This window comes from Apiospora phragmitis (genome assembly GCF_038363925.1).
Source record: "Apiospora phragmitis strain CBS 135458 chromosome Unknown utg000005l:1.0-4161743.0:1.0-4166827.0, whole genome shotgun sequence".
Lineage (NCBI taxonomy): Eukaryota > Fungi > Ascomycota > Sordariomycetes > Amphisphaeriales > Apiosporaceae > Apiospora > Apiospora phragmitis.
The window spans coordinates 3,670,950-3,781,811 of NW_027117403.1; the positions used below are offsets into that span (position 1 = coordinate 3,670,950).

The 110,862-nt window shown below is 53.3% G+C and overlaps 27 protein-coding genes across 27 annotated transcripts; 18 read left to right on the forward strand and 9 right to left on the reverse strand.

The window, feature by feature from the left end:
- Positions 1-1,467: 1,467 nt before the first annotated feature.
- Positions 1,468-3,278, forward strand: PG994_005144 (uncharacterized protein; the record flags this gene model as incomplete). Its single annotated transcript, XM_066856553.1, has 2 exons — positions 1,468-1,845; positions 1,995-3,278. 2 exons carry the CDS (start codon positions 1,468-1,470, stop codon positions 3,276-3,278), a joined length of 1,662 nt encoding a protein of 553 aa, XP_066718720.1.
- Positions 3,279-6,847: 3,569 nt separating this feature from the next.
- Positions 6,848-7,048, forward strand: PG994_005145 (uncharacterized protein; the record flags this gene model as incomplete). The annotated part of the gene is made up of 1 exon (XM_066856554.1): positions 6,848-7,048. One exon carries the CDS (start codon positions 6,848-6,850, stop codon positions 7,046-7,048), a length of 201 nt encoding a protein of 66 aa, XP_066718721.1.
- Positions 7,049-9,387: 2,339 nt separating this feature from the next.
- PG994_005146 (uncharacterized protein) lies at positions 9,388-9,903 on the forward strand (the record flags this gene model as incomplete). The annotated part of the gene is made up of 1 exon (XM_066856555.1): positions 9,388-9,903. One exon carries the CDS (start codon positions 9,388-9,390, stop codon positions 9,901-9,903), a length of 516 nt encoding a protein of 171 aa, XP_066718722.1.
- Positions 9,904-10,685: 782 nt separating this feature from the next.
- Positions 10,686-12,005, reverse strand: PG994_005147 (peptidase S8/S53 domain-containing protein; the record flags this gene model as incomplete). The annotated part of the gene is made up of 3 exons (XM_066856556.1): positions 10,686-10,826; positions 10,880-11,662; positions 11,727-12,005. 3 exons carry the CDS (start codon positions 12,003-12,005, stop codon positions 10,686-10,688), a joined length of 1,203 nt encoding a protein of 400 aa, XP_066718723.1.
- A 2,143-nt stretch (positions 12,006-14,148) lies between these two features.
- PG994_005148 (uncharacterized protein) lies at positions 14,149-15,455 on the forward strand (the record flags this gene model as incomplete). The annotated part of the gene is made up of 8 exons (XM_066856557.1): positions 14,149-14,201; positions 14,259-14,333; positions 14,420-14,853; positions 14,917-14,949; positions 15,003-15,034; positions 15,088-15,161; positions 15,232-15,302; positions 15,355-15,455. The coding sequence occupies 8 exons, from the start codon at positions 14,149-14,151 to the stop codon at positions 15,453-15,455; spliced, it is 873 nt and encodes a 290-aa protein (XP_066718724.1).
- A 2,482-nt stretch (positions 15,456-17,937) lies between these two features.
- Positions 17,938-22,640, forward strand: PG994_005149 (uncharacterized protein; the record flags this gene model as incomplete). The annotated part of the gene is made up of 5 exons (XM_066856558.1): positions 17,938-18,274; positions 18,327-18,616; positions 18,706-21,240; positions 21,290-21,333; positions 21,398-22,640. 5 exons carry the CDS (start codon positions 17,938-17,940, stop codon positions 22,638-22,640), a joined length of 4,449 nt encoding a protein of 1,482 aa, XP_066718725.1.
- Positions 22,641-23,999: 1,359 nt separating this feature from the next.
- Positions 24,000-27,076, reverse strand: PG994_005150 (TRP-like ion channel; the record flags this gene model as incomplete). Its single annotated transcript, XM_066856559.1, has 3 exons — positions 24,000-26,601; positions 26,670-26,745; positions 26,809-27,076. The coding sequence occupies 3 exons, from the start codon at positions 27,074-27,076 to the stop codon at positions 24,000-24,002; spliced, it is 2,946 nt and encodes a 981-aa protein (XP_066718726.1).
- Positions 27,077-28,938: 1,862 nt separating this feature from the next.
- On the forward strand, positions 28,939-29,281 carry PG994_005151 (uncharacterized protein; the record flags this gene model as incomplete). Its single annotated transcript, XM_066856560.1, has 2 exons — positions 28,939-29,006; positions 29,083-29,281. 2 exons carry the CDS (start codon positions 28,939-28,941, stop codon positions 29,279-29,281), a joined length of 267 nt encoding a protein of 88 aa, XP_066718727.1.
- Positions 29,282-29,663: 382 nt separating this feature from the next.
- PG994_005152 (uncharacterized protein) lies at positions 29,664-30,302 on the reverse strand (the record flags this gene model as incomplete). Its single annotated transcript, XM_066856561.1, has 1 exon — positions 29,664-30,302. The coding sequence occupies one exon, from the start codon at positions 30,300-30,302 to the stop codon at positions 29,664-29,666; it is 639 nt and encodes a 212-aa protein (XP_066718728.1).
- A 2,254-nt stretch (positions 30,303-32,556) lies between these two features.
- On the reverse strand, positions 32,557-35,342 carry PG994_005153 (uncharacterized protein; the record flags this gene model as incomplete). Its single annotated transcript, XM_066856562.1, has 4 exons — positions 32,557-33,321; positions 33,432-33,980; positions 34,066-34,705; positions 34,750-35,342. 4 exons carry the CDS (start codon positions 35,340-35,342, stop codon positions 32,557-32,559), a joined length of 2,547 nt encoding a protein of 848 aa, XP_066718729.1.
- A 2,529-nt stretch (positions 35,343-37,871) lies between these two features.
- On the reverse strand, positions 37,872-39,951 carry PG994_005154 (sulfate adenylyltransferase; the record flags this gene model as incomplete). The annotated part of the gene is made up of 5 exons (XM_066856563.1): positions 37,872-39,067; positions 39,151-39,296; positions 39,365-39,547; positions 39,607-39,634; positions 39,783-39,951. The coding sequence occupies 5 exons, from the start codon at positions 39,949-39,951 to the stop codon at positions 37,872-37,874; spliced, it is 1,722 nt and encodes a 573-aa protein (XP_066718730.1).
- Positions 39,952-41,574: 1,623 nt separating this feature from the next.
- On the reverse strand, positions 41,575-42,777 carry PG994_005155 (dioxygenase; the record flags this gene model as incomplete). Its single annotated transcript, XM_066856564.1, has 3 exons — positions 41,575-41,845; positions 41,941-42,428; positions 42,541-42,777. The coding sequence occupies 3 exons, from the start codon at positions 42,775-42,777 to the stop codon at positions 41,575-41,577; spliced, it is 996 nt and encodes a 331-aa protein (XP_066718731.1).
- Positions 42,778-44,654: 1,877 nt separating this feature from the next.
- On the forward strand, positions 44,655-46,208 carry PG994_005156 (uncharacterized protein; the record flags this gene model as incomplete). Its single annotated transcript, XM_066856565.1, has 3 exons — positions 44,655-44,717; positions 44,773-45,387; positions 45,447-46,208. The coding sequence occupies 3 exons, from the start codon at positions 44,655-44,657 to the stop codon at positions 46,206-46,208; spliced, it is 1,440 nt and encodes a 479-aa protein (XP_066718732.1).
- Positions 46,209-46,688: 480 nt separating this feature from the next.
- Positions 46,689-47,147, forward strand: PG994_005157 (uncharacterized protein; the record flags this gene model as incomplete). The annotated part of the gene is made up of 1 exon (XM_066856566.1): positions 46,689-47,147. The coding sequence occupies one exon, from the start codon at positions 46,689-46,691 to the stop codon at positions 47,145-47,147; it is 459 nt and encodes a 152-aa protein (XP_066718733.1).
- Positions 47,148-47,397: 250 nt separating this feature from the next.
- PG994_005158 (alcohol dehydrogenase) lies at positions 47,398-48,581 on the reverse strand (the record flags this gene model as incomplete). The annotated part of the gene is given in 2 exon segments (XM_066856567.1): positions 47,398-48,117; positions 48,129-48,581. The coding sequence occupies 2 exon segments, from the start codon at positions 48,579-48,581 to the stop codon at positions 47,398-47,400; spliced, it is 1,173 nt and encodes a 390-aa protein (XP_066718734.1).
- A 4,903-nt stretch (positions 48,582-53,484) lies between these two features.
- On the forward strand, positions 53,485-54,850 carry PG994_005159 (Palmitoyltransferase; the record flags this gene model as incomplete). Its single annotated transcript, XM_066856568.1, has 3 exons — positions 53,485-53,596; positions 53,674-54,114; positions 54,174-54,850. The coding sequence occupies 3 exons, from the start codon at positions 53,485-53,487 to the stop codon at positions 54,848-54,850; spliced, it is 1,230 nt and encodes a 409-aa protein (XP_066718735.1).
- Positions 54,851-59,828: 4,978 nt separating this feature from the next.
- Positions 59,829-60,872, forward strand: PG994_005160 (DNA polymerase eta subunit; the record flags this gene model as incomplete). Its single annotated transcript, XM_066856569.1, has 1 exon — positions 59,829-60,872. The coding sequence occupies one exon, from the start codon at positions 59,829-59,831 to the stop codon at positions 60,870-60,872; it is 1,044 nt and encodes a 347-aa protein (XP_066718736.1).
- Positions 60,873-60,958: 86 nt separating this feature from the next.
- On the forward strand, positions 60,959-61,495 carry PG994_005161 (sister chromatid cohesion protein Eso1; the record flags this gene model as incomplete). Its single annotated transcript, XM_066856570.1, has 1 exon — positions 60,959-61,495. One exon carries the CDS (start codon positions 60,959-60,961, stop codon positions 61,493-61,495), a length of 537 nt encoding a protein of 178 aa, XP_066718737.1.
- A 3,052-nt stretch (positions 61,496-64,547) lies between these two features.
- Positions 64,548-65,870, forward strand: PG994_005162 (uncharacterized protein; the record flags this gene model as incomplete). The annotated part of the gene is given in 4 exon segments (XM_066856571.1): positions 64,548-64,745; positions 64,759-64,821; positions 64,899-65,616; positions 65,671-65,870. Coding segments are annotated over 4 exon segments (1,179 nt in total), but the record flags the coding sequence as incomplete, so codon positions are not given.
- Positions 65,871-70,678: 4,808 nt separating this feature from the next.
- PG994_005163 (Importin-beta domain-containing protein) lies at positions 70,679-74,063 on the forward strand (the record flags this gene model as incomplete). The annotated part of the gene is made up of 7 exons (XM_066856572.1): positions 70,679-71,314; positions 71,365-71,699; positions 71,734-72,079; positions 72,120-72,735; positions 72,797-73,783; positions 73,845-73,909; positions 73,938-74,063. The coding sequence occupies 7 exons, from the start codon at positions 70,679-70,681 to the stop codon at positions 74,061-74,063; spliced, it is 3,111 nt and encodes a 1,036-aa protein (XP_066718739.1).
- A 2,722-nt stretch (positions 74,064-76,785) lies between these two features.
- On the forward strand, positions 76,786-77,484 carry PG994_005164 (uncharacterized protein; the record flags this gene model as incomplete). The annotated part of the gene is made up of 3 exons (XM_066856573.1): positions 76,786-76,826; positions 76,885-76,955; positions 77,024-77,484. The coding sequence occupies 3 exons, from the start codon at positions 76,786-76,788 to the stop codon at positions 77,482-77,484; spliced, it is 573 nt and encodes a 190-aa protein (XP_066718740.1).
- Positions 77,485-78,137: 653 nt separating this feature from the next.
- Positions 78,138-79,775, forward strand: PG994_005165 (IMP-specific 5'-nucleotidase 1; the record flags this gene model as incomplete). The annotated part of the gene is made up of 4 exons (XM_066856574.1): positions 78,138-78,162; positions 78,221-78,256; positions 78,454-78,612; positions 78,691-79,775. 4 exons carry the CDS (start codon positions 78,138-78,140, stop codon positions 79,773-79,775), a joined length of 1,305 nt encoding a protein of 434 aa, XP_066718741.1.
- A 1,407-nt stretch (positions 79,776-81,182) lies between these two features.
- PG994_005166 (uncharacterized protein) lies at positions 81,183-82,638 on the forward strand (the record flags this gene model as incomplete). Its single annotated transcript, XM_066856575.1, has 2 exons — positions 81,183-82,220; positions 82,243-82,638. The coding sequence occupies 2 exons, from the start codon at positions 81,183-81,185 to the stop codon at positions 82,636-82,638; spliced, it is 1,434 nt and encodes a 477-aa protein (XP_066718742.1).
- Positions 82,639-86,827: 4,189 nt separating this feature from the next.
- Positions 86,828-89,731, reverse strand: PG994_005167 (HAL protein kinase; the record flags this gene model as incomplete). Its single annotated transcript, XM_066856576.1, has 2 exons — positions 86,828-89,317; positions 89,618-89,731. 2 exons carry the CDS (start codon positions 89,729-89,731, stop codon positions 86,828-86,830), a joined length of 2,604 nt encoding a protein of 867 aa, XP_066718743.1.
- Positions 89,732-98,726: 8,995 nt separating this feature from the next.
- PG994_005168 (uncharacterized protein) lies at positions 98,727-99,322 on the forward strand (the record flags this gene model as incomplete). The annotated part of the gene is made up of 2 exons (XM_066856577.1): positions 98,727-99,058; positions 99,193-99,322. The coding sequence occupies 2 exons, from the start codon at positions 98,727-98,729 to the stop codon at positions 99,320-99,322; spliced, it is 462 nt and encodes a 153-aa protein (XP_066718744.1).
- A 5,540-nt stretch (positions 99,323-104,862) lies between these two features.
- Positions 104,863-106,518, forward strand: PG994_005169 (uncharacterized protein; the record flags this gene model as incomplete). The annotated part of the gene is made up of 3 exons (XM_066856578.1): positions 104,863-105,185; positions 105,229-106,187; positions 106,244-106,518. The coding sequence occupies 3 exons, from the start codon at positions 104,863-104,865 to the stop codon at positions 106,516-106,518; spliced, it is 1,557 nt and encodes a 518-aa protein (XP_066718745.1).
- Positions 106,519-109,117: 2,599 nt separating this feature from the next.
- On the reverse strand, positions 109,118-109,639 carry PG994_005170 (uncharacterized protein; the record flags this gene model as incomplete). Its single annotated transcript, XM_066856579.1, has 2 exons — positions 109,118-109,248; positions 109,348-109,639. The coding sequence occupies 2 exons, from the start codon at positions 109,637-109,639 to the stop codon at positions 109,118-109,120; spliced, it is 423 nt and encodes a 140-aa protein (XP_066718746.1).
- Between the last annotated feature and the right edge of the window lie 1,223 nt (positions 109,640-110,862).

Sequence of the window (110,862 nt, forward strand, 5' to 3'; positions counted from 1 at the left end):
AAGATGGGAAATAAGGAAAAAAAGGGCCGCCAACAAAGTACATTACCACATTACCACCCACACTTGAGCCCACTCACACCACACGTGTTACTTGGGGCCATCATTGGCCTATCCTCCCGATTCCCATCAAGGTTTATCACGCCGGCTCTGTCTGCTGCCCAGATAGCCGTTTCGAAATTTCGTGATGGTCGTCGAGCAGCCGGTATGTAGTACTTTAGGAGGCCAGATCAGAAAGGTGCAAGCAAGCCCGGGTGGAGGGTCCAATTGTTTCAGGTGGGCCGTGCAATTCAGCCCATTAACCCAGATCCCTGTAGCAAATTGATGAGCAGCCAAATGTGCTGGATTTACTGGGTTTAGTGGGCTTGGGTGCGCTACTGGAAGCTGATAGACTGAAGTTATTAGGGTCTGTGATGGCCCGTACCTAGTGCCCATGTACCTGTGGCCCCCCGCCAGCCATGAATGATGCCATGCGATGTTTTCTTCACCCGGAAAAAGTCTATCTGCTGCTGGCGGCAGATAAAAACGAGATTAATCCGATGGCTTCGGTGTCTAGAAAAGGAGGCAAGCGAGGATAACGTGAGAACCAAAAATAAAATCACGCCACCATAGGGGATAAGCGTGTGCATAAGTAAGGTAAGGAGAGAGTGAGAAAGCAAATGAAGGAAACAGAGCGAAGAAGAGTGAACGAGCGCGAGAGCGAGTAACAGAGAGGGATACATAGAGAGGGAGAGAGAGGGCGAGAGAGAGAGAGAGAGATGTGCATCAGGGGTTAGCGGCGGCCCCCCCAGTTGTGTTGTTCCCATGTTTAGATGGGGGGATCCAAAAACCAAAATGGGCGCAGCCGTTTCTTCCAGGGGAAATTTGCTGCAGCCAGTCAAAGTAGCTCGGGGCGCGGCCGATTCAAGACTGAGGTCACAGCGGGCGGGTCACGCACGTCTGTCGTGGTGCGATGGATGCGCGAGGGACACCTTTGGGCGGCCATGGGCGGACGGGGGGAAAACAATATAATCACCTTGCCCCAGGACCATTTTACGCGCGCGAGAGAAAAATCCGTGGAAATGGGTTGTTGCTTCCCCATCCAGCCATTCGTTCGCTCATTGTGTTTCCTTCCCCTGAGTAAGTAACTGACTTGGAAAACCTACCCGTCCAACGACCTCTCGTGTTGACTTTCTTTCCCGTCGTTTGGTGTCTTGGTTGCTCCCCTAAACCCAACCTGCTGCAACTGCACCGTCAATCCATCTCCATCTTTGGTTTTGGACCTCTCAATAGTCCTCTTTCCCGACTAGCCCTCGATTTGGTCGGCTCACCGTTTCGCTGCCTATCGTGTCCCTCCTTCACACACTCGTTTTCTCCTTGTATTCGTCGCCCGCTGCTACGTAACGGTAGTAGTAGCCAGCCAAGAGGACCTGATCTGATAGTGCACCATTGAATAATAGAGCGAGAATCGCCGGTCGGAGTCGGGCCACGATGGATCAAATGGACACCTCGGATCCCTCGAGGATATTGGAGCAGGCAAGAAAACATCTGGAGGCGCTGAAGCAGGCCGGCCTGTCGCGTGAAGCTCTGCTTGCCCTGCTCGAGGAAGACTGCCCGCCACAACAGCAACAAATACAGCAGCAACAGCAGCAGCAGCAGCAGCAGCAGCAACAGCTATCACCTTCGCCTTCACATCACTCGCCTCAACAGCAACAGCTCTTACAACCTCCGACGCCACAGCCGCAACAGCAACAGCTACAACAGCAGCAACAGCAGCAACAGCAGCAGCAACAACAACCACAACTACCACACCCGGCTGTCGAAGGTACGGGGCCACAGCCCCAGACCCCAGCAGGTCGCTCTGAAGATGTTGCTAAGTATGTAGCTCAAGCAGCTCCCACGTTCGCTATTCCAAACTACAATTTCGTTCCCTCGCACCAAATACGATCGTCCATCTCCTCCACTGCCTCGACGAGCTCGGGCCACGATAGCATATTGTCTAATGCAACTGGCAAAAGCTCCGTTTCGTCCATCGGCGGCCCGTTTGGGCGGGGGCCGCGCCCTCGATCATCACGGAAGCCCGCTACTGGTGCACTTCATGCGACAAGACATTTAAGCGCAAGTTTGACTGGAAGCGACACGAAGAGGAGTTTCACGAGCGATGGCGGAAATACCCGTGCCCCAACTGCAACCAGAGCTTCTGGGGTCCTAACACCTTCAACCAGCACCACAAGTCCGCCCATGGCTGCAAGACTTGTCCGCACTCCGATGCTGTCGTCAAGTACATGATGAAGCGGAGGGCCTGGGGATGCGGATTCTGTGCTGCCATGCACGGTAAGCTCGAGAAGCACTACGAACACGTCGCACAGCACTTCGAGGCCGGGAACACCAAGAACGACTGGATGCACTCCAACGTCATCTACGGCTTACTGCACCAGCCCCTCGTCCTGGAGGCATGGCGAGAGCTCCTGATCCGCAAGGAGAGCAAGTTCAACGGCCATCAGCCCTCCTTCAGCTGGGACCTCGACAACACCGGCCGAGCCCAGGGATACGTGGAGAACGAACATCCCGGCCACCTGCAGGACTTTTTGGAGTTCTTCGACGGCTCTAAGGAGACGGCGGAGAAGATTGCGCGATGTGCCTGGGGCTACTGTCACATTGTCTTGATGCCTCGGCCTGCATCGACCCCGAGCGTCATGCAGTCGCTGCCCCCGCCGCCGCCACAGCAGGAATCGTTCCCGTCGTCGCCCACAGACAATGGCGGCAACAACCACACACAAGTACTAATCACGAGTCAAAGTCGAGGGCTGAGAAGGGTGGCATCCACATGCTTGAAGCCCATCAGCAGGAGACCCAGCCGGAGGATATCTTCTTCGTCGGCAGCCACGGCTGAGTTCCACGATCGCACCCCGAGAATGACGCTCACGCCGCCTATGGAGCAGGATCCCAACAACTCATTTAATATGTTTATTTCGCCACCGCCGGTTCCTTCGCAGCATATGCAGCCGGAACCGATGCAAATAGTCACGTCACGCCCCTTGTCCCTGAACAAGGAGCTCCCACCAGCACCCCTCGTGCCCTCTCCTATGGATATGGATTTCAACATGAACATGTTTTCTCCCGACGGCAGCGCGCAGATGATGAAGCCGCACGGCATGGCCGAAGATTGGCACAGCATGTCGAGCTTATCGAGTACACTCATTGAAGATCAGCCGATGACAGACCCGAACATGGGAGGCCAACCGCAACCAGTCTTCCCGGTGAACTGGGAAGACCTCAACCATTTTGGGCAACACAGGTAGTAATATTGGGGGGTTGGGAAAGGAAAAAATAACAACGCGCTTCTACTTCTACTTTTTACCGGATGATGAAAAGGGGCGGCAGCAGCAGAGACAGAAACAGAGAAAGAGGGTTGTATCGATGAGCGATGATCCTTCGAAGTGGGGTGCAACGCAGCACAGAATATACTGCTGCGACAATCGCACCCACGTGTATAAATAGAGTGTCTGATTACTTTATATGGGAGTGGGTGTTGATGGAGGATGGAGTGATGGACGGAGGCAGATTGGGGGCCAGAAACTTGGGAAACTGGGACTGGTAACTTTGGTATATTTCGCCCTTCGTTTTGTGAGCGAAAAGCAATGTAATGTAATGATACCATTGATGATTTGATTGATACCAAGCACAATCTATATAATAGCTAAGGTTACTCAGAGCGAGCGAGCAAGCAAGCAGGCAACCAAGCAGGCGAGAGGTGATGATTAGGGGTTGAATGAAGGCCATATTTCCTTCTTCTTTCTATGAACTCGCACAGCTATACCAAACCATGTGTAAGCCCGATGAAAGTTCTCTCCGCCGTTTCTTACATACCCCTGAACTGTCATCCATGTATCTATCCTAGCAGATTATGTTTGTTGTTTCGAAACGAGGATCTTTCATCTATGATTGCCAAGATCTATGATGGCCAAGTCGCTTGCCTCTTTGGATATTGATCATCGACTGTGTTGCCGATCTGTTTCATTGGCATGTGGGGTCTAGTCAAAGCATCCCGTCATTCGAACGGAGGGTGCGGACATTTCAGGATGAGCGGGCGAGCATTCTCGGCAGTCTCGCTCTCTCTATCGCTTCGAGGGTGTGGGCATGTATATCCAAGCAGGAAATAGACGACTGCTTACATACTCGTTGGGGGAGAGCTGGCAGTTTGTAAGCAAATCAAGAAAGAAAGTCCAGTTTCTGCATGGGAATGGTGACGGTGATGGGGGGTGTCACCTCCATATGTAACATTATCGGTGCCGGCCCCTCGGGTGTCCGCCCCCAATGGCTCCTCCTGGACGCCCCCCCCCCCCCGTCTGCCCGTGTGTCTGTCTCTCTCCAGCTCGCCTCGAGTGAAAACCATGTCTCACCCTACCTAACGTTTTAACCTTTTCTTCTTTCTGTTTCTGCATACATACACGTGTACACTCCCAACCCCGACACACATCCAACCACACTAGGTTATCTGCCGGCTGCGGCTGCGGCGCTGCTGCTTCAGCGGCTAAGGCTGCATATGGATGGCACATAGACTTGCTGCTGACATTTTCGCCTCGTGTTGGTGGGGAGGACATCTTTTTTAGCTCTTGGCTCGCCTTTCCCTCTCTTCTCTCGCGCACCATCCGGAGCCTGATTCTCATCCATCCATCCGTCTGTCAACGCACTGCAGCTTGCAGCTGCACCTGAAACTGCCCAAGCAATATCACCATAGTGGTATTCCTTGGTGCTCTACTATGCTTCCTCGGGCCGCGATCTTTTTCTTTCATATGTTTTCTCTTCGCTTCTTTCCGCCCACAAGCGGAATGGATACCGAGGGCAGAGACATGCATGATGCATCACTGGCAGGAAAGTACCCCCTTGCATACTTAGTATCTACACCTGCCTTGTCTCGCGTGGACTCCACAGGATACATGTGCGCAACAGAGACAAGCTGTGCAAGCGAGACATGCCCATACCCTTGGGTATTGGGGGCCGCAGCCGGCTGAGCTCGCCGAGCTCCGTTGCCCTGCCAAGTAAACAATATCCTCTGGGTGTCTTCATGTCAGTGAGTGAGTGATGAGGGAGTATCCCAGTCCAGCCTGGTCCAACCCAGTTAGGCTGCAGCTATCTCCATCCCAGTCTCTGTCACTCACTCTTTCTTTTCAGCTCAGCTCAGGCTATGGCTATGCCCCCTGCAAGCAACATCTGCGTTGCAACAATACAATATCATACTGACGTCAGTCCCAGTCTCTCGCCCTTTTCCCCCACGGGCTGTGATCCTTCCGAAATTAGGTTCGTCGAGATGGTTCTGCTCTATCTCGCTTGTTCTCTCTCTCTTGTGTCGTCTCTCGTCAGCACCTGCATGTGCTTCTTGCTCCTCTCCAGCGTTTTTCAGGTTACACATCCGCCCACATCCGCGCTCACGCACGCGCGCCTACACACTCACACACACAGTCAGAGCATCCTTCTCTCCATGTGCCCCCCATAGGGCTGTGTGTGACACGGAATCCTTCCAGATTTAGATTCCTGTCATCGCCCGATCCTCGCTTCTGGAGGTTGTCATCCTCTCCTTTCTCTCGCGCGTCGTCTAAAGCGCCGTGCAGATCGTGCAAGAGTTTGCGCGGTTCCTCGCGCGTCTCATCTTCCCCGCCGACCCTTCATGACTACTACTACTACCATCAGCAAGAGCAGCAGCAACAGCAGTAATTGCCAACAAGCGGGCATGACGGTTCGTTCCTTGCTTATTCGTTCTCTGCTGTATGGCTAGATGGCTGGCTAGTTAGCGCGCGTAGCCGCCCGGTAATCGGTATTTCTTGGCTCTTACTTGCAGAAGCCGTTCAACGGCTTTCCATCTCACCACCATCTTGCCTCCTGTCAGCTTTTCCTTCTTTCATAGGGGCCTTGCGGCACAGCGGCTGCATATTCCCGTGTCTCCCCCACAAACTTGACGGTCATCAACGCACCACCACCACGATTACGGCCGCCATCGTACAAAGGCGACGCGTGGGCAATGCCCCAGCTCGGTAGGCTAGGTGATACTACTCTACAAGTGCGCCAAGCGGCCCCCAAAACGTGGCACTCTACCGTCAGTGATGAGGCTCCTGGGATAATGACCGATACGAATCGCATGCAATGCCCATGCAAATGCAGGTTGCATGGTGCTGGGCTGGGAACGAGCTGGCGAATGAGCAACGGTTCCTGCCACATGACAGTTTCGGACCGTTTCTTCCTGGAGCTATAGTTAGTAATAATGAAATGGTGACCAGTTTACTGAATAGGGAAGGAGAAGGGGACGAGACGAACTTGGGACATGAAGGTGATGGTGATGATGGTGTTGGAATTACCAAGCTTTGGGGGGAGGACAGAGGATGTATGTTGTTACGCGTAACACACACACGCCCCCTCTGGAAGGTATGTTTGGGGTTGATGTTGTCAGCTTCGTGCTTGATGTTGTCGTTGGGATGGGAAAGACATGTGCCTGCTTACATGGGTCCCAGGGGGGTGTTGGCAGGGAGGTATATAACGCCTCTGGATCCTACAGACTTGGCTGGTGATCCGTCCGAACTTCCTGGATGAATAACCCAGAGATCTTATACATACCAATCTGCTCACAGCTACTACGCCTTCCTACCAGAACCCCTTATTCGTGACGCGCTTCCCGGTTTCGCGAGTATATCACTACCCCTTTCAGCATTCAGCAGACAACCCAACATTGCGATCCACCGCAAGCATCGCCAAGCAATACCCACTACCTACCACCCTTCCCTGTCCCGATACTACGTCTACTCTGGCTCAGCGTTTCTACTTCACCTGCTCCCTCATCATCATCACCACCAGCAAAAAGCTCCCTCAGCCAGTCAAGATGGGTCACTCTTCCGGCTCCAAGATGTCTTCCACGTCAGACAAGAAGAAGTCGAAGGACCACAAGTCGAGAGTTAACGACTGGCTCCAAGAAGATCCCCGAGAGGATCCCTGGAGCTCGGTGAACACCTATTACGGAAAGGACTCGTCTTCGTCGAGTGGCCATGGAGACAAGAAGCACAAGTCTGGCAGCAAGAAGTGATTCATTCGTCGTCACGGCCTACTACCATACATTTGTCTCATCTCTACAAGCTCTTCATGAGCTCCGCTGGTGCCAGCAGCTCCTCTTCTCTTGGAGCTGCCCCTAATTGAGAGAGATCGTGACATCTGTCCCGGACGCGGAGGGTTGGGGCGGTGGACCGTCCCTGTCAGAGGGAAGAAGGGGGGGAGCTGAGCGCAAGTTGGGCATCTACTGCACTAGATGCCATGGGCTTGGAGGCCGAGAGGGAAGGGAAAAGCGTGTACTATGGTGTTCTTTCATTTTCTACTTCTTCTGTGTACGGACTGTACGATTATTCCTTCTTTTGTTATCTTATTCTTAGATTTTCGTTTTGTATTTTCATTGTATTTTCATTGTATTTTCATTGTATTTTCATTGTATTTTCATTGTATTTTCATTGTATTTTCATTGTATTTTCATTGTATTTTCATTGTATTTTCATTGTATTTTCATACGTACTTAGGAATGATGGAACGAGGACAACGTCAAAACACACCCTTGGCCCCGAATGGAACGGGATTTGCGCCAGAGATAGGATACCCTTTAGAGAGAAGCTTAATCGGACATATATCATATACTTCACATGAATTTCGGGAAGCTCTGGTGTCTCCAAGCATTTTTAAGGAGTGAATTGGGTGATTTCGTCTTTCTCTCCTTTCCAACGATGTTGGTCACTCTCTTCTCCAGGAAGAGGCATGATAGGGCCGACGTAGTCGTCTTGCCAATGAGCCTCGACATACCCCGTTTTGTCATCATAACCCCCACGCCCGTTGCCCAAGCGATTCCAGCTTTGAGAGCTTCTTCAGCTAGAAGGACGTCCTGAGCCCTTCTGCGTTCTTCGGCACCTCGGAGCGCTAGGGATCGAAGAATCTAATCTGTTTAAAGCAGGTGGGCGCGTAGTCCTCGGCAGAATCGATAATGTCGTCGCCCAGGCTTAGGTCCGTGGGGGAAGACAGGAGGAGCCTAACCAAATCTTGAGACGAGGTTTCTCGGAATCACCTTACCGCGCCGATCACTCTCGTATGCATCTCGTTTTCGTGGGGTATGGCTTGGTGCTCTCAAGCACACCCTCGCTTGGTCTTTTCCAAGAAATGCGCAATGTTGCTTGCACCTTCTGCTGTTCTTGACGCTGCGAACCATTCATTCAAGGTGTTTCACACCAGTGGGCACTGCCGTCATATATCATAGAAAAACTCGGCCATGGTCCGAATCGAACCCAGCGCAATACAGTCTTCAGTCGTCATGGTGGAACAAATTAAATAATAGAGCAAGCCTACTTATCTTTCCCCAAGTGCTCGAAGGTAGAAGGCAATCCCCAAAGAGATTGCCCCCCTTTCCCTTCCGCTCGTTCCCGGCCTGCCTCCCCAAAAAGTCTTCTCTGGCGTGGTACGCAGGTAACAGGCAGAGAAGCGAAGGAGGAAAAAAAATATCAGCCATGGGGATAAAAGAACATCGTGAACCACGCTGTCGATGGACTCCTCGACGGGGAATTGAACCCCGGTCTCGAGCGTTTCATGTCGTTCGCATTGAATGACAAGCTCGCATACTGACCACTATACTATCGGGGACTTATAGCGGAAGCCATACCGAGTTGAATGAGCCAGCCGTTATTTGCCATTAGATCATACATAACGCCTTCCACGATCTAATCTACGGCGCCTGATTAGGTTTTCAACCCCACGACAACTCCACCTTTGCTCCACATGCAGCAGCCATGGGCTCCAACGGACGGGCTGTCCTTGTACGGTTACTGGCAGTATTAGGCGCCGTCACGGGTACCTACAGTAAATCTACAGCCATATATCATGGCGATGATATCGACGGGCCAGCTGCCGCCACCTTAGTGATTGCCCGGGATCATAGCCTTAGCTGGCTGTCGTTCGTTTGTTATTCTTGGAGACGGGCCGAATGGCGCCCTTACACGTCCACTGCGTCGAAGGCAGCGGAAACTTGGACGCTAGCTGGCCTCGGGCGGAATAGATTATGCCAAAGATGATCGCTTTCAATGGGCAATATGCGATTGGGAGCCTAATATACCTATATAATGGCCGATGAGATACGGATGCCTGAGTCAGCAGCTCCCTGAGGTCGTGATTCAGTGCAGTTGCCATGGCTCATTCATCTAGGCCTCGAAGCACCTAATTCCTAAGAGTACAGCTTGGTTGGTCGCTGAGGATACATGGGCTTCCGGGTGGTAATCTATTACTTTGCCTTTGGGTTGTATATAACTTGCACCAACACGGCCAAGTTTGGTCTTTCAGTATCTTGGCTGGGTTAGCCGCGCATCATCAACCAACCCAGACTCAACTCTGAAAGCAATCATGTCTCAGCTAGTTCAGTTTCACCTCTTCTGCAAGCTTCCCACCGAGCTACAAAATCTGATCTGGGACAAATACGACAACGAGGTCGACCCAATCATCTGGCACGAATTCTTCTACTCCGGCCCCTACATTTGCCTCACCTGCCCCAAACCTCCCTACAAGTCCGACAAAATTCCGCCCGACGGCCTAAAAGGCTTCCAGAGCTATCGCGTGCGCCGTTTTGAGGACGGGAGCCGCACCTACATCGAGCACGAGAAGAAGAACCTGTCGACCGCGCTGTCGCCCTCGGCCGGAGTCAACCTGCCGCTGCACCCGCGCGTGCGCATGGACGCCCGCGGCGGCGAGGGCGACCGCCGGGACCCGCGTACTTTCGCGCGCGGCCGGACCTGGACGTCTTCTACTTTACCGTATCCGGCAAGCATCTCAACTTGCTGGGTTTCCTGTCCCCACGCGCTGCGGGCTAGGATCCCAGGCCTCTCGACGACGACCACTGGTTCTTCACGATCCGCAAGTTAGCGATCCACGTCTCCAACAGTATATGCCCATCCTATAGAGTGGGAAATTTTGATAAAGATACGGTCAGGCGGCATAAGGGGCTCGCGGCCATTTACATCGTTAGAGGTGTTACTAATCTCCCAGAATGACGATCTCTTTTGGGTAAGGAGACGATGGACGGATTCATTTACGATGAAGCCTTTGGTTTTCCCTCGTCTAGTATGCTGGACTCCCTCCGGCAGATCTTCAAGGACCATGCCGTAGAGCCTATTGTTCGCGTGGTGGTTGAATGATGGCGTCCATGATCTTGAGAATGCATCGGTAACTGAACAGCTACCAAAGATCTGGATATAGTAACGAGCCATCCTCTAGCACATAGTGCATTGCATCGAAGGCAGCGGAGGGTTCTACCATAGCTGGCCTCGGGGGGGGGTAAAGTTTCTATGAACTGCTCATCATTGGTCCACCTCAGAGCAAGCTATCTAAGACACTGTTAATGAATCGTATTGCTCACAGTATCGGTGACATCCAGCGACCCCATCTTCTTGAATTGTACACATTGCAAAAGCCACGAGGACAACGAAGTTTGGAGGATATATGTTCGTTATTGAATACATCTATACAAGAAGAAGATACGTGCCAACCCGGCTGCTATATCGTAGAGCAACACGTGAGAGCAAAAGGGGTATCAGGCCCAAACCAGTTTCCCATCCATCCACAGACGGGTCTACTACAAATCTAAGTAGGCAATTTTGGAAGAAAAAAACCCACGGGGCCCAGAAATAAGGAATTGGAATGTTCATTTAGACGACCGACTCGATCTTGACGGGCAGAGCGGCGCGGGCCGTGCGGTTGTTGAAGCGGCGCGTGAACGGGGAGCGGGACGTGCCGTTGCCGCCCTCGGCGCCGTTGTTGGCGAGCAGGTTGGCGGTGCTGCGGGGCACCTGGGTGACGACGCCCGACAGCGCGGTCTTGCCCATGTAGGCGCACAGCTGACGGGGTCGGTGGGGGCAGTACCAAGGCCGAGCAGGTAGGCGGCGAGCCCGGCGATGTGGGGCGAGGCCATCGAGGTGCCCGAGATGGTGTTGGTCTTGCCGTTGAGCCAGGTGCTCTTGATGTCGGTGCCGGGGGCCAGGATGTCGACCAGCTGCCCAAAGTTGGAGTACTCGGCGAGCTCGTCGTCCTTGGTCGTGGCGCCGACGGTGCAGACTGACTCCTCCGAGGCCGGCGACGAGGTGCCGGCGTCGGCGGCCTCGTTGCCGGCGGCCACGGCCAGGAAGATGCCGGCGTCGATGATGTCGGCGGCGGCGGCGTTCACGGACTGGGACTTGGTGCCGCCCAGGGACATGTTGACGACGACGCCCTTGGGGCACTGCTGTCCCTTGGCGTCGGTGACGACGAAGTCCATACCGGCGATGACCTGGGAGTTGGTCCCGGAGCCGTCGGAGTCGAGAACCTTGACGGCAAACAGCTTCGTCTTCTTGGCCACGCCGTACGTCTTGGAGCCGATAGTGCCGGCGACGTGGGTGCCGTGGCCCTGTCCGTCCTCGTCCTTCTTGTCGGCGTAGTTGGCCAGCCACTCAGCCCGACCCTCGAACTCGGGGTGCTTAATATCAATGCCGGTGTCGACGATGTAGGCACAGGTTCCCTCGCCAGCGCTGTCGTCGTAGGTGTAGGTGGTACTGCCGGCCTTCTTGCTCGAGAGACGGGCCAGGCCCCAGTCGGCATTCCTCTGCGTGGCCTTGATGGTCATGATGGCGTCTTGTTCGATGTAATCGACCTAAATATTGAGTTAGGATATCTCTAGGGGTCAGGTGTGGGACGAGGGAGGGGAAGTCGCTTACGCTCTCGTCATTTCGAAGAGTCTCCAACTCCTCGGGGGTAAGGGTCGAAGCGAAGCCGTTGAACTTGCCGGTGTTATACACATGCTCGGCATTGGCAGAAAAGGTGCTCATGGTCGAAGACATAGCATCTGACTTGACGCCGCTCTTCATCTTGACAATGTACTTGTTCTCAACCAGGGTCGCTCCTCTCGGCTTGATGACAGGGGCTGGCTGGGCCCTCTTCGTAGAAGGTGCGGCCAGAGCCAAGGGCAGCAGGGCGAACAAAGTAGTGGTACGCATGATGAACGAGGTGAAGTGAATGAATGAGGAATACGGTCTCCTGGACGTAACGAATGCAGGTAATAGAAGAGAGAATGGACTGGAATGGGCGAAGCTCTGTGAATGCCAACGAGTGATGCCGGTTGTGGTTATCGAGAAGCCAACACGGGGGAACCAACACGACTACATATACTCATCGAAGTTCACAACTAGCCCCCCTGTTCCAACACCATTCCGGCAGCATGCGATGCTGGCGAGACATGTCTCCGCATCTCGGTTCAGCAGACCTGGTCATGGTAGTAAGTCGACCATATGCGCCGCGTCATTATCCCGATCGATTGGTGCAATGTCCGCAAACTGGCAATATCGTTGTGCAGATATAATATGTTCCCAAACTTGGTCATTATGGAGGAGTGCCTTAGCAGCATGACATCGGCCAATCATAGGTAGCAATAGGCTAAGCATTAACGATTTTCGAGTTTCTGATTCATGGTTTCAATTGTAGCCTGAATGGATGGCGACCCTCTGATTCGTTGGCCGACGGAGATGTTGGCTCCTCTCGGGAGGGATCACTCTGGCTCGGCACTGGAGGCATAGCCGCTGGTTGGCCCGTTTCGAGAGGCAATCAACGGCAGAGGTGACCAGGGGCCGAAGATACGCTGTCGATCATCTGTGGAGAGTCGGTCCCTTCTGGACTCCCAGTCGGAGTCGGATCTTCTCAGCCCACGGGAAATTAATTAGGGGCTCCAGGTAATATTCATGCCGCCAATAATGCCCGGTTGCGGCTCAAGCCAAGCCCGCCAAGCTTCAAAGGCTAAGGCACCGACGATGTGCCGAGGGGCGATCGCCTCTCTCGAGATAGATGCTCGAAGCTCATTGCAGCGAGCCCGTTGATTGCATCTTGTTCAGGAAGGTCATCTTTCTCTGTTTGGTTTCTTCTGATGCCGGATGCGGCTCGACTTGCCACCTCCCTGCCTCCCTCCCAGAAGCTCCATCGTCGCCAAGGCACGTATCGGGCAGGGATCTTTTAGGTTGGACCAAAGGGATGTTCGGGTGAGGATGCGGGGCCGCTGGCCGCCAGCACTAATTGCCATAGCTATTAAAACGAAACATGGAAGGCCGTTGTCGACATGTTCCAAAACATTATTCGCTTGTCATTGGTCTTAATAGCCCTATTATTCTCGTCACGTCACTTATCAACTGACAACCTTCAACCGTCATTGGTGGACCATAAGATATCATACGATGATCCCAACGGCCTGCATACTGGCGGACTGGAGAAGCTCGCGGTCGGAGATAATTGGCGTTAGAGGGGCCTGATAAGGAAGCGACTTCCGACTCGGAACCTGTCTGTTTTGCATCGCCGCCGTCTTTGCGTTGCAGTCGCCGTTGTCAAAGCAAACGGATTCTCGGTTTGTATGGACCCGCATTTAGCCAGGAGATCGCTTACTAGGACTGCGCATACCGCGCATACAAAGACGTCTGGGTCATGTCTGCATGTGCTCAGTGCCTAACCTACTATCAATTGAAACATTCTCACTCGAACCATGCCGGCTGGTATGAGGAAATCGTTCTGCAGGACGTGAAACTGGCCAGGCGTGATCTGAGCATGATCAGGTCATCAAAAGGATTTTTCCAAGCCTGCTTGTCTGCTCATGCTACCTCGTTGCATGATTGAAAGGATGGAAATTATGTCAGAGGCAAGCGGTAGCCAGTAGTAAGTATGACTTGAATCTACAAAGAATCAAGGCGACCTCAATATCCAAAGTGGCACCTGGTGGTGCAGCGGATGGCAAAAAAACAATGCCCCGGCCGGAGAGGGCCCTCCGCACAAGCCACAGCACGAGGTGGCCAGTGGCTGCCCCCAACGTCACCTTAAACGAATCCGGTAATTGTTGCCAAAGACAGGGTGGGCTGAATGACGACATGACGACATGTGAATCAACATGAGCAAAATCAATCTCCCTTGAAGAAAGCATTCCTGCCCAAACTTCTAGGGTCCTGTGTTTCGTTTTGATCGTTTTGACTACCTACTAAAGCACGACATCTCATAACATACCGTATTATTACTACTACACCATCAGCCTTGGTTTCTTGCTTCTCAAATACTGCCGATACCGAATCCCCACTCAGAAACCGGGTCGCACCAGACATCTGAATCACCATGTCGTCGAGTGGATTCGTTGGCAACGTCCAGCACAAGGCCCAAGAGGTCGCGTAAGCCTTCCATGAAACACCGAGTCTCGTTTTAGCTGCTCACACGTTCGTTTTTAGAAAGGAAGACCTCGATAAGGCTCGGGCTCTTGTGGCAGATGCTGCAAAGAGCCGCGCCTACCTCTATCCCTTCAAGTGAGTAGTCGTGCATCTCACTTACCTAGTTGCTGAACAGGTAGTCGGCATGATGCCATATGGAAAAATGCTGATAGGTTACTTAGGGGCATCTACTACTTCCTGACCCATCGTGCGCTATGGAAGCCGTTCTATTCCAGAATCATCCCCACGTTGTCACTCTCAGCTGCGGTCATCTCTGGCATGTTCTTCTTCACCTACCTGCCTCAGCTCGCCATCCTCGTCTTTGTGAACGGCCCCTTGGCCGTCTTGACGACAGTTGTCTTGATTCTTAATGAGAGCTCCGTCATAGTCAACCTCGTCTCGCGAAACTTCCTTCTCCAGGATGCTTTGCTTGACACGTTTGACGGTACGCTCGTCTCTCGCAATGAAACCGGTGTGGTGAGCGAGGGCCGGCAGCTGAAGTCGGGTCGCGATCCCATGGAGAGACTCGGCAAGATCTTGAAGAGCCCGTTCGACAAATTTAGCCCCAAAGCCCTCATCCGCTACATCATCTACTTGCCGCTCAACTTCATTCCCGGTAAGCATGGTGCACCTTATAAACCATTTGATGATTCATACTGACCTGAATTCCCTTGTACAGTCGCCGGTACCGCCATCTTCATCGTCCTACAAGGTACGAAGATCTACCCATGAACGAGAAACGTGCAATTCTAATACCAGATCCAGGCCGCAGCCGGGGACAGTCCGTCCACGGTCGAGTGAGTACAGCCATGCACCTGTGTCAACACCTAATCTAACTTTGTGTTTCAAGTACTTCCAACTCAAGAAGTGGTCAAACTCTCGCCAATCAGAATGGCTCGAGACTCATACCGGGGCCTACTCAGCGTAAGTAACTCTCCCGGCCTCGTTACTACAATTGGTTCCGAGGAGACTTATATTGACGGGGTACCTGTAGATTCGGAACCATTGCTACGCTGCTAGAGATGATTCCTTTCGCATCCATGTTCTTCGCTTTCACTAACACAGGTAAGGTGCTCGTTGTCCCCGCGATTGGCGGCAAGCTAACTTATTTCCTAAGTCGGTGCGGCACTTTGGGCTGCTGACATCGAAGCTCACGAGAGCCAGATGGACAACACCACGGCACCGAGTCTCAGAGAGGCAGCAAAGAAGGCAGAGTAAGGTCGCACGAATATGCATAGGTCCGACTTCTCCGAAATTACTTGTTCTCCGAGACCATGCATCGAAGGAGATGCAACGAACAAAACGAGATTAGGAGACTAGGTGGGGATACAGATACAGCTCACAAAGCCCTTATGGTAGGTAGTTTGATACACGATACATTCTCAATTCATTGGACTGCGACGCATATCCATCAACAAGTTTGTGCACGATTCTATGAGCTTAATGATGATTCCCGGCTCGAGCAAGCTGTAGCATGTCGCTCACGTCTAACTGTACCCCGCGTGGCTGTACTTCAGAACGATCAATTGGCTATGCCACTATTGTCATTGTGCCTCGCCCCATGTGGTAGGTTTGGAGACCCCGCAAACTCTCAAGTACGTCGTATGTCTTTCCCCGGGTTATTGAGATAGGTGAAATTCCAGGGTTGAGAGCTTCCAATTCATCAGGGTTCGAGAGACATTGGCCGTCAGTCGAACCCGGCTCTATCTGAAGCCATGTTCTAGACCTTGGTCTTCCAAGTAGGAGCTAATAGAAGACACACAATTTCCTGATGCAGCGGTCTCTCCTGAGCTGACAGCGGAATCAAATATGGTATCGAGGGAGGTATGGTGCCTGATTGAACATTCCCTTGGCCAGCCTCTAAGTGGCTAATTTGACGGGTGCACGTAGCCCTAAGCCTCCCAGCATTGCCGAACATTTTGAGTGCGGGGTGATATTGGCCGTTACTGCTCAGTACCCGGAGGCGCAAAGGTTTACCACGGTGCGCGTCGAAATATCAGCTGGGATCCCCGGACTCAATCCGCCTTGTGCGTGGTGTACATGTTGCGCAAGTGCTCAGGTCGCCAAGAGAGCCTGTACCGAACGAGCGAAACACTACATATGGCGTCTGTCACTCTGATAGGCAACCTGCATGCCGAGATACACGCTTAATACTTCTGCCCCTGACTTGGTAACACGACCCGAGAATCAATCCTACATTTCCAATATGCCAACCTTGTCCGCTCCCCTGCTATGGCATCTTGGTCTATTGGCGAGACCACTATCGTACCCGGGCAAGGACCCAGCATTAGCTCATCGTCTCCAATCTAACAATTATCAGGGCCTGCGTTAGCGATCTACAGCCAGCAGGAGACTGAGGGCGGTCTGACAACGGCAGAACACCACGATGGATTAGACGAGTCGCCATGCAGATAGGTAGCCTGTGATTCATTTGAGCACCTTGGGCGATAATCAGGGGAAAGCTGTTGGTGCTGGCCACTGGCCCTCTTGCCTATCTTCCTCGGCAAGCGCCTGTTACCATCTGCATTGATCCTCGACGGATGCAATCAGCCTCGACACGGCTAGCTAGACATCGTCTTGATCTTGTCAATCAGTTGCTACGTCATGGTTTCCCATTTGACGATGATCCAAGTATCCACGGGAAGCCAGTATCTAATTCAGATGATACTTCTATCATAGAAACCGAAGCAAGCAACGTTCTTGTATAACAAACACCCATATTAGTACAGATACACGCTTGGAAGCCCACTCTTTGTCCTAGTAACGTACACCATAGATTCGAGGTCGAATGTTTCCAGAAGCAATTGAGGAGGAAGGCTGACCGATCATCCGCCGTCCCTTCCAAGCATGGAGCTGAACTTGCCAACTGCCGCATCTTGGCCAATGCATGTACCTCGACTATAGATGGCACATGTTCTGACCAGAAACCATTTTGATGGATGACCAGAATCGATAGTGGCTCAGACGCGAGATCTAGGATCTGGATGCTGTGACCTTCTACCGAGAGAAGGAAACCGCAGCTGCAGCTGAGCAACGTCAAGACGCGAAAAGTGGATCGCTGTCACTTCCCCTTTCGGCCAATTGGTGAAGATTGTCTGGCTGTAATTTGCCTCGAGGAGGTGACATCTAGGTGATTAAACGTGTAACTCTCTACCACAAGCAGATGGCTTGTCTATTCGCTGCAAGATGGAAATATAACAGATCAGACAGACCATGTAGGGGAAACCGACGTTCTCAAGCCCTGTACTGCCCAAGTGGTTTTCGCCTGCAACATCTCACCCAAGTCCATTCGGGAAGTCGCTGGCGGCCGCCTGGCACCTTGGGTTAAACCGTGCCTTCCTTCCTGTTACGTCGTTCCTTCCTTTCCATTTCACTTGTCCGCACTCAAGGCAAGTATGAAATCACTCTTTCTTCTCAAGCCCTGAAATCAGGCAGTGACCACGGTTGATCTTGGTTCTTGGGTAGTTGCAGGTTTTCAACCAAACAACCTCATCACTCATCCACCACCTCATCGCCTCCCTCACTTCATTCGTTCAATCTTCTGGATCAAATATACTTTCGTTCCCTCAGTAGTCTTATATCATTCTTATTGATCGACCCAAGTCGCCATCCACTCTTTCTGACATTCAGGATCGACGATACAGTCTCGCGGCCTGCTTGACGTGCCTCAGCCAAAGTTGGTTCTGTCCATCTGACCAGCATGAGAGTCCCGGCTCTTGCTGCCGACATCGTGTCGGCAGTGCTGCTCTTTAGCTGGCTCACCAACATCCTAGCCTTGCCTAATTTGGGAAAGCCCGTCGTCGGTCTTCGTGAACTGCACGCAGATCATGCCGCCGAGAACCCCGACTATGGTGCCTATGGTGGACCGTCCCCGAATAATGCTGGATACAACTATCCTTATGGCCCATATGGTCCTTACGGGCCTCCTCCTTCTAGCTCCACGGGAAGCCCCTTGTCAAATTCATCATCGACGGCCACTGCTTCACTCTCTGGTACAGCTTTGTCTACTACAGTCAGCGGTTCAATGTCTCCCACAGGTATGTGTGTGCCCGAGTATATGGCTGGGGTATAGGACTAATCAGTTCTTAGGTGCATCTGTAACGGGCTCGGCTGGCGAGACTACAGCTTCCAGCGCTGCGACTTCATACCTGAGCACCACGTCGGGTTCAGTGACATCGTCTTCCTGGTCTGTATCGGTGACTTCTTCAGTCGGAAGTACCTCCTCGGTTGGGATATCGGGAACATCAACGTCTCCAGCTTCTGAGACAAGTGGTTATGGATCTTCTACCCCCACGGGCGGATCTGCCACTAGCATCTCTCAGTCGACATCCCAAAATGGTTCAGCAATCAGCACATCTGGGTCGTCCCAATCAATTACAGTAAGTCAACAAGGGGTTGGTAGATACGTGCCGCTTCAGGGCGTGGGAAAATGTGTGTATTTCAATCTAGCAGCGGCTAATTCCAATAGGGTTCTGGTATGCCCGCTCCTATAAGTACTACGGAGTCTATCACGACCAGTGTGCCAACTAGTCCATCAGCTGGAGGAGGACCCTTTGGACAAACCATCCCACCTCCTGTGCTACCAACATCGGGAACACCACCTCCACTAAGCGCGTCAAGTGCCGCGTCTGAGAATGTCACTACGGTCTTCACCTCCCCGTCGCAGTCCCTGGCTTCTACAATTCCAGCGAATGGTACCGCACTTACAACACCAAGCTCTGGACCAGTCACAGGGAGCCAGTCAGGTATGACATCTGCATCTTCTGCTGGACCGTCAAGCTTGTCGACATTGGGCACCGAAAGTGTACTGCCGGCCCCAAGTAGCAAGTCCACGGGAAGCTATGTGTCATCGAGCTCACCTACGACGCAATCCAGTGGGACAAACTCAATGACGAGTTCAGCAGCCCCTTCGTCGCTTTCATCTGGAGTTAGCACAACCTATGGGCAGACTGCGCCAACCAACTCTCTCAGCACATTGTCCAATGAAGGCTCTGCTTCAAACTCTGCTGGCTTGACATCTTTGACGACCAGCAGTGCACCCTACCCAGATAGCAACATGACGTCCAGCTCTGTTGGGACGGGTCCGTCAGGTCAGGGCTACTCATCCACAGCACCGAGTGCCAGTATAACGGAGAGCACTACAGTAACATATGGATACTCGCCAACGCAGACCTCTGTTCCTTCGATATCTCTGACTGGCCAGACTTCCTTCACCATGAGTTCCCCTGAGACGACTGGCACAATTGGCTCATCATCTGAAGGATATGGGAGTGGTACCACCCCTAGCCCTTCCATGAGCAATTCTTCAACTATTTCAACAGTTCTGCCAAACTCACCAGCCTCAAATGCCACCGAAACAAGCATTCCTGCTACAGGAAGCCTCACGGTGTCCAGCAGCACTCAGTCGATCTCATCATCCCCAAACAGTACATTTTCCTCTGCAGTTAATACCACTTCTCATTTTTGGTCTCAAACTTACTCAACATTTTCTGTTACCGCAACTGCAGGCACTTTCACAGGCTCAGTCTCGCCCCTGCCAATAACCACTACAAAGCCAGGGTCCGGGGTATCACCGCCATTTCCATTCACAAGTCCCAACAATGCGTTGCAGACAGGGCCTTCTGCCGGGTCTGGATCTGGCTTTCCCTCTCCACAGTCCACAACCGAGTCAAGCACTGCGCCCTCTCTCAGCTCAAGCGAGTCTATGTTAACTTCTGCTCCATTCCCAACCTTTAATACAACTGTAACTGTGGGCCCAACCGGTCCCGTGCCGTTTCCCTCGTCGACAAGTGGAGTGGTTAGTTCTACAACCAATCCCGGTTCGGAGGCGCCACCGCCTGGTCCTTCTGGACAAGGTATACCGACCACACCGGGAGCAAGTTCACCAAACGGGTCGCCTTCCAGCTCTGTTAGTCTGAATACTACGGAGCTATCATCGAGTTCTACACCGTATCCCTTTGGTAATATCACAACAAGCAGTGCGCGCGGAACAGGTTCGCCGTCAAACATCGTTACTGGATCGCAGACTACTGCCACCTCTGGGATACCTGGCGTTACTGGAAGTGGAAGTGAGATTCTTACCTCTACAGTAGTCCCGCCGTTCCCATTGCCCAACACCACCGTTTCAACGGCACTTACTGGAACGGCGCCGCCTGTTCCGTCTTCAAGTGAGACGACTGTGGTAGCTTCTGGGTCCTTTACATTGTCTCCTGTTGGTACAGAGACGTCAGGTGTCTCCAATTCCTCCACTCCGATCAGCGTTACCTTCCCCAGCTCAGGCTACAGCTATTCAGTTCCAGGGACAGGGGCGCCATCTACCACCCCACCATACCCAACCGGTAACATGACCACAACGTTCAGTGGTTCTGCGGGAACTGCCATCAGTTCCCCCAGTGGGCAGGCGTCAAGCTACAATATTACTTACACAACGCCAGTCTCAAGTATCCCAGGTGGACCACCAATGACAACTGTGCCTGTCGGCTCTGGTACTCCAGGTCCCAGTATGTCAAGTTCTTTGGCGCCATTCCCTATAACTAACGGAACTAATACATCATCTGCGTTCTCGACTGGGACCTTCGTATCGCACACAGGGACTGGACCGGCATCCATCTCGGGGTTGCCGTCTGCTCAGTCACTCACTAATACACCGTCTGAATCCGGCGCATCTACGTTGGCCTCAAACTCTAGTGTCCTTACCACCACGTCTTCATCATCAGAGGTGAATACATTTTCAACAGCGCCGTTCCCTCTCACCAATGCTACAGGTGGTCCAGGCGGCCAGACAGTTGCTCCAACGAGTGGCATTTCTGCCACTGCACCATTTAGCACTGGAGCCACGGTACCTCCTGGACCCGAGAACACGTCCTCGGAATCGAAGCCACCATTCCCTCTGTCCAACGCGACTGCCCCTAATGCAGGCCCTACCGGCAGTTCTGGACTTCCTAATGCACCATCAACTCCAAGTCTAACCACATCTCTTATATCTGGAAGCAGTGTCCCGGAAGTAACCCAGCTGGACAGACTGTGCCACCATTCCCTATTTCAAACTCCAGCGCAGCGTCCCCGGGTTCAAGTGGATCAGGGAACATTACACCAGGTACAATCAGTTCAACGGCTGTACCGCCTTTTACCATGTCCAACTCTACCGGACCGACTCCTAGACCAAGTGCAGGCCCTACAGGTGTCACATCAACGGGGCCAGGGGTGTCATACAGCTCCTCGTCATCATCGTCGGAACTAAGTACCGCACCATTTCCATTTCCGAACTCTACAGCACTTCCAAGCGGTCTTTCTGGTGCTTCTGGGAGCATCACCGCACAGCCTAGCACAATATCCGGTACCGGTGTGCCCGGTTCTCAGCCTAATTCGGCATCCCCTATAGGAAGTGGTCCAGCTGGACAGACTCCCAGCAACAGTGTTTCCATTGCAAATCTCACTACATCATCTCACCCTTCCACTGGAACACCTTTCGGTACGGTGCCTACACAGCCTGCATCTTCTACAGGGCCAAGCGTGCCTTACCCATTGTCAAACTCCACCGGTCTGCCTGGAACAAGCGTGTCTCCAACTGGTGGTGCGAGCCCAACAGTATCTCCTTCTGGAACCTGGTCTTCAAGCACCGTGACTGGCAACGAATCCGTTCCTTCCTTCAGCGGGGGTCTCTCAACGACACCGCCTTATCCTGTGTCTAATGCAACGGGAACCACGGGATATGCAACTTCAACAAGTGGGCTACCTGGCACTGTATTCACTTCGAGTCCATACTCTTCTGTTCCACCGAGCGGTTTGACTGCGACTGGGCCGGCCCCTTTCACCCGATTGAACTCCACCACGGTATCTAGTCCTACTCAACCATTGCAAAGCAGTTCGCCAATCGCGCCATTCCCCCTTTCGAACTCTACAGGTTTGCCAAACCCGACTAGTCCAGCTGGTACTGGTTCTGCTGCGACTGCAACAAGATCTACTGTGGCCTCAACTGGGAGCAATGGTGAAACGGGTGGTCCGACAAGCATACCTCCGAGTTCAGCACCGTTCCCAATTTCGAATGCCACGGGAAGTATAGGACCGACCGCTTCACCTGGAGGCCCGTCTGGACAAGGCATTCCACCTGGAAGTAGTGCCAGTCTTGGCACAGGAACACAGACACCTGCACCCCCAATCGGTAGCTCAGGCCAAGCACCCTTCCCAACAGCTAACATCACTGTCACGCTTTCGGGAAACAGTTCTGTTCTCTCCACTAGAGTATCCGAGACTACTGGGAGCGCGATCTTCACTTCTGCTCCTTCCCCCTATCAAATGGTACAATTACCTCGACGCCCACCGGAACAGTACCGAACCCAGCATCCAGTCCAGGTCCAGAACCTTTATCTACCATTACCATGGAAAGCAGCAGTTCATACCTAGAAAGTACCACAGGCTCTGTGCCGTACCCGCAGAGTAATGGCACAGTCACGACTACTGGTGTAACTGGTGTAACTGGTACTATTCCAGAAGTCACAGGGCTGTCATCCTCGTCAGTTGAATTAAGTGGTACTGGCCTTCCTTCGTTGGGGTCATCTGTGTCAGCCCCTTATCCCCTATCAAATTCTACAGCGACTCCAGGCCCAAGTGGGACCTCAAACCCCTCCCCTACGACGAACACTCAGCCTGCAGCGCCAACCGGCCCAGGAGGCCAGACAGTTGGTCCTCAGCCCGGACAAACAACTACAGTACTTGTCTCGACAGCAACGACGACATATTTGGAAACGACTTGCTCTGAGGAAGCACCATCTACTACAACTCAGGTGATTTCAACGTCCTGTTCGGAACGCGAGACTGTATCTATAACGAATATTTCCAACTCTTCGGCGCCCTGGGCCGGAGAGACATCTTGCACAGAGTCATGGAGTTATCCTTCAGTTTCGACTCCATCCACTTTGACCACTTCTATCGCGCCGTGGAATGCGACGAGTTCATGCAATGAGACAACTGTAGCACCGACAAGTTTTTCATCAACATGTACAGAATCTATATGGGGTATGTTCATGTTATCCTAGCGCTGATGAGACTTAACTGACCAGATGGCTAGGCAATTGGACCACTTTCCGAACCTCGGTCACAACGTCTGATATCCCCCCACCGGCTGAGCAGTCAAGCTCTAGCTATGGTAGCTCCTCTATGTTCATCGCCGCTAGTTTGAGCGTCCGTCCTCAACTTCCTGGCGCCCATCCACATAATGCAAACCCCACAGGTCCTGTCAACCTCAAGCAACGGGACCGGCCATCATACAAAGATGATGATGATCAACCAAACAGTGAAAGGCTAATATTCCATTGGTTGAAGCGTCTCCAGCGGATTGTATAGACGCTGGGGCAAGATTGAGTTGAGTCGGGAAACGCAGGACGCCGTAACGACTCTCAGAACTTTCCCAATTGCAGAGTAAGGGTTATGGACACATTGTATGGCGTTTTTTCCTTGATGGATTTCTGCAGGAAGATTTATGACCGGAAACTCGATGCATTGCTTTATATTTTTGCTATTTTGCACATGCAAACTCCGACCGATAGATACGAAGACCTTGAATCAGGTATCACATAATAACAATTGCCAGCAATCTTCTTGACCATTACGATATTATTGATTATGCAATACAATCTGACATTTATGAGGCAATAGATATGTACATAATAATGGCTTATGGTGGTAGTGAATAGTGATGATGTCGTCACTTCATAAGTTCATGGTCAGTACCAAAGCTGACATTGAGAGGCCGCTCCATCCTGTTTAGCCGGCTGTCTTCTCCATCTTATCATCCAAGGACTCTTCTTCAGTCTTCTGCGACGCGCGGTCCTCTTCGCCAGCGTTCCAATTATCTAGATTCTTCCTGAACACGTGCTCGTCCAGATAGCCGCCCACGTGCACATCCTGATCCTCACCTGCATCTTCCTTGACGGGCATTACGGGCGGAACGAAGCCGCCGCCGCCACCACTGCTACCTCCGGCCCCGAGACTGCTCAAGGAGCCCTGCCCCCTCAGCGCTGCCGTTGATCCTCCCATCGTCGAGTTCATGTTGAGCGTATTGGGGAGGGTGCTGGCCGAGAGGGACCGGCTGTGGCGGTTGGCCCGCGCCGTGTCGGGCCGCTCGAGGTCGGCGGCGTTGTGCATGGCCGAGAAGTCGCGCGAGCTCCAGGAGGCGCGGTGGACACGCGCGGCACGCGGGAGGCTGCTGGTCGAGTGGCGGGAGCTGAGGCTGCCGGTGCGGCTTGCGTGGCGGAGCAGTGGGGGGCGCGGCGTGGCAGTATTACTGATATTATTGTTGGCATTAGTGGTGGAAGAAGTAGAGGGTGGTTCCATCATCTCGGCGATGTTGTCTTCGTCCTCGTCTTCGATCTTGGCTAGGCGCCTTACGGAGCGGACGGAGAAAGAGGGCGCCTTAGGTATATTAGGGGTCGCCTTCTCCTGGTCATCCTCTGCTTCTGATGGGCTCTTTTTGGAGTCGGTTTTCTGTTTCTTGCTCTTCTGCTTCTTCTTTTCCTCAACAGGCGGCGCGTCCTTGTCCAGGGCTTTCCTTGCGATGTGTTCGTAGTACCGGATCCTAGTACCCTGGAGCCGCTCTGACGGGAAGTATTCCCGGTTTCGGTAGACGGACATCCACGAGGAGATGGCGCCGAGCACGACCAGAATCAAGACGGCGATGACCAGGAGCGCCTGGAGGACGATAATAATAACGCCGATGACGGCAGCCACCATGCGGTTGAGGGCGAAGTCGGGCAAGAACGCGATCGAGAGGCCCGTCGTCGCGATCCTGGCGAGGCCGAGCAGCCACACAGCCAGGACCGTATTCCGCTGGCCCTCGTAGGGGTTGAGGGCCGCGACCACGACCATTCCGAATATATCCACGACGAACAGCCCAAAGACCTGCGCCAGGGGGCTCGACGCGGCCGCGCCGATGAAGAGGGCGCGGACGAACTGGTGCGACAGCCAGAAGAGGAAGTACCACCACCGCGACGCGCGGTAGCGGGCGGAGAGCCAGCCGAACCGCTTGAGGTAGGTCTCGTCTTCGTGCACTTTGGGGGGCCGCGGCGCAGAGAATGGGGAGGAGGGGGAGGAGGAGTCGCCCTCATGGTTTTGGACAAAGTGCCAATGCACGAAAGGCAGGGAGCCGGCGGGTTTCTGGCTAAACTCCTTCTCCCGCAACTGGCTGATCCGGACGAGCGAGAACCAGGGAATGCACCATAGGATCTTGGTCGAGACGAAGAGGATGCGGTCAGGGTCCGAGGAGAACGTCGCGGAACGAAGGCGGCACCGGAGGGCGTACACGGCGATGCCGCCAACCCCTATAAGGAACAAGAGAAATACGATGGCCGCTATCGCGAGCGGGCCGGCGCGATCCCGTAGATTGAACTGGGAGAGCGAGAGGACCATCATGGAGAAGAAAGCGACGGAGAGAGTCCGCAAAAGGGCAGCACGGAGATATCGTGTCCAGTGGTTTCGGAAGAACTCGAGCCGATCGTGTTGAATCCATTTAAGCTTGGCCAGTCCCTCAAGCGAGAACTTGAAGATGGCAATGAGACCAGTGACAATACAGAGAGCGATTATCAGCCAGATGAAAGCCAACATGAATGCATCGGGCGCAGGTATATTGAGCCCGGACAGGGTGCCACCGAAGCCAGACCAGTCTCCAGGCGTCGGCATGCCCGGGGTTACGGGGTCTCCGCTCCAGTTGTAGTCGTACGGGTCATCGGGGTTGTACGGCTGACGCTTCAGCAAAGGGGCGAGCTCCGTGCCCAATCCCGCGGCACTTTCGAGGGAGCGGCCGTATATCTGCTGTATCAGACCACCGTTGTTGTTGATGATGGTAGAGCCAGCACCACCGACCTGGCTGCCATTGCCGCTGATTCCGGCAAACCTGTTGAAGGAATCGACCATGTTCGGGACCGGGATCAGGCCGGCCGACCAAGCAAAGTTGCTCCACCAGGCGGGCAGCACGCTCGGCCACTGCAGCGACAGCGCTCCGGAGAAGAAGACGGTCTGGAACGTCTCGAAGAGGATGAGGACCGAGAAGGAGTGCGCGTAGTGCGTCCGCATGTGCGGGATGCTGACGCCATACGCCGCCGCCGCGAACGAGGCCAGGATGGCGACCGCCGTGAAGATGCCCAGGACGGAACTCACGGCCGCGGGCTGGGCGAAGGAGGCGCCGTTGCGCATGACGGCCTGGAAGCAGGCGATCTCCAACTGGCTGGAGTTGGCGAAGAGCTGGACCCGGACGGAGCCTTCGAAGTCGGGCATCTCGTAGGCGATCTGCGGGATGCCCGAGACCTGTTGCTGTCCGACCGGGAACACGGCCCAAGCGGTGATGGGGACCGTGGCGTTCATTGGGCACATGCTGTAGCGTGACATTAGCTGGGCCTGCTTTCCCCATGAAGCCATGTTTACTTTTTTGGACGTACATACCTGTAAATGTTTATCTTGCAGGGGTCGATTGTCATGCTAAATCTGTTTTTGCCGTAAGCGTCCACCGTTATGTACACTGCGTTTCAAGTCAGTTCCGAGGTTCCAGGCCGACTAACACTAATACTCGCGGTCTGCTTACTCATTAGCTCCTCGCTTTGCAGATTGGTGTTTCCATTTAAATGCCACGAGATGGTCGAGTTGTCAAAGTAAAACGCCGCATCGAGTTTGGTGACGTTCAGCAGACTCTGCCCACCCAAGCAGTCACCAAAGTCGCCCGAGTATAACGCAGGCGTCCTATCCACGGCCAATTCCCTTCGAATACCGTCGAGACTGACGCCATTGATAAAGGCAGTTTCCGGGCCCATGATGTCGAGAGGAAGACTGCGCTTCCAAGAACGGGCAGCCATGCTTTTATTCGGTCCAGTGTTACCATCGTGGCGATCTATGTCCTCTCCCCCCAGTTTCTTGAAGCGCTGGGTCGAAAACGCACGACAGGCCCGACGTCGAAGCGTACCCAACGGCCGCTGAATTCTTCCCCAGCCTAGCACCTTGTGATGATGTATTGACGATTCCAACCTCTTGCATAGGCTGCAGCACCGCGAAGCGCCGTGTACTACCACCTATCACGCTCAACGCCGATTGTTTCGAGGTTCCCAACCAGCTGGGTTAAGGGCAGATCGCGGCTCCACCGTGGTAGGGCCTAGCGGCCGATCGAGCTTGGACTGACTTCTGGATAGTCCCGTCGCGGCGGGCCGGTCGTAAGATCGGGTCGCGTGGTTTCTCAGCTAGTAGCTCTAGCTAGTCGCGGGCGCTAGAAAAAGAAGATATCGTCAAGGACGGACAACGTCGAGAGCGGCCGCGCGAAAGACGAGATGCCTCATGGATAAAGGTAAAACGCAGGGCTACCACCACGCTTATACCGGCGGCGATGGAGTGGACCGGGAAAATGCGATTGGATGGGCTGCCTGGTGGTGGGATTCCCGGGGGTTAATATGGGGCCAGCGATACCACGACGATGGTGTGCCGGTCGACTTAAGCGAAAGAGGGTCAATTTCTCGTGATAAGCGCAGGATCGTGGTCGACGGTATAAGCTTACGGGCATGCAAGTTGGAGGAACAACAGGAGGAAGTCTGGAGGGCCATCTTGGGATATTCCAGATGTATGTGCCCAGAGGGACTTGGACAACGGGGTGGGTATGGGTGTTGGGCGTGAGACATAGCATTGAATCGCGAATCGTTGTCGGTCCAATCCAAGAAGGTTGCATTGGCAGATTGGAGACGAACAACACAGCAGAGCAAACGGACATGGGAAGCGGTAAGCACGGATGGTGCGCTCTCATGGCAGCATGGGTCGATGGGGAACCCAGTAGGGAGCCCTGTACCTGTAGGGACTGCCCTGCATCCACTATCAATCGTTATCGCCATTCCCATTACAAAATCCCGGGCCCTCCTCACTGTCCGAGTCGCCAACCTACACTACCACAACGCGATAACTCTAAAGCTTCCAACAGTGGATATGATGTCGTATGATTCGCATCTCAATCACGATATGTTTCTTCCTTTCTGCACGTAAGGCTGGCTTTAAGTGGGTTGGTCTAGAACAACGAAGACGACGGGAGAAAACCGGCTTCATGTTGGGAGAGGGAGGATCAAAACCAACGGGCTTGAGCTCCGGCCGAGTGACAGACAGACCCCCTCGGCCCCTCTCTCCCCACAGCTGTTTGTTGTACACCGATATCACAAAAGCCCTGGCTGGCCCCTCATTGGAAGACATGTCGAAACATTTTCCATCCTGAACTTGCCACCAGCAATCGGGCCATCCTCAGATGCTCTCGTCACTGAACAGAGCTGTTTTTTAGAGTGTCGCCGGTGCCTGTTGTGCTTGGCATTCGCTTTCTCTATCGCGTTGATGTTGATAACATGAGTGCGCCGCCCACTTCGAGCTGCTATTGGCCAGGCGGCTTGCTATACGGCAACTGCATGGCATTATTGGCCCAGACTACTGGACACGGCGACCGCATGGCATGGGATGTGGCGGAGCTCCTCGGGAGGCCGACAGACAAAACAAAGGAATCTGACATGCGGCACAGATGCATTGCAGGAATGCGATCTAGATAGACGAGATGACCGCTTATGTATGCGACCCTCCTTAAAGGGTCCTGTCAGGGTCTGCAGCGCCGAGGCCTATCTACGCCCGAGAATTTATTTTGCGGACAAGCAACGATAGAGGTCGGCCGGTGCGACAGCTTGATCTTCGCCAGGGGGCTGGGATGCTTGGGGCTGGCCCCTCGTCGCCCCATTACCATCGCCATCGGGAGGTCAAGGATGCTGCGCAATGGTGATTTTCGTGAAGGGGTTCCGCGCGCGACCGCCGCTTGTGATGCCCTACAGGAACCATGAGATTCCGTCCACAGCTCGGGCGCCATTCTCGTGGTGGAGATGGTTATTGCTGGTGGTAAAGATGCCCAGACTCGCGAGGAGAAGAGAATCGAACGATGGAACGTGTTGAACAACAAGTCTGGCGAGCCTGCCTTCAGTACGACGAGGGCTGTTGAATCACTGGTTGCATGGGAGCTGCGAAAAGGTGGAGTGTTGCTGGTCTTGCACGAGTAAACAACACTTTGCATCACAGCTAGACTTGATTTCTTTGGGTGAGCAGAATGTAGAAGTGATGCCTTCATTGCGCACCAGACGGGGTCCTTCCTGATACCTGCCATATCTGCAAGGGGTCTTCAAGCCACGTATGTAGAGCTGCGTTGATTACCTGTATATGCCTATGTCTCTGTCCACTCTCATTCTCCAGTCTACCCAATCTTCGTAACCCCTTCAAGAACCTGCCAGGTACCCCCTGAAACCCCCCGGTCCATCATCAGCATCGAGGAGATCCCCCTATTCCAGAATCCAAAATAACATCTAACCGAACCGGAAGGTACTCTATGTCTAGCAAGGACTCGTCCAACCCCAACATTGATTCATACATACGTACACACACATCTCATCCTGCGATGTCGGTTCCGGGGTAACTCGAAAGATGATGCGATTCAGCTTCTATCTCGTCGCCATCCAAGTCACAGATAACTGTGAATCCCGTGGGATCGGGCACCCATCGGCAGATCATGTTGGTCAGAGTCTGGTAGAGCACACGAAAGGGCAGTGCGTGAGGGTTTTGACCAAGGTCTTCTGCCTTCAACGACGCGGGTGTAGCGAAAAGTATGAGGTAAGCATGTACTGCTTCGTGGACGACGGAAGCCACCATATCCTCCGGCCCACGGGGCAGGTTGGGCTCTTCTCGCGTGCAGATAAAGATTTTTCGTTCCGAATGGCGATAGAAGTCCCACGGAAAACTCCCGTGGTGGATGACCAGCTGAATATGCGGTCCAATGTTGCTGAAGAAGAAGTACTTGTCGATCAGCCGGAAAGACTCGCTTATGAGTAGATCCACAGGCATGCGTTTCCGTAATTCCCATAGAGCATTAATTTCAGCTTTTGCCTGTTGCTGGGTATTGTAGTAAGGATGAGACAGTGGCAGTACCCTGAGAGCATTGTCAAGAAGCTCTTTCACGTTATGTGATTGCAGTTGGTAAACTGGCACTGCTGGAGTGCCTGGTGTTTCAGACCCGTAGGTCAGGTTCATGTTGTTCATATCGCTCGCTTTGTTATGCAGGTGTGGCTTTGTATTGTTTGTGCGTGTCAGGTGCCTCAGGGAAAGTAATCATGACTGCAGTACGCCGCGCCTTTATATCGAGGAGTTCTGCATAGACCGACTGCAATGGAAAGTTCTCTAAACATGGAGTCTTTTGATTCTGTTGTGTGCCAGGTGTCTCTGGAATTCGGCTAGAGCGCGTGCGGTCGTTCTCCTGGGTGCCGGAAGAAACAGTTTGAATATGGATGTGAACACACTTCGATGGACCTAAATGAATTCCCTTGAGCGCATACACTATACACTTGGTGGCATCAGCGTCCTCGAGGTACTCTTTATCACAGGACTCCTCGTCGCTCTCATCCAGTCCCTCGTGATCGGAGTCGTAGCTGGCCGTCAGGCCGTACTGGGTAAGGAGGTCGTGGTTGAAGGGGTAGTAGGTCTGGCGGGAGATACTCTCATGAATTATCAACTAGGTACCCAGATGAAATACACGTTGCGTTATTGACGGCCCGGCCGATAGATGGATACCGGCCAGTGTGCTGAAGCCCCTGTTCCTCTGTACCCCTGAACAAGCAGAGAGACACCTGGCCCAAGTGTCCTAGTGGACGATCGCAGGGGCGACGGCCGAGCCAAAACGGCACAAACGAGCAGAACGGTTGCTGACAAGTACGCTACCCTTCTCCTTCCCCATGTCCTAAACACTGGCCATTTCCAAATGATTAGAAACAAAGCGCACATGGAATTTCACACATGAGCTGATAAACAAAACTTGTTCATGAATCTGATGGAACTCCCTTTCCCCCAGAAAAAGCACAATAAACTTCATACAATAAATACTAACACACCATCACCAGGATTTTAATTCTCTCTTTTTTCTTTCTTTCTTTCTCTTTTCTTGGGTCTTTTGACTTTCTCTTCATCGTTCTTCACAGCTCTGTCTTCCTATATGGATGTCTTACTAGTATTCCCACCTACCCCCCCCTCTCTCTTATAACGTACTTTATTCATCTAACGTGAACCACATCACACCACACACACATACTCACTCACAGAGTAAGTCCTCTTCCCACTTACTAGCAGGACATATTCGCACCACCACTGTGGGTGAAGAGGTGTATGGTTACAACACTAATGTCGAGAAGATCCCAACGTGACGCTGAACTGGACCTCTCTCACCAAGCTGCAAGTAGTCTCTCAAGAGCTTGAGTTTCTGGAAACAATCAAACTGATGTGCCTCAAGTAGAAAGATGGCGGTTCATACCATTTTTTGAACAGCGTGGGACCCGGGATGGCCCTGCGTCGATGGAAGCCCAGGTCCCATCGTGGTGAATATGAGTGGGTTAAGGGGCGGTTGGCAACCCGGGTAAGCTTTGTTGGTGATATCCGTGAGGGGCAGCAGCAGGCTGCTTGAGCAATGAATCAATACAGTGAATGATTTGTCATTGATGGTTTGAGTAAAAGAGGTGCTTGATAAGATACCAGAAGTAAGTGATTTGTCAAGTCAGAGCATATCTGCCATACGCACGCATCACGGTTTGAAAAGCGGCAGAATTGTCTCGCCCTTTACGAACAGTATATACATTACACTCATCACCCAGAAATAGCCAACCCATGCTCTCTACAAGGCACCGTATATAGAAATTATCACATTATGAGAGAAGATGTTGAATTGTATTATATCCCAGATGGGCGCTGGTGGTGGTGGTGGGTATTTGCTCATGCATTTTTGAAGTCATTCATTCATCATACCATCATAGCACTACCGTCAGCTATCCAAGAAACCCCCCATCAACCATCCATCAACCAAAAACCACTCAAGCTCGCCCGCTCTTCTTGGACTCATTCATCGTCATCAGCTGCCTACCGCCCACGACGCATGAAAACATAACCAGAATAGACAAGAAGAACAAAAACACCAAAAGCAGTATTCGATATGGAATGACAACTCCATGACTATGCAAATGCATCTCCAAAGGCAGGACCAGACTCAGGGTATAGGGTATAAGCCAACCAAACCAGTTCACATGACCAGTCGCGCTCAATGCCATCCATCATGATTTCTGTCCGTTCCCCCTTCACTTCTCTCTGTCCCAGTGCCAACTACCTCAAACCATAAGTCCCAAATTTCCTTCCTCCGTTGGTCCAGGCAAACTGCCCGCTGTTTTGGGTTTTCCACGCCCCTCTCTCCTCCTCACCCATGTCGAAGAAACATAAACTCCTCCCTTCCCCATCGACAAGAGGAAAATTAGTTCTCCTCATCATCCTCCTCAATAGGCGCCGGCGTCCGGCGCTCCGTCCTCCGCTTGGGCCTGCGGTGCCGCGAACTGCTTATATTCGAGGCACTATCATCCGGCGCCAAGCTCTCCGAATCGTGGTCCCATTCGCTCTCCGACTCCTCGTCCCCGTTCGCCCAGCCGGGCCGCTGGTAGCCGTCCTGCGTGCTGTCGCCGCTGCACGGCAGCACGTCGATCCCGTTGGCGCCCTTCCGGCTCTGCATGCTCATCATGAGCCCCGCGTTGCGCTGCCGGAGCGCGTTGCGCACCATCTCGGCGCGGTGGTGGAGCTTCTCGAAGGCGTCCTCGAGCTGCTCCATGCCTTGGTAGATCTCGCGCTCCACTTCGGCCAAGACGGCCATCTCAACTTCTTCGTCGTGGGATACAGCTTGTCGGCTGTACCCAGGGGCGGTAGACGAAGAAAGAGAAATAAAGGAAGCAGGCGTCGCGCCGCGGCTGTACACGCCCGAGAAGGGGGTTGTATTGCGTGATTGGCCCATGCCGGAGCTTGGTCTGTATCCCATGGCGGATCTCATGTTGTCACGCGAGGGCGGAGGCGAGAATAGACCGCTGGCAGGAGTTGCGCCCCGGGAACCTGGGTTATCTGCTGTGGGCGTAACGCCGTCATCATCCGCACCAGACCAGAGGAATCCATCGAAGCGCCCGGATGTCAGGATTTCCCATTCTTGAGGGTTAATGTCGACAATAGTAACAAGAAGATCGTGATGGAAGGGGTTCTGACCAGGTACATGGCAGTCTCAGCATCGCGAGGGACCTGCGGCAGGCGATACAAACGCTGCAGGGACAGGCCGCATTTCACAATGAAGTCCACACGGGGTTTGCGCACATTGGGGGTGGGCGCCCGGACTGTCGGCGCCAACTTTTCCGCCCCGAGCAGCAAAGCATTGAAATATGGTCGCTCTTCGTCCTCGAGGCTCGTTAGGATGGCAAACTCGAGCGTTTCGTCATCCATTTCCTGAGGCGGTGGTGCGGGCTCCTCCGCATTCGAGTCCATCCACTTGTCCACTGCTGATCTGACCTTCTTTGACTGGCGCAAGTAGTGTTCTCTGAATTCCTCGGCGATGTCGGGATCAAGCTGCACAGGCGATGATGACCGAGGGGGCAAGTGGCCCAGTTGCTCTACCGCGTTCGCGCCCAAGCTGGCGAAATCGAAGGGTGGCCACTGGGGCAACTCGACACGCCCGCCGACCCGCTCTAGTACTTCGCCCCAGCCCAAACCACGATGTTCCTCGGGCGTCCTTTCGCACATGATGCAGTTGCATCCTTCTTCGGGCAAATCCCGTGAGAACACATCCTCCAGGCGGTCAAGTAGACGCCTCGCCACAGACTTGTGGCCCGTGGCCACTGCCACTGAGCCCTGCTTGTGAATAACGTTCTGGTACTGGTCAAGGAGATTGAAGAAAGGGGTGAATAGCACATCAGGCCCAACCAAAGGGGGGTTCGACTGCCTCTGGCCATACTGCCGAGGTAGAACGGAGAGGAAATGCTTCGATATGGGTTGCTGAAGGCCACCATTCTGGAGCAGATAGTCTATCCTGGGCACCTCTTGGATGTCCAGGGGGCGGCGGTGGAGGAGGTGGAGGTGGCGGTGCCCCAAAGTCTGACATTGGTGTAGCTGACGGTGTCGGGCGTTCCTCATCGGGATATCTTGGGGTATACGAACGTTTCTCGCCTGGTAGGTAATTGGCAGGAGGGAATTGTGGTGTGGCTGTTGGTGTTCTTGGCGAAGAGTCTTGCACGGATGCGGGCGAATCTTCCGCATCGAGGGCCTCGAGTTTCCTATCACGCCTCGAGGCAGACCGCTTTGGAGGTACGGAGGTAGCGGAAGACCTGGCCCCCGCGGTCTTGTCGTCGCTCAAGACCGAGTACTCGTCATCGGCTTCGAAACCGGGGGGTAACCTGGAGGTTGGTGACTTCTTGTAAGTAGCCTGGCTAGACGTCCTGGACAGCTTCGACTTGTCATCTCTTCTGGAGCCTGACCGCGACGGGCCGCCAGAGGTCCTTGATTTCGGCCTGTCTGGCGTGTCGCTGGATCGAGGTGTGGAGGTCTGGCTTCTTCTCTTTTCCTCCGACATGTCTGTCTCGGGCGGGCTAGGCGGCCTGCCATCTTTCCTAGTGCTCGTCCTTCGATGCAGATTTTCTACCGACTTGGATCTCTGTCTTCACCAGATCCCAGATCTGTCGGCTTAGGTGTATAAGGGTCGGTTCTCTTGGCCGACGTGGACAAGTCTTCACGGCTATTGACACACTCCCTGCTATGTACTTTGCTGAAGGTCGGGTAGGGCACGGAGACTCTGCTTCCAGTCCTGAACTCCGGGACCAGATCGCTCATGGATGCATTCTTCTTTGCTCGTTCCATCCGTTCCCGGTCTACCCGTTCCCGGTCTCGGTCTCGATCTCGATCTCTGTCCTTAGTCTTTTCGCGATCACGATCCTTCTCGTCCCGGTCTCGGCCCTCCTTCTCTCGCGAGCTGCGGTGGCGGCGGTGGGATGTCGAGGTGAGCGACGACTCGCCGTCCATGAGCTTGGAGCTGCGCGAGGACTTGGACTTGTGCAGCGACGAGCGGTGGCCGTCCTTATCGCGGTCTCGTTCCCTCTCGCCCTTCTCGCCCTTGGGCCGCTCCATCTTGCTGCGCGAGCGGCGGTGTTCGGATCGGGACTTTTCGTCGCTGGCCGTTAGTGCGCTGGCGGTCATGGAGCTGCCCGACACCAGGTCGTCTCCGGAAGTGGCGCCCATGATGGTTGGTTTAAAATCGGGTAGTTTTGTTGTTCTATAATCGCGAGCTGAGCAGGCGAGCAGGTGTAGGCAGTGAAACCATGAGAGCCCCGGCTGGGCCCGATGGGACAGGAGGTTTTTGCTGCTATGTAGAGTTGGTTTCTTGCGGTAAGGAAAAAGTTGGGGTTGGTTTGTAGGTGTGTGCGATTCGGTGCCCGCCCGTTGAGGAAGAATGTGGATAAATTACGTCGATTGTGCCGCTTGTGAAGTGGTGACTCGATTGTTTCGCTCTTCTCTCTCTGCCGTATGTACGTTGGGGATTGGTATCTCGGGGGGAGGAATATGGATTTGCTGCTTTGGTGGTATGTAGAGTTGGAAAAGGAGAATGAGGAGACAATAGCATGCACCGCCAACCAAAAAGAGACGAGGAGTCACGGTCTGTCGCCAACCCGATAAGTGATTGAGTGTGTGTGAGCTGTTCCGCGGCTGCAAGCGAGTTGACGGCCAACACAATTGAATATGATTCGATGGATCCTGGCGGGCATCACAGAAACCCAGCGAAGGAAACAAGGGTCGGGCTGTTTTACGGGGCCTAACCTGGTAGAAGAAGGGGGGGCCATGCTACCGCGGACCGTAGCCTTCAAGCCTTTTTTTTCCTCCCGTCTTCTTTTCGCAGGGAGAGCTTGAGGCCTGTTCTGTTAACGGGGAAGCCTGGCACCTGGAAAAAGTGATGCACTGTGTGCTAGCACGACCTGGGACTACAAACATAGGCTTCAAACCCGCGGGGTTTTCCTCCATGGGCATGGCATCCTCGTGTCAAGTTAAGAGCAAAAGTTTCATGGTACGATTCGACCTCGTTTATTGGATGAAGACGTTGGCCGTGGCAGTACAGTCCTCCTAAGTCATTCAATATGTTATCCCTCTATGGTTCACCACCTGCCGTGTTGCTTGCACTTTGGGGTAGGTTAGAGAGATTCCTCTTCGGTCAGGATTGACTTCCGTCTGGCTTCAGCTCGTGGTTCGATTCAACTTTGTAGCATGCCCAATCCCAGCCAGATTGGGCTGTAGGTTTTCCTTAGGTACAGGTATCGAAACGTAGACCGCCTATCGCCAGCACCTTTTGCTGGGCTCAGTCCTCGATGTATCATATCACAGCACGAGCGGGTAGCAGGACTTGTCGCGCAACGTCAGCCTGGCAGCCCTGATGTTCGCTCGCCTGTACTTATGTGTGTATATTTGATTGATGGGATCTTTTCAGCTCCCCCGCCAGCAACTATTCTTCCATATTCCATCTTCTCTTCTCGAAGTACACACGTACGGGGCTACTTGGCCATATCGATCAATGAAATCATCCACAGTGCCAGGACTGCATACTATAGTTCCCTCACTAGATCTGCCTGCCCAGCCTCAGCGCCCAAGCGCATGTCACTCCCTCCCTCACCGGCTCTCTGGCCCACACCAAATGGCCGCCCAAGCTTCCTAGAATAGCAAGGTCTCGCTCTCCTTTTTTGTAAAGGGTACCCGCCCCCTCACCGCAATTGCAGCAGGCATCAAAGTTCCTCGATACCCATACCCGCCCGGCTTCCCCTTCCCTCCCAAGGCTGTACGGCGGCATGGCCCATGAGCGAATCGCTTGCTTGCTAGCATGCTACTGTACCAAAAACAAGTCGGAAACCCAACCGTTATTCTGTGATGAAGTCGGACCGGACCATTCATTGGATGATCACGAATACGGATGTTATGTTTGTCTACGGGAATGGATGACCACTAGCAAGCCAGGTAGGTACTAACCTGCTATTTCGGTGTATCTAACTTGACCCGGGCTTGCTTGAGTACTATTACTGTAATCCAGAAGATCGTTCTGCTTCCTGGGTTGGTTGGGGTCGGACGTCATACTAATTGTAAGCCGGAAAACAATCACGAGACGGAAGGCCTCGATGCAAAGAAAAGCATACTTACCTCTCGCACAACGACAACAAAAAAGTAGTCCCGCCCAGACTCGCACGGTAATAACAGGTAGGTCGGTAGGGCCCGTCTTCTCGGTTCGTATCACACGGAAAAGGAAGAAAAAGGATGTGTTGGCCCAGGACGGGCGGCCGCGTCTTGAGACATCATTGACTCAAAAACCCGAAACGATAATTCAAGACAATTAAGAATACGTTGTGCGCCCCTTGATGGGCGCATTTTCTTTTTGTTGGCGTTCTCTGCTGCTTTTTTCTTCGTCTTTCTCTTTCTAAATCCCGAGTTCGCAACGTACGAACTGGATTTGAGAGCGATCAAGCATCGTCTTGCAAAATCTAATAAGGAACTGTAGACGAACCCCAGGATAAAATAACACCAAAGCAAGTCCATATACTGCTGCTGGGAATGAAAAACCCCTCAATCAGTCTGCTCCTTTTCCTGAGCAGTCCCTGTCATATCTCTACTCTACTATATAGGTATGTAGATAGCGTGATGATGATGATGACGACGACGATGTCTAAATCTTTCTCTCTATGAGAACATAGATAATGCTGCTGCACCCTTTCTCACGTTCTTCTTTTCTCGTATCTACAAACGGTCCAAAAGACCCCGGCTCTCCAGCATCAGCACGATCTGGTGCACAATGGCGCGCACCGTCTGCTTCTCAAAGTCGACGACCAGGTCAGGCTTGGCCGGCGCCTCGTACGGGTCGTCGACGCCGGTGAAGCCCTTGACCTCGCCGGCGCGCGCCTTCTTGTAGATGCCGCGCTTGTCCGTCTTCTCGCAGTACTCGAGCGGCGTCGCGACGTGCACCAGATAAAAGTCGCCGTACTTCTCGACGAGCTCGCGCGCGCTCCGGCGGTCGTCCTCGTAGGGCGCGATCGGCGCCGCGATCACGGCCGACCCGGACCGCGTCAGCTCGCCCGCCACGAACGCGATGCGCTGGATGTTCTTGCTGCGGTCCTCGCGGCTGAAGCCGAGCTCCGACGACAGCTCGTGCCGCACCGTCTCGCCCAGCAGCAGCGACACGGACCGCCCCCCTTGCTGGTTCAGCGTGACCTGCAGCGCGCGCCCGATCGCGTCCTTGCCGCTGTTCTGGTAGCCCGTCAGGAAGACGGTGAAGCCCTGCTGCGACCGCGGCGGGTGCGACTCGCGCAGCACCTTGACGACCTCGGGGTAGGAGAACCACTCGGGGATCTCGCGGCCGCTGCGGAGGCGCGAGCGCAGCTCTGTGCCCGAGATGTTGAGCGTGCGCGTGTCCTTGGGGATGGTGTCGACGGGCGCGTACTCGTCGCTGTCGGGCAGGTACGTCATCATCTGGAAGGGGACGACCTCGATGCCGAGCTCCTCGCGGTACTTCTCGACGGCGTACTGCGCGTCGTAGGGGCCGTAGAAGTCGACGCCCTTGCTGTTTTTGCCGGGGCCGGCGTGGTCACGGCCGACAATGAAATGGGTGGCACCGTGGTTCTTGCGGATGATGGCGTGCCAGATGGCCTCACGCGGGCCACCCATGCGCATGGCCAGGGGCAGAAGACCCAGGACACCCATGCCGTTGGGGTACCGAGGCAGGAGAGCCTTGTAGACACGGACACGGGTGAAGTGGTCGATATCACCGGGCTTGGTCAAACCCACGACCGGGTGGATCAGGACGTTGGCGCCGTGCGACCGGGCGGCGCGGACAGTCAGTTCACGGTGGGCACGGTGCATGGGGTTTCTGGTCTGGAAGGCGACAACTCGGGTCCAGCCGAGCTTGTCGAAGTGTAACCGCAGCTCAGCGGGTGTGTCTGCAAAGCGAATCTCGTCAGAACTGAATTTCCACAGCACAATTATCGGCGAGGGGGGGTGGGGTATAGAGAATTAGTCTTACATCGGAGATCGACAAAGTCGTAGTGCTGGAGACGGTTGATGGCTTCGAGCTTGCCTCCCACATAGAATTCCTGGGCGGTTTTGTAGAGGTAGGCAACAGCAGGGTGCTCCTCGTCGCCACCGAAAACCTCCTTGGCCTCCAGAGCCCTATGGTTCGGTGTCAGTATATACGGCACAGGGCAAATTTCCTCGCGACTCGGATTATGTATGCTCACTTGTCAGGCCTGTAGACATCCTCGACGGTGAGGATGGCCAAGTTGCGGTCGTCTCGGAGATCGCGCAGGGTGACGCGCGCACCGGCCTTGAGACCGGCTTCGTCGATGGTCGCTTGCGACACGTCGAGGGTGATGGGCATAGAGAAAAGGAGGCCGTCGGCAAGACGGTTCTCCTTTACGACTCTGTAACAGTTTTGTCAGTGGAAAGCGCACGCAATCGGGAAGCTTGCGGTGCCACATACCCATTGTAGTCCTTCTCGTTCATGAAACCTGTGATTTCAACCAGATCAGCCCGTGTTCATCCCGTCGTCAAGGCCATGGCTGGCCGTGTTCTTGTCGAGATGGCGGGGCAATAAAAGTACCCCGCCATCAAAGTTGACGTGGGCTGACTGCTGGCATTAGATTGTCCAAAACTCACCTTCCAGGGGGGAGAAACCTCCATTGAGGATCAGCTCGAGATCGCAAAGCTGTCTCTCGCTCAGGGTGATGGCGGGAAGCTTCTCGGCTTCCTCGGCGAGCTCACTCTGGCGGGGAGCATCGCGCGCAATCAGATCCTTAAGGATTCCGCCATGGGGAGGGTTGGCCATCTTGAAGAGGGATGATTTTGAGATTGTGCAGTCGCAACGAGAACAGGAAGGCAACACAACTCGACTATTAGACCCAGATGGTTTGAAATAGCAAGTAGAAGAGAAGAAAAAGTAAGATAAGAAAGATTCACACAAATTAACTTCGGAACGGTTTCTCCCTTCACTCTATCAATAGTAGTACCGGCTACGGAGGGGGCATTCGCTTGATACTATATTACAAATGTACCCATACACCAGCAAGCGGTTTTTTTTCTTCACGAGTCGGGGCTCCTACGCCGCGTAACAGTTTTTTCTTTCTCCTCGTACCCCATAATGCCACAATGGGCAATGGGGGATGCTGAAATCAATTGGTTATGCTTTAGCTATGATGGCGTGCTCAGGAACTAGCTTGGCGTTGATGACGTGATGCTACTCTGGGAAGTCAGATTCTGGCCAGATTTATTTGGATCTTCTCTAGGTCGTACCCCCTCTCCAACCCCAAAATAGGTGAGGCGCTGGATGTATTATTCCCTCATGGAGCCCCTCGTGGAGGTACTTGCATACTCCCAGCGACAGGCAAATGGATAGCGTGGGGCGGCTCGTGTATCGTATGGAGTTTGCGAGAGTGGGAGGAGCGTCAGGGCGTGAATCTGATCTATGCCATCCACCACCACCAGCATCCAGCATCACACAAGTTGGTAGGAGTTGGCATTAGTAAGGCCGACTAGCGGAGATGGCCTTGCAGATTGATCTGCGATATCCGCTTAGCCGGAACCTTTTAGCCGTCCCATCTTGACCGAGCCGCTCCGACTGCCGCGTTAGGAAGCATAAGGTTGCACACCTGTTGACAGTTTGAGCGTTCGAGTGTCATGTTGATAGTGTCCAATGTCGATATGCTGCTTCGAATATAACGTGAGAAAAAAGCAAATAAGCGACTAGGCACTGCGATATGATATGATGCGTGCAGGAGTGGATTACTAATGGCCGTCTTGATGGCAATCCCCCCACCTTGCTTCCAACGCCATGTCTGGGATCTCCCAAGGCTCGACCTGTCAAACTTGCAAGAAGCAAATTGCCAAGATATACGTTCAACCACCACCTCGGACGATCTCTGGCTTGCGCCCACGTTGTCAGCGCCACCTAGGGGCAAACATGCATTAGAGCACCGGCCCTATCCCGGCCTTCACTGAGCTGCTGATACGATCCCAAGACGATTCGAAGACGATTCATCGTGCAATATAGCACTATCTCTGGCTTATACAATCATTACCTAATTTAGAGTTATATTGATACCGCGCTCTGATAGAATGTATGCATAGCGAGATACTGCTGGTCGATTGATGTTCAAAGGGGAAAAGGGGCTTCGGATATTTGGTTGCCCTGTTTCTGCCACTGGAGTATATGTACTCCATTCTTCTGGACTTGCCTTACTCTTGTAGTGGACGTAACCCACGTTGTAGATCTATGTATGGTTCTCCTCGACTATGCCACCAGTCGCTTGATAGTCCAGCATGGGTCTTCGCCGATACCTATTTTGGCCGGCTATCAACCCCACAGGCCCTATCATAACACAAATGCAACGTACGCGCCAAAAGCATGCAAACAGTAATTGTTCATTCATTAGATCACAGGCCCTGGAGAGCCCTAGTCCAGCTCAGGTATAGGCAGGTGATCGACAAGCTTCATCCGGAGCCCCAGCTTCTCCAGTGCCTCCAAGGCATTCTTGTCTTTCAGGTCATCCGTCTCCTGCTTCGTCACGAGCACGAAGTCGTGCTTCAGCAGCCAGCTGCCCTCCTTGACACCATACTTCTCCGCCGTGGCCTTGTCCGCCTTGTCGAGGTCGACGATCAGGCTCTGCTTCACGCCGAAGACGGCATCGGAGGTCTCGTACTTGTCGCCTCGCACGTAGAGCGCACTGTTTTACCCCCTTCCGTATTAGTCTCCTACTATCTAACCTCCACTTCTTTTTTCTCTGGGGGAGTGAACCAAGCAGAGGAACAAAAAACTTACGTGATCAAGTGATCCCAACCCTCCTTCTCAAACATAAAATGGAGATGTGCCGGTCTCCAGCAATGGCGCCCTAGCTTCTCGAGCAGCTTGCCCACGGGCCCGTCGTGGGGAATGGGGTAGCTGACGGGCTTGATGCCCTTGAACCAGAACTGGCCCTCGGCGTCGCTGAGCATGACGCAGCGCTCGCTCGGCCCCTTCTCGTCGCGGCCCGCGTGCTGCACGTCGTAGTGGCCGCTGCTGTCCGTCTCCCAGATGTCGATCTTGACGTCGCGGATCGGCTGGCCATGGGTGTCCTTGACGGTGCAGACGCAGAGCAGCGGCTCACCTTCGGGGTCCGACGACATCTCGCCGCCGCTTGGCATGGTCGGCGCGTCGTGCGTGTGGAAGGGGCCCAGCACCGAGCCCTCGGTCGACAAGGGCGGCTTCGGATGGTTGATGCTGTCGACCAGGAGGGAGAGGCCGAGGATGTCGGAGAGGAGGATGAATTCCTGGTTGCATGATAAACGCCTGGTCAGACTTTCGTGGTACTTTCCTAGGACGATGGCATAGAAGGGCACGGGGCAATGGAGTTATTTCCCCCGAGATAGACAACAAACTTACATGGCGAACGTCGTTGCTGATCTGCCCGCAGCCGACAAGGAAGTTCAAAGCCGCCATCCATTCCTCGCTACTCAGTCTCGTTTCGCGAGCAAAGTCATGGAGATGTGTCACGAGACGAGTCATCAGGTAAACGAGCCGCCGGTCGTTGCATTGCGAATTGATGCGGTTCGTGTTTGGGGTGATGTTGTCGATGGTCAGGTCCAGCAAGGGCGGCGCAGCATTGCTTTGGGAAGCCATTCTCAAGTGGTCGTCGGTATCAGGGCTAGCTGTTACAGCACAGCTCCGTGGGATATCGAGAAATAAAATCAAGTTTCAAGGAGAGGATAGATCAAGTGTAACGTAGACGAGGCTTGCAAACACCAAACCGAGGAGGTATTGCGAATCAATCCATCTTCAGTACTTAAGGTTGCGGTCCTAGAGTATACCCCGACGCGGACAGACCCTTATGTAAGTCTCAGTAATGCTGTGTCACTCGCGTACCAACAGGACGAGAGTCCACATCGTATCCATTGCCCGAGGCCGGCTGGGCCCCGGAAAGACGCATGGCAGCGTTGGCGAGACACGCTAGGGGACAACAAAGCCCCGACAGCGCCTGATCCTGAGGGTTACAGAGGTTGAAGAATTGCCATTTCTGACAACCCGTCAGCTCACCTCCCGCGCACACAAGTCTTTTGGGGTCTTTATTGCGCATCCTGGGTGGCATTTGCGTGGGGATTTCAATTCAAGTGAGGGGCTATTCTGGAGCTACTCACGCCATTCTGCTTATCGTCGAGATCAAACCTCGGAATGCGGGGTAGTTTCTGCATGGCCTCCCCGAGTAACGTCACTGCTCGTTAATTGCATACTCATTGATTGGTTACTGAATCCCGGCCATTGGTCTATCTTATGTTGGTTTCGTATGCTTTACTTGATGGAAGAAAAGCATGCTACAATTCATCGTTGTCGTATTTGGTTCGATCGAAAGGGGAAGAACAAACAGCGTTGACTGGCAGGGGCGCAGGAGGTTAGGTTCGAGGTTTCAAAATAAAATGCGATCTTTGGGATCGAGCAACCGATGACAACAGGCGGAGTTATGATAGACTCCTGCCACTGGTGAAGAAGACTAAGAAACCGCAAGTTATAAGTCGGCAATGAACAGCACGGGTTAAGAGGGAACTCCATTGCTCAGTTCGCCACACTAACCAACAGACCATTCTCTTCAAGGGGAGAGATGAAATAGGGTCAATAGAAAGGGGGAAGTACTTCAGCCATTCAATAAGCTTGCACGACGTCTCAATCATGCCAGGGGCTATGGTAAAAATCATCGACAAGGACATCATGAACACCATGGCCTATCCGACAGTAAAGGGTGTCAAACTAGAGGACGGGAGTAAATTCATGTCAAGAAAGTCATACTACCTGCAGGTGTGATGGAGACATCATAGGTCATTGCCCTCCCCATCGTGAGCCCTACGCTGGAGTTCAAGAAGCATGGAGTTGGAGGCGTGTTCGATTCTCCCAGGTGGGATAGGACTTGGTCAGCTATCCACTTGCCCCTTTTTGGTGATTTTAGACCTGTCATCACATACTTTGCCGAAGGCCACCAGGGCATCCAGTCAGAACGTCTTCTGCGATCAAGAAGCCCCTGGCGGCTACCATAACACGGAATAGCTGGATCATAACAAAGCAACTATCTATCAGCGTCGTTGGGGCGACGAGACAACCAAACAGGGAGTGGCTCGCTGGCGGTGGAACGACTGGGTGACAATGGGATAGCTGCCAAAAGAATCTATGATGACAGACAAGACAGGCCGACGAAAGCACCACTGTGCGTGCTGGTTCAAGTCAAGGCAATTGCTAACCTACATGTAATTGGTCCTGATTTCCCATGTAATTGTAGCATGTGCACAGACCAGTTTGAGTCGTTGGCCACCAAGAAATATTCACATCCTGATGGGACACTTAGCGAGTGCTAAAATTACGTATCTCTGATCAAAACGTTGGAAATCGACGCTTCAATAACATTTTTCCAGGGCTTCCTATTCTCAACACTGATAGCATTTGCCTCACGTCGGTTTGAAATTCAGTTTTTGGTCAGTGTTCACAGCAGTTGGTAACACCATATTTGCAGCATCATGGCTCGACGCAACCACAAGGATCATCTTAAAGAAGCCAAGCCAAAACCGAAAAAAGAGCAGGTGAGGTCACCAAATACCCCACTCTTCCAAGAATGCCCTACTGATACCATAACAGAAGCTGGAGACTGCAAGTGACTTTGAGAATGCTGCCAGCGAACATGAAGAGGCCGCTGGGAAGTGGCGTGCCGGCGACGCTGCCAAGTCCATGAGGTTCTTCCAACGCGCCATTGATACTTACGATCAAGGCCTGAAGGCATTCCCCCAAGACCTGGATCTGGCCTACAACAAGGCTCGCATATTCCTCGAGGTCGCCGAGCATCCTGCACTACTCAGCCAGCTGCGTGAAACGTCGCTCGACTGGCTTCAAAGGGGCTTGGAGGCGCATCGCTATGCTCTGAGCGTGGACCCAAACAACGCTGACACGCTCTTCAACACTTCTCAGATCTTGACCAGCATTGCGGAAGAGATCGCCAATGGCGACGACGTCTCTGATGAAGAAGCCTTCAAGGCGCTTCAAGAAGCGATGAATTTGCAGCAAAAGTGCTTGAACATCCAGGAGGCGAAGTTGCAGGAGACTCTCGCGCAGCAGAAGCTGGCAGCGGAACAGCCCACGTCACAGGAAACAGACATGGCAGGCGCAAGTGCCAGTGCTGAGGCTTCGACGGAACAGGAAGCTTCTGGTGAAGAGTACCAGGATGTTACGGTCATCGAACCTGTCACCCACGAGATCGTCATCGACACACTGCTAGTGCAGCTAAGGACTCTGACGACATTCTGCAATGTCCGTAGTGCTTCTCCGGAGACTTCGAGCCCAGCATGGCTTCAGGGGCGGAGGAACGATCGAAAGAGATCCTTTCTAAGCTGCAAATCCTGTCGAAAGACCAACTCGAGAAACTTCCAGAAATTGCTCTCACAAAGGCGGCCTTTTCTTCTGCATTACTGGAAGTTGGGTACAGATCTGGCAACCTCGATGCGATCACATACAAGGCCGAACGAGATACGGCATTCTCGATACCGGAGCTCGAACTCGAGAAATCCCATGAGGCTCTTGTTGCCAATGCTCGCTCTCTGGTGTCGTTCAGCTCAGCACTGGCAGAGGTACAGTTCACAGACGCCCAGTATCTGGCCACTCTGCGCTGGAATGCATTGACCGAGGGCATCAAGAGCCTGAAGATGGCTTCCGAGGTACAAGGCATCGACAATGACGAGAAATCCATAAGCCACATGCTGCGGGGTGACTGCTCGCTGCAATTGCATAACCTGCGATACATGCCATGGTCACACCAGTCAGCCGCCACCAATGCTGCCCAAAATCTCAAGAACGCAACGGTGTTCTACCGCAACGCGAAGGCGTTGTCGTCTGACGCGGAGCAGAAGAGTGTGGCTGGGTTGCGAGCAGTGGTTACAGAGTATATATCTACCTTGGAAGAAGGCCAACCTGCCGATATTGGAGCAATTATCAAATCAAGTGCTGGTGACCCTGCATGGGTCATGGAGCAACTGGAGGATATGATGGCCGATTGTGTTCTACCACCGGGCCTTTTCGAGTGAAAAGGGGGGCTCTAAGCTGCAAGGACCCATTTCAGACTCGCCAGAATAAGAATAGAGTAAAAATAAGAAAAAGTTAACTTTTGAAGGGCTGTAACAAATGTCGAAGACCTTTTCTGGAGAATTATGTCAGTTGCACAATTGGCCATGAAGTATGGCAACTTGCCTACCCATGCCGGCATGCAATTTAGCCGGCAACGCTCTGCCCGACCTCAGATCAGAGCCTTACATCTCAGAGCGGAGTTGAGATGAAATTCTAGCTACACGCTGACAAGAAAGCATGTTTATAACTCGACCAGCTGCGCAAGTCAAGCTCGCTGGTCCCGGGTCAACATGCTTCCCAGATAGGAGGCTCGATTCACCGTTGCCCGTGCCTTGCGACTTGAGCCGCCTGATACACATTATGTCGGTCCTATCGCGATCTTGCATACGACGACAAACGAACTCCGCTTGACAAGAATATTCCGAGAGATACAGGAAAGAATGCATATCGGGTGTTTCCCAGCCATCCTCGCCGTCCTCGCCACCACCCAGGTACAACCTGTCGCATCCCTCCCCCGTCGATACGACAATGAAAACGACGACCCGGTCGAACCCACGACGCCCAATTGCGCCGACCTCGCCGCCAAGACGCCGTGCTGGGCCCTGACCAACGGCCGCTGGACCACCATCGGCGGCGGCGCCAACACCATCTGGTTCCGCGAGAACGAGATGTTGCTCTCGATACGGAGCACCCTGGCTTGCGAGGGGGTGGCGGCGGGGGAAGATTATGATGATCTGTCCAGTATCACGATCGAGGCGTCCACGGGCTTGCTGCCGGCTTCGGCGGCTAGGTGTGCGGCGTCGCTTACTCTGTTCGGGTTTCGGTATGAGTGCTACATCAGCAGTGTGAGCGTGCCGCCGGAGGCAGGCAAGCTTGGTACTGGTTCCTTCATCCAATGAACCGTGGGGGCCACGATCGTTCAGCGGCAAGCCCTATGTTCATGATACTGGTCTGATGAGTGCAGGGAGAAGCTGGAACGTTGTGTTCCATTTCGTTAGGAGAGGGTATTACTTCTGTTATGAATAAATGACTATTGACTGGGGTATCTATTCAGCGGCAAATCACTACAACAATAATAACGAAATATTACAGAAGCTTTCTCGAGAAGATCGCTAACGATTAATACCACTTCAAAATCCCGTCGTTATATCATATTTCCGCAACCAACTTCTTCGCCGAAACGCCCCTTCTCAACCTATCCAGCGCCGTATGCACAAACTCCAACCCCTTCCCCACGACCTTGGGCTCGGGCGCCGCCACAAACCGCCCCGTCGCCAACGCCCGCGGCAGAAAACCCGCATAGATGGCCGTGCCGACCTCGTTCCCCTCGAGCGTGGTGCCGACGACGACATTGGACCGGATGCCGTGCCGCACGCGCTGGACCCACAGCCAGACCGAGAACGACAGCATGCACCAGATGCGCGCCGGAAGTCCCGCGTCTTTATTCTCGGGGGTCGGGTACGAGACCCGCGACAGGAAACGGCGACTACTACCACGTTCGGATGGGACCTGTCGCAAGACCTCGACGCAGCCGCGGCCCGCGTCGCTGCCGATCGAGAGGGCGCCTACTACCTTCTTGCCTTGGCAGAATCGCACGATCTCGGAGACGGCCGTGCCGTTGGGGTTTCCGGAGCGGTAGTCGAACGCTGCCGCCGTGCCGAGCGATTTCACGAGGTCGAAGTTGCGCGGCGAGCACGTCGTGACGACCTCGTAGCCCGCGGCGCACGCGAGCTGGATCGCGTTGCAGCCGACGCTGGTGGAGCCGCCCCAGATGAGCAGCGTTTCCTTCTCGGCCTTCTCCTTCTTGTTCTCGTCGTTCCCACCCCCATCACCGGCAACAACTGGATGCCGCAACGCCAGCTGGTCCTTCTGGAAGAGACCGCGGCCCGCTCGAACGACAGGGCGTCCGGGATCGGGGCCACCATGCGGGCCTGCAGGAGGACGTAGTGCTGGAACGCGCCCATGGCGGGATCGTTGAACTTCTTCTCGGAGCCGAGGGCGTGGCCGACGACGCGGTCGCCGGGGCGGAAGAACAACCGCTTCTTCCCCGCCACTCCCTCCTCCTCCTCCTCCTCCTCCTCCTCGGAGCTTAGTAGTGGTCGTCCGACCTCGACGACCGTGCCCGCGACGTCGGAGCCCAGGACGTGCGGACACCGGACCCAGCCGTACAGGAGGCCGCCTAGGTCCTGCTTGATGTACTCGATGGGGTTGACGGCGACCGCTGTGACGCGGACGAGGAGCTGGTTCGAGCCGGGGGTGGGGTAGGGGGCTGGCTTGACGGCCAGGGGGCGGACTTTCTCGCCCATGAGGTAGGCAGCTCTGTTTTCCGGCATCTTGTGGTGATGGTTCGTTGAGAGCGGCACGATATCAGATTAGGAATTGGCTGTTGTTCCTATATAACTTCTAAATTCCAGTGTTAATCCACGTTGTCTTAGTAGTATTATGTTCCTGCTACTCAGCCCAGCAAGGGGTGAAAGAGCTTGGTTTATATATCATCCCGTCATGACAGTTCACTTCCTTTCCTGCAGTCTACCTGCCAACACCCAAGCGATCGAGACTGGCAATCGTTTCGCCTCGAGATCGCGAAGGTCTGTATAACGAATGAGCCCCGGGTGCTCATGGTAGAGCATATGGAATTCGTGAATGCGAGCCTGGGAAAGCTAGTAGACTGAAAGGCGGGCGAATATTCCCTCCGTGGCCATGGGGGTTTTGTTCGCATCCAAGAACCTCGATCGCTCGGAACGCTCGCTCGCCCAAGTCATGGGCGGCGGCCAAGTGTATTCGCCCGTGCCGGGGTTCGAGGTGCGGCTGATAGGGTGAATCGCCCGTCCGGGTTGGGTAACTACGTCATGACTTCGCCCGTATATACGGATCGCGCATGTGTAACCCACACGTTGGCTCTAACTTGGCAGTTATCAAAAGAAGAATCAACACTGCCCCCAGCAGCATTGTTACTTCCCAAATAACGTGTCCGACAGGCATTAGACGTTGTGGTGGTGGCTCAGCGTACATATGCCTACATCACATGACCTGACTGAACATGCAGAGGCGGCAGAGTGATGCATGACATACATGTCGATTGTAACACCGTTCAATTGGGAGCAGGTGCATATGTAGACTTGATTGGGTGCCAGGATCTCCTTTGTCACGTAGCACCATCTGTGGCTTTTGCGCCGCATGGCGACATCATTGCACAGGAGACAAGAAACATCGGAATAGGAGAAGATATGCTAGTTAACGAATGCTTGATTGTACATGGGAAATGAGACAAAGGAATACTGTCTCAACCGTCAATCCATAAAAAATCAATTCCAACAGAGGCCGCACAGCGTGTACTCCAAAAGTGACCGAGATGCAAAAGAAAATGCAGAGAGACCTGAATAACCTGTCCTTGCACCAAACACAAAGAGCCTGCCCCCCGTGAGAAACGCCATTCTATGAACATGATAGTACATAACAGCACCCATGCGTGAGCCCATCCTTCTTATACCGTCTATTGTCAAGTGAGTGTTGTTGGACCGGTGCTGTCATCCCGGATGATTGGTTCTGTCGATTTCGAGATGGCCTATCTGAAGGCCGAGTAGAGCGTGAAAGAAAGTAGCAATGGAAAATAGGAACGACAAGAGAGAATGTGAAACGAGAGGAAGTAGGTCGTCGTCTGGTCAAGCGAAGTCACCAGTGTGCTTGATTGTTGGCCCAACCCTCGAATGTTGTAGGCTGTTGGAACTCGTGAGAAGGGCGTGAAGGGGGGTTCCGGGGCCAGACCCCGAGCCCATAACCGATGCGCAGCAGGCCCTCAGTGATGCTTCTTGGACCTGGACTTGTGCACCTCAACTATGCAATTTCCACAGCGCATAACCTGACAGCCGGCACAATAATCGTTCACGGCGATAGTCATTGGGCCAGAATGGCACTGGCACTATATAGCCAAAGAGTTAGAAGAGAAGTTATCATTGGAGTCAATGAGGCGTGCTTACGCAGTACCAGGTTGCGGTCTTGGGGCGCCATTCTTGCGGATTGCTGTGAATGAACTGGAAATGTATAGATATAGTATAGTAGTGGGTAGAGGATTCAGGGTAGGAGAATGATGTTCGATTGAAGTGATGTTCCTTGAGGAGATAACTCGAAACCACGAAGCATCATTGAGATCTTATAGAACACTTACAGGATATCATGTCGAGTCCATCGGGCACCAGTAATGCTAAAATTCTGCCCTCATCGCCATGTCGAATATGCCTTCGTCGGTAGGGGCGAACCGCTTTCGCCTATCATCTCAGTCGAGGCAACGAAGAGCAAGGTGATGATCCATCTCAAGGGCTTGGACTTCCATCACCACCCGCCAACCAAGTCGAGATGTGACTCCAGCATTGTGCCCGTGGTCTATACCGAAGACCGGAAAGCAAAGTTTCCTTTTCGGTAAAGTAGAAACAACCCATCAGAGACGATTGCTCCGTCATTTGTCATATACAGGTGGGATAGCGGTGTAGCATCAATGTTCGTTTGGTTCTGGATCCTCCGAGGGACCAAGACACTGCCATGCAAAATCAAATAAGACTCCATCATTGCATGGCTTAGACCTCCGTTACTACTCGCCAACCAGACTGGAGCAATCTCAGCATCGTGCTCCTAAAGGACACCGAGACGCAAAAAAACACTTGTTATTCTTCGGTGACTGGCAACAGCGACTCATCAAAGGGCGCCTGGTCCGTCATATGCAAATGAAATGGGTGGAGCGTCTGAGTTCCGTTGGTCCTGGATTTCCCGAGCGAACAAAACACTGCCATGATCTCGTTGACCGCTTCTAACGATTAGCACAGGGCAATAGGCCGTGTCGAACTTAGGTAAGACCATGTGAACAGACCCAAAGCAAGGTCGATGTCATAATGGCACTGATACCGGGCCGGGCCTAACCACGTGGAGCTCGGGGCCAAGGAAACGCACGCAAGACATGGCTGGTCATCTTGCATAACAGAAAGCCATAATTCTAAGCCAGCCCCTCGAGTGAAACGGCCTGAGAGAATAGGCGTTTGTGTTCCTCCCAAGTCCAAGGAATATGAAAGCGACAGACGGACTTCGCTCAGTATGCGGCGCTTTGGCCACAAGGGATCTCGCCGCATTCCGCAGAGCCGCATAGCCTCGTAGGAGATATCGTCTGTGTGTACAGTAGTCTGGGTGCAGCCTTAATATCAATGGGCGACTGGGCTGTGCCTCACCGAATGACGCCCACCTTAGGGCGGCACCAAGGTTGTCTAAGTCATCCGTCGGATCGGGCACCGACAGGCTAACGATAGGTCCATATACGAATGGTGTAAACGAGAGGAACCGCTTCCAGTAGCTGTGTGCCACTGATCAAGCCGCAACAGGACGGGGAAAACACGTGGGCATGAATGTCTGCCCAGATGGTACCGAATGTGCCAAGACAATGAAACTCCGCTCGAGTAGGCAGACATCTGACAGATCTACCGCTGTCAGGCTAGAGCGACTCGCCCAGAAAGCCGGGAAAATGCTGTAATAACAATCAATAAATCGTACTTTGAATTGTAGCACCATACTCAATAGATCAGAGAAACGCCACTGGACGATACCCAATTTCTTCCGAGTCAAATCAACCGATAGAAAGAAAAGACAATAGCAGAGATTCTGCCCAATGAGAAGCGCGTTTTCGGGGTTTGAATCTCGAACTGTAGGTGGAACAGTGAGATCTTAGAGCAATTTGCACCTATTTGCGGGCTGGCAAGTGCAAAAGGAGGCGTATGCAAAGATCAGTCTCAACTCTTCTGAAGAACTGAAGCTGGAGGGAGGCTTGAACTCATGGAGAGGACTTCGAGCTAATATATAGAAGGCTTACTTGCTTCCAGAACCTCAATCTGAGTGAAGTCCTTCGAACTGCAAAGACGCGCGTGCTTAGGAAGAGCCTGGTCTTCATAGCTTACCATGGCGAAGGCTAGAAATCAATACTCATCCTAGATGTTGCGAAGGGCTCACCAAGGCACTTCGATCTTCGACGACCCTGGTTCAGGTGTTCATGTTTACCGCCTGGTGGTTATAGATTCCTATAGTCGACGGGCCATTCTTGAAGATATGTCCTTATGGGCAGGGTTCCGGGGCTCTTATCAGCAAGTTGCGTCGCCCCAGAGAGTTTGAATTCATCTCAGACCCGAGTTGAGCGTCATGGTATCCTGGAAACGCCACGAGCTGAAAAAGGCATGATGACCACATTATCTCCCTACCTTTACGCACTCTCCCTGACAAACGAGGCATAAATCAGCCGCACGGGCGAGCACGTTACCTGCTGCTTCCAAACTTCGAGAGTTGCATCCATATGCGGTAGATGAGTACCGTTTTCAGGGAATCAAACACATTAGGCGAGTGTTACGGTTGACGGGGCCTCACACTCAAGCAAAACAATGACTCAATATTGTGCTTGCAAGCTGGGAAAGCTCTGCCGTTCACTTGAGATGCGGCTCCAACAGATTGTCAGACATGATATGAGTGAAACCTCAGCAAATAGTGCAACACCTCATTGGACCTGAGACGCGGGGGATAAGTTCTACCTCTTGGTTCGCTCCAAGAGACTGATGGTCCAGCCAATGAGTAGAAGTTGACGCATTTGAGCACTCCTTCGTCGAAGCGGGCGGGGAAAACGAACGGCAGCCCAGACAGAGAGTATTGCACAGAGTCCCAGTTATGCGGCGACATGCAGGAACGTGGTTGAGAGTGTTTGAATGCGAAGAAGGAAAAAGTGCTCAAGATCGCTGCAGGTTGCGTTTGCCAAATATGAACTTGCATATCAGAGGCATACAGTGTATCTCGGTAGATGAGGTCCTAATCAAACGTATCCGGGATAGCGTCAAATCGCAAGAGCAAACTGCCGCGACAGTGGAGTTTGAGAAACATGGACAAGGGATGGAGGATTCAGTAAGAATCGGAAAAGAAAGGCACGGGATATTAGCAGTGGGGGGTTTCAGGCCTGGGCTTCGGGCAAACCGGGGCGTCGTAGCGCCAGAAGAAAGTCCTAGCAGGCGGGTTTAGGTGATGACCTGCAGCTAACCATCAAACCAATCAACCGGCCAGCGTCGCAATCGTAATTTGGTCTTATACCATGTAATTAACCTAATATGTAATATACTGCCGCCCAAATGCACCTCTTTCTCAACAGGCTCTTTTGTTTGTTGCATTTATCTGCAGCCTTGCGCCAGTTCACGACGTCCCTCGCGCGGATACGATGAGCTGGTAATGTCTTTCGAAAGCACAAAGGCCGCATCGCGGTGGGTAACGCGCGTCATTCCAGTAATTCTTGCTGTAGCTGTCGGCTATGCGACCTACGTTACTGTAGCCCGTGTCTGTGGTAAGCTCTGCCAATTCCTTGAAGACGACAGTCATGGCGATCCTCTTCAATACTGACTCTCGTTGCGCTCTCCTTAGTTGACTACCTGATCCACGACCGACAACAAAATGGCAGCGCCGTCACCGTCCTCGTCCTGTATTTCCTGTTCATGTTCCTCATGATTGCGACCTACTTGCGCACGATTGTCACGATCAATACCGACCCCGGCTTGGTGCCTCTCGGCCCGCTCGCCGTCTCGCGGAGGGGCAGCAGGTATGGGAGCGACAAGGCGCATCGCGCAGACGACCTCGAGGGCCAGCCGTACTTTATGGCGCCCGACTCCAACCCTGATAGTCCCGGACTTGAGCAGTTCTATACAAAAGATGTCTTCATTTGCGAAACCGATGGTCGTCCCAAGTGGTGTTCTGAGTGCTGTAATTGGAAACCCGATCGTGCTCATCATAGTAGCGAATTGAACCGTTGCGTGTTGCGCATGGATCATTACTGTCCTTGGGCTGGTGGTATGGTGGGCGAAAATTGTAGGTTGCCAGGCTAGCTTCTTACGATGGGTAAGACAACTGGCTAATAAGTCCAACAGCTTTCAAGTTCTTCGTTCAGTTCACCACATACACGGCCTGCTATTGTGGCATTGTCCTTGGTGCCGCTGGTTCGAGTCTAACGAAGCAGATGAACAGCGGCGACGGGGTGGATGGCTTTCTGGTTGGCGCCCTGGGACTCGGAGGCTTTTTTGGCTTGTTCACTTTCATGATGACGATAACATCTCTTCGATATGTCCTGCTCAACATGACCAATGTGGATCTGCTGGGGTCCCGTACCAAGGTCTATCAGCTGGCGGTGCGGATACCTCGCGGAAGCGAAGGTACGGACAGCTACCATGTTATCAACTATCCGTTGGCAAGGCCAGGTTCTTCGTATTCCACGAACCAACATAACAATGGCAACGGCGCCGTGGCCCGGGTCAACTCCCCGAATCTAGGACGTGAAGCGCGAGATTCACTTGCTCATCGAACCTTCGCCATCCTTCGAACGGAGGCCGGCGAGAACCCGTGGGACTTGGGGTACTGGGAAAATTGGAAGGAAGTTATGGGAACCAACCTTATTGACTGGTTGTTCCCGATACGGAGGTCGCCCTGTACGAAACACGACCGGAACGAGAGTTTCTACCGTATGGGCAAGATCGTGAACGAGGTGCGCGTGCGGCACGGCCTGGCTCAGGAACCGGCTGCTGGGCCGGATGGGTTAGAGATGAGATAATTATTTTGGTCGGGGAAGGGACAGATTTTAACCAGGCATATTCAAGATACCCAGAGAGCATCAAAAGGCGTTGGTGGAAATGCAGTTACCAGAACTTACAGGTTTATAGAATTTTAATCAGGATAATATTCCATCCTATCCATCGGCATCAACCAGATGAGCTCTCCAAACTTGAAAATGGCGGACAGGACAGGTACTTCGTGCGGTGCTATGACATCTTGAAAGAAGGCCTTCTTTTCGATTCTATTTTATCTATCTACCCATTACAAAGGAGAAAATTGAAAGGCATGACTGACACCGAACCAGACCCCTCCCTACCCATGACCGAAAAGGAGAAATTCAAACAAACGCCTGACCCGAACCAGATCTACCGTTTACCCAAAAGGAGAGAATCCAAACAAAAGACAGACATTGAACCAAGCCCACCCCCTCCATCATCAAGCTCAATCGATAGGAGCGTAGCTTGCCTGGTATTCTTCAATAATCGGCACAGCCGCAACCACTGGCTCGGCAATGACCGCAACCTTCACAGACCCATAACCCCCAACGATTCACGTGGAAAAGCGTGTTGTCTTTACATTCGCAGCATGTGATGGTCTTTCCATCCCGGTTGCACACTAGCGGGTGGTCTGTTGTAAGGGCAGTTCCGTGCAGAGCCCTATCGCTCACTACATTAGTGTCATGTTTTGATATACGTGAGAGGTCTTGCTCACATGATGCAGTGTTTGGTAATTTGTCCTGATGTTGATTCTTGGGATGAGAACGTCGTGGAAGAAGTCTGATAATGGAATATTTAGGAGATTTAGATTGTTATGACGCTGTGGTAATGATGAGGTATTGTATGGTCGTTGCTTTGCTCGAGGACTCTACTCCATTGCAACAACTGAAGAAGCCGTCCCCTTTATATCGGTTCGCCAGCGAGTATCATGGACACCCTATGGTTATCTCAGGCAGTCTACAGACAGACTTAGGACGACTGAAGTCACACCTAATCAACCTCGATACATCAAGAAGGGCCCCATTCGGACCGTCCTACCTGCTGCTGACGAAGAAGACGCCTAAAAGCTGACATATAGTGATGATCCTCGGCGGCGACGTCGCTTCCTTCGAGTTCACATACGTCCTATACTTCTTTGGTGGTGAAGCAGGAAGGGGCACTGCCAGATAGGGCAGCTAGTCCGGTCAAACATGCACTACTATCCCACCATCAGATAAAAGGTCACCGCCGCAATGATCGAAGCCCGGGCTCCTAGGATACATCAGGCTAATTCAGGCAGTTATGGGTTCATGGTTCATTGCGATGTGCTTCAGTCAGATAAGCATGCAAGGAGCTTTGGGAGACGAACACCAGGCATGTGCGCAAGTACACTAGGAGATTCTGAATGGTGGCCGTCTCCAATAGCTCTGGGTTATGTCAGAGTCTCTCGGTGAGAGCTAGCTCGAATTCAGGTACCGTTCAAAATATCCAGCCGGACAGTATCGACTTATACCACTAAATCGCCCATGAAGCCATGATAGGGGCTTATCTGTCGGATCGAGAACAACGACAAAAACAACGCGTGCTCAAAATAAGTCTTACATATTGAAAGAAGCTTATTGACAATCAGAACGGAGGGCGAAGCATGTATACATTGCTTGGATACCCAGGCCTCAGCCCTAGAGCAAGGTTGTTGTTGGGTTCTTGCGCTAGAATCTACGATACTACTCACCAAGGGAAACAAGCCCCTTTCGGACTCTATAGCAGCCAGACCGGCTCGGATAGCAAAGCCTTCGAAGCGGCATCCTACGTAAGATTACGGCAGTGTTGTATTGATCTACCCACCCTGCAAAGCCGTTGTAGGATCAGTCATCGTCGAGTCCGGTGCTCATGTCCTGCCTGAGACTCAGGGGAGGTCATTATGACGCTTATTTTACTTCTTTCCGCCTGCTTGCCTTGGGAAAAGGCGGAGCATTTCGACAAAAACATGGGTCGAGGAGACCACTTCTTACCCACTCCCTTGATGCTTACATTTTATACCCACAAGTGAGTCTCTAGCCGCCAGCCTGATCTTGACAATTTGGATCGACCTAGTCAAGGAGGGGGTGTGGGCGTTGCCTTCAGCCCTATATGGCTCCAAGCGACATCCGAGAGAGGCTTTCACGGTCCGGATCTGCAGAACAAAAGAACGTTTCCGCATGCAATACCTACTTGGGTATCTATTTTTGGTTTCAGCTCTTATCTTGGCTTCTATTTGACGTGGCTTTGGTATGTGTTCGCGATCGTCGGTGGAGATATGCAAAAGCGCAGTTCTCTAACACGTGGAAAACCTAGCCTTGCTCCAGCCCTGTCGAGGCGCGCCAGCTGAGAGTTACCTGAAGATGAGGCTGTCTTCAGGACCACTCGGCTTGCTGGGCCAACTGAGACATTCAGCTCCTGGTTGCACTTTCTCCGGCGCCGTCCCTAAATCTTTCAAAATCGGAAGGGACTGACCGTTCGGCATTGACTTATGTCCTTGACGTTGGCCTCGTTAGCCCAACCCTGTATATCTAACGGCATGGAAGTTGAGACAAACACCTACCTACCTATAATGGCAGTAAGATGAAATTGACAGCTTTCACCTTCCCAAAGAAGGCCCGACCTAATACGTCTTCCATTGTCAAAGCCTGGACCGGTCTGGCTATTCTTCGCCCATGGCTTCGCCGCTGCGAGCCTCCATTCTGGTAACCCCCTTCCAGGGCAGAGGCCCCCTGGCTACGACTTCGGTATGTCGAACAGTCTCTTAAAGGCAGGTCGCACACTAAGCGGATGTTGCTTCTCACGGCCCCGCCTGGACTGCGCGCAACAGTTCACCTCTCTCGGAATTGGAGTACCTAACGAGCTGCAGTTACGTCACATCCACTCGCAGCCGGTACTCTGGATTCCTGTAGATAGGTGTATGTAGGCCTAAGTATCAAGGAATTGGTCATACCCCCCACCTTGTACTACTATTACAGCCATTACCACGCCTACTCATGCAAGGGGTGGTGGAAAAGAAGCATAAGGCTGCCTCCTCGTAAGGAAGGCATACAAGAGCCTCGATCCACACTTCTGGCCGGCAGGGTGTTGTAATACAAAGTATGTATTGTCAACTAGGACCATGCTTCTACTATTTTTAATTCTAGCATTGAGACATGCAACATCAGATGTCAAGTAATCCCTCTCTCAGCCTTGTGCGTCACCGTCACTCCAACTCTCTGCAGTCTGATGCTACGCAACAGGGACAGTATGCCGGCAGTACATGCGCCATTGGGAATGCAGATTGCATATCGGATACGTTAGTCAAATCTCGCTCATAACACTGCAGGTATCCGAGCAGTAGATCCAAACGCACTTATGACACATGACCTTACGGCGATGCCTGAAGTAAGTAGGCTGAAAGAAAGCATGGGTGTTCTGCGTTACCTCAGCACCAGAAGAAATAGGGGGCCAAAATTGGTATTGCTTCATGGGAGGAACGGTATAGAAACTCCTGCCCCAATACCCTTCTTGCGCTCTAGGCGTCCGTGTACCTTTTCCATAGGCACCGCCGTCGCGCCGTACCTCACTCACCAGGTCAGGCGAGATGATGTGGGGGTGACTTTACATCTCCAGCGGCTGTCTATTTTTACTCGACAACCGTTGAGACTCGATGCAGTGCCGGTTCGAGAACGCACCCGAACGGTTAACGTTTCTTAAACGGTTGTTCTTCTAATTCTGGTACTCGCCCCAACCCCCACTACTCACCTACTGTCACTCGGTAAAGCCAAGAGCAAGAATCTCATGAATGGATACGTTACGTCGGACCCAAGCCTTCACCTCCACGGATTCGCCTAAAGAGGTAGAATCCGAGACTAGGAAGGTGGATGAACAGTAAATCTAAAGAAGCTCACAGACGAACATCAGACGGTAGGTTATCCTTACGTGGGTGTATCAAGGCGGCCATTGCTTGTTGTGAGGGCTTGGGTTGCGGAGGGATGTGGTCAAGAACTGTCACATAAATGAAGAAGGAGATATCGCGGTCAGTATCCGGTATCTGGATGGTCTATCAGGACGCCATGAATGATTAGGGACAAAAAGAGCGACCGTTGGAAAGCGGCAACAACTGCATTGTCGCCCCTGAAGAAGTAGAAACCTACATAGCTGATCCACGAACACTGGACCAGCAGGGGACCTACCGGATCTCAAAGTAGGGTAAAACGTGCATCAGTGGGAATCAAGTACATTGAGCAGACATATGCATGATATATTGCGTGCGACAGTACGTCCGTCCATCTTGAGATCTGCCGAGTTTGATCGTAAGCTTGCGCTTGCCTGGTGCGTTCTCCACTTTTCTTGAAAGCGACGCGACCTCGTTAAGTTTAGACGAGGGAAACCTGCCGCGTCCGCCAGTCCTTACCATTCGGGTCCGGACGGAGGCATCTCCGTGATTGCAACATCATCGCTTGAACCGCTCGCTTCTCCCAAACCGACAACAGACATGGACGGTTGTCGCGATACGATTGCTGACCATTACTTGGTCTAGCTAGTATTGTCTACCTACTTCACGCATCCATGAGTTGCTGACCTAAACACATTTGTTGCCTCTCTCACACACTCTCCCTTGATCATCATTAACAACATCATCAAATCATGCCTTCCTCGCCCATATTCCAGGGCTCCTCCCGGGTTACGGGACGAGTCGACGAAAGTCGCAGTTTACGTACAGGCAACTCGGACTCTTGACGTCATACTCGACTTCATCGCCGCTGAGGGTCGTTTCTCATATTGATCTCGATGCGTTCTACGCTCAGTGCGAGATGGTTCGGCTAGGAACACCTGAAGACCAACCTCTGGCTGTCCAACAGTGGTATGTCTCGTCTGCCAGCAATATGCGATTTTCACCAGATCTAATAGGAAGTACAGGCAAGGCTTAATTGCCGTCAACTACCCTGCCCGCAAGTTCGGGATCGGGCGTCACTGCACAGTTGCGGATGCCAAAAGATGTGCCCGCAGCTCATAGCCCAGCATGTTGCTACTTGGAAAGAAGGAGATGAGAAGTGGGCTTACCATGAAGATGCTGCCTCGCATATAGGAACTCACAAGGTTTCCTTGGACCCCTACCGACTGCAGTCGAGAATGATTCTTGCTCTTATTAAGGAGTTTCTTCCGGCGCAATTGCAGAAGGTAGAGAAGGCTTCCATCGACGAGGTCTTCATTGATTTATCCGCCCAAATCCACTCGATTCTGCTGCAGAGGTTCCCTGAGCTGTCCTACCCTCCCCCGTACGATGATCCCACAGAAAAGCTGCCCCTGCCCCCAATCAGCGCCCTTGACTGGCAAGCCGATGCGCTCGTGGACCTAGATGATGCGGAGGCAGAGACAGACGACCCGGATTGGGACGATGTGGCCATCCTAATTGGGTCGGAAATTGTACGAGACATACGTGCAGAAATCCGGCGGAAGATTGGGTACACATGCTCTGCTGGCATTGCATCTAATAAGATGCTCAGTAAGTTGGGCTCCGGCCACAAGAAGCCCAACCAGCAGACCGTCATACGTAACCGAGCCGTCCAACACTTCTTGTCAGACATGAAAGTTACGAAGATTCGCAATCTAGGAGGGAAGCTTGGCGAGCAAGTCACGTCTGTATTTGAGACGGATGCCATCAAAGAGCTACTGGCCATCCCGGTTGAACAGATGAAAGCGAAATTAGGGGAGGACACGGGCATATGGCTTTACAACACGATTCGCGGGGTTGACACCAGTGAAGTAAACGCACGCACACAGATCAAGTCGATGCTCTCGGCCAAGTCGTTCCGGCCAGTCATTAATAGCATGGATCAGGCTATAAGATGGCTCAGAATCTTTGCCGCCGACATCTTCTCGCGATTGGTGGAAGAAGGGGTGCTGGAAAACAAGCGGCGGCCCAAGACCATCAACCTCCATCACCGCCACGGGGGACAGACACGGTCGCGTCAGAATGCTATCCCACAGGGCAAGGTACTGGACGAGACAGCCTTATTTGAACTTGCGAAAACCTCATGAACCAAATAGCTTTAGAAGGAAGAATTTGGCCATGCGCCAACCTGAGCTTAAGCGTCGCAGGGTTTGAAGATGGTGTTACAGGCAATATGGGCATTGGGGGGTTCCTACTGAAAGGCGAGGAAGCGAAATCCCTCATGTCGTCCTCTCGTGAGGCCAGCATTGATTCCCCTTCTGAAGAAAGGGCAGAGAAAAGGAGAAGGATCGACAACCCGGGTATTCAACGGTTTCTTGCACGGGCGGCATCTTCCAGTGATGCCAATGATGGTGGGACCGAGGAAACTGGAAATCACCAGTTTCATCAAGCACTAGAACCCCAGCCGTCCCCTGAGCATGGTGCGAGTCTTGAAGTAGAACAGGATGCATCTACGGCTGAGACTAAAACCCAGCAGGTGCCAATCACGAACTATACATGCTCGCGTTGCCATGCAAGGCTTGAAAGCGCCGAAGCACATCAAAGCCATCTGGACTGGCATTTCGCTAAGGACCTCCAGGAGGAAGAACGTGGCAGTTCGACATTAGCCAATCGACCCGCCGGTCCACGCAATCAGCGGCCTTCTGCATCTACCTCAAGACAGGCAGCGCGAGGCAGCGGTAAGAAGCAGAGCAAATTGAACTTTGGATGACCCGAGGTTGTATGCCGTTGAAAGCGAGTGATACATCAAAACCACATCTTGTGGATCTTGCCGTTGCGCCAACCAACCGGGACCATCACAGATCTGGCAAGGGCCAGGAAGCATAATCTCACGTCGAGCTGTACATGCATATATTCCATCCCAGCGAGATAGAAGGAGAGAAGCGAAGGGCTGCGTGGGTATTGGTAGGCTGAACCACTAGTGCCATGCTGCTTGTGCAGCCTCCTGCCTGAGGGGGAAACAGCGACAGATTAGCAGATGGGAGGTCGTAGTATTCAGGCACAAAGGCATTGGAGCTTGATTAGTCGGCCTAAAGAAGCGTCGGTTTTCAAAAGCCCACAGAACTAGTTGGCCTCCGGGCTTCGCGGCAGCACTTCCGGCATCTACCTCCACGACGTACTATATCGCAAGACAGCCCCGGGGGGGATGTGGCGTTTTAAGTAGGCAAGGCCCTCCGTGAAAGCATGATAATGGTACGATATCTTCGATCGGAGGGCCTCATAGATAGTATCACGAATGTGACAAGGTCGCCGGCAGTTCTCCTCATCGGCGCGCTGTGGATGGGTGTGACAGTCTATCGGCAAACAGATGTCACTTGAAGTGTCATGAGAAGAGGGATCTATTTGCGTCACAAGGCCACCCAAACATGGTCTGCTTCCTTGAATCGTGCACTTGTTTCCCAGCACTGATGTCGAGCCTGGGCAGCAAGTAGGGAGGAGCTTTCCCAAGAGGCGCCTCAGAACTGGATCCACGAGGCTATGATTGGTCGTGCAGCTTAGGCACCGATGACTACTCTGTATTTATCTGGACCCTACGCATTGCTACCCAACTCCAAGCAGGCACCTCCCAGCCTGCAGTCTCAGTGCATCAGACACGACACGTTGACAAAGTTGGATGGCTTCACCAGGGCTTCCGTGTCCTGACCCAATCCACTTCTTGGCAATATGTGGTTTTCTTGCCAGGTAAGCCCGTGGGCTCCGGAAGCAACCACGATTCACGAAAGTCACCGACCACCAGCCTTCACGTTCTGTCCGACTCCCAAGGCAAATGACGAGGAAATATGTTGTTTCAAATCTTATAATTGCTCTCGTTTTAGATGCTACCAATCGCGAATCACATACCTGGTGTGCCTTTCTTTGATAGGGCATCAATGGTGATGTTGATGTTGCCTGTACTACGTCGTCCACGCTTCTGGCCAGCCAGAGGAGGCACGCGACCAAGCGAACAATAAGGTTCGCTGTTGGGCAACATTGGCACACCATGCCGTCGCAAGGGGCCAGAAGCTGTGTATAAGATAGATGCTCCTTGTTCCCTGCATCTAGGAGGTATTCCTGAGAGATCTCATCTCGCACGTCTCTTGCGTATTCTCTGTTCTACTCTTATTTATTAGTCTCATCAGCTTTTCGCATAGCTGCATTAGGATCCCGCACACTTCCGTCGCGCTGTAACAGGACAGGCCAGCCCAATCCGGCCACCGACAACGGATTTCTTTTTGGCGCATTCTTGCGGTCAGCTAAAACGGCAAACAGCAGCACAGGCGGCAAGCAAGGTCCCAAGGTCCCACCCCAGTGAAGCACGGGCGCAAACGTTCCTGGTACCCGACTGGAGCCCCTCCCTAGCACTTCCCCTTAGGTACTGTAACAGGGAAGCCAGGCCGTCTTTAGGCCTCAACAAACACCTTACCAGGCCCTTTTTCTCTTACATTGTGTGCCCAGCTGGTCAGCAGCCTGCAACTGTGCTACCTATCGTCAGAGATCTCCTGTTCTACTTTTTCCCCCTGTAATCGTCGCCGGCATCAGCTTCCGTGCAGTCCTGTCCCGGTATTTTTACGGCGCCAGATCAACAATACGTCCGCTAGGTCAGCAGCCAGGCAATAATACGTTGTCTTATGTACCGTCCTGCCGGTTTCTCCCTCCCACTCCATCCAATACTAGCCACACCACCACTACCATCCCAGACAACACCGCATCTCCTTCATGTGAGCCTGCTTTTCCGTCGTCTTTTTCGCCTCCCGACCGACGATCTCTTGCAGTTCCGGGCTACCAGTATCGTTTGATTTTTCCAACATCAACCAACATAATTGCTCACTGCAGCTCACATCGCGTGCATCATACTGCCTCAAATCCTGCATAGCGCCAGGTCAAACACGAGTCAGCCTGTCCGTTCACAGGCTCTGTTCGATTTGACTCCCATAAATACGTTTTATCTACTGCTGGGCCTAGCTAGCCTGGAGTACGAATTATCTTCTGACAGCCCGGCCCGTCCTCTTTCTGAATGTGTGTTCTCGCATAAGAGACATAGACAGCCAACCAGAAGCTCCCACGCACTTCTGATCACACAGTAACACTGCTCCACCGTATTGGGAGGCGATCTGCTCATTGGTCTCTCCTGCAGCGGACTTTCCAGGCCTCGCACCTGACGGCCACAGCGGCCCTGACTGGTCCAGACCTGCATTGTCCCAGATTGGTATTCGTTCACTGGCAGCATATGGTGTGTCAGACAGAATCATTCGGTACAACCACCCCTTCTTCTTTTCTTCTCTTGCCTCTCGGCTCCAAAGACCTTCTGGGCCAGTGATCATCTTGCCACCGGCTCAAAGATTGGGCTTAGACAAGCAAAGCCAGCCACCCACCTCCCAGGTACCCCTGTCTGCCTGTCCGCCAACGACGTGCACGCGGTAAAGGCCAAGGCTGGTGGGTTCCCCTAAGAAACCCTGAGTGGAAGATTCCCAGCAAGAGGGCCACCTTTCCCAGCTAGGCTCCTCCTGCTGCTGCCGTACTTGTGCTCTTTTCCAAAAAAGAGACCCCACCAAACAAGAACGCCTAGCCGCTCTCCTTCTTCTCCTCTCCACCACTTGGGCTTGGTGCGCTCCCCTCACCATCCATTTCTTGGTTTATCTCGCCCCATTCTCCCCCTGGTTTTCTTCTCTCCCATCTCTTCTTTATCTCTTCGTCGACGTCCTTCTCCAACCCTCATCGTCGCCCGGCATCCTTCTCTACTACCTCTACGCCGCCGCTCCCCGTAATCAAGATGTCTTCCAGACCCGGACGCTCAGCTCAACCCCCGCCGCCGTCGTCGAATCGGCAAAACGAGTATTTCGTACCTGAGAGATGGCATAGATCGCGAAGTAATAACAGCCGACATCTGTCGCTACCTTGGAAACGATGCACTCGTCCGGCCTGGCGTCTACGAGGTACTTCCTCTCCGTGTTTCGCAGTCCCTCGTTTCAATCGCTGATATGGTTTGCTGCACAGAGCCCACAAACTGGCCAAGTCGTCCAAGGCTACTTCATCACAGCCTATAGAAACCTAACCACAGTAAGGCTCACCACCACCAACCATAACAACAACATCCGAGTAATGAAGCTAGCCTGCTAACTCGACGGTTCTCGCAGGCAATGATCGAAGATCTGAAAGCAGATTCTGCGCGATGGGACCAAGAGAGGCGGCAGCAAACTGCGCGCAACCCTGTCGGAGGTACTATCGCCTCAGCTGGCGTCTACGTGCAGAAATCTAACTCCCCAGTAGTCCAATACCGTAATTCGGACACGCACCAAAGTCGTCAGTACTACGGACCTACTGAAGGTGCCAACCAATATTCGGATGCCTCTCGTGATAACTATGATGCTGGCGCTCCAAGATACCCAGGGACTGGTTCCGCAGGCTACAATGGTGCTTCTTCAAATTCCGGATACCCAGGCTCCTCTCCCTACGCTGGTCAAAGCGGTGGGTATGGTCAACAGGCTTACACCACAGGCCAGCCGCAGTTTGCCCAGTCACCGCAAGACTCGTACCCGAGTGGTGCTTCTATGCCTGGGACAGGATTTACTCAAGCCCCTTCTGGAGGAAGGCCATACGAGGTAGTTGGCGCACACCGAACCGTGGCGCCGAGCAGTGGCGACTATGGTGCAAATGTTGCCTATACAACCGGTCCCAGAGGAGAGCCCATCCCTGCCACAACGATGGTTCAGGGTAGGCCAGTTTATGTAACTTCCGGACCACCTGGACAGCCTGGTTTCACTACTAGTTCTGGTGCTTACTACTCATCAAACCCGCCGTCAGGCCCGGCAGGATTCTCGGCGGCCCAGCCGGTTGACTCGTTTTATGGGCGTGGTACGTACAAGAGACGTTCAAAAATTGGTTCACAGTGAATTCTGATTCTTATAGCATCGCCAGCAGGCGCACAAGCCTTCGCATCAACACACGACTCACAGTATGAGACCGCCCCTCCCCCTCGCAACTCGGCGCAACCTTCCAGTACCCAGGCGCCCAGCAGCGGATCTTCTGCGCGCCACAACCGGGACAGCCGTGACAGCGTTGACCGACACACGGATTCTAGGCATCGCAGCCATCGCAGCGGTCGATGAGCGGCAAATTCTGGATATTCCCATTCCCAGCCTTGGATTGGCAAGAGTAAAATCTTGCACATTATACTTTAATGACTGTTCCTTCTCACTGCCCGTGGATTTTTGGAGCCCAGCTGCCCCCAGCGGCATTGCCTTCAGGATTGATCATCTTTGCGAGGTTCGCATTGCTTCCAAGGGTTGCAAGTTTGCGCCCTTTGATACCCAAAGGTTCACACCTTTATTTCCCTGGATCATCCACGTTTCTCCCGGATATGGACTTTACACATTATGTGGCGCGCTCGCATGCGACTACCTGATATGGCAATGGCGCACTTCGGGGTCTTTACGATTGCATACGGACGATTCAGACCAGTGGATGACTATTTCCTGCTTCATTTTTGCACGTTTTTATTACAAAACTGGCCATTCTTACGTTATACCAGACCTGGGAATCGGGAGGCGAAAAGAGAACCTCATGACGGAGCAATGACTTACTTTCATCTGAAGAGAACCATCCTTGCCATCTTGCTGTCCGGATCCTGCCAAATCGCGGAGGCTTTTTGCGTTGTTTTCTGTATCTTCCGGTTCATGGATTCCACTGTCAACGGCGCACTAGGCGAATGGTGAGACAGAACTTTTTTTGGTTGACTAATAGATAGGGCCTCGGATTCGGACAGCTAGGTGAGCACTGGGCACAGTGTATATATGACAACCTCTCGTGAAGGATTTCCCAAGAACGCCCGCTCTTCTATCCTGGCAAACCCTGGATCATTTGACTTGTTTCAGGATGATGCTAACTTGCAAGGACCGCAGCTCAACATCAGCTAGCTGGCTTCCCATGGACCCTATTACCGGATGACATTTCAGGAGTCCCTTTACCGGATACCAGAGGATTTTTACCAGGAAGCCAGGATCACCCAACCTTGGGAGAAAGGAGCCCACCGGATTGCAAGCCATTGGAATTGCTCAAAAGCACACCTTCATGGACCTGATAGCACATCCAGTGCGAATCTCTGCGGAATTTCGCCGCCTGGTTTCCGATCTCATCTTGAACCCTACAAGGTCAGAACAAAAATGACAAACAATCAACTCGATGTCGAGTGTTGGTAAGAGTCCACCCTCCCAACTTCTGCACGTCTTATGTAAACCGAGATGAGCGACTTCGACTCGCCATCTCACAGCCCACATGTCATGGAGGCCGTTTCTTTCAATTTTATGCCATCATTGGACGTCGATATTCCACTTTACAGTCTTCAGGCAGTTCTCATGAGGATCCAACATGTTGGCCATATCCCCAGGACAAGCAACATCATTATCGGACTCTATTCCGGAAAGACTGAACACGGGATTCAGAGGTTCAATAGTTTGGCCCGAACGGTTACCTGGAACACCATGGAAAACTCGTTGGAAAGTTGCCATTTCACCACCAATAAACCGGGTTTACGACAACTGCTATGATACAACAAACGTCACTGAATGGATAAATCCCCTTGGACTTCAACATCACCTTCCTTACACTGGTACTGGCCATCATACATTGGACAAGCGAATTTGTCGTGCTACTGCTTCTCTCACCGTTGGACTTCATTGTCCGGACTTCCGTGGACTACCTTAAATTTTCCCAGGACAACACTTCAGCCTGATTCAGCCTCGTTGCTATTGTTAGTAGCTGTCTTGCTCATGTCTTTCTTTCTTTCTTTCTCCCTATTTCACTTCCATGGACTTGACTTGAGGACAACCTACGCCTGGAAGGTGATATCAGCTGACTCGAATAGGTGGAGATGTCTTTGCATGTTTGGCTCAGCAACATCTGAGCTCGGATCTCATGCTTGTGGCCGGCCGGAGCCTAGTCGTGCCGGAGTTTTTGTCGCGATGTGGGTGCTGGAGAATTCTTTGTCCACTGCTGATATGATATTAATTGGGATGGCATGTTTGGCATGTGTACCTTGGTGGCTTGGACATTTGAACTCATGTAATCTGGTTTGCGGTATCTTCTGGATTGGGCCTTGGGCACGCGGACAGGACATTGGAGGCAAGATATTTGAGGAATACCATCACTGGCACCCCTCAATGAGAAGTACTGAGTGTCACATCCACTGGTACATCGCAGCGTGAAAATTAATTGTCGAACTTGCTGAAGACTAAAATTATGATACTGAAATCGACCTATTTCTTGGAAGAATAATAGAAGTATGCGATTTTATGTGAGGAATTCCCTCCCGAGGCCATGCGCGAGCCATGCGACTACCATATCACGATAGCCTCCTACGACACAGATGCATCTCGAGTGCAGAGCCGGCGCACGTCTTCTTTACCGTCGATCAACATTGAATCATTATAAAGTATTTGGAGATGCGATTACGATCTAATCACATTGCATTGCGTAACACGAGCAACTTGGTGGTGCCTGAAGTAGATCCGATCCTCTCCAACAGCTCCGCGGCAGGCGCTTCGAGCAGTCCGAGGGACTGGTAATTGGCACACACATACGGAGTACATACACACACGTCAAATTATCGCACTTTTTGGCTTGTCATCGATGCAGGCTGACGAAAGTCCCGTATACATAAGGCGTCAAGGTTCAAGTTGACAGCGCAATTAGAATCAACTCAAATCATGGAGACAAAGACAATCATGCAGCCATGCTTGATGGGGTTCATGTTGGGATGGAATTCATTTTCTCAAGCCAAAACAGCAGGAGGCTCTGGATAGGCCAGTCGGTATCTCGGTCATAAATGCCCCTTGCCGAAAAGGTGATGCCGCACACACGCGACAAGGGAAAGGACCGGTTACGCAGGGTACACAAACAAGAACTCGGGTGTGTTTCGACAACAAACATTGCGGTGCTCAAGTACGGAGGTAAGCAAGGGCTGTTTAGAACCATGTCCATCTTCTGCCTGCTGCCCGTCATATATCATTCGCATCCAATTAATAATTCCGCATACTGCGAGGCACGAGTTTATCGTGAGGATTTGTGGGGAGCAAAAATAAGATCAGACGCCGCACCCGTCATGTCCTGTCTGCCTGTTGCCCGTCCGTCCACGGCCGTCACCGCCTTGCCATGGATTTCCAAAATCTGGAGGGGTAACCCATCCACTGTATGTCATGGATGTCATAATGGATGGCATTCCACAGGACAAAGACAAGATAGGACTTTCCCTGACTTCGGATAGATCTCTTCGGGCGGAACCTGCAGGGCACATGAATTTGCATATCAAAAGGGACATTACGGTCTAAATTCGACCTAGGTGTAGCAGGTATCGTCCATCCCACGACGACGCCAACAAAGGGAAAAAAAAAGAAGAAAAAAAAAACGACCCCTCGATGACGGACGGCTAATGCCCAAGCGTAAGGGTTCCCAGCTGGGTTGCAGGGGAGTGGACGGACTGGACGGGAAAGTACAGGCCAAGTACCTGCGCAGTACCTGAATCACTGGCCAGCGAAAAACAAACCGCCACTCATCTTGGACTGATTTGCGATAGATCGATCCTATCTGCCTATCTTTGCAGAACCATTACCCGTCAGCAGCCAATCCAAAAGGAATGCTCTTATTGCCTTTCTGATGGGTATCAGATCAAATAAACCCATCCCGAACTTGTGTACTCCCGCAAGGGCTCCCTTCAATGGGGGGGGTTCGGGGGATCCACTCAGCTGTCTGGGTCCCATTTTTCCTCTGCCTTATCGTCAAATCCTAGGCCGCGGATCTCTGGCCAGGAAGTCCCTGATTTTGCCCGAGAATCCTGTCTGGTAACGTGAATATTTTGCCTGCCCACACACACATGTTTGTTTATGCGCACACATTCAAGGCCAGCTGGAATTTAACGGAAAACCAAGAGGCATTAGTTAGAAAATCGTCGATAATGCTTCCTCGGGTTTTTCATTTGGCGTCCTATTTTCTGTATATGCTCGCATAGAATCGAGTTGGGAACGTGCGTAGTAGAAATCGGGAGGATAAGTAATGTGGTAGAGAAGGGTTACAACGTAGACAAAAACCAACCGAAATAGCAATTACCCCATGTTTGTTTCCACTGGAACATTTTTCCCATCTTTGTTGAGCCGCCGCTGGCCCTCTGCATCCGGTTGGTCGTCACGCTGAAATGAATTGATTATGCCTAGGCTGCACCTAACGCCTGATACGCCTGCTAACCTGTCCCAATAATGCCCTGATTCACAGGTCTAGCGATCGAATTACCCATAGCATCCTCCCCTAGATCTGCTAGTGTAATTGCGAAGTCCAGCACCAGACTCGGTTCCGGCCAGGTGAAGGTCCTGCCTGCTAAAGGCTGGAAGATTGATTGAGAGAGAGACCTGACTGACAGGGAGTCTGTCACCCACCAAGCCACTTGTGCAGAAGCAGAAACATGGGATAACCTTAGGTACTTGCAAGGTAGACTTGGACTCAATTTGGACGTGCACCTCCCAAACCCAGCAGCACGTAAACCCAGTCCACCCCCAGTCCACTCCTCTGGCCTACCCACTGACCTAACCTACCGACACACCTCACACCTCACACACCTCTTCTGTGCGTGTGTGCCTCTCTGCAACTACGCCGCTTGCTTGCTGCCCCGCCATTCTACTACTTACGACCTGTTGTGCGAGTGGCAGAAAAAAAAAACAATTCCCATTCCCAACTGCTTGCTGTCAACGGCGACGCTCGCACTACGTTATCGTTGTTGACGCCGGCGGCATCTTCTATTTGAATTTGTTTTTGGTTCAATTACCAAATATTCTTTTCGCAATTTCCTTCGTCTCGTATATCTGACGACACCGCCCTGTATTCGTTCATCCCATCGACAGAAAAGCCCCCTCCTTAGGGTTAGGCCGCCACCATGAATGTCGATGCCATCAGGAGTCGCGTTGTCGCGACTCTGTCCGCCGATGCCAATGTCCGAAGGGCCGGTGAACTCGAGCTGAAGTCCGCCGAGTCCCACCCTGGCTTTACCGATGTTCTTCTCGACATCCTGACCAACGAGCCCGATGAATCGATTCGGCTATCTACCGTCATCTACCTCAAGAACCGAACGAATCGCGGCTGGGCCAAGTCCGACCACTATCCCGATGAGGTCGTCTTGGACGAGGACGAGAAGGCCAGGTTCCGGGACCGCATACTGCCCATTTTGGCCTCCAGCCAGGGTCCCATCCGGCAACAGCTGCTCCAGACCATCCAGCGCATCCTCCACTTCGATTTCCCGGGCAAGTGGCCCAACTTCATGGATGTCACGCTGCGCTTGCTGCACGCTAACGATGCTCTGTCCGTCCTGGCTGGATTGCAATGTCTCCTCGTGACCTGCCGTGCCTACCGTTTCAAGGGCAGCCAGGAGGGCAGCCGCGCCGAATTCGACAAAATCATCGAGGCGAGCTTCCCCCGGCTGCTCGAGATCTGCAATGAATTGATAAACCAGGAGAGCAACGAGGCTGGTGAGATGCTTCACATTGCCCTCAAGGCTTACAAGCACGCCACCTGGGTAAGCAGCTCCTCCGTGATACCCGATTTGGTACTAACCGACGGAAGCAGCTCGAACTATCTAGCTTCCTCAAGCAGCAGCCCGTCAACATTGGCTGGTGCACCGTTTTCCTCCACACCGTTTCCAAGACGATTCCCGCCTCGGCCATGCCCGAAGACCTCGACGATAGAGAGCGCCATCATTGGTGGAAGGCGAAGAAGTGGGCATATTTCAACCTGAACAGGCTGTTCATCCGACACGGCAACCCCTCGGCCGTCACGACTAGTGCTGACGATGTTAAGGCTTTTGCCAAGGACTTCATCGTGACTGTCGCTCCTGAAATCCTGAAGCACTACCTCCAGGAGATTGAGAAATGGGTCGCGAAGACGGCCTGGCTCAGCAAGCCGTGCTTGTCCTATACACTGGTCTTCCTCGATGAGTGCTGCCGGCCAGGAGATGTGGCCGCATCTGAGCGCCCACCTGACCAACCTCGTCACCCATTTAGTTTTCCCCGTGCTGTGCTTAAGTGCCGAGGACGTCGAGAAGTTCGAGGACGAGCCGGAGGAGTATCTTCACCGAAAACTGAGTTTCTACGAGGAGGTGTCGTCGCCCGATGTGGCGGCTACAAATTTCCTGGTCACCCTTACCAAGGTCAGGAGAAAGCAGACGTTCGATTTGCTGTCCTTCATCAACAGTGTCGTCAGCACCTACGAAACGGCTCCCGATGATAAGAAAGACCATATTGGCAAGGAGGGTGCTTTGCGCATGATCGGCACGCTGGCCCCTGTCCTTCTGGGGAAGAAGAGCCCTATCGCCGACCAGATAGAGGTACTTCTTGGTGCGCTACGTCTTCCCCGACTTCAAGAGCCCCATGGGCTACTTGCGTGCGCGAGCTTGTGACACGATCGAGAAGTTCGAGCAGCTCAACTTCAAGGACCAGAACAACCTTATCGTCATCTACCGACACATTCTGGATTGTATGGCTGACACTGATCTCCCGGTTCGTGTTACTGCGGCGCTGGCCCTGCAGCCCCTTATCCGACACGATGCTATCCGTGTTAGCATGCAGCAGAGCATCCCGACCATCATGCAGCAACTCCTCAAGCTGGCGAACGAGTGTGATATCGACGCCCTCGCCAACGTGATGGAGGACTTTGTCGAGGTTTTCGCAACCGAGCTGACGCCTTTCGCCGTGGCGCTTAGTGAGCAACTGCGGGACACCTATTTGCGCATCGTTCGGGAGCTGTTGGAAAAGCAAAACTCGCGCGATGATGATGGTGAGTATGGCGACTATTTGGACGACAAGAGTATAACAGCCCTTGGTGTCCTGCAGACCATTGGGACACTCATCCTTACCTTGGAGAGCACACCCGATGTTCTCCTCCACATCGAAGCCGTCTTAATGCCAGTTATCCAGGTTACTCTCGAGAACAAACTCTATGGTACGTTATGCCAAGCGTGATTGGTGTGCATCTCTACAACTCTAACAATTGCAAGAAACAGATCTTTATAACGAAGTCTTTGAGATTATCGACAGCTGTACCTTTGCCGCCAAGAGCATCTCGCCAACTATGTGGCAAGCATTTGAACTCATCCACAACACCTTCAAGTCCGGAGCAGAACTCTATCTTGAGGACATGCTGCCGGCCCTCGACAACTTTGTTCAGTACGGCGCTGGACAGCTTACACAGAAGCCCGAATACGTCCAGGCACTCTACGGAATGGTCAACGATATGTTCTCTGACCAGAAAGTTGGTGGCGTGGACAGAATCTGTGCTTGCAAGCTCGCAGAGGCCATGATGCTGAGCCTGCGTGGTCACATTGATCAATGCGTTACGGGCTTCATCTCGATGGCCATGACGGTGCTTAGCAGCCACGACGTGAAAGTCAAGAGTTACAAGATCCATCTTATGGAGATGGTTATTAACGCCATTTACTACAACCCTCTGCTGACAATAGCTGTGTTGGAACAGAAGGGATGGACCAACAAGTTCTTCAGCTTATGGTTTGGCAACATGGACTCGTTCACGCGCGTCCACGACAAGAAGCTTTGCATCGTGGCTATTGTGTCTCTGCTCAGCCTGCCGGCTGACCAGGTCCCTCAGAGTGTCTGCGTTGGCTGGCCGAGACTCCTTCAAGGCATCACCATTCTCTTCAGGACTCTGCCGGGTGCCCAGAAGAACCGTGAACAGGCCCTCAAGGACGACTTCACATTCGACGCTGGGAGCTACGACTACGAGGACGAGGACGAGTGGGCCGAGGATGATACCAACTGGCAAGTCGAGGAGCCCGAAGAAAACAGCGAGGGCAAGGATGAGAGCACAGCATACCTGGAGTTCCTTAACGAGGAAGCAGCTAAGTTCAGTCGACTCGAGAATCAGTATAAGGAAGCAGACGACAGCGAAGACGAGCTCGGTGAGGACAGCGTCCTTCTGGAGTCCCCGCTTGACAAAATCGACCCCTACCAGCTCTTCCGTGTGGCTTTCATGAGTGAGTGCATACAAGAACCCTATTGTTGAAGAGAACATATCACTAATCCCCGTGGGGATAGAATTGCAACAAGAACAGCCGCAGTTGTACAGTACAGTGACGCAGCCGCTGTCTGCGGGAAGAGCAGTCGGTCATCACAACTGCCATCCAACAGGCAGAAGCCCATGCCCAGATGGCGTTGCAGATGGCCGAGGCCAACGCAGCTCAGATGGCTGCACAAGCATCAGGCGTACAGGCAGTTGGCCAGCAGTCACCCAACGGAGGTATCAACCCTAGCTAGAACCCGGTGGGCGATGATATCACGCTCTGCCCCTCCAAGTTGCAGTCCAGGGTGCAGATTAGGAGATCTGCGCAATGGTGTGTTGGCAGGGGGAAAATACACCCACCCATAACCCCCTCCATGCGACGGCAGCTCATAGAACACAGTTAGCGTATGTCTATGAGCGAGAAATTCCGATACTGTTGACATGGTCGTGGTGGACCATAGCAGTCAGGCTGGTGTCAATTCGTGTTGGCATATGTAGTCCGTTGCCTCGCAACGATAACGTTGGCCGGGCGGGGGTTAGGTGCAGTCAGTGACGAAAGGGGGGCCCCGCGTGTTAGCCATTCTTATACCTTATACCCCCCCACCCATTGCCGGGCGCAACAAGGAGACGTCGAGGAATTCGAGGAAGTTTTTTATCCATGGCGACTTGGGTTCCTTCGGGTTAAGCGGTGTGTGTGTGTGTGTGTTCGTGGTCGGAAAGATTTTAGATCGTGCAAACAATAAAATTCAGTCTTGACAAAACCCTTGTCGTCGGCCGGTTCGAATACCCTTCGTGCAGATGGATGGTGGAGGGGGCTGCGAAATCCTGGATGAGGTATGTAGGTAGGTAGGTAAATGGATTATATGGAGTGGCAAGGATTGCAGTCCCGGAAGCAGGAAGAGTGAATTTAGAGAGCTCAATATACCATCTATGAATAATTGCATTACTAAGGGTACAGAATGCTAGGAGTGCCGACAAAACCGCGGTATGAGATTCGTGAGGTCCCGCCCATTCAATCTGATTCACCAGGCTACAGGTACAGATATCATCGTGTTGTGGTTCGTCCAAGGCTTGAATATTCGGCTTGTTCTACCAACTCGCTCACTGCCTGGCCTGATCCTTAATGCAAGCCGCTGTTTCTATCCCGGCAGAGCCATGTGACTAAATTACACACACATATCATATTGCTTGTTACATGGGTAGATAGATGTCTGCAGGGTAATATATTATGTTACTGGAGTGAGCATTCGCGAAAGACGCCCGACTATCAGCAGACCCGCCTGGGGTTTATGCTGGTCGGTGGACGGCGAGCCTTCCATTGCTGCTGCTTCAAGGAGGCGAGAGAGTGAGTGGTTGGGTTCACTTACCTGTGACAAGAACGGCGGCGCCTTCCGGCCCCATATCATTATATACGTGTGCGCCCACCCAAAGAGTGAGTGTATTGAAGGAGGGACAAGGCTACATGGCGTTCCTGTACCTATGTGCCCATATTGCCACGAGGAGCCACAGAGTGAAGTCAGATGCTGGCTATATAGCAGAAGCTCACGAGTTAAGTGCGAGGACATTGTAGGCGTATCTTTTTGCAGTATCCGTCGTTATTGTAAGATTCCTGCCAAATGCTGTTACCGCGTCTGGAAGTTCTATTGCCCCGGATCCGGGTTTCCGCACTGCGCTGCCGTCTCGTTGTGTCGACAAGAGCAGGCGTGCACTTGTTACCCATCCCATGTGCCCATGCGACTGGCCGAGCGCGCAGTATCGGCTTATCTTGGTGCAAAGGAGAGGGGAGGGGAGACCTTGTCTTGGTTAATTTATATCGCTTATGTCGAAGAAGAGCCGATGATACTCTGGTTGTAATTGCCCAGCGAAGGGCCCAAATGAAGTTATATGAAAGGTTTCGTCGTCGGCATTGAGCCCCGAGCCTCAGGCTAAAAGGGGGCCTGGCCGGTACAGTGGGGGCGGGGACAACATGAACCATGGCCGAAGATGTCCAGTCCGGATGTCAGGACACAATCTGATTGGGCAGATACAAGAACCTCTGTAGAGAAACGATAGCAAAGCCCAAGTGTAGAGAGAGAGGCAGGCTCCAAAAAGTCACACATTTGTCGGACAAGCCGGCCGGTGAGTATCGTGGCCACACCACAACATGCTATCATCGAGACTATCAGCCGGCCTCCGATGCGAGCTGAAAAGGAAGGTCACCATCTCGGGCTGGCCAGATTCCTATAGAACCTCCTTTATCAGGAGTACAACCCAGTGAAGCGATACGTACCTAAGCCATAGCAATTCTTCGTTGGCCCGACAGACAGGACAGATGGTTGAATTGGATTGAATGGTCAAGCCGCTTGCGAATAGCTCCAAGACTTCGAGAGCCCGACAGATCGACACCTTCAGCTATGTTTTGCTGTCAACTGGACATGGGGGGCCTTGCCTCCTGGACCGTCGTGCCGTCCAGACGCTACCGGGAAACCATTGTCCTTCAGGACAAACGGGTAGCCAAGGTCCACGGGGAAAACAGGTTCCAGACCAAGGTCTAATTTTAGGACTCGGTTCTGGATGCGGGAAACTGGTTCGCTGGTTGGTATATTAACCCGTGATTGAGGAATCCGAAAACTGGGGACGGACACACCCGTGCCCAATATAGAGAGCGATAAGCTTAACCCTCGACAGTGTTGCTGAATAGGATTGTTGCAGGGGACGGGAACTCGACGCAACGTCTCGCTCGCTAAGTCTGCAGAAGCGAGCCACGAGATGTGGCTATATCCGGACAGGTCCTATACACAGTCCTGTCATTCATTACCTTACGATAACCGATGATGCACTCTGGCATCTATATAAAGCTCAGGAATTCTCTGCCCTGGTCTGCCTTGAAACCCCGACGTATCGGTTAGTGCTGATCATCCCCACTCATAGCATCCATCCTCGACTATATCCATCAAGACGTATCGAAGATTCCGGGACACTTAATCACCCATTAAGATGAAGACTATTTTCATCGGTGTGCTGGCCGTCCTTGCCGGGTAAAATATCCAATCGCTCCACGGTGTCGACGCATATTGCTAACAAAGAGAACTCCAGCATCGTGACTGCGCAAGAGGCTGCTGCTGCTGCTGCTGCTGTGACTGCTGCCGCTGTCCTCGACAAGGCCGGTGCTCTGGAGCCGGCTGCTGCCTGCCCACCGTCACCAAATCCATCGTGAACCCCGGCTGTGCCCAAGACTGCAACAACGACTGCCGGCTGGTCACGACCGTCACCAACGGCTGCGGCTGCCCGGCCTCGATCCCGACGGCGACCCTGGTGGCGCCCTGCGGCGGCGCGTGCCCCAACGCCGGCTGCGAGATCGTCTACCGGACTCGGAACGAAGCCTGCGGCCCCCCTCCGCGTCCCACGACTCCGACGTCGTCGCCCGTGGTCATCACGAGCATCATCATCCTGCCGCCGCGGCCGACCAAAACATCCATACCCTGCCCGACCGTGATCCGCACCACGCAGCCGGCCGACTGCAGCCCGATCCGCTGCCCCATCCCCGGCTGCACCGTGAACACCAGCCTCGTCGTGCCGTGCGGCTGCGCTGGGCCCAAGACTATCATTGCGGTGCAGGGGTGCCAGACGACGTGCCCGGGCGGGTGCATCACGCAGACGACGACGGCCAGCGAGCTCTGTGCGACGGCGGCATGATGATGATGATGATGAGTTATTGCCGTTTTACTTGGGGGACTTGGAAGGGATAGGGGGATAGGAGGATAGCTCTGCTGAAAGGAGGATACATATGAGGGATGGAATGGTGGGATGAGTGTGGGGGCGGGGCAGCTGCGACAGGTTGACACAACCTGGCACTTATCTGTGTGTGTACCTATGCAGACAGTCGCACACCCCTTCGGTATCTGATATAGGCTTTTTCTGAATTCAAGGGCGTTCCCATTGGGATCAGGTTGATTTGCATTATACCGCCACATGATTTCTTCTTCCTCGAGAAAGGCCGCTCTCATAACCACCACTGTTTCAGTTGTGTCACCGGACTTTTTGACGACGCTATGACTAGGCGGTCACCAGGAATGGCAACCGGCGACCTCCGCCTGGCTGGCTGCCGACTCCTCCCCCGTTTCCCCCCCCCCCCCCAGACAACAACACAGACACAGAACCAGACACAACTACACATGCACACCGACCATTGGCATCGTGATACCCACCGTCGCTTCATTACTCCTACATTTATTGTAATACCCTAAGCGCTACCTCGTTCTTCTTTTTCAAACATATTACTTCCCTATTTGGCTCACTATATTCTTTCCTAAGTAGTTCAACCCGAGAGCGCCTCATCAACACCAACCATGACCAGCCGGTACAGAGTCGAGTGTAGGTGACATTCCATCCCAATGCCAACGTCTAGACAGCAATTAACAACCATCACTAGATGCCCTGAAGACACACAGGAGAGACCAATTCATAGGTATTCTAGCTCCTTATTCCACGCCTTTCTCCTTGGGACAACCCCTCATCTCGTAGCAGGCTCGGGCGCTTCCTAGAGCCGAGACAAGTGATGCCGCCAACATATCACCTGCCATTATCGACCGTGAATTCCTGGAAAGCACCCAGAGCAGATCAACTCAACCCACTCTCTGTAGATGTATTACTAACCCGTCGCAGAATGGATCAAGGGCCTCCTGGCTGTGCCCTTCGTGCTCTACTCCCAGCCAACAGGCGTCTTCCAGACCGCCGGCACCAGCTTCACCCACATGTCCGAGGAGGCACACCGCCGATATGCCGAAATCATGAGAGATGTTGAGTTCATGCTCGACGATCATAGTAAGTCCGTCGAGGGCGGTAGTCCTCTTCTTGGTCTGCCTTTCAATCACGTGTAGCTGACGGGGTACACCACTCAAGTCGCGCATCAAGCTGACGCAAGAGCCTTCCCATCTAAATTGAAGCTGCTCGTGCCGACTGTTGGCCAATTCTTCACAAGGCTTCCGCTCGAGGCGGCCTTCAAGTACCAGGACAGGAAACGGTTCATCTCTTCGAGGCGCTTCGTGTCGCCTTCGTTCAACGATGTCCGCTTGATCCTCAACTCGGCCCAGATCATGGCCGTGACGACTTACGGTACCCTGCAACTAGCCACGTTCGATGGTGATGTCACCCTCTACGACGATGGCGAGTCGCTGCTGCCGGACAGCCCCGTCATTCCCCGCATGATCGACCTCATGCGGAAGAACGTCAAGATCGGGATCGTCACGGCGGCGGGCTACACGACGGCGGACAAGTACTACGCCCGCCTGCACGGGCTCCTGGACACGATCGCGCAGTCGCACGACCTGACCCCCCAGCAGCGCCAGAACATCCTCATCATGGGCGGCGAGGCCAACTACCTGTTCGAGTTCAGCGCCAGCTCGCCGCACCTGCTGGCGCCGATCCCGCGGGACCGCTGGCTGACGCCCGAGATGGCGGCGTGGTCCGACGCGGCCATCGCGGCCTTGTTGGACGTGGCCGAGGCGGCCCTGCGCGACTGCATCAAGACGATGAACCTGCCGGCCGAGGTCATGCGCAAGGACCGCGCCGTCGGCATCATCCCGACGAGCCCGGCGCACCGCATCCCGCGCGAGTCGCTCGAGGAGACGGTGCTGGTGGTGCAGAAGATCCTGGAGATGAGCGTGGCGGCGGGCGGGCCCGGGCGCTACGGCGACAAGAACAGTAAATCGGCGGTGCCCTTCTGCGCCTTCAACGGCGGGCGCGACGTCTTTGTCGATATCGGCGACAAGAGCTGGGGCGTCAATGTGTGCCAGAAGTGGTTCGGCGGCGGCGGCGGGCAGATGATCCGGGGCGAGAACACGCTGCACGTGGGCGACCAGTTCCTGAGTGCTGGGTCCAACGACTTCAAGGCGCGCAGCGTCGGCACCACGGCGTGGATCGCGAGTCCGGCGGAGACGGTTGAGCTGCTGGATGAATTGGCGGATCTGATGGGGGAAGAAGCTTAGCTGAGTGTGTGAGAAAGAGATTATTATCAAGTTATTCTAAATTCTTTACCTCCCAAGACATATATATATATATATATCTCTCTCTCTCTCTCTGGAATATTTAATTCAACGTATGACTGCATGCTGTTCCGCGCGTCCAGCATGTACAGCATCTTGATCAGGGGTACTGATGCCAAAAGAATAGCCCTCGGGAATCCAGACTACAGCTCATATAAACTCATCCGGGGTCTTGTCTATTATGATCACCTGTGTCGTTTTGGCTGTGGGTGTAGAGCTTGGGGTGCCCAAGATCCTACCTTCTCAGTTTACTAACAAGGCGAATGAAGATACAACGGGTTGCTACATGGCTGCTGTTTAGTTTTCAGGGGAAGTAAATAGACCAGGTAGGTGTTCGGCAACATGGCTTTGTGTATTAACTGCGCCCCTGATTGTATCTTGTATAGGGTATAGCCCGAGCCCAGCAAGTGAGTGCGAACTTTAGCTACCTCAATGTATATGTATTTTGGGCTCCATGATGGACCTTGTACGGGCAAGAGACCATTTTGAGCTAGATGGCCTCTTACATACCAGAGCTGATGCGAGATTACCCGGTGGAGTTGACAGGTTTCACGTAGCTTGCCTAGGCATCGTCCTTCCTTGGGGCAAACATCCAACCAACGATGGCCTCGAGATTCCCGCCGCCGGGGCATCATCATACAGTAGAGGATTATCGTAATACAAAGCACAAGAACAGTCATCCCTCCCATCCATCGATGGCTGGGGTTTCATCCCGTCAGAGGAAGTCCCTCTATGCCAGGAACGATTTGCTAGCTAACATATCAGATAACCCTGAAGTGACGCTGTGTGACTGCGTCCTATTATGCATCCCTCCCCCGTGTCAGAATTGTTCCGTTCAAGTAGTCAAAGACCGGACCTATCACTCAGCTATAGAATCAGGGACGCGTCATAAACATCAGAAACATAGTTCTCATTAGCCTATAAGTTCATGTTATTACCAATGACACACATCTCCGCCCCGAAGCCGGATGCGGGCGGGAGTGTAGTCAAGCGGGTATGTCCGGCTGGGTTACGTATAACCCGCCCGACCTGTTAACAGTCATCCATCTAACTCCACTGTTTGCGGCGCATCCTCATCTGGTCACTCCGTATTTTTCCGCCAACCGGTTCATTGAACTAACCTTCGTCTTGTGCTGCTGGGATCAGCATTGCATCGTGGGTGAGTCACTATTAATAGTTGGTGCATCTCTGCCCATTCGAGATCGGCATTGCGCGACTTCGTCAGGGTTGGTATCCAGGGAGAGTCAAGTAAACCGACCATCGTACATACATAACTACTATACTTCGTCTCCAATCATAGGTCCAGTCTGCCATAATAAACTTCCCAAACCCTCCAGAGCTTTGCCCGTCATGGCTTCCATATCGTCACTAGTGGCCAAGCACCGGCCCGACCTGGGCCCGTTGCAGGACCTCTACAAGCACTTCCACGAGCACCCGGAGCTCTCCAACCAGGAGCAGGAGACGGCCGCGACCATCGCGTCGGAGCTCCGGAAAATCTCGCCCGACTTCGTCATCAAGACGGGCATAGGCGGCCACGGCCTCGCAGCTATCCTGCGCAATAATAACGACCACAAAGAAGGAGGAGGAGGAGGAGGAGGAGGATATCCCACGGTGCTGCTCCGCGCCGACATTGACGCCCTACCCGTGCTCGAGCGGACGGGCCTGCCCTACGCCAGCACGCGCCGCATGCGCGACGTCCGCGACGGCGCCGACAAGCCCGTCATGCACGCCTGCGGCCACGACATGCACACGAACTGCCTGCTGGGCGCGGCGCGCACCCTGGTCTCCAGCCGGCATGCCTGGCGCGGGACCCTGGTGCTCGCGTTCCAGCCGGCCGAGGAGCGCGGCACGGGTGCGCAGGCCATGGTGGACGACGGCCTGTACGACCCCAACAAACACGCCGTGCCCGTCCCGGACGTCGTGCTGGGCGCGCACGTGACGGGCGCCGCGCGGACCGGGGTCATCGGTACAAGGAGGGGCCTCGTGGCGACGTCGGCCGACAGTATGCGCGTGACGCTGTACGGCCGCGGCGGGCACGCGTCGATGCCGCACGCGGCCGTGGACCCGGTCGTGATGGCGGCGAGCGCGATCCTCAAACTCCAGACGCTGGTCGCGCGCGAGACGGACCCGGCCGACAGCGCCGTCGTCACGGTCGCGAGCGTGCACGCGGGCGACGCCGAGAACATCATCGCCGACGAGGCGGCGCTGGCGGTTGAGAGCCGCGCCGTGAGCCAACGCACGCGCGAGCGGCTGCTGCGGCGCATTCGCGAGGTGGTGCGGGCCGAGTGCGTGGGGGCGCAGGCGACGCGGGAGCCGGACTTTCGGACGACGAGGGCGTTTCCGTTGACGGTTAATGATGAGGGGGGTAACGGCGCGGGTGGAGGAGACGTTTGCGGCGCACTTTGGGGAGGGGACGAAGCAGCAGATGACGACGACGAAAAGGGGGGACGAGGAGGAGGAGGAGGAGGAGGAGGAGGGTGTTGGTAGTGCCCCGGCTCAGCAGCAGTGTTACTGCCGGTACGACCGGGACATCCCGCGGTTCGCCGCCAGCGAGGACTTCAGCATCCTGGCCACGGCGGTGGGGCGGCCGTACTGCTTCTTCCTGTACGGGGGCGTGGACGCGGCGGCGTGGGACCGGGCGGAGCGCGCGGGGCCGCTCGCGGAGAGCATCCCGTCGAACCACTCGGCGCTCTTCGCGCCCGCCATCATGCCGACGCTGCGGGTGGGGCTGGATGGGTACGCGGCGGCGGCCTTGACGTTTCTGGGGACGACGGAGGAGTCCCAACGAACCTCTCACCGCACATAGACGCCTGGGGATCGTATCTACGACAGTACCATTCATCTCTAGCATGAAGATACCATCAAGGGCAAAAGTACATGCATGGAGTGTTTCCAAGTCTACTATCGTGTCGTTCTCCTATCCTCCCGAGTAAGCCAATCCACCGCCGTCTAGCCAGAGCCGATTGTGGATGACCGAGACGTTTCCTGACCCCCATTCTCCCGACTTCAACCTTGTTGGGTGTTTGGGTTACCGGAGAAGCGGACCGTTGCGTAGATGAAGTGACAACCACTTACTTGGTTACAGTACTTCTCTCTTATCGTATTGCACCATGATTCAGACACCACCAGCAAGCCAAGAAGGCCAGTATGCAGCGTGATCGCTGGCTGAGCTCGTCTGTTCAGCGCCGCCGTATGCGCCATGCCCGGTGATGTTCTTTAGGGATCGTTAAAGTTCAGAATGAGCGAGCAATAGTGCGACGGATGAAGCCATCGTGAATTCAGGAACCATGGGACGAGGCTCCGGTCCAGTAATAGAGGCCAGCCAGCGCACATGCTGAGACGACTGGCTATAGACGCAAGCTGGTCCCGGCCATGGCATCTGCGGGCATGCCTGAAGAAGCTGCATGCGGCGCCTAGAAAACGTGAGGAGCCTTACCTTATCTCCTGCTGCAAGCTGGCCCAGGGGCGGCAGGGCGAAGGAGAGAAAATTTAATTGAGTCGCGTGACCACTACGACTGCAGCCAAGCCATAAAAACGCCATGTGCTGCCACCGGTGGGCGGCATTACAGTTTTGGGGGTCACTCAGACAGACAGATCAGCTTCCAACGCCCGCGGGACGGACATTTGATGGCCGTTTTGTTTGACTCACATTTTTTGGAAATGAGGCTGACAACTGGAACTGACACATGCAGAAAACAAGCGTGTGGAGAACCTCTTGTTAGATCAACACACGAATGAGAAAGCCCGATTGGTGTCGGTCGGAGGAGATTTCTTACGGCGGCTCGATTTATTCGCTTTGTGTTGCTTGCTATTTATCATTTGGCCGCAAAATATCGGCGAGTCACCGCCAACGACCACGGGGTCCCGCCCGGCCCCTCCCCAAATCGGACATACTGTACGGGCTAACCCGTAGATGCGCGATTGGTAGCACAGCAGGGCCGGTACCTCCAACCGGGGTACGTACGACACGAAAGCACCGCTGCTGCCGCCCCTTTTCTCCCTCTCCGCAATGCGCATACACGTGTAACGTACAGGAGGTATGCACGTATGTATGGAGGGATGGGTATTTGCATGGAGGCGGGATGGACGTTACGATAAATGCATACCTACCTGACAGCCCCCGAAACGAGCACACACGACCGACAGCCACATTGGGCTGGCTGGCTGGCTGGCCGGCGTCGCGATGACAACCAGGGCCCCTGCCCCCCTCCATCCCCAACACCAGCAATAACGACGACAACAGGTCAAAGAGGTACCAGGAACATAACATAGCCCAGCAGGTACTATTGCATGTAGCTACGCCCAGTGGGTGTAGAAACAAGCTTCACCAAGCTTCTCTGGCTTCCCCCCCATGCAGAATGCTAGAGAGCTGACGGCATAGTCGGCTGATACCCCCCCCCCCCACCCCTACATGGTACTACCACGTAACGTGCTAGGAAGCTTTTACAGGAGTAGGTGATGCTGATACGTCCCGCCGCGTCCCCCGGCAAGACATTACAGCGAAGAAAAGAAAACGCGCCCCCAAAGATGATGATGCTACTGTACAACAGCAAGCACTGCAGCTCCTCCCCTTCACCGGCTGAATGCTTTACCGGGCTTCAGCTGCGGGCACGAATCAACAGCCCCGGGCTTGGCGCTAGCCTTGAACACTTGTCGACGACCATCTTTTTTCGCCCGATTCCTCCAAGCGGGCTGCAAAGCGACGGGAATGAACGAACTGGTCGCTGTCGTCGCGTTCCATGATTGATGGATGGATGGATGGATGGATGTCCGAAATCCCTCATAGTACTTGTTTCTTTGGTCCTCTGCTACCCTACCCCATCCCACTGGTTTGGCAACCACTCAACAGTAACGAGAGAGAGGAGGGGGCAGCACGGGAGAGGGGCGTGACGGAATATGATGATGTGGTGATGGTTGCTGCTGGATCCGAACCTGAACCGTTCCTTCCCTACAGGACCATCCATCCATCCATTCCCAAACATCCATCTGGCGTCGTCATCGCCATCCAATCGGCTTACCGAGCAGGAACCATGGAGTGCAGACGAAGCCAAGCAACAAAAGACGGTGAGTGCCAAGTCCCCTCCTTCCCCGCTTTAATGGCGCCGGTCTCCCAGGGCAGAGGAGAGAGAGAGAGAAAGTGTGTGTGTGTGTGCCATGCTATGCCATCATGCCATGTCAGGGGGAAATAAGCAAAGCAGGCTTCGAGAATCCGGATATGTCGACGGGAATGAGAGGGCGACCGGATACGGCACCTCATCTCATGCCCAAGCCTTTGTCAGTAGTCTGACATAAGCAACAAACTCCGAGAAGCCGTTTCGCCATGTTTATAGCGTTCCGTACTTGCCATCTCAAATTTCAGGAAATTGAAAGAGACGCAACCTACTTATTTCGCTACACAACATGTAAGTCGGTGATCTCTTCGCTCTGCCTGCGTTTGGTACGACTAGGCTGGGCTGAAGAACGGCGCCAGTGCCAGTGCGTGCGGGCGGGCGGGCGGGCACCACGCGAGCGTACCGAACGAACAGATTTACTGTAAGAGACGCATGATGCAGGCCCCTAAAAGGCTTGTTCTGCCCACCCACCCCCTCGCGCTTAGATACGTCCGAGGAGGAAGAGCTGGAGGGGTGGTGTGGTGCTGTAAGGAGACGACGTTGATCACCCGCTCCAGAAACCTGAATTTGGTGGTATGTAGCATTATTAAAAAGGAAGTAAGTACTGCGACGTGATGTATATAGCACGCGAAACTTATACATGGAAATATGTAATTAAAGACAAGGCCCAAAGATGCCATAATGGCAGAGACAGTATGAGCCAGGAGGTGGTCATCAATGCAGTAGCCAAAGTTGCTTGTCAAGAGGTGACCCAAAAGAGAAAGAATAACCTGTCGACCTACCTGACGATTTACCTCCGATGCACCACTTACTTGGTGTGTAGTATTTGGCCACATGTGTACTGTAGATGGCCATTCAATTTACATAGCAGTACTCCTCAAACCAAAACAACATCAGATGCATCCATCCCATTTTCGATGGGCTGCAGGTGCGCTAGCGACCCAGATCCCAGCCCGCTGGCGTTGGCGCCAAATCCCGGGGTGCCGACGACCGAACACCATCAGCCTGAAATCTTTGCGCAGGTTGGTAGGTAGATAGGGCTTACTGTAAGTAATTGCCAATATGGAAGGCCGCGCCGACGGACTGAACAAGTTCGTTTGGGACCAGCCGAGATAGTAGTAGTAGCAGGAGATAAGAAGGCATGGCACAAGCACAGCTTCATGATGATCTGAAAACTTTCTTTCATGGTTTATTATTAGTGGCGTGAGTGCCAATCGAGTTGGTCTCTATCTGCTAATCTAGAGCCACACACCCCATCAGCACATCGTCTCATGGCTTGCCTCGCTCTACCATGTGTAGCTGTAAATCAAGCCCGAGATATCCTCCGCAAGTGTAGTCGGAGGAACAGCTGCCAACCAAAAGTTCTGTAACCGACCGTCAATTCTCTTTTGCCGCGCATCTTTTTTTGTCTGTATTCGTGTGCCTCTACTTCACGCCTTCATGTCAACACATAATGACTGTCAAACAAGCACATGCTTGCGTTGCAGTCATACAGTTGTGTGTTCGCCCCTAGACAGCAGTGCACATGACCACTCTGAGAAAAAGGGGAGGTAAGGATTATGTATGCGGTCGGAAGGGAAAAGATCATTCATTGTACGACCCTTCGCAATCTTCAACACTAGAAAATCGATGGGGGGTATAGAAGAAAAAGCCCTGAATGCGCCGGTTCTATAATCAAGACCAAACAAATGGAAAACACCCCAAATGATAAACCGCCCCCTTGTGTCATGCAATGTGAATACCGTAACGCCGCTCTATGCCAATGGTCTTGAGAGTGAATGGGCAGGTCTCAAAGCCCACACCGACTTATCGTGGGCTTTCATGGCGAAATGGGAGAAGCGAAAGAAAATGCAAGAAATCGCCATCCACCAAACGTAGTCTCCTCTAGTATCCTGCCTTGCCTGGCATCGGAGGAAGTCCGTGGCCGTGGTTTTGCGGAGGCAGGTGGTTGTGGCAGTAGATCTTGCCTGCCGTGCTGATGGTCGCGTTCTTCTTGGATGCATCGATAAACTTGACCGGATCATCGTAGCTGTCCATCTGGCAACACTCGATAGTCTTGAACCACCGCGAAGTAACGACCTCGGCCATGGTCCAGCGCTTCTCCGGGTCCGGGTTGAGCATCTTCAGCAACAGACGTCGAAGAGCCAGAGGCTTGACGCAGTAGTCGAAGGCGTCGAGGTGAGGCAGCGCATCCTTGGTGGCATCGGGGTTCTTGGCGACCCTGGCGTTGTACTTCTCGTAGGCGAGAACGAGCTTGTTGTATTGACCTGCTGTCTTGGCATCGTTCTGCCACTCGGCCTTCTCCCAAATGTTGGCGCCGAAAATCAGGTAGATCATGACAATGGCAGAGCTCCAGACATCCAACGGGCGAGGGTCATAGTCGCGTTGCTTGCTGAGGACCTCGGGCGCAATATAAGGAAGACTGCCGCAGATGCCAGGCTTGCAGAGTCGGATTTCACCGTTCATGCCCTGGCCACATTGACCACCAGCTTCCCTCAGACCGGGATGGATGCCGGAAAAGACCTCGGAGACACCAAAGTCGGTAATCTTCACCTTGCTGTCCTTGGTGATCAGAAGGTTCTCAAGCTTGATGTCGCGGTGGGCAATGCCGTTTGAGTGCAAGTAATGGATACCCTGGCACACCTGCTTGAACAGACAATGACGATCCACCTCACGTCCCTCTTCCATCAGGTACTTCTTAGAGACAAGACTGAACAAGTCGCCCTCGGAACAGTACTCCATGACGTGATTCCAGCGACCGTGATCGGTGCACAATCGAACAGTCTCGACAATGTTGGGATGGTGCAGACTCTTGGCAATGCTGAACTCCGACTTGATCTTCTTCTGGTAGTCTTTGTCGGATTCCACACTGCGCTTGCTTCGGAATTCCTTGACGGCATACATTTCACCAGGTGAGCCCTTGCGCACCATCAATGTGACCTTGGACGTGGCGCCCTTGCCGAGATGCTTGCCGTGGCGGCCGAGCAGCTTGTGTTGGTATTCGAACTCCTTGAGAAGTTCGGCGACGTCAACGGTGAAGTCATCGGGAAGACTCAGACTCAAACGCCGCGCCTTCATGCCTGTCCCGGCGTCAGGGGGTAGAGCCCATGGCTGCCGGGTCAGGTCCAGGTGTTCTTGAGCCTTCTTGGAGCGCTCGACGCTGCGCGTGCGACGCATCTCTTTCCGGGGACCGCTGACGAAGTTCACGCGAGAGCGCAGAGAGAAACCGGTGTGAGTCTTCTTCTTGTTACTAAGGAAATCGCTCGATGAGGGAACCGACGACGGCACCGATCCGGCATCCTTTGATGCCGGCGAGGCCGGCGAGGGCGGACTGTTGGAGCGGGTCTCAGGACGCGAAGGGTGGAAGGAGAAGCGGCGACTGCTGCTGGGGGTGGCCTTGGCCGGTGTATTCGAGGTGGTGGTATCCAGCACGGCACCAGCAGCACCGCCGTTCTGGTAGACGGGCTCGCGAAACTCCATAGTCGCACCGTCAGTCACGTTGGAGGCGGATCGCCGGAACAAGGAAGTCATTTTGGTGCCGACACCGAGAAAAGACTTGGAGGCTCCTCTGAGTGAGAGATTGCCCAGCGAAGGTCTTCTCGGAGGCGGCGAGGCCTCTGAAGGGTGCTCGGATTGGTATTGTTGTTGCTGTTGTTGTTCTAGCAGGGAAGGTTGCTGGTACTGGTACTGGGAAACAAAAGATGTGCGATTGGAGTTGGTGGGCGAACAATCCGAGCGAGGTGACGTCGAGGTGGGCGTTTCTTGGCCGAACTTTGAGGTGGGCTCGGGGCTGGTAGCGCTGCAAGTGGGATTATTGGCTGCTGTAAGTGTGAGGGATTTAGAGGCTTTAGGGGATTGGTCCTCAATCAGCTGCCCAGACCCAGCGTCGGTTGCACTGCTGCTTGGGTCCTGGCGCTGTGGCGCCCGTGGTGGGGTGGCTGCAGTTTCCACTACTAAGGGCGGCGGTCTCCTGTAGGCTTTTTGCGACAAGCCCGTAGCCGCCGCGGAAGTGGTCGTGGTAGTAGTAGAAGTGCTTTCTCCAGTATTGGGAGTAGTAGTAGTAGTAGTAGAGTCCGCAACAATATCCGGGGAAGCGATCAATCCAGTCTCGAGTTGCCGTTGGTCGCTGCTTGGGAGATCCAACAGGGTCTGGAATTCTCGCGACTCTCTGCCGCTTACAGGGGTGATTGGCTCGTTTGCCGACTCGCTCTCGGTTTCATCGTCCTCTTCGGGGATAGGGCCACTCAGATCTGTAGGGTAACGGCGTGGCGACGAAGAGAGACTCGACGCAGGGTAGCTGTTATTGGAAAGTCCTGCGTGGCTCTGGCTTTGTTGTGGTTGTAGGATGGGAATAGGAGCACACGTAAAGTGAGACTTGGAGGGCGACGAGGTCAAAAGGGAGTCGTCATTGTCTGTGGATCCAACGCATTATTAATAACTTGAACCGTTGTCCCAAGGGGGGGAAAAAAATTCCTAGCATGCTACGTACCTAATATATAGCTAGATAAGCAAGGGCAAGGGCAACAAGGGGGGCCCGGAAACAAGAGATCAAACAAACATGCGATTGCAAAGACAAGGAAGAGAGGATCGGGAACATACCTATTGTGGCAGCTGATGATGACGAGATTCGGCTTCTCGGCATCGGAGGAGGGGCGGCTCTGGTCCCATTCGCACCAGTGCCAGGACCAGCACCAGTCGTTGGCGCTGTTGCGTCTGCGTCTTCTTCTGTAAGTGTGTGGGAGGGGTGCCGCACAGGGCGGCAGCCACCATGGTTCGAGGGCTGGCCATCGTGGAATCCGTCGAGCAGGCCCGATTGGACCGGCTGTACCTGCTGCAAGGTCGAAAAAAGTCGAAGATGTAGATGGAAGGCGACTAGAACTGAAGAAATTCCGTCGCCAACGAAAAGAACCCTCCAGATTCTTCTTACTCAGGCAGGCCCAGATTTTCACTAAGCCGGCTGCTTATCTGTGGTGCTGGAGATAATAAACAGAGTTGGCCGTCGTTATGCTAGCGGACGAACGAACGACACCAAAAAGTCGCAATTGCGAATCCCTGTAAGGCCCAAACCAAGGGTGGGAGGAGATCGAGACCGTGGAACCTTATGCTTGAACCATGGATCACTCGGAACAAACTGATGGGCAAGTAGCGTAGCCAGAGTCGTAGTGTGTGGTAGCAGCGAGACTTTCGTAAGGGGAGATAGATCGAGAACGATGGATAATCCGCGGTGGTCCGTCTCGTTCGTTCCAAAGGCTCGGTTCGGGGCTGCCGAAGTAGACACACTCGTTCTGCGAGAAATAGGCCGGCCGAGGGGAAGGAGGTCTTAAGTGAGAAAGGAAAATCGGAGTGCCAAGTTGACCCAGGTTGAGGGTATGAGGCAATGATGACTCGTGTAATTATAAAAAAAAGAATAGCACTGCCTGGGCAGATCGTCGAAGATGATGAAGGATTTACACACGGAATCGGTGATGTTGGCAAGCCCCCTTTTCTTGGCTTTTTCTTCGAATGTTCGGTGCAGCGATCGAATAGTGGCAGGTTGCGCACGCAAGGTACTAACTTTTAGGTAAAGTTGTTGTAAGTCCAGTCTGGTCCAGTCCTGTGCTGGGGGGTCCGGATACCAAGAGCAAGTAGAGGGGGAGAGGAGGGGCATATACGACCACCAACAGGTAATGGTTGCTGCTGTGTAGCCCTGCTTTTGGTATAATGCCCAGAGCCAAGATCTTCGCGCCAAGGCGAAGGAAAACAGTAATGGGCAGAATCGACACTCAGGATTTGGGAAACAAGATAAGAGGCAAGTCCAGGAGTATATGTCTCGAGGGGGGGGGGGGGAAGCAGTGCTGTTATAAACATGAGACCAAAAAAAGAAGGATAGGAACCCTTCTTCACGGTCACACTAAACCTACACTCACACATACACTCCCCTACTCTACTCGACTGCGACTCTTCTCCTTCCACATACCCACCCCCATCCAAACTAAGCTTCAAGTATGTCCCCTCGAGTACCTACTCGGTAAGCAAGTAGGTATTACTCGGAGCAATGCCAATATGAGCTGCAGGACAACCTGCGCTAAACTTGTTCGTCTGGGGGTCTTTCTTCGATGAAGCGGGGACGAGGTCGACTAGCGTTACATATGCGTGTAAGTGGGATGGAGTGAGTGCCCAGAGTGCCCAGCGCAAATACGACATGGGGGCATTGCAGATGCAGTCGTGAGGGTTTAGTGTGTTAAACCCTAGAGAGAAACATTTATTTTATTTCCAGATATATGTAATGACTGTATGTTCCGGTAGTATGTGATATGAGATCAGATAGATACATGTACGTACGCGGCACACGGCCAGCCGGATGTCATGGGAGGCAGGCGTAGTAGCCAAACTGCACCTATAGACGGAACGCACGCTCTGGAGGACCGAGGCGAGACATGGAAAAGAAGTATTCGATACCTACATACAAATCTACTTACCTCTCCTATGTGGAGGTTACACAAAAGAGTTATGGAATGTTCGTCCTGATACTGTGTGCAGATTGAACGGGAGCGAATGGGCGCGATGCCAAGTTTGGGGCCCCAAGTGCAGAGGCCAGCTGCTGGTGGGCGCTTCGAGGATTGACTTGCCGCAACGGGAAAAGAGATTATGGACTTGGGGGAGGCTTGGCTGGCGTGTTGGCTTTCTGCTTGTCTTTGTTTCCTGAGAGGGCCAAAGTTTCGGCGGTATTTTCTGACAGCATGAAAGGGCTCCATAGCCGCAAGAGCCACGGAGCCCGCCTACCACCCTACCACGCTACCAGCCAGGCATACACGCATACATACAATCAGACTCGAGAATCGAGATAGGGCCCGCAAGAGGGCATTTGCTTGGCAAAAAGTCAGAGTCGAGCCAAGAGTTTCTAAGCCATAACTCAACACACCCAGACCTGCTCAGGAATTCAACTCGTTTGAGAGCACACAGTCGGCACATCAGACAAGTAAAAGTCATTGATACTTGCCTCAACACTCCGAGTGCAAATTGCTCGGCTGTAATATAAGGCCTGCCTTCAATGGAGCCCCCCTCCCCCACCCAGTGGATACAGTGCGAGCAACACTCCGAGAGTGAGATGCAGTGAGCGATTTTCAGTCCTGAATAAGTATGCTGTTATGTAGGTAATGTTATGTACGGAGGTCTCCCCTTGTTCACGACGGTTGCTATGGCCTGAGAGGGCGGAATTGACGGTGCAAGCCTCGGCGAATCAGATCAGTTTGCGACTGTATTGCACCGGAAGCAAAGGGCTGGGAATGGCAATATACGATCCCCCTGTTCCGGTTAATCCATGCCGAGTATTCGGTCCTGCCCTTCCTACAATTTTGGAGACTCACCATCTTGCGTCCGAGACGGGCTGCGGTCGCGCTGGGCGAAGCAATGCAGAGGCAGACGACCATCAGATCAGACAATGTTTTCCGACAATGTTGAATTCAACGCTCCATTTTCAGTTCCTGCCTTGCAGCCTTGGCAGCATTCTTCCACTTCTTTCCTCTCCTTGTCAAGAGCGCGCCAAGAACTCCGGTCTGGCGATCCTGGCACTTGCCGGCCTTGGTGGTGTCAAACGGAGAGCCGAAGGTGTTAATTGCAATCAACAGTCCAAGACCGCCTAACTATGAATTGACGATACCAAGACCGTTTCATTGACAGCCAGTGGTGCTTGGCGGACACTTACACGGCTTGGCGAGCACGCATTTCCACACTTAGCCTTAGAGGCTGCATATATTGTAAGAGAAATTGTCTTTCCTCCCATCTGTGCGTCGGGCTTGGCTTGCGGTGCAAAATAATGTTTCCAGATGTTTGGTGCTGTTCTCAATGTCCGGCAGAGGGCACTGCCGACCACAAATCCATGGATGGATACCATGCCGTACAATAGTCTTTAATGGCCAGAAACCATGGCTCCCTGTGTTCGCAGACCGCAGGAAACAAGAAACCTGTCGATCGTACTCTGTGTGTACGGGAAGGAGCAAACTTGGGTTATTATTAACTCATATACGGAGTACCGAACGTACAATTTACCTGACCTGATCCGATTCTGCTTATGCTTCTCCTTGGCTCGCTATGTCGTATGGACGCGATACCGCGGACTTGCTAAACCTCCTTATTAATATTCCATATCAGGGCCGTCTTCGCCCCTAGTGATTGGCGATGTTTCTCAGCGGACAGTGGACAGCCATATAAAAAACGGGGTGCCGTCTGACGATGCTGTGGATGCCAGCCAGTCCCTGTCAGCGCGTCAACTTAAGGTGGCATGGATGGGATGGCCTGGTCCTGCGTCATTCGGGAGGGCTAGGTGGGGGGGCTCCAAGCCCGGCGCCTTCGGCCTCTGTCAAATCAAATACCACCTCGCGACTCTGTGTGCGCCTTGGATCCGCCTTGTGCGTACTCGTAAGTTTGGCGTGCACATCATCTGTCTGGGCAGGACTTCCGAACTCGCTGCGGCGACCCTGATGATGCTGGCTATCGCGATTGCATCATTCATCTGTATGGGGAGCTGGAGAGGCCGGGGCGCCTTGGCTTCCTTTTGGAGCGCACTCGATCTCGCAAGTATTGAAAAGCGTAATTTCGGCCTCCTAGCCATACCAATCAAACAGCAGATATTGAGGCGACACCAGGGGACTAGGCTAGCTCCCTTTTTGCGATCTTGTGGACCGGCCGTGAATGATACCACTTACCACGCGCTGCCTGTCTGATTTTGTAGTCCACATCAGAGATAACGCCTGGATACCAATCAATATTCACACATCAGATAACCCGAGTTTGGCGCATTGGACCCGAGCGAGCGAGACAGGCAAACCTCGGCTACCTACATTGGCATAGGCATCATGGGTATTCATGTCATGGCCAACCCGGCGAGGTATCTATACGTGAGTCTGTTAATTAAAGGCTGATGGAGCACAATTCGAGAGATTGTTCACACCGACAATTAACTCCATGCTCTATGCGACTCTGATCTGCTCTGCTCAACAGATCTGCTGAACCCTGAGCCTTGACTCGAATGACCAAATTGTGTAAGTATACAGCAGTATACTGGTTTGCATGACATGGCGGTATTAGCTTTGGATTGCAACGCCGGGGAATGGCCCTTCCTCATTGGCTGCTGGGCTCGAGCTGGACGAGAACGGAAGCCTGAGTAAGGTTAGATACAGCGATCAAAATCCCGTGTAGGCGTAGCTTGCTTCCCTTTTCGATTCAATAGTCAACCTACTTCGCTTTGTTGGTGGCCTTCTTGTCCTATTGCTGTCCTCTCCACCATGGACCATTGGACTTGGTGCTGGTGTCGGTGTCTGCTTTCGTATGACGACCCTTGACAGCGAACAAAAGGCCAAGTCCTGAGATGTGATTACCATCCATTCGCCCGGCGCGTGTCGGTTCGAACGAAAAGGGTAAGCCGTGTGTGCTTCTTGACGAGTCTCGGCAACCAGTCGCCAGTAGTCAGTTGACGTCTTTGTTGCAAGTCGGTCAGTACAGTCTCTTCAGTACCTACCACGCTACCTACGTTACAGATGACCCCCACGCACGCTCAAAAGGAACAACTCGAGGAGTGTGTGTGGCTCAACATGCAGCTGCCTCAAATCGTCGCTCTTGTGGTTCAGCAGCAGCCGGTCTCGTGACCTTGCAGGTTGGAGCTGCTTGGGGCTACTCTTGCATTAGACCGGACAAGTCGAATCTTGTTGAACCCGCGCTGCGCCGCTGCTGCTGCTGCTGCTGCTGTGATCGCATTCGCATTATCTGGGGGGAGGGAAGGGAAAGGGACGAAATGTTCCTAGCCGTCTTGGCAATACTCCGGATTGGCAGTTCGTCGTGTGTGTGCCTGCCTTCCCGACTATCAAATTATCAAACACAGGTTGCATGGTATTTCGCAATCATTTACAGTGAAATGGCAGGATCAATCACGGTTGAGCAAACCGCCTTGGCGAGGCAGTGAGCCTAATTGGAGGCTCTTGGCTGAGGACAACGATCGGCGGGCGTGTCCCGTCTCAATCCAGGTCGAAAGAGGCCCAGACCGGCGATTCGCCAGATTTTAGCATGCGCAGCAGCCAGCGCAATTTGTTGTTGTTCAACAGACGTTGATGTTGTTGTCCAAATTTACCCGTTGCTTCATCTCATGGCTTCCGGGCCATGAAATGAAACAGTGCAGCGACAGCGCACCCACTGGCTGGGCAACCATCGGTCAAGGTCAGCTGAAGCCATCATTGGTCGTGACCCTTTGTGGAAGTATCGGATACCTGACGGGTATGCATACAATAATATGACGGATAACTCAGCAGCAGCGGTGAATGTCAGAATGACCTCTCTGCGCTCACGATACTTACCGGCAGATATGAAATTTAAGCGGTATGGGTGCGTTAGTATGCGCCGGATAGCTGACTACAAAGCACATCATTTCGAGTCATTGTGCCAGCATTCGGCCTGCCTAAGCTTCGAGGCCGCCGGCGGCCCCCAACCTCACCGAAGCCCTTTTTCCCGTCACACCTCCGTTTGGGTCTGTCATGCGGCACCAAACCGTGTGTTGTTAGGCTGAGAGAGTCTGCCGCCGGCCATGAATCGATCGGTCGCAGTGCCGGGTTTCTAGAACACGTCGTTGGTCGTACGCTGACTCCTACCTCGACCAAGTTAAGAAGATCGAAATACTAGTAGTAAAAAAGCAACGTCTTCCATCGTCGGCATTCGCGTACGTAGCAATGCGTGGCGCATGAAGTCCTCTCTGCCGTCCCTGCCAAGCCTCTGACTAAACCAGTCTTTCGCTGGTGGACGAATGCAGGTGATCGACGGAACACCAGGATTCCGGCCGCCATCCTGCGTTCCCCTCCAGGCTTCAAGACAAACATAAATACATGTAGAGCCGCCTTGGCAAGTCTTGGATCTCGCTCATTGGAGTTACCTCGACGGAAGCACACACGACCAGGGAAGACAAGAAGTGCTGCTGCTTCTCCTACGCCAAGATGCGGTTGAGGCGTGTGTGTGTGTCTATGTATGCGTGTGTTGTGTGCGCCTGTCTCTCTTTCCCACCGTCTTGGCATCCCTATACCGCCGCTCGCACCCCTCCTCCCAACGACCAGTCGCTGTCCGAAACCCGAAACACAGCTGCCAAGCCTCGTACAGAAGCAATGATGTGCGCCTTGGCTTCGCGGCAAGAAACCTCGCAAGCAATGCTTGGGCAAACCGTGAAGGGGGGCGCATGACGAGTCCCTTACACCTACTGTACCTGTCCTTGCCTCCCTGGCCCTTTCACTTGTACGCAGCGATCGGCGACAAATGCGGTATCTTGTTTGTTTCGAACATGGGGGCGGAGAGGACGGACTTTCTTGGTCGACAATAGGATTGCGATACGAGCATACGATGGCCCATGGTGAACTTTACAACACTTTCCGCACCGCCGGCGACGTGTTCTTTTCTTGGCGTCTACACCATCTTCTTACGCAAACGCGCATCTGCTGCATCGCTGCCCAGGGATTTCAAATGAGCAGCCGGCCTTCTTGCAGATTACGCAGCCTGTGCTCCTCTTCCAGATCGGTCGGTATGAAACTACCGCCACCAGGCACTTCACAGCCAGCCATAAGCCAATCCGGCAAGACCAGTGTTGCTGCTACTACTTCGGCAGGTGGTTTGTAGAGTTCATCTCCGGGCTCCTGTTTCGCAGTCGAGATTACCTGCATGCTCCGTGATCGGGAAAAGTGTGAGTCCTTCAGCCGCATCAATCATCGCTGCTGCATACCGCCGTATCCGTTGCTTCGGTGCCTTACTGTGTGTGTGATGCGGACGATTCGCAGCAGGGCCGGCTGCAACAATTATCACAACCACTCACCATAGTGGCGACGAAACTCCGGTCATAGGCGCATCTTCAGTATATGCAAGGCAGTGTAGGTGTCCAATCACCTGGTCGGCCACCTAGCGAGTGATGTATAACCAAAGACTGGGCGAGTTTTCCGTTCCGGGGGAATATCTTTTTCTAGACATATCGGCATATTGTACTGTTTTTGCTGGTGCATGTGTCCAAGCCAACAGGAGAGCCGATAGCTAGCAAGTCATGATCCAGTAAATCCCGGGTGCTACTAAATAGACACGACAAGGCTGGCTCATGGAACTCCTTTGCCCACTCATTCCTATGTCAGAACTTCACCATCCACCGTGATTATAACTTGATGCGGTTTACCCTTCTATCCAGCTCTTCAGGCCTACTAATCTACACTGTATGTTTTCCATTGGTGACAGCCACTTCTACGTTGACTTGTTCTGTCTTGGTAAAGGGGCTGTACATGGAAAGCTACTTGGGACGCTACTTGGGACATGCTCAAGCTCGAGATAGGGGCCAGTTCCAACATTGGGTAGCCAAAAGGCTGAGCTAAGGTGGGATGCTCGCCGCTATACCTGGATGCCTCACCGATGCCAATACCGCTAATCGAATACCAGAAAGCTTGTGCATCGGTGATTTGACGTGGCCGTCTGGATGCCAGAACCCATGAGAAGGATGGATCGCAGACTGATCAGACACAAACACTGTGCGCTGGATGAGAACATCGTCCGGGGCACCAGCGAAAGGGGGGAAGCTCCGTGATGCCCTATCGAAGGCTGCAGCGTCGGCCGTGGTCGCATATGCGATTACTGGGCTCTGGCCATGCCTATCGAGGCCCCTATCAGTTCTGACAGGCCTTGGATGAGGTGAGACGAGAGTCACTCTGCATGTTGCAAAATCATGGGGGCGGGCAAGAGCCGCATCGGATCCGCACAATCGAGTTTACTATTACATATGGCAAGTTGGTGCCGCCCCTCCAACAAACCGAACTTGGGGCTTCGAGGAACATGATACTTTCTTGTTATGTCCACCGCGTGTACTTCCCTGTCGTGGCAAAGTCCGCCTGGGAGCCGATGGGCGCGGGACGATGTACTGTTGGTCATCTTCCGACACTGAAGACCAGAAAAGGAGAGTACGCGAAACACATGAGTGGTTGCCGGGCCCTTCGGGCGTGTCTTACTGTGCTGCATGGTCAGCGTTGCTGCAAATCAGGCCAAGGATTTGCAATTGCTTTTATCAAAGCCTCATCCCAGCCATGGTCAGTCTTGCTAGAAACACCCTCTTGCGGAGACGCATGAAGCTTCCGATTACATGGATGTGTTGATCGTCTTCCTCTCCAACCTCACTACTCGGCGGGAAGGACTCACGATGCTGATTACGAGCATCATCATATACCAATGTTTGTATATTGGGTGTGTGTCCTTATTCTGAGTCTTTTGTTTTATATGACGATGTTGTTTGCGTGGGGGTAGAAATCACAAAATGACGAGATCAGTACGAATGGCTCAGGGGAACAGCAAAACTGGGCGGGTAAGAGTCCGTTCGATTGGCTAGCTAGCTCTATCTTTGTCGTTCATGACTTCAGTTACTACAAGCAATAATACTGCATTGCTAAAGTGAGCCACCACTGGAGTTGAGCCACGAACACGCCATTTTCCCAGACATCGAGGTGATGTATCGTAACGGCTTTTCTTTGTTGTTGTGAGTATATTGGAGTAGTGATGGCTCGACCAGACCAAACCAAACCAGATGAAAACATCCATCAACACACACATACGCATTCACTATCTCTCAACGGTAGTCTACGGGGTCCTCATATTCAATTGCGTATTGGTATAAATAACATGGCCATGTTGCTCCATGTAGGAAAACGCTGAAATGCAAGAACAACGAATATCCATCCATACACGTACAGTTTAAACACACGAACAACACAACAGAACAACATCACCGCCAACCACTACTACTACCACAACAATGTGCAAATCCTACCTGTTCCAGACGCACTGCGTCTGCAAGTCCTGCGGCCACAAGACCACGCGCTGCCAACTCGTAGTCTTCCCCAGCGACCACTGCGCCCAGCTGCCCCCCGGCACCCCAGCCGAAGAGTGCCCCTGTCTCGAATCGCCCGTCGTGGTCACCAAGTACCAGGGCCTCGCCCCGTCGGCCCTGTGCCTGCGCACTGTGGAGACGCAGCTGAAGAACACGACGCGGGATCTGTTCGACTCTTTGGTGGCCGTTGGCAACCTCGTCCAGTCGGAGGCGCGCCTCGAGTTCGACGAGGTGGACGCGGCCCGGGGCCGCCTGCGGTTCTCGCTCCGGAACCTCAAGGAGGCCCTGGGGGTGGAGGGCGGCGGCGGCGACGGGGACGGGGACGGGGACCTTCCCGGGCCCGGTCGCTCCTGGAAGACGTGGCTCGCGACGCGGTCATTATCCGGGACAGGTCGGAGCGGTTGGAGATGGTGCGGGAGAAGATTTCGGGGCTCCTGCAGGGCATGGTCGAAGATACGCGGGATGCCAGGGACCGAGCAGCTGCCCTTTCCGAGGGTCCGTCTTCATACGAAGGGGCATAGTTTGTTTCAGATAAATCCCATACTGACAGACTTGCTTGAACCGGCTCTACCCAAAGCAAGCTTCTCCGGGAGCATCTGCCTCCATTAGTCAAGCCCAGATAGAAACTGCCATAATAGAAAAGAGGGAAAACATTGCACCTCGAACGTGCCACAAGTGTTCATGAGACGAGTGCCATGAAAACCACCGAATTGACTTGCCATTGTTGGTGAGCCTTGAAATATGCATACAGGCACAGCCGGCCTACTGGGTTGCCATCCTGAATACGGTGTGTAGCAAACTAATGACACAGGAGAAGCCCGCGGCTCTTGGTAGTACGGACGCGGGCCACCGGCGGGCGGGTTGGGTGCAGGGCGCCGGGCTGCGGTTTGTTGATGTCAGAGAGCAACATCGGGTGGACGGTGTCGCCAGAAAGGAATCTTTGGGGTATCTAGATGATCGACGCAGGTTGGTTCTACACAGGTCTCAGTCCCTACAAACCCGCATTCCAGCGGCATTGGGTATGCTGTACCCTTTAAATCCTGGTTGATTACCTATATCCATGCCTCGATGGGACACAAAATCCGCTCCCCCGAAGTCGAACATACCTCCAATGCTTTCATTTCGCTTGTATGAAGCACAAATAGGATACTTTACGCGGAGGTCATCAACCGAGGGGTTACGGGATCTCGCAGATGGCTGTCTCATCAGTTGTTGCAGTGAGTGGACGGTAAAGTCGGCTAGGTGAGCCCCTGATCAGGTAGAAACTGGGTAAGTAGTATAGAAGGTTGTAACTCACTACTTATCGCCATGTTGTTAGAGTTTGATGAGCACGTCGCAGGCCCAGGCCGAACCCGTGTGGTCACAGCTCCCGGAGGAGGCGCTGGCTGGGTGTTGTCTACATCCCGAGTCAAGTAGGCGTTACGCAGCACCCACACTCCGAGATGGTAGGACAGGAGCATTGTGGACTTGGGATACATGGAGACGAGTCATGTTTAAGGATGGGTTATCCTACCACAATGATTTGATGCCGTCCTATCTCATGGCCGAATGCAAACCTTTGTTGGTGAACACCCAGGGTATGTATCGCGACGGAATGTAGACTTGTCGATCCTGTCACCATGTTCCATGGGTGCTAGTATGCTGAGTATCTCTAAATCTAGGTATTTTGTGTCAATGCCTGCGTGGTTTATTTCTTTCAAGGGCAAGGAGTGAGATTGCAGCCTAGCGATATATTCATGTCGCCGCCAGGGTACCGTCAGCCTGTAGCGCCAAGCTCAAGCAGGCCAGTAGACCTGGAACTCGAGCTACGACTGAACATGATTGTTGTTACGAGAAGTGGAAGTTGTAAAACGAGTGATTTGCTTATCATCTGTACAGCAGACGAATGGTCGCCGGATGAGCTGAGGTGGAACGACGTTTCTCGGTCGTGAGATGTGTATCATCAACTCTTGCTTTCCATACAACTGTTAACCGCCGAGTTGGCATCGCTAACCAGCGGCCATTGCTTTCGTGTCCGTGGGAGTCATAAACCATAAGGTTGCTCATGCCAAGGGAGACATGGGCAAACCACTACCTACCCCATGGGGGGAAGTCAAGTAAACGTCCAGGATAGAATAGTTCAGAGTCTACTAGAACCTCGCTTGGCCAAAGCATCCGTGATAAGAAGGATGTTTAACATCCGTCGGTGAAGTAGTATAAGGCACCCCTAAACATGTCGCGGACGTAGTTCTCCTACGCAGTGTGTCGTTTACTCCTAATCACAGCAGCCTCGACAAGCCCAAGACGATGTTCATGAGCTAACAATATATAAGATAGGTAAACAAAGTAGCCTCACTGTGGTAATTTCTCACCGCGCTACTGGTCCTCCGGCAGAGTGACAGAAGCTTCTAATCGTCCCGTGGAGCCGCGAAGTGGTGACAGGAACCACGACTATGGATCGGGCAGCGCCGGCCTTAAACGAAACCAGCATGCATTTCTGGTCATCTGACGACTCTCGCATGCCGAAGATACATTGTACTCTGCTTCCGTGGAAGACTTGGGGCCTCGTTCGCGTGCTTTTGACGAACGCAGCACATCTGTCAACCCCCCTGTAGACACGATAAGTGCGTTCTCGAATCGAGCTAGAAGCTGCGGGGCCCCGCGATAGCACCGACAATTTGCAGTCGGTCCTTCTCGATGATGGGACAGCGACGGGCGCCAGTGAGAAGAATGGCATTACCAGACCAGCAGGTTAGACATTCGACTCTCTCTCCCGCGCAGCTAACTCGGCGACCTGTCTCGACGCTATGTTTCATAGCTTGTTCACCGTTCTTTCCGGCCGGGCTTAATACGGTGAAACCCAACGCTGGATGGAAGATAGAGGTATGCATTTGCTTGAGGAGTCCATCCGGAACGCGAGGAGAGCAAATCGCAAAGTGGGTATCGGACGCAGAGCCTGACCGAGCGAAGCGTTGCGGTGAGCTTGGAATGGAAAGACCTACGTGTGTAGCCTGGGCTGGGCTGGCAAAGCAGGTGGATACAGAGGATGCCAACACATCACCTGCACAAGAATTTTTCTCGAGAAATATATTGGCCCCTGGTACATTGGAAGCGAGGGGAAGCCAGCCACCTCCTTTGTAACAGTAGTATTCTGGCCAATTCTGAAAACATCGTGAGATTCCAGATGTGAGAATGGGGCAAGAAGAACGGGGACTATGCACATGCGGGGTCAGGGCTGGGCAAGTATTGCAAATCTGAAAATACCATGTTTCGGCCGACGATTCCGCCCAATTGAAATGAGTCGGGAATGGAACGATGTGCTAGATGTGGTAGCGAGGGAAAGGCGACACCTCTCCCATAATATATCTCGGTACCGTTGTTTGCTTGCACGGAAAAGACGGAGCAACAGTTGGCTAGATTCCCCAATTCTCCAACTCCGCCTCGCCTCTTTGGTCTTCGGGATGTGATCTGCACGTGGCAAAGAGCGAGTCAACGCATTGCTGGCGTGGATTGATTCGACTCCGCGATTCACGAAGCCAGCGAAGTAGCGCCGAGAGAAAGAGAGAGAGAGAAAGGGCAGTCCCGCGCGCCCGCGCCCGCGCCCGACTCCGACTTTTATGCCAGGGATCTTGCTAGGCAGGCTACAGAATGGACTCCGCTGCGATATGGGAAAATGAGCAGGGAAATTGAAGAGCCTCATGTGATGATAGGAAAACCTGAGAATCGAAAAGAATATCGAGACTCATTGGCAGGATTGGGGGCCAAGATGCTCCAGGACCCCACGACCTGGCCGATTCTATTTACCCGTTGTATGCGCGCAGCCTGCTGCCTGTTCGCAATCGGATGAAGAGCACAGACAGGGCCCAGGAACATGCGCCCAGGGTCCTTTGGGCTGCATAGGACCCTGACAGTCTGTTCGCTATGTAGGTTAGTCCGGTAAGGTAGGGATGGACCAGAAGCGCATCTTGTCGTCCGTGACCCGCGACGAGGCGATGACTAAATACGGACGAAATAGGAAGGCCTCCATGATCAAATCAGCATGGCACCCAAGTCATCGGGGTTGGAGGCCCGGAGGCACACTTCCTGCTTCCTTCGGCGCAGGGCAAACCAATTGGGAAATGGACGAGGATCTGCGGAGAAAAGTCAAAGGGGAATGGAGGGACAGTTGACCCAAAGGGGATGTGTCTGATTGGGGGGGTTCCTTGGCCCGGCCTCAAACCAGTCTCGCGTCACCATGACCGGGGATGTCGCTGGTGAACCCGCGGGCCGTCCCTGTGCGAAACAGCCCTGCTTTTCGGTTTGGCTGTTTGTCTGATCTGTATTTAAGATATATGTATGCATGTACTCCGTAGATAAGGTAGATTTGGATGTAGGCACGCATGAAGGCGAACAGGCCACATCCAGTGGTGGATAGCTGGCCACGCACGCAACTCAACTAATAATGGACTGAAAAGGAAAGGTAAAGTAATGTATGTAAGGATCTAAAGATAGCACGTAAGTTGGGCGTCAGCGCAGCGCAGCAACAAAGGAAGGCCGTGGCTCATCTGCTCGCTCACTCGCTAGCAAGCTGGCCTCTTGCAAGTGGCTGGCTAGTAGGTAGGCTTGCTTGATGGAGGAGGGGGCCATACCGCCTCTGGTCAACGTTGTGTGGGCAGCCAGAACGACAAGCAAACTGACGGTAAACCGCCATTTCAGGTACAGACAGGACTGCTCACACAGCGTTGAGACATGTCGAAACGCCTACCTAGGAGGGCAGTTGGCTGCCGAGATGCTCGTTTTCAGCTGTCAACCAGCTTCTTGTCCAACCAACCACAATGCCCATAATAGAGCCGGTGCAACACAATTCACGTCTACCACAGCTGAGGATGGGGTTTCTTTGGAGGTCAGTCAGTAGGGTTGCAATATGTTGATCCTAAAACCTCCCGGCTCCAGTCGACCATTGGTAAACAAGAACTTGGGGTAGGGCAATTAAGCAACGTGGCGGATGCCCGGTTGCCTGAAGTAGCAGGAAGGTATCGCTGAGTGCGAGGGCTGGGTGCGAGGGTACGTTCAGTATACCCCGCCCCCAAAAGACCCAAAGTGGATGCGAGCGTGTGCTGAGGGACGTATTATTGTGCCGCATCTTCCCAATTTGGTCCCTCAGGGACCCTTTTTCCCGCCTGGAGGTCCCAGATGTCAAAATCCACATTTGATTGATACATGATGTACGGACAGCAGATCAAATCATAACTGATCAATATTGGACCAACCCTACCGCTAGTACCTGATCTCGCTCACACCCCAAGACCCCCAACCAAGCCTTACATTTGATACTCGGTACCTTGTGCCTTGCTTTTAGTACGTGGTAATGGATGGATGGATCTTCTTCTACACTGGACCATTGCATTGATCTATGAGCCAACTCCCCCGTCCCGTTGCTGGCAAGATTCAACTTAGATTCATCTCTTTTTTTCTCCCCGCTACCTACCCAACTCGCCCAATATCCAAGTAGCCCGCTGCGCTAGCTACCTAATACAAGCGGGCGAGACTACCTGCCACAGTGAATCACTGACACTGAATCATAAGTACCAATCACAATCAACCTTCCAATACTTCCAGCGCCGAGAGACGCCAATTCCCTCCCTGCTACCGCTGCTCTCCTCGTCTTATATACGTGACCCGACCTGGTCGCATGTCACAGGTTGACAGCACCCTCCGATCCTCCTGGTTCCTGGCAGAAGAGACGGCTATTCCCGTTCTCCCTTCTACAGTACCCTCGATCCCAACACTGGCACATGTTAAAGCACACAGCGAACTGGATGCAACGCACCCGTGCCAACAAAATCACCTGTCAAGGCGCGCCTGCCCTCCCGAAACCTTAACCTTTCCAAGTCCGACCCGGCCTTGGTCTATACAAAGAGCTCGGAAGCTCACAGTCCTTCCTGCCTCGATTATCCTTCCCGTGTCCCGGGAAATCAAGGAACAGGAAATTATCAACAACACCCTCGCCATCTAATCAACTACCAACGATTCCGCTGTTTTCTTCCTTGTCTTCCCTGTTGTGCGGCGACCCTCGTCGCAGCTGCCACAAATGTCGCTCACCATGTCGAGGTTACCACTCGATTCCTTCCTGCCATCAGGCGCCATATCCGACCCCAATGAGTATCCTCTTTCATATGCGAAGCTGGCCAACGGTGTCTCGCCATACTCAGTTGTCTCGCCATTGGCATTGCCGCGGTCCCTTAGTCAAACATCGTACTTCGACGACTCGCAGCTTACACCCCAAGCCCACCCTCGTTCTGTCCCAACGGCAACTAACGGGGCTGGTAGCGTTCCCCTCGCAATTACCTACCTCCCGCCACCATCAACGCCAGTCACGGCCATTGGAACAACAAACTCGCCAAAACTATCAACATCAGCAAGAGCGTTATCTTTCTCCCCACCGCAGCTCGTCTGCTACCAGAGACAGGAATGCTCTGAGTCCAAGCCACAGCCAAACCCTCGAAACTGGCTCTGGACTTGTTTCGCCAAGTCTTGTTCCCTTCAACGATCTTTCCTCGCCGGAACAAACAACCCTACAGCTACGCCGCGTGACCTTACAAAATCGGAGGCTGCTAGAAAACTGGGAGGCCGAGCGTGCACACCTCGAAGCCAACCGAGGACGAGCTGAAGAAATCTATAAAGAAGAGCGTGCCATCATGGATGAAGAGAGGCTGGTCTGGGCCGATATGGAGGCGCAGTTTCGAACCCAAATCAGGCAACTCCAGCAAGAGAACCAAGAACTTCGACTTAGACTGGAGCAACAGGAAACGGGCCGAAGTGATCCAGTACCGGAAATCAGGGGCGGAGGTTCTGGGTCTTCGGAGAGCATGAGCAGCCCTTCCAATGGCGGAAGAAATGGCGGAATCCCAGCAGTCAAATTCCAGACATTCTCGCCCGTAGATTCTCCGGGTTCCGTTCCTTCGGGGCGCACAATGCCGGAATCCGACCCTTTCGTGCCTCTCGATCCCCGTTTGCAGAACATATCCCCGCAAAACGGAACTGTTGGTTCGGTGACCCCTCGCCAGGAGCATATCCCCTCCATTGACATCCAGGAGATTCTCCCACACTTGGAAGGCATTCCGCTGAAGACGACAGCTGTTCAGAAGGCCACTTTTACCGACGGAAGCAGTTCCAAGAAGGAGTCGCCGACAGGTTCCAATTCGGATTCGCCCACTGGCGGCAAGTCTAAGGCCGAAGTTACCCAGAGTGCCCTGCGGGCACCGGAGCATGCACGCCTTACCATGCACGCTGGTCACACTCCGAATCACTCCATCTCTCTCCTTTCCACTGCTGTGTCCACCGTGGTCCCCAACACTGCCGGTAGCTCCGGTGCTGCTACTCCGGTACAAGACCCATCAGAAGCCGCGCATCCCGAGCTCCCCCGGGGTCCTCAACCATCTACAAACGACATCCATTGGAGAGGGGATGACATGGATGACGAGGAAGACCGGAACTTTTTGAGCCCAGTGACGAGGACCGCCCGCTGGCCGAGCCCTTGATGATCCGCAATATGCCAGCGAAGGACGAGATATTCCTACAGCGTGTCGCGGACAAATTGACCGACTCTATTAACTTTAATGGCGCAACCCCGACTGTCTTGAAAGGAAATCCGATGGAGAACTATGAGGAAGAGGCCCAGCCTCAGCCCGAGCTATCAGAAAACGTACCAGCCGAAGGAGGCAATGACTCGAATTCTTTGGGGATGACGAACCCTTAGATATACCCCTAAAGCTGAAAAGCACTCGGAACTTCGGTGCCCCACTCGGCTCGATTGGCAACACCGGGTTCTAAGGCCTTGTTTGCGTTGCTCGATGCACAGCAGATCAAGACCAGTCCAGCGTGTTGACTGGCTGGGCTTCCGATTGGCCACCACACACAACTCTTCCCTTGATGAGTTTCGACACACTCCATCTTCTTCTTGTACATACAAGTTACCATATAAAACCCCCAACTCCGGCATGCCCTGCCGGAGTCTTCATTTCCTTTGTCTCACATCCTTGGCTCTATTGAATCCGAATGCCGGAGAGCTTGGCGGGAGTTGCAAGTTTTGCCATGACTGATCAGGCGATGAATATGGTATTGTTTTACCATGAGTTCAGTTGAATACCCCCTTTTGATACCTTTTGCCCCTTTTTGGCCCCTCGATGGCCTATTACGGTGTTTGGATTTCGGTTTGATGAGCATAGCATGGTATGGCGTGGCGCACACTATTAGACAAACAAGCCGCATTCTCCCTCTCGCGCAGAGAGAGCGATAGCTATACTAGCATTGGTGGCTATTTTGTTTTCCCTCTTTCCTTTTTCTTTGTTCTCAAAAGGCACATAAACTTCAGCATGGAACGACCGCATTGGGGAGTTACCAATGCTAGGCGGCGACGATGGCTGAATCAGATTGCCCAAGGAGGCGGAGGAGAGTCGGAGTCTGAATCATTGAGTGATTGGGGCCACAGCGATTTATTCTGTTGGTTTTTGGAGAGAACCCCGGGGCGCTTGGGTTCTTGGTGCGTGGATGAACGTTACAGAGATCGGTACACCCCCATGATATCAATACAACTTATGACACTTTCACGTATGCGTCCTATTATTCCCTATATGCTGTGTAGTATGCGCATACAGTGCCTGGCGATGATCCGGGCATCTGGTCAACGGGGCTGGCAATCATGCCAAGCTTAGACTGTCCTGGGCTATTCTTCCTCTGCTTCCGCGCCCCCAACGGGTTAGATTGATGCAACAACCGTGGGAACGCTGTTAGTGAGGGCTGTTGTATTCGTTTTCGTCTCAGTGAGAGGGCGCGCAATCCAATGCTTGCTGATAAATCAGCTGGGGGGTTGCGGCGGACTCACACCAATGCCAGCACACCCCCTTTCGGCACCTCCGGGGCTTCCATGGAAGCAGTCAGCTTAAGTTTATTTAGACACATTGATAATTGACCTGCCCCATCTTCCTCCCTGGTTAGCATTGCTATTTTGCTTTGCTTTGGCGAGATGAAAAATTCGTCAATGAGGCTCTTTGTCTTGGTGAATGCGTACATACATGTCATGCGCTATGCAAGGGGGGGAGGCTTTGCTTTGCTGAAGAGGCTTGTGATATATATATATACATATGTACATAAGCAATGTGAAACTCGACGGTTCTTGTCTCTTGCGGCTCTTTCTTCCCCCCTGATGGGGCAGCGCTGTTGGAACCTGATGATGGGGAGGGATGTGCACAGCGTAATTTGTCCATATGCTGACAGAGTAAGCCCCGTCAAGAATTTCTCTCGGTTGCCGTGTAAAGAAAGCTCTGCAGAGGTTCCTTGGTTTGTTTAGTCATCCTTTATCATCACGGTCTTGGTGTGTGTGCTTATGAGGAGCAAGGTTGGCCCAGGAAGAGAAGCCGTGGCATGAAATAGAAATATTGATATCAAAGTCCCGCGATGTGCTGAGCGTACGAACTTTCCAACTCCCCTCTGAAGACATTTACAGATGTAACCAACATCCTGACGTTTCCATGTCATGGCATAGCCAGCTCACTGGTATGTTATATACTTTGGGGGTTCGAGGCTGTGGCAGAAACTGGTAGGATTCAATCGAGGCGGCGATGTGTCCGTCCCGGGGACACTACTTGTGTAGCTTTCTGATATGTTGCATAGATCTGTACCTCCTCCGCTCCTGTCCCCTGATCGTACGTTCCTGTTATAAAGCCTTTCACGACCGAACCCACCATAGCATTGTCGGATGTGATCTAGGATGTAATTGTGAAGAATAACCGGCAACAGTCAACTGCGGTGAATTCCTAGTACTGCTCCTAAAGTTTACCTCCCTTCCAACCCTCATAAATCACCGCTATGTGATACAAGGATTGATGGATCGCCTATCGAGTAGGGGGGCTTAGACGGCCGATACCGTAGCACACGTGATGGGGGGCACACAAAGGGGCGCGACTGGACATCTGGTGTCTGATATGGCTGGTTTCTTTTTTACCTGATCTGGAGATTGTGGGCTCTCTTACCGACTTCTGTCTGGCAAGTTCATGGGCTATGCGTTTCCCCTTACATTTTCATTCATAACACTGGGTATCTATCCGAGTCATAATTTCCGCCCCCTTGCTCGAAGACAATGAGTACCACCATCGCCGCCTATAATCTGACAGGGTCTTGGGGTTGGGTTGTCAAGAAGACCGCACTTGCATCCCGACCGACTTGCTGCATATCAACTCCTTGGGGGCGCGGGGGCCGAGCTCGCATGGCCAAAGGCTGGATGATCCATCCTACAGCCCCATCGGGGTGGCGGCTCATCGGCAGAGGTTCATGGGCCCAATGTAGCTCGATCCGCGATCTCAGGCCTCTTCCGGCTGGGCGAAAGGGTTCTCGATTTCTTCGCTCCCATCCACCGGGCTGATGACGACAAGTAGTGTACCACGCGCAACGACAAGACCGAGCGGGCGACTGCTCTCATTGCCCTCATCATCTGTAAAAGAATAAGTAAGCACGTTAGACTTTTACCCGAACGATGGCTGCTAGTAAGGAAGGTAGTAGGTAAAGGAAGTAATAGGCAGGGCTCACCCACCTCGGACCATTTCTTGCACCTCGTCGAGCACTAGGTTCATCAAGGCATCGTATCCCTTGAGGGTGCCGGTGCATTCGCGGCCGCCGTTGAACTTGACGGTGATGCGCTTGTCCATGTACTTGCTCAGGTCGAGGATGTTCTCCTTCTTGGGGCGCTCGCGCTCCTGGCCGCCCTCGGCACCGCCGTGGCCTCCGCGGCCGCCCGCCCCGTGTCCGCCTCGTCCACCGCCCCCTCCTCGGCCGCGATAGCCTCCGCCGCCACGACCACCGCGCTGGTGGGGTCTATCGGCCATGGTTGTTGGGCGCGCGTGTTTGTGTATTTGGTGTTTCGTTTGCGTGCGAACACGGGTCGAGGTTACGTTTCGGGAGAATGTGTGCGTGTCCTGAGACACGTCGAAGACCAGAGCTGCCCGGGCAGAAAAAAGGGGGGACCCTGATTTCTTGGTTGGGTTGGTGTGCTGTCGCAAATGCGGTATGTGGTTGTTGTGGTGGCGGTTGGCTGGCTCTCTAGCTCTCTTCTGCTCTCAAGCGAAGGGTCGGATTTCGCGACCGACGGGGATGTTTCTCCGGATGCGCGGCCAGCGACTGCTTGGTATTTGGGGGATTCGTCGTTTGGGGTGGTAATGAAACGTGACGGCAATAATGACGACAGACGGGTCGATGCAGGGTGGTTTTGTTTTGTTGTGTTGGTGCAGCAGTTGCAGGGCGGGAAAAACGAATTGGACGGCGTGCAGGAAGGGCTAAAGAGGAATTGCGGATGGGATGGTGGGGGCAGGGCCGTCCTGATCGGAACCAAAAAGGCGATCGGCGCACCACGTTTCCGTTTGGTGGCGTGTATTGTGGCCGAGTGAGAGTCGAACAAACGAATATCTTCAGGAGATGGATGAGGTTCCGTTTCTGTTGCTGTATGGTTTTCTCCCACAGGTAATTGGCGTTGCCGATGCTCAGCTCAACTTTGTCGTCTCGTAGCTTACCTAGGCGGGGAAGTTAGGCGGCCGTGCCCCGCCGTAGCAGGTGCCACGCGAGGCTGAGAAGCTCAATATTTAGCCTTGCCGGATAGAACGCCAGTGCAATTCACAGCTGCTGTCTGCTGTCTGTTGTACGTGTGTATGTTACGTAAAATAAAAACTGGTGTATTGCGCAATCCAATGTTGGTTTCGATTCCCGACCTCATTATGGACAACCCCCAATCGCCAAGTGCAGCCCCCGTCCGTATCAGTACTACGGTTATGGCCAAGTTGCACTCGATGATGAATCGGGAAACCGTAGATGGGCAGGGTATGCCAACCGTTTCATTTCGTATGGGACGGAGATGCATCCGCTTCTGATAATGCCAATAGACGCGTGGCGGATGCAACATGCAGCTGTCTCCTTTGGTGCAGTTTGCAGTGGGTGATAGGTGGCAAGCAGTCCCGTTGGTTTTGTATGGCTTAACTAACATTGCCAGTATCTGCCTTCTGGGGGGTCCATGCCAGCCAACTGAGTGCAGCCTATACCGGTCCGGACCGCAGTCCGC